General features: G+C 44.2%; 1 protein-coding gene across 5 annotated transcripts; it reads left to right on the top strand.

Moving 5' to 3' along the window:
* Positions 1 to 30,536: 30,536 nt before the first annotated feature.
* Positions 30,537 to 126,518, top strand: chst6 (carbohydrate sulfotransferase 6). 5 transcript variants are annotated; one of them, XM_063067085.1, is made up of 4 exons: positions 52,958 to 53,108; positions 89,637 to 90,840; positions 101,276 to 101,388; positions 126,496 to 126,518. In XM_063067085.1, exons 2-3 carry the CDS (start codon positions 89,663 to 89,665, stop codon positions 101,319 to 101,321), a joined length of 1,224 nt encoding a protein of 407 aa, XP_062923155.1. In that variant the 5' UTR covers positions 52,958 to 53,108; positions 89,637 to 89,662; the 3' UTR covers positions 101,322 to 101,388; positions 126,496 to 126,518. The 5 variants fall into 5 exon arrangements, with proteins under 5 accessions (XP_062923154.1, XP_062923152.1, XP_062923155.1 ...); XM_063067084.1 differs by lacking the exons at positions 52,958 to 53,108; positions 101,276 to 101,388; positions 126,496 to 126,518 and adding exons at positions 30,537 to 31,011; positions 94,835 to 95,209; XM_063067082.1 differs by lacking the exons at positions 52,958 to 53,108; positions 101,276 to 101,388; positions 126,496 to 126,518 and adding exons at positions 36,508 to 36,781; positions 94,835 to 95,209.
* The last annotated feature ends 17,661 nt before the right edge of the window (positions 126,519 to 144,179 follow it).

The raw sequence follows: 144,179 nt of genomic DNA, 5'->3' as shown, positions 1-144,179 counted from the left end.
CTCACAGCTATCTCCGTCATACTTTCTCCCATCCTGACAGTTCCATCCCAGTTCCTCTGTCCCCTTTGTATCTGCTCTGAATATGAGATGATCTACTTCCCACATATTGTTCTCACCTCTCTCCTCTCTACTAGCACAGTACCATAAGATATAGGAGCAGAATTAAGCCATTTGGCCCAGTGAGCCTGCTCCGTCATTTCATCGTGGCTGATTTTATATTCCTCTCTGGCGCAGTCTCCTGACCTCTCCCAGTATCCCTTCATGTCCTGACCAATTAGGAATTTATCAACCTCTGCCTTAAATATACCAAATCACTTGGCCTCCACAGCCACCAGTGGCAACAAATTCCACAGATGCATCACTCTCTGGCTAAAGGAGTTCCTCCTCATTTCCATTCTAAAAGAACGCCCCTCTATTTTGAGGTTGTGTCCTCTGGCCTTAGACACTCCTACCATAGGAAACATCCTGTCCACATCCAAGGTCTTTCACCTATTCAATAGGTTGTAATTAGGTCACCCCTCTTTCTTCTGAATTCTAGTGAATACAGGCCCATAGCCATCAAACATATGACAAGCCATTCAATCCTGGAATTATCTTTGTGGACCTCCTTTAAACCCTCTCCAGTTTCAGCACATCCTTTCTAAGATAAAGGGCCCAAAACTGCTCACAATACTCAGCCCAACTGGCAGGAGTATTCAAGGACATTTTCAACCTCTCACTGTTATGGTCAGAAGTTCCTAGCTGCTTCAAAAAGGCAACAATTATACCAGTGCCTAAGAACTGTAGTGTGAGCTGTCTTAATGACTATTGTCCAGTAGCACTCACACTTATGGTGATGAAATACCTTGAGAGGTTGGACATGGCCAGAATCAACTCCTGCCTCAGCAAGGACATGGACCAGCTGTGATTTTGCCTATCGTCACAACAGGCCTACAGCAGATGCAATCTCAGTGGCTCTTCATATGACCTTAGATCACCTGATCAATACAAACAGGATGCTGTTTGTTGACTATAGCTCAGAGTTTAACACAATCCTGATCGATAAGCTACAGAACCTGGGCCTCTGTACATCCCTCTGCAATTGGATCCTTGATTTCCTAACCAAAAGACCACAATCTGTGCAGATTGGTGATAATATCTCCTCCTTTCTGATAATCAATGCTGGCTCAGCTCAGGGATCTGCACTTCACCCACTGCTCCACTCTCTCTCTAGACCCATGACTGCCTGGCTAGGTATAGCTCAAGTACAATCTATAGAAAAAATTGCTGATGATACAGCCACTGTTGGCAGAAACTCAAATGCTGTGAGAGGGCTTACAGAAGTGAGATATAGCAGCTACTTGAGTGCTCTTGCAGCAACAGTCTTGAATTCAACGTCAGTACAACCAAAGAGCCAGTTGTGGCCTTCAGGAAGGGTAAAACAATCCTCACAGAGGGTTCAGAAGTAGAGAGAGTGAGCAGTTTCAAGTTCCTGGGCATCAAGATCTCTGAGGATCTAACCTGAACCCAACATATCGATCCAGCTATAAATAAGGCAAGACAGCGACTATACTTCATTAGGGGATTGAGGAGATTTGGTTTGTCACCTAGAACACTTGAAAACTTCTCCAGATGTACTGTGGAGAGCATTCTGACAGGCTGCAGCACTGTCTGGTATGGGGAGGGGACGGCGGCTACTGCACAGGATTGAAAGAAGCTACAGGAAGTTGTAACATACATCAAAGTTGCTGGTGAACGCAGCAGGCCAAGCAGCATCTATAGGAAGAGGCGCAGTTGACGTTTCAGGCCGAGACCCTTCGTCAGGACTGACGAAGGAAGTTGTAAAATGAGTCAGCTTCATCATAGGTAGTGGCTTCTGTAACATCTTCAAGGAGCAGTGCCTCAGAAAGACAGTGTTCATCATTAAGGACCCCATCACCCAGGACATGCCCTCTTCTCATTGTTAAAAGCATAAGGAAGGAGGTACAGAAGCCTGAAGGCACACACTCAGCGTTTAAGGAACAGCTTCTTCCCCTCTGCCATCCAATTCCGAAATGGATATTTTACCCATGAACACTACCTCACATTTAAAAAAAATTATTTCTGTTTTGCACTATTTTTAATTTAACTATTTAATATACATATATTGTCTTACTGTAATTGATTTACTTTTTTCTATATTATTATGTATTGCATTGTACTGCTGCTGCTAAATTAACAAATTTCACGACATATGCAGGTGATATTAAACCTGATTCCAATTCTGATTCTGAAATGAGGCTTCACCAGTGTTTTATAAAGTCTGGACATTACAACCTTGGTTTTATATTCTAGTCCTCTTGAAATGAAAACTATCATCTCATTTGCCTTCCTCACCTCAGACTCAACCTCCAAATTAGCGTTTAGGGAATCCTGCACAAGGACTCCCAAATCCCTTTGCACCTCAGTTTTTTGTATTTTCTCTCCATTAAGAAAATAGTCAACACTTTCATTTCTTCTACCATAGTGCATGACCATACACTTCCCAACACTGTATTCCATCTGCCCCTTCTTTGCCCATTCTAATCTCTCTAAGTCCTTCTGTAGCCTCTCTACTTCCTCAAAACTACCTGCCCCTCTACCTATTTTCATATCGGCTGCAAACTTTACACGAAAGTCATCAATTCCATCATCCAAATCATTGGCATATAATGTAAAAAGAATTAGTTGCAACGCAGACCCCTGTGGTACACCACTAGTCACCAGCAGCCAACCAGAAAAGGCTCCCTTTATTCCCACTCTTTACATCCTGCCAGTCAGCCACTGATCTATCCATGCTTGAATCTTCTTTGTAATACCATGGGCTCATAGCTTGTTAAGTAGACTCATGTGTGCCACCTTGTCAAAACCTTCTGAAAATCCAAGTATACAATATCCACCAATTCTCCTTCGCCTATCCTGCTCTTTCTTCAAAGAATCCCCACAGATTTGTCAGGCAAGATTTTCCCTTGAGGAAACCATGCTGACTACAGCCTATTTTATCATGTGCCTCCAAGTACCCTGGGATCTCATCCTTAACAATCAACTCGAACATCTTCCCAACCACTGCAGTCAGACTAACTGCCTTATAGTTTCCTTTCTTCTAGATCTCTCCCTTCTTGAAGAGTGGAGTGACATTTGCAAATGTCCAGCTTTCCAGAACCATTCCTGAATCTAGTGATTCTTGAAAGATCATTTCTAATGCCTCCACAATCTCTTCAGCCACCTTTTCCAGAATCCTAGGGTGTACACTTCTGGTCTAGGTGACTTAACTACCTCAGACCTTTCAGTTTCCTAAGAACCTTCTCTCTAGTTATGGTAACGTCACGCATTTCTCGACCCCTAACACCTGGAACTTCTACCATACTGCAGTGAAGACTGATGCAAAATACTTATTCAGTTCATCCGCCATTTCCTTATCTCCCATTACTACCTCTGCAACATCATTTTCTAGCAGTCCAACAGCCACTTTTGCCTCTTTTTTGCTCTTCATGTATCTGAAGAAACTTTTGGTATCCTCTTTAATATTATTGGCTAGCTTACTTTCGTATACCATCTTTACACTGAAAGGGAGTTGTTTACATTGAAAAGACACTGAAGGGAGTTGTATACAAACCCTCAAGTACTTTGACTACAGGAGCAGTCCTAAAGCTGACCAGCTAATTGTGGTTAATGTTTTTCAGGTATGGGTATCTTGCCCAGTTCTTTTCCACTGCAAAGTTTACCATAAGGCTACAAGGACTGATTTGTAATGATTTTTATTTTGCACCCAGGCCTGGTTATTTTTCTATCATCAAACTGTTAAAACTAAATGTTGTAGAGTATATTCATTAACTAATCCACAACTTTGGCAAGTATTCTGGAAAAATATCCATTGCTATCTGCCAAAGCCATGGTCAGAACGGTAAACACAACTGAATACAAACACTGATGTAACTATATTTCAATTACTTAAGTGTTAATGGAATGAAGACATGAGATCATTTACAGTAGAAAATCCAGCTATTCACAACTAGCTGTTGGAAAATCTAGTCTCAGACAACAGACTGATAATTAACTTAATTTCTCTAAAAGCTATAATATTTCTTGCATAATACTCAAATTTTCTCCCCAAATTTGGTTGGTTGGCATCCATGTGTCTCAAGGGACAATGGGTGATGATGATCGTCATCACAAGCCTGGGCAGAAGGTATGGAGATCCTGAGATGCCCAGTTGTCAAGATCTCCCTCTCGGCCTCACCAGTGTAATCCAAAGAAAAACTTATGAAGCAATACATTTGGCACCGGCTTGGCACCAGGAGCTGCTGGAAGGATGTTCAATGACGTCCAGCCACCTTAGGGGATCCACTCCGGATTTGCTGTCTGTGTTTACTCCCGTAGCCTTTGTCTCTCCCGAGACTGCCCCCAAGGCAGTGGGACTACTTACCCATGGTTGGGGATCCCCAAATCTAAGGGTCTATTTAATGCATAAAGAAATTAATTACTGAAGTGTGGGGGACTTTTCAGCATTTCGACCCTTATCATAAGGCTTGAAGAGCACTTGAACAAGTTATTGGCCTATCTGGCAAAAGTCCTAACTAACCCTTCTGTGTGAATATTTGCTTCATAATGTCATTCCACTTGGTTCTACTTTATCTTGAGATCAATGTTTAATTTGAGATAGTGCCAATGTTTTTCAATTTGAAGATCCCTTTCCATCACTTTCTGAAAAGGTCTTACTAATCCAAAATTTTCTTTAATTTGCTTCATCCTTCAATATTTATGGGGTGTTTGCTATATTGCAGCAAGAAATATGTTAGCTGTCTTGTGCAATAGTGATAAAGGCTAAACACACCATTGTACCGATGTTGAATTCAGTTCTGCATCGGTTTGCTTTATTGATTACTCTTCTGTGAAGACTGCAGTTGGGTATGTTTCTTGTTGATTAGGTTTTTGAGCTTTTGCATGAGTGGGAACTGCTCTGTATAAGAACTAGGTAGTTTAATTCTTGGCCCTCCTGCTGAAATCAGTGAGATTGATATCACAATGGGTGGGGAAGGAGCTGCAATCAAACAGACAATATATGGATCCAAAAGGATGATCCCTACTTTAGGTTTAATGCTTGAGGATATATGCCAATGGTGGGATGAAAAGGGAGATTTGAGACAAAATTTAACCCATGAGTTCTTGGATTTGGTGGATGCTAAAAGTGACAACACTGACTTTTTCATTTAATCCTAATTCTACGGGCCATTTTGGAGAGATAGATTGTCAAATTCTATATGTTATCAGATCACTGAGAGAGAATGTTTTGAACTTATGAAAATCCATGTTTCCAAATTTTCTGGAACTTTCAACAGGAGGTAGGTAGGTGGAGATTTGACAGGCAGATTAGTCAGACCTGGCTGGGAAAAGCTCGCCAATGAACCAAATAGCTTATTTCTATATAAGTCAGCACCCTTCACGCAGCACAGTACTACAGATAGCATAACACCATTACAATCCCAAAGACCAGTGACTGGGGTTCAGTTCGCACCACTGTCTGCAAGGAGTTTGTGTGTTCTCCCCGTGACCCTATGGGTTTCCTTTGGGTGCTCCAGTTTCCTCCCACATTCTAAAGATGTACGGGTTAGGGTTAGTAAGTTGTGGGCATGCGACGTTGGTGCTCGAACCATGGCAACACTTGTAAGCTGGCCCCAATACCTCCTACCTACAGCATGTCCATATCCTTCTATCCTCTTTATATCCATGTGCCTATTCAAGCATCTCTAAAAAGCCTCTAATATATTTGCCTCCACCACCATACCAGGCAGCACATTCCAGGCATCACCAATCCCTGAGTAAGAAGCTTACCCCTCACATCCCCCTTCAACCTGCCCCCCTCACCTTAAATGCATGCCCTCCGGTATTAACCATTTCAACCTGGGGAAACAGATACTCTCTGTCCACCCTATCTATGCCTCTCATAATCTTGTAAACCTCTATCAGATCTCCCCTCAGCTTCTGATGTTCCAGAGAAAACAGCCCAAGATTATACAGCCCTTCCTGATAGCACATGCCCTCTAAACCAGGCAGCATGCTGGTGAACGTCTTCTGCACTCTCTTCAAAGGCTTAACATCCTTCCTGTGGTGGGGGAACCACAACTGTATGCAATTTTCCAGATGTGGCCTTACCAGAGTTTTATAAAGTTGCAACATAACCTCCTGATTTTTAAACTCAGTGGCTCGACTAATAAAAGTAAACATTCCAAAAGCCTTCTTAACCACCTTATTGATCTGGGTAGCCACTTTCCAGGAGCTATAAACTTGGACCCCAAGATCTCTCTGCTCAGCAGCATTGTTAAGGACTTTGCCATTAGTGGTGTACTGTCTCCTTGCATTTGCCCTACCATGTTGCAATACCTCACGTTTATCTGGGCTAAGCTCCATCTGCCATTTCCCAGCCCATATCTGCAACTGATCTATATTGTGCTGTAATCTTTGCCAGTCTTCTACACTATCCACAACTCCACCAATCATGGTATCATCCGCAAACCTACCAACCCGCCCATCTACACTTTCATCCCAATCATTTATATACATCACAAACAGCAGAAGTCCCAACACAGATCGCTGCAGAACTCTGCTAATTACAGAGCTCCAGCTCGAATAAGTTCTATCAACCACTAGCCTCTGTCTTCTACAGGCAAGCCAATTCTGAATTCTGAATTCTGAATGGATAGCCAATTTGCTGCGGATCCCATGCATCTTAATCTTCTGGATTAGCCTCCCATGAGGGACTTTGCAAACACCTTACTAAAATCCAATTAGACAGCATCCACTGCCCTACACTCATTAATCTCTGTCATCACCTTGTCAAAAAACTCAATCAATTTAGTAAGGCACAACCTGCTGCGTGCAAAGCCATGCTGGCCCTCCCTAAATACGCCATGGGTTTCCAAATGCTCATATATCCTGTCCCTAACAATTTTCTTCTTCGGCAATTTCCTACAACTGACGTGAAAATTGCCGACCTGTAGTTCCCAGGATTTTCTCCTGTTCCTCTCTTAAGTAGAGGTACCACATTAGCCATTTGCCGGTCCTTTGGGACATTGCTTGTGGCTAGAGAAGACAAGAAGATACTAGTCAAGGGCTCAGCAATCTCATCTCTTACCTCCTTCAATAACCTGTGATAAATCCCATCAGGCCCTGGGGACTTATCCACCTTAATAATCCTTAGGAGGCCCAACACTTCCTCTTCCTTGATCTCTAAACGTCCTAATGTATTTATACACTCAGCACTGATCTCCTGGTCCTCCATATCCTTTTTCCTTAGTAAATACTGAAGCAAAGTAGTCATTAAGTACCCCACTTGCATTCTCTGCATCCAGACAAATGTTCCCCCTTTATCCTTGAGTGGTCCCATCTTCCCCCGGTCATCCTTTTACTCTTGATGTATGTATAGAATGCCTTAGGATTCACCTTAATCCTACTTGCCAAGGGCTTTTCATGGTCCCTCCTGGCTTTCTTAATTCCCTTCTTTAGTTCTTTTCTGGCTTCTTTATACTCCTCATGTGCTTTATTTGATCCTGACTTCTGAAGCTTTACATACTTATCTTTTTTCTTCTTGACTATATTCATCACCACTTTGGACAGCCAAGGTTCTCTTATCTTTCCACCACCGTCCTTCCTTCTAACAGGAAAATACCTTTCCTGTACTCTTTGCAATTGGCCTTTAAACACCCTCCACATGTCTGATGTGGACTTGCCAGAGAAAAGGTGTTCCCAATTAATGCTTCTTAGTTCCTGCCTAATTCCCCTGTAATTTGCCCTACTCCGATTTAAAGTTTTCCCACAAGGACCATACTTATCCTTATCTATAGTTATCCTGAAAGATAAGCAGTTGTGGTCACTGTTCCCTAACTGCTTATCTTCTGAAAGGTCAGTCACCTGGCCAGGTTCATGACCCAACAGCATGTCCAGTATGGCTCCTCCTCTTGTTGGTCTGTCCTCATACTGATTCAAGAAACCTTCCTAGATACACTTAACAAATTCAGCCCCATCTAAACCCCTTATACTAGGAAGGTCCCAGTTTATATTAGGAAAGTTGAAATCCCCCATGACAACAAACCTCACACACGAAATGCTGGAGGAACTCAGCAGGCCAGGCAACATCTATGGAAAAGAGTACAGTTGACGTTTTGGCCTGACACTCTTCATCAGGACTGGAGAAATAAAGAGTTGGAAAGCTGATTGGTGAAAGAGATACAGGGCTGGAGAAGGGGGAATCTGATAGGAGAGGACAGAAGGCCATGGAAGAAAGGGGGAAGGAGGACCAGAGGGAGGTGATGGATAGGTAAGGAGATAAGGTGAGAGAGGAAAAAAGGAACGGGGAATGGTGAAGGAGGGGACAATACCAGAAGTTCAAGAAATCAAAGTTCATGCCATCCAGTTGGAGGCTACCCAAGCCAGAATATAAAAGTGTTGCTCCTCCAACCTGAGTGTGTCCTCATTGCAACAGTAGAGGGGGCCATGGACTGACATGTCGGAATGGAAATGGGAAGTGGAATTAAAATAGGTGTCCACTGGGAGGTCCTGCTTTTTCTGGTGGATGGAGTGTAGGTGTCCAGCAAAGTGGTCTCCCAGTCTATGTCGGGTCTCATCGATACACAGGAGACCACACCGGGAGCACCAGATACAGTAGATGATCCCTAAATACTCACAGGTGAAGTGTTGCCTCACCTGGAAGGACTGTCTGGGGCCCTGAATGGTAGTGAGGGAGGAGTTTTAGGGGAAGGTGTAGCACTCATTCTGCTTGCAAGGATAAGTGCCAGGAGGGATATCGGTGGGGAGGGATGAATGAACAAGGGAGTTGTGTAGGGAGCGATCTCTGCAGAAAGTAGAAAGTGGGGGGCAGCGAATGATGTGCTTGGTGGTGGGATCCCGTTGGAGATGGCAGAAGCTGTGGAGAATTATGTGCTGGACACGGAGGCTGGTGGGGTGGTAGGTGAGGGCAAGAGGAACCCTATCCCTGGTGGAGTGGTGGGAGGATGGGGTGAGGGCAGACAACTGCGAAATGGAAGAGATGCAGTTGAGGGCAGCATTGATGGTAGAGGAAGGGAAGCCCCTTTCTTTGAAGAAAGAGGACATTTCCTTCATTCTGGAATGAAAAGCCTCATCCTGAGAGCAGTTGCAGTGGAAATGGAGGAATTGAGAGAAGGAGGTGTCAATTTTTACAAGTAACAGGGTGGGAAGAGGTATAGTCCAGGAAGTGGTGAGAGTCAGTGGGTTTATAACAGACATCAGTAGATAAACTATTTTCAGAGATAGAGACAGAGAGATCGTGGAAGGGGAGGGAGGTGTTGGAGATGGACCAGGTAAATTTGAGAACAGTGTGGAAGTTGGAGGCAAAATTGATGAAATTGACAAGCTCTGCATGGGTGCAGGAAGCAGCACCAATGCAGTCATCGATGTAGTGTAAGGAAAGTGGAGGACGGCCACCAGTGTAGGCTTGGACTCTTGCTTGTAACTGACAGAAAGGCAGGCATAGCTGGGACCCATGCGAATGCCCATGGCTAAATCTTTTGTTTGAAGGAAGTGGGAGGAGCCAAAGGAGAAATCATTGAGAGTGAGGACAAGTTCTGCTAGATGGAGGAGAGTGGTGGCGGAGGGGAACTGGTTGAGTCTGGTGTCCGAAAAGAAATGGAGAGCTTTGAGGCCGATCTGGTGGGGGATGGAGGTGTATACGGACTGGACATCCATAGTGAAAATAAGATGCTTGGGCCCAAGGAACTTGAAATCATTGAAAAGATCAAGAGTGTGTGAAGTGTCACGGATGTAGGTGGGAAGGGACTGAACCGGGGGGATAGAACTGAGTTGAGGTATGCAGATATAAGTTCAGTGGGGCAGGAACAAGTAGAATTACTGGGTCTACCTGGACAGGCAGGTTTGTTGACCTTGGGAAGGAGGTAGAAACGGGTGGTGCGGGGTGTGGGAACTATGAGGTTGGTGGCGGTGGATGGGAGATCCCCAGGTGGTAATGGTGTGGGAGACAATGACCTGGTACTCCTTAGTGGGATCTTGTTTGAGGAGCAAGTAAGAGAAGGTATCTGAGCGTTGTCGCTGGGCCTCAGCAAGTAAAGGTCAGACATCTCTTCTTACTTGTTGCTGAGGGGAATGGCCACAGGGGCACCCTGCACTGACTTCTTAATCCCCTTACCTCTCCTGGTGGTCACCGATCTACCGTCCAGCTCATTTCACTATTTGTTTTTATGTATATGTGACAAATTATTGTGTATATTATTATTCTGCACTTTATCATTAGTTAAGTCTGCACACTGCTAAGTGTGTGTTTTAAATGTTGCTGCTGTAATGAAAGAATTTCCCACTTGGGATCAATAAAGTACTACTATTATTATTAAATAAAGCTCACCTTTTCATAATTTAAATACTTCTATTAGATTTCCTCCTCATCCTTATTTCAAGGCGAACAAGCCTGCTTCTTCAGTCCCTCTACCAGGGAATTATTTATTGAAAACTCTTCTGCAGTTCTTCAGTAGTTTTTTCTGAAGTATGGGACCAGAAACTAGACAGAGTACTCCAGATGCAGCCAGTCAAGCATATCCTTCTACCAGCTGCAACAGGTTTCCTCCACCCATCTCATCTTCCCCTCTCGACCTCCCCGCACACCCCACACCCCCCACCGGCCTCAAACTGCTTTCCCTATCGATATCTCTTTGTGATTCCCTGTTCTACTCATCTCCATCCCATCCTCCCCTGGTACTTTGCCCTAGTACCATAGGAGGTGCACAATATTCCCTCCACATTCTCCCTCACCAGCATCCAGGGACCCAAACAGCTCTTCCAAGTGAGGCAGAAATGAGTGGAACTGTGTCTCTTGCATTAAGTGATCTTGATATAGCCTCGCCTAGACTGGCCAGACCAGGTGTAGACTGGGACCTGCACTCAGCAATGGCCATTTTGAGCCTCTGTTGCACGTCCTTTCAACTGTCCACTCCATTCTCACTTTGACTTCTTTTCTCAGCCTCACCACTGCCAGGAAAGGGCCATATGCAAACCAGAAAGACAACAACAACTCACGTCCCACTTGGGTAGTCCACAGCCCAATGGTATGTACATTGAACTTTCCAATTTCAGGTAGTACCCTCCTCCAGTGTTCCCTTCCCATTCCTATCAGTATACCCAGCTTTTCTCCTCCTTTCTTCACCTTCTCCATTGCTCCTCCTTCCCCTTTAGCTAGACTCATTAACATCTCTCACCTTGTTCCTCTTCCGATCATCCACACACTTATCCACATTGCTTTCCTCTCCCATGGTCTACCAGATAGGGTTCCTTTTGTCCCCTCCCTAGTGGTTGCATCTGCCCATCACTCCTCCCTCACCTAGGTTCATTTATCACCTTCCAGCCTCAGTTGGTACGTTCACCTCCTCCCCCAGAGCCCCACCTAGCTCCAACTTCCCAACGCCCCTCCTCACTTGATTCCACCTATCATCTACCAACTCTTGTCTTGCCTCTCCCTCTGCCTCTTTTTATACAGGTTACCTTCTCTCTATATCTCAGTCCTGATGCAGGCTCTCAACCTGAAACAGCAACCATCCCTTTGCCTCCATAAATGCTGTTTGATCCACTGAGATCTTCCAGCAATATTTTTGCCTTACATTCCAGCAACTTGATTCTCTTCTGTCTCAATATTTAAAGCCACTTGTGTTTACTAATATACAGCCATGTCTCTAAATTGCTTTAGTATGGTCACGTGTACATGTGGAAAATGAAATATGTAGACAGCATCTTTCAACAAGTCACTGTGCTCTGGCAACTTGTGTGCTTACTGCGGAACCGCCGATCAACCACGCATCGAATGTGTCCAGGTAGAGACCAGGGGCCTTCAAGCTGGTAGGCTCCCCCGGCCTCTCATTCCAGCACCCTAGCCTGATTCACCCTCTCTATTCTCCTCCACACTCCGACGGTCTACGCACACACGAGGCTCTGATGGATTCCGGCACAGTGGGCAATTTTCTGGACTGGACTCTGCATATGCAGCTTTTACTCCCTACCAAGCCTATTCTTACTCTTTCTGGATTACGTCCGTTGACAATTACCCCTTGGGGTCTGGGACGGTCAGAGCAACGGGGAGCACCGCGAGTTCATCCAGTTCCTCTTTATCGACTCGCCCAACACTTCTCTCACTTTGGGTTACCCCTGGCTCTCCACTCACCACCCTCATTTTGCCTGGTCATCCAGTTCACTGCTGAGTTAGGGATCCTCAGAAGATGGAAGAAACTCTCGACCTCACCACCCCAAACCCCTGAGGGAAATCCACGACTTAGCCATTGCCTTCAGTTACATGACTGTGTGGCCGACCTACTCCCAGGCACTACCCCTCCCCAAGGTCGTCTATGTTCCTCCTCTCCCTTCCTGACACCTAAATTATGAATGACTACATCGCTAAAACACTACAGCATGGCTTCATTCGACCTTCTCAGTACCCAACCAGGGCATTCCTCTTTGTCTAAAAGAAAGATGGGGGTTCTTCATATCTGCATTGACTACCGTGGACTCAACAAAATTACCATTAAGAACCGCTACCCTCTCCCCTTGATGGATAGCACATTCAAAGAACTCTGCAGGGCCCAGTTCTTCACCAAACTGCATCTACGAAGCGCAAGAAAACTGATCCATGTCTGCCAGGGGGATGAGTGGAAGATGGTGTTCATAACACTCACTGGCCATTACGAATATCTGGTGATGCTTTTTGGACTTTCCAACAGTCCAGCTGTTTTCTAAGCCTTCATCATGAGACCCTCCGAGACATCTTACCCAAGTATGTGTTTGTCTACCCCTATAACATCCTCATCTTCTCCAAGGACCTCTAAGACCACATGTCATATCCATTCTGTCCTTCAGTGTCCCCTCAGAAACCAACTCAACTGCAAGTTAACACAAACCAATCTTCTGTCCTTGGACTCACTTTACACCGCACGCTGTCGGAGCAGTGCTGCCAGGATAATCAAGGACACGACCCACCCAGCCAACACACTTTTCGTCCCTCTTCCCTCCGGGAGAAGGCTCAGGAGCTTGAAGACTCGTACGGCCAGATTTGGGAACAGCTTCTTTCCAAATGTGATAAGACTGCTGAATGGATCCTGATGCGGATCTGAGCCGTACCCTCCAAATATCCAGACCTGCCTCTCGGTTTTTTTGCACTACCTTACCTTCCCTTTTCTATTTTCTATTTATGATTTATAATTTAAATGTTTAATATTTACTATTGATTTGTACTCCAGGGAGCGTGAAGCACAGAATCAAATATCGCTGTGATAATTGTACATTCTAGTATCAATTGTTTGGCGACAATAAAGTATAAGGTATAAAGTTAGAGAAATGGCATTTCCACGCCTCAGTTGTTTCCTTCCCAGGTTACATGCTTTCACCTCAAGCCATAACCAAGGACCCAGAGAAAGTACGCACCATCGCTGAATGGCCCCAACCATACACCCTCAAACTGCTACAGCAACCCTTGAACTTCTCCTACCATCATTTCATCAGGAATTACAGCCAAGTCACTGCTCATCACACCTTCTTTACCAAATCACTTACCTCACAGATAATCTGCAGACCGTGCTTTTGAGGGGCTCGAGATCCTTCACCACTGCCCCCATTCTCCCTCATCCAAACCCTTCTGGATCTTTTGAGGTAGAGATGGACACATCTGACTTGGGTGCTGGATGGGAAGACACACCCTTGCTCTTTCTTCTCGTGCAACTTCAGCTCCACACGACACCGTTACGGAGTAGGAGACAGGGAGCTGCTCACTATCAAATGGGCCTTAGAAGAATGGAGACATTGCTGATGGGAAACATCGAGCCCTTCCCGATCTGGACTGACCACCAGAACCTCATATCCGTATAACAGATCCGCCAACTCAACCACGTCAGGCTTGCTTGGGCCCTCTTCTTTGAGCAATTCAAGTTGACAATCTCCTTCGGAACTGGCTCCAAGTACATGAAGGCAGACACTCTGTCATGACAATTTGACCCAGCTGAAACAGACATCAACCCTCAGCCCATCCTTCCATCCTCCCAGATCCTCGCCTGGATTGTCTGGGACCTTGAGAACCAGATCTGTCTGTCCCTACAGTATGAGCCTGCTCTGGCTGACACACCTGACAATTACATGTAGGTTCTGTAGCACTCTAGTGGGCACACTTCTTACCCCTCCTGGGCCATCCAGGCGCACAGTGGACCTTGGATTTTCTGCGGTGCCAGCTCTGCTGTCCCAGCATGATGTCCCAACATCAGCTTGTCGCTGCCTGTCCTCAGCCCAATTCCTCCAAACGGAGGCACTCTGGGCTCCCGCAGCCTCTCTGCCGGTTCCTCAACGACTGTGGTCACACATTGCTACGGATTTCGTCATGGGTTTTCCACCTTCTGATGGGGACCACAACCTTCCACATGGAAGAAGTATCTGCATGGGCTGAATTGACCCATAAACTACACAGCTCCTCTGCCACAGGTATGTCATGGCTTCATGGCAACCAGCCCCCATTGTTCTCCATAGAGCAGCCAGCAATGGAGGTCCCATTTGCAAGGGTCCTGGTTTGCCAAAGCTGGAATACTTGGAAGAGGGCATTGAGCCAACCGCACCTACCGCTGTCAGGTCAATTGCCGTCAGCGCCCAGCCAGACTACTCCGGCCTGGAGACAGTGCCTGACCGTCCACCGCGATCTGCCCCTGCAACTCACGCAAGCTCTCGCCCTGCTTAATTGTTCCCTTTAAAATTAGCCATTGCATCAAGCCAGTCACCAGCTGCCACTGCCCCCCAGGGTCACACCTACCTGGCACACATCCTGCCTCAAACCCATGGACCACTCAATCCACTTGAGCCTGCACATCTGGAACCAAGGGTGGGGGTAGGTGGGCCAGTATAGACGGTTTGCCAGTGTGGATGGCGTCTGCAATACTTGGTGACTGGGAAAGGTACAGACCAGAGGTGAGGTCTTGGGTGGCCGCCCAGTTTCAACGTGGATCCATCACTCATTGAAGAGTTCTACCAGACCCATCAGATCACCACGGGCCATCAGATATTGGCCATAGGAGGAAGGAGGTCCAGTCGGCCTGCACAGGCAAGCACTCCCCAGTCTCCACACATCTAACAGGAGTCACCGCCACTTGCTTCCAAATCATCACCTTCTAAATCCAGTTCTCATCCACCGTACTTGCTCACTCAGATGAACCAGCAAGCCTCAACCAGTTGTATCTAACCCTCAGTTACCATGTTGCCCTGTTGTGTTAAGTTTCTGTTCTCTCTTATTTTTGTGGCTCCTTGTAGGTTATTATTTTGCAGTTTATTAGTAAAATATCATTTGCTGCTAAATTGTCTCTGCTGCTCTGCACCTCGTCTTCTCCTCTCCGAATCATTCACTGCAACCAGTGTGGCTCTAACTCCGAGTGCATCAATTCTGCAGCGCGCCAGCAGGGTACATTTCTCGAATTCAAGTTGTCGTTGCTGTGGCACCACTCAGCCAGATTTTCAATCTCCTTCCTATCTGCTGATTCATCACCACCTTTGATTTGGCCTACTTTGATCAGCTAACTTAAATATGGCTTTAGAGCTGTGCTTAGTGTGAGGGGATCTAGGAGTGCCCCATTAACTGTTTGAAGAGAGACAGAGAGAGAGTTATTTATCATCGATGGTTTGTTTTAAAAAGAGAGAGAGAGACAAAGATTGACGGTTGGACTGTCACTTTAAGGCACTGGAAGTAACTTTGGATTTCTACTGAGTTGGGTTTGGAGACAGCACCGAGCAGCTCGAAGGTTGCTACGGTGACCCACAGGACATTATGGATTGTTACTTCCAAGGACTTGTTGCCTGCTCGCATTCCTTTACAGACGAAGGAAGGAGGGACTCTTTGAATGACGGGTGATTCTCAGCCTGGTGAGATAAATAGGAGGTCAGATGGTACAGACCTCAGACACATGATTGGGACACTGAATGAGCATTGTTGTGCCCGCAGGGAAAGTGGGTTTTGGAAGATCGATCAGGCAGATTGATCCAAGGGCTCTGCCAGTGAAAATTCAAAGGCAAGACCAGTGGGGAGTTGTCCATGTGTCCGACCCTGGCCTGGGTAGACAGCTCAACCACACCCCTTTGTTGTTAACTCACAGTCAGTGACTTGAAAAGGATTTCGGAGGACGATGAGGAAATCGACGACAGCAGCTCACCTGAAGACTCAACTCACTCTCTCTCTCTGTCCATCGCTATTCAACTACATACCACGAACTGAACTGAACTTTACTCAACATCATAAGACTGTATCTTTTTACCCCTAGACTTAAAGAAGCTTGGTTTTTCATACATATTTTTCCACACTTACTGATTTACTTACTTATATATATAATTCTTGCTAACCTGTTTGATTTATCTTCACTTAGTTTACTGTATTGCGTAGTTATTAATAAATATTATTAGTTATTAGCAATACTAAACGCCAAAGTGGTTTCTATTTCTGCTGGTTTCTTTATTCCCGTCACGGGGTACATGACATAATTGGAGGCTCGTCTGGGATACGAACATATTGGTCGGGAGGCTGGTTTGAATTGATTGGGGAAATTTCCTTGTGATTTGGTTGTGTTGAGTATCAGCAGAAATGGAGTTTGAAGTTAATGAGTTTATGGCAGAACCAAACCCCGGAAGTGTTGGAGGATGCTACGAGGGTTGTGCTGTGGAGAGTTGCTCAAAAGTTAAAACTAAAGGTGAACACTAATATGAGGAAAATTCAGATACAGATGTTAATAGCCCAGCATTATATAGCTAAGGGAACGTTTGAGGAGGAGGCGTTACAGTTATTCGTGGAAGGTGAACCTAGTGAGGATGAGCTTCAGCTTCTGTTGGAAATATTAAAGAGGGAGCATGAATTGAGATTAAAGCAGCTCGAGAGAGAGGCACAGAGACACAGAGACGGAGAGAAGAGGCAGAGAAACAGAGGGTCCATGAGGCTAGAGAGGCAGAAAGACAGAGACAGCTCGAGAGGGAGAAATGGCAACGTGAAGATCACATGGCAGAAAGGCAGAGACAGTTTAAAAGGGAGACGTTGCAGCAAAGAGGTTTAGGGTTGGACCCTGATGACTTTTACAGCTCGGAAGGGCTTGTTTGGGTGATGAATTTAAAAGTTGTGTTCCTGATGAGGTAGGGGCATGCCCCGATGCAGAGGATGCTGCTACCCTGAGGGGGTCTGTTAAGAAAGCAGAGGAAGAAGTTTTAACCCATGAGGTTGAGTTAACTCCAGATAAGAGGTTGCCAGAGAATAGCTGGGAGGGTCAGGGTAACCTGGAATTTGAAACTGGGACCAGTGATGATGGCCTAGAGGAGGCAGCTGTCCCGATTGCCTGTGTTCAGGTTGTTGAAGCACCTGTGGATTCACAGGGTACTGAACCCCGTGTTGAAACTCAGTTAAGGTCTGAGGTGTCTGACTTGGTTGAAAGGGAATGCAGTCCTTTTGTGTCAGATGGACTTGGTTCAGTGAGTAAGGGGTTAACCTTGGTACCAGTGGAATGTGGGGATTCTCAGTCATTTGTATTAAACCGTGTTTTAAAAGTTGGTCATGAAGTGGAAATTGGTGGGGTCAGTGTTGTTGAAAATAGTGGCAAAAGTGCTGTTCCTAGACTTTTGGATAAAGTGCTGGGAAAGGATGAATTGGTTGCACGACCTTTGAACCTGCTTGCAGGACAAAAGCCTGTTGAGGGAAGATGTATGGCTCTGTTGAATTCTGTTTGGATGTTTGAGCACCTGCGAGGTCATAACATTAGGCAGTATAATGTTATGGAGAAGGAAAAAAATTGTTATGATTTTGGAGTGGAAGTTGCTATGGAAGCAAGTCAAAGTAAAGGTCGTAATCAGATGGGTAGTTTGGTTGGTCTCTTGCATAATGTATACATGATTCTGATCAGCCTAATGATGGTACTGAATTTAATTAACAATGGAGGCACGTTGACAGCTTTCTAAGATAAGAGTGTTTCAGCAATTCAGCTAATGAGCAAAGCTGCTGTTGAGGTCTATAGCAAAACCAAAGATTTAAATTATGATGTGTCACAGACTTTTCTACCTTCCAGATTTCAGTAGGACTTAGAGGGAAGTACAGCTGATAAGGGTAAGGTGTATAAGAAAGGTTTGTCTTTATTGAGAAAGTCCTGGAACTAAACGTATGTGGAGTTTGCCCATGAGAAATGGGTATACTTTGATCGGTGGTGTGATTCAAAAGAGGCGAATGAGAATATTGGCAATTTGAAGGAGTTGATATTGATTAGAGAGTTTAAAAACTGCGTCTCGGCTGAGATAAGGACGCACTTAGATGGAAAAGGGGCGGAGACACTGTCAGAATCTGCTAAGTTAGCAGACGAATACGTCCTAACTCATAAAGTTAAGTTTTTCCCCACTAAGAGTAACCCACAAGGGAGTAGAGATAATCCACTGGCTAAACCAGAGAGTAAACTGGGGATTAGTGATGAAAGTAAGGAGGTAGGGAAACAGTCGGGGGGAAAATTTCCAGTTTTAAGTGTTCCTCTTGTGGAAAGCCTGGCCATGTGGCATCCAATTGTTTTACTATGAAAAGGGGAAAAGGAAAGGAGAAAGAGAAAACCCCAACTGGCTGTGTTCAGATGGCTAAAATACCGCTGAAGAAGGAGGGGTCAAACCCAGTCCCAGTAAGAATCTGGAGAGATACTGGAGCTTTCCAGTCACTGATATTAAAGAATGTTTTGAAAAATATTACTGATAAGGTCCATCAGTTGGATTCCACACAGCGAAAACAAGTAAAAGGACTAATTGGTGTTTTGAAATGGTGCACAGGTGCAGTGCATCACGTCATTATGAAATGGCATCTTCACAGAGTGAACTTTGAGAAAAATAAAATGGTTGGACAAGGAATTAGAAATAATAAAGAACAAAGAAAGATAATTGATGGCTGTATTGATAGAGTGGGGGAAGGCTAAATACCTTATTAAGATTGACTTGTTATAAGGATACTGGGTTGTTCCTTTAACAGAGAGGGCTAAACAGATATCAGTATTTATGATACCATCGAGACTGTGTGAATACGACGTTAGGTTGGAAACTGTGAACATTTTTGCTCTGTCATTTGATGTTTTTCTTCGCCGTACTGTTTCAAACTCTGTGATGTATACTTAGACAAAAAAATCGTCTTCGACAATTTTTTTTCCCTGAGGAAGGGGACTGTGAGGGGATCCAGGAGTGCCCCTATTAACTGTTTGAAGAGAGACAGAGAGAGAGTTATTTATCATCGATGGTTTGTTTTAAAAAGAGAGACAGAGACAAAGATTGACGGTTGGACTGTCACTTTAAGGCACTGGAAGTAACTTTGGACTTCTACTGAGTTGGGTTTGGAGACAGCACCGAGCAGCTCGAAAGTTGCTACGGTGACCTACAGGACATTATTGATGTTACTTCCAAGGACTTGTTGCTTGCTCGCATTCCTTTACAGACAAAGGAAGGAGGGACTCTTTGAATGACATGTGATGCTCAGCCTGGTGAGATAAATAGGAGGTCAGATGATACAGACCTCAGACACATGATTGGGACACTGAATGAGCATTGTTGTGCCCGCAGGGAAAGTGGGTTTTGGAAGATCGATCAGGCGGATTGATCCAAGGGCTCTGCCAGTGAAAATTCAAAGGCAAGACTGGTGGGGAGTTGTCCATGTGTCTGACCCTGGCTTGGGTAGACAGCTCAACCACACCTCTTTGTTGTTAAGTCACAGTCGGTGACTTGTGAAGGATTTCGGAGGACGATGAGCAAATCAACGACGGCAGCTCACCTGAAGACTCAACTCACTCTCTCTCTCTCTCCATCGCTATTCAACTACATACCACGAACTGAACTGAACTGAACTTTATTCAACATTGTTCGACTGTATCTTTTGACCCCTAGACTTAAAGAAGCTTGGTTTTTCATACATATTTTTCCACACTTACTGATTTACTTACTTATATATATAATTCTTGCTAACCTGTTTGATTTATCTTCACTTAGTTTACTGTATTGCGTAGTTAGTAATAAATATTATTAGTTATTAGCAATACTAGACTCCAAAGTGGTTTCTATTTCTGCTGGTTTTTTTTATTCCCGTCACGGGGTACGTGACATCAGTCACACAATAATAAGGGTAAAGAAAGTTGAGCAGGGGGCTGAGCACGCAGCCTTGCCGTGCACCGGTGTTGATGAAGATTGTGGAGGAGATGTTGTCAATCCAAACTGATGAGGATCAGCAAGTAAGGAAATGGAGGATCCAGTTGCACAAAGAGGTATTGAGGCCAAGGTCTTGCAGCTTATTGATAAGTTTCGATGGGATGATGGTGTTGAATACTGAGCTGTAGTCGATAAAGAGCATTTGGATGAATGCATCTTTGCTGTCCAGATGTTTCAAGGTTGAGTGAAGTGCCAATGAAATGTCATCTGTTGTGGACCTCTTGTGTTGGTAGGCAAATTGGAGAGGATCCAAATCAATTCTCAGGCAGGAGTTAATATTTTCCTCACCAACCTCTCAAAACACTTCATCACTATGGATGTAAGTGCTACTGGACAATCAACATTGAGGCAGCTTATCACTTTCTTCTTAGCTACTGTCGTAATCGAAACCTCCTTGAAGGTTCTGGGGAGACAAGCGGGTGAAGTATTATTGTAGGTAGATAGATGAGAAAGTGGAGTTGATGTTACAGTTAAATTAGCCATGAACTTATGAAATAGCTGACCATATTTCTAATTTGCTGGTTTGAATGAAATGGTAAGACGTTGAACAGATTAAAGGCAGCCTAGTGTTGTGACTGTGATAGTAGTCACCGTAGAGATATAGATTGTGTCAAGAGATCCCAGGGGTGCAGGCTGAACACAAACAAGATTGTGAACCAATCAGAATAGACCCAATTAGAATGGAAGAACCACAAAGGTCTGGACTAAAGGATAGTCTGAGAGGGAACTGTTGCTCTAAAGAAGGACATATTGCCAAAGACTGTAAGACAAATAGATCATATAATCAGAATTCTACCCATCAGGGATTTGAAGTTGAGTAAGTTCCAGAGGTGCAGGAGTTTTGGTTGATGTGGGGATGGTTGAAAATTTGCTTCTCCATAACCAATAATTTGCAGCATTTTTTATTTCAAAGCTTTAAGGTCTAAGATTCTGGAAGGTGGTTATGAGTGAACGTGCTTTTTAAGATTTGGCGCTGAACTAAAACATGAATGGTATGAGTTCGAAAAATGGTTTATGAGCCATGACCACATGTAGGACACTTGAGGAAGAGTGTGTGTGTGAGTGAGAGAGAGAGAGAATGAGAGAGTGTACAATATGTTATGTGTTTGTTGAATCTGTGTTGGAGAGTGTCTGAATTGAGATTCCCACAATATGCAAATATCTCATGGTCATTCTGCAACCCAAATCTCTCTAAGTACTACATCTACACTATCTGTCATCCCTAATCAGCTATCTAAACAACTAAGCAGAGGTAGCAACACAATGTTCTGGAGAAAAAATATCTTGGACATATTCATCTTCTTGACTTCAATCAGTCTTTTAAATGCAGCTTTGTCATTTGTGTGCTTGTTGCCTCCTTCCCTACTGGCCGATTGCACCTTACTCACCCCTTCAATCTCTGATTGCTAAAACTATCAGATGTGGCTATCGGTAGTTACTGTGGAGGCAGGGAATGCCAGCAGGGTATCTTGGTTTCATTTTCCCGGGCTACTGTTTATATTCCACGCCATGATAGAAGATTATCAGAATAACCTAAAAACAGTCTCTTAGATCAATCTACAGGTGGGTTTTGGGTGGTCTCTGTTCATAAAACTGCAAGGACCTCACCCCGGTGGCAACCCCTCCCACATTTTCCTTTCAGCAGCTGGCCCAACCACTGGAAGGGCCCAGCTGATTTGTATTCACTCACTATTCAGGCTGGTGTGGCTGCCTTCAGTCGCTCTGTGCAATGTCTTGTCTTTTTCTCGGTCTGCCTTACCATCGAGGTTGTGGAGCCTGATGTCTCTGCCGTAACTCGGACCCGTCCCATCTATTTTCCAAATATATTCTATTCTGATCCAGATAACTAATAATCGCCTACTTTCAAGAACTAGCCTTCATTACAAGTAGCATCACAGTTATATTGAAAACGCTATTCATGGCTTGCTGTCATGCTCTCTCTTTGTCTCTTGCATTTGTGTTCCTGTTCCTTTTCATTTGCAGCTCTGCTTCAATCAGGAAGGTGATGGTCATTATTTAAGTTTCCTGCAATGAGGTTGTTAGTGGGCAGACTCACTTGGCCTGCCTTCTCCCTCTGGCCCTCTGTGGTTAGCAACGGTGAACTCTCAATTGCATCTTACCAGACACATGCTGAACTTAGAGCATGTTCTAAATTTGCATTTAGGAGACAGGAATCAGCTGAATCCTGGCTACTTACCTGCATTTTATAAAATTAATTGTATGACTTTGTATCAACTTTGTAAAGTTCTTTCCAAAAAAACTAAAACTCAGTGTGTTGACAATTCCCTATATATATATATATATATTCTTGTTAAGAAAAGCAAAATTTCACATCAGACCCCAACAGTTCCAATCTCTCTCCAACAACATAAATTTCAAGTACCCAGTTTGAATCACTAATTTCCCAAAACGTCATTCTCTTTCCGGATGTGGGGATCTCAATTCAAACACCCTCCAATACAGATTTAACAAACACACAAAAGACTTTACACTCACTCATATATTCTCTCTCTCCTAACATTTTTTGAACTCATACTCTTCATGTTTTAGTGACATTCTCACAAAATATCTTAACCTGCACATTCACAACTACCTTCCAGAATCTTAAGGGTTTGTATCAAAGAATGCTGCAAGTAATTAGTGTCACACCCTGGTCAAGATTTTTACTGCTATGCTGTAGATATTTCACTTTAGCAGTCCTGTAGGAGCAGCCTGTTCCGATTTTAGCATGTCTGGGTTTGAGCTGAAGATAAGGGGCTATGTTGCTGAACTTAGGAACATTATGTTGAGGACATAACAAGCAGGGTGGACAAAGAAGAGTCAGTGGATGTCATTTACTTGGATTTTCATAAGGCATTTGATAAAGTGCCACACATGTGAGAGAGAGAGAGAGAGACAGAGAGGGAGAGACAGAGAGAGGGAGAGAGGGAGGGGGAGGATGAGTGAGTGTAAAGTCTTTTGTGTGTCTGTTAAATCTGTATTGGAGGTTGTTTCAATTGCCAGTGTTGGGAAATGTACAATAATGCGCTTTGGTAAAAGGAACAATAGTGCAGACTATTATCTCATTGGGGATTAGTTCAAACATCAGAGCTGCAGAGGGACTTGGGAGTCCTTGTGCAAGACTCCCAGAACGTTAATTTACAGGTTGAGTCTGTGGTAAAGAAGGCAAATGCAATGTTGGCATTTATTTCAAGGGGTATGGAACATAAAAGCAAGCAGATAATGCTGAGCCTTTATAAGACACTAGTCAGGCTGTACTTGGAATATTGTCAACAGTCTGGGGTCCCATATCTCAGAAAGAATGCGTTGACATTGGAGAAAGTCCAGAGGAGGTTCACAAGGATGTTTCCAGGAATGAAGGGGTTAACATATGAGCAACGCTTTTCAGCTTTGGGCCTGTACTCACTGAAATTTGGAAGAGTGTGGGGGATCTCATTGAAACCTACTGTATATTGAAAGGACTAGATAGGGTGGATATGGAGAGAATGTTCCCTGTGGAGGGGTAATCCAGAACTAAGTGTCACAGCCTCAAGATTGAGGCATGACCTTTTAGAACAGAGGTAAGGTGGAATTTTTTTAGCCAAAGAGTAGCAAATCTGTGGAATGCTCTGCCACAGACTGCAGTGGAGACCAAGTCCGTGCGTATACTTAAGGCAGAAGTTGACAGTTTCCTGATCTGTCAGGGCATCAAAGGATATGGTGAGAAGGCAGGTGTCTGGGCTTGAGTGCAATCTGAGATCAGCCATGATGGAATGGTGGAACAGACTCAATGGGCTGAATGGCCTAATTCTGCTCCTGTGTCTTATGGTCTTATGTTGTTCAACTTAGGAATGTAGTGTCAGCCAATCAGGATTGTAGAATTGGGAGAAAGTTCTAGAAAACGCTGGGTGGAGAGGTTTTACTGACGGTGTGGGTTGAGGCCTCTTTGATGAGAGCTGGGAGAAGGAGGGAACATGGTGCTTTGTGCAGATGAATGGTTTCAGAAAGGAAGGACCAATACTTTGGTGGGGGAGCCCGTTTGTTCGAGGTGGATTTTGAGCGACATTTGGAAGGTGGTGTGTGTTTTCGCACAGACCGAGGGTCCAGTGTGCGAGTTAAAGACAACTTCAAGATGAGCTCCAACTTACGTGCGCATTTGGACTAGATTACCTGTAATGGGCCCCTTTTATTTATTTTTCTTTTCTTTTTCCTACTAGCTGCTTGATAAAGGTGAAATTTGTAAATACACTTTCTTTATAACTGTATGCGGTGTGTGATCTGTTATTTCTTGCCGATGGCTAATCGCATGAGCGGGCAGTATTTACCAATATTTGCACAGATTGGGTTTGGGTGGTTGAAACATCCCAGCTTCCTGAGTCATACTGACCCTAGATGCATGGAGCTCGAGAAGGGTGTTTTTTTCACTGCTGAGTCCAGTGGCTGTGAGAGAGGCTAACGAGCTGCATCTCTAGAGACGCCCGGTAAAAGGAGGTTTCATTAGTTATGGAGAAACAAACATTCAAACATCACCACAGCAACCAAACTTCTAACACCTTCTGAGCTTTCTCAAATTCAAATCCCTGATAGGTAAAATTCTGATTATATCTATTTGTCTTACAGTCTTCGGCATGGTATCTATTGACTTCATTTCAACCTGTGTGATGAGTGTGTGCTGTACATACCCAAACCAAAAGCCGTGGATGCACCAGGAGCTTCGTACTCTGCTGAGGACAAGGTCCATGGTATTCAAGTCTGGTGATCCAGGACTACACAGGAAGACAAGGTATGACTTACGGAGGGCTATCTCAGGAGCAAAGGGACAATTCCAAATGAGGTTAGAGGCGGGATTGGATGCACGTCAACTCAGGCCATTACTTTTTACAAAGTGACACCTAACATCAGTGATACTTCGCTTCCAGACGAGCTTAATATCTTCTATGCCCGCTTTGAAAGGGAGAATATAACTACAGCTGTGAAGATGTTGGGCAAGTGGCCAAGTGGTTAAGGCGTTCGTCTAGTGATCTGAAGGTTGCTAGTTCGAGCCTCAGCTGTGGCAGCGTGTTTGTGTCCCTGAACAACGCACTTAACCACACATTGCTCTAGTGTCTGTGTGAGGAGTGGCGACCCACACAGACTTCCAATCTGCTCCTTGTAAAGCATGAAAGTGCCTGATGCAGGCCTCTCATGGTCTGAGTCGACGTTCCCTACCTCCTCCTGTGAAGATCCCTGCAGCACATGGCGACCCTGTGATCTCTGTCATGGAGGCCGATGTCAGGAGGTTGAACCCTCTCACTCTCTCACCCTCTCAGGGTGGCAGACCCCAAGGGAGTACCTGGTAAGGCTCTGAAAACTTGTGCCAACCTCTCACTGCTATGGTCGGAAGTTCCCAACTGCTTTAAAAAGGCAACAATTATACCGGTGCCTAGGAAGAGTAGTGTGAGCTGCCTTAATGACTATCGTCCAGTAGCACTTCAGCACCTATGGTAATAAAGTGCTTTGAGAGGTTGGTCATGGCTAGAATCAACTCCTGCCTCAGCAAGGACCTGGACCCACTGCAATTTGCTTATTGCTACAATAGGTCAATGGCAGACGCAATCTCAATGGGTCTTCACATGGCCTTAGATCACCTGGACAACACAAACACCTATGTCAGGATACTGTTTGTTGATCATAGCTCAGCATTTAACACCATCATTCCCACAGTCCCAATCGATAAGCTACAGAACCTGGGCCTCTGTACCTCTCTCTGCAACTGGATCCTTGACTTCCTAACCAGAAGACCCCAATCTGTGCGGATTGGTGATAATATCTCCTCCTTGCTGACGATCAACACTGACTCACCTCAGGTGTGTGTACCTAGCCCTCTGTTCTACTCTCTCTACACTCATGACTGTGTGGCTAGCTATAGCTCAAATATCATCTATTAATTTGCTGATGATACAACCATTGTTGTTAGAATCTCAGATGGAGATGAAAGGACGTACAGGAGCGAGATATACCGGCTAGTTAAGTGGTGTCGCAGCAACAACCTTCACTCCATGTCAGTGAAATGAAAGAGCTGATTGTGGACTTCAGGAAGGTAAGACGAGGGAACACAAACTAGTCCTCATAGAGGGATCAGAAATCAAGAGAGTGAGCTCTTTCAACTTCCTGGGTGTCAAGATCTCTGAGGACCTAACCTGGTCCAAACATATCGATGCAGCTATAAAGAAAGCAAGACAGTGGCTATATTTCATCAGGAGTTTGAGGTTTGGCTTGCCACCTAAAACACTCAAAAACTTCTATAAATGTACTGTGAAGAGCATTCTAAGCATCATTATTTGGTGTGGGGAGGGGGTCTACTGCACAGGACCAAAAAAAGCTACAGAGAGTTGTAAAATTAGTCAGCTCTAACTTGGGGACTAACCTCCATAGTATCTGGGACATCTTCAAGGAGCAGTGCCTCAGAATGGCAAAGTCCATTATGAAGGACCCCCATCACCCAGGACGTGTACTCTTCGCATTGTTACTGTCAGGCAGGAGGGACAGAAGCCTGAAGGCACACACTCAGTGATTCAGGAACAGCTTCTTCCCCTCTGCCACATGATTCCTAAATGGACATTGAATCCATGAACACTACCTTATTTTTAAAAATATATATTATTTCTGTTTTTGCATTATTTTAAATCTAACTATATATAAGTGACAAATGGAGTTCAACCCAGATAAGTGTGAAGTGGTTCATTTTGGTAGGTCAAATATGATGGCAGAATATAGTATTAATGGTAAGACTCTTGGCAGTGTGGAGGATCAGAGGGATCTTGGGGTCCGAGTCCACAGGACACTCAAAGCAGCTGCGCAGGTTGACTCTGTGGTTAAGAAGGCATATGGTGTATTGGCTTTCATTGATCATGGAACTGAATTTAGGAGCCGAGAGGTAATGTTGCAGCTATATAGGACCCTGGTCAGACCCCACTTGGAGTACTGTGCTCAGTTCTGGTCACCTCACTACAGGAAGGATGTGGAAGCCATAGAAAGGGTGCAGAGGAGATTTACAAGGATGTTGCCTGGATTGGGGAGCATGCCTTATGAAAATAGGTTGAGTGAACTCGGCCTTTTCTCCTTGGAGTGATGGAGGATGAGAGGTGACCTGATAGAGGTATATAGGATGATGAGAGGCACTGATCGTGTGGATAGTCAGAGGCTTTTTCCCAGGGTTGAAATGGCTAACACGAGAGGGCACAGTTTTAAGGTGCTTGGAAGTAGGTACAGGGGAGATGTCAGGGGTAAGTTTTGTACACAGAACATGCTGAGTGCGTGGAATAGGCTGCCAGCAATGGTGGAGGAGGCGGATACAATAGGGTCTTTTAAGAGAGTTTTGGAGTTTATGGAGTACATGGAGTTTAGAAAAATAGAGGGCTATAGGTAAGCCTAGTAATTTCTAAGGTAGGGACACGTTCAGCAGAACTTTGTGGGCTGAAGGGCCTGTATTGTACTGTATGTTTTCTATGTTTCTATGTTCTATATATAGAGTACACACACAGAGTAATTTATTTATTTATTTTTATTTCTATATCATCCTCTATTGCATTGAACTGCTGCTAAGTTAACAAATTTCATGACACACGCTAGTGATAATAAACTGGATTCTGATTCTGAAGTGCTTTGAGAGGTTGGTCATGGCTTGAATCAACAGCTGTCCCAGCAAGGAGCTGGATGCACTGTGATCAACTACAATAGGTCCAGAGTAGATGCAATCTCATTGACTCCTTCATGCAGCCTTGGATCACCTGGACAACATTAACACTTACATCAAGCAGCTGTTTATTGACTACAGATCAGCGTTTAATATGATCATTCCTACAGGTCTAATAAAATAGCCTCAAAACCTGGGCCTCTGTTCCTCTCTCTGCAACTGGATCCTTGACTTCCTCACCAGAAGACCACAGTCTGTGCAGATTGGAGATAACATCTCCATCTCACTGATAATTAACACAGGTTATCAGGATGGGTGCATAGCCCACTGCTCTACTCTCTCTACATCCATGACTGTATGGCTAGTGTTATGTACCCCCGGGGTTGCTTTTTGCTGTGGACTGTCATTTTAAGGCACAAGAAAGAACTGAGCCTAACTGTTGGATTTCTGCTGACAGAGAGAGGGGCAGAGTCTGCCTGTCAGCTCGTGTTTACACTTTTACAGGGACACTGACTACTGTTGTCAGCTTTTGGATTGCCATGGAAAGAGAGAGTGGTGGAGTTATTTGATGGACAATCGATGTTATTGTTTCTCTGCAGCATGTTTACACTTTGCAAGGATACTGGCAGCTTCCCAAGTTCTTACAGAGAGAGAAGGGAGGAGCTGCTTGATGGACAGCTAGTATTCAGCACAGTGAGATAAACAGAAGGTCAGCTGTTAGACTGACAGACACATGGTTTTGGATACTGAATGAGCTTTGTTGTGCCCACAGGAAAGGTGGGTTTTGGAGGATCAATCAGTAGCTCTCACAGTGTGAAAAGGGTGTGACCAGCGGACAATTGTTTGTGTGTCCGACCCTCGCCTGGGTTGATCATTCCACCACAGAAGAACAGTCCCCTTTGTTGTGGTCACAGTCGGCGACTTCTAAAGGATTTTGGAGGACATCGGGCAGATTGACGGCGCCAGCTCACCTGAAGACTCAAATCACTCCCTCTCTCTCTCCATCACTACTCAACTCAATACCACGAACTGAACTGAACTTTACTCATCATCATAAGACTATCTATTTACCCCTAGACTTGAAGAAGCTTTGTTTTCATATATTTCCACACTTACTTAATATATATAATCATTGCTAACCTGTTTGATTTATCTGTATTTATATTACTGTATTGCTAGTTACTAGTAAATACCATTAGTTAATAGCAATACTGGACTCCAAAGTGTTTTCCATTTCTGCTGGATCTTAAACCCGTTACTGGGTACGTGAGACTAGGCACAACTCAAATATAATCTATAAGATTGCTGATGACACAACTATTGTTGGCAGAATTTCAGATGGTGATGTGGAGACATACAGAGGCAAGGTATATCAGCTGGTTGAGTGCTGTTGCTGCAACAATCTTGCTCTCAACATTGGTAAGACCAAAGAATTGATTGTGGACTTCAGAAAGAGTTAGACGAGGCCCACACCAGTCCTCATAGAGCAATCAGAAGTGGAAAGGGTGAGCAATTTCAAGTCCTTGGATGTCAACATCTCTGAGGCTCTATCCTGAGCCCAATATCTCAAGGCATTTTCAAAGAAGGCACGACAGCAGCTACATTTCAGAAGGAAATTGTGCTCCCAGTGTTGTCTCCTGTCTATCAGCGAGACCTGACATAGATTGGGAGACCGCTTCACTGAGCACCTATCCGGAAAAGTAGGATCTCCCAGTAGACAATTCTGCTTCCCATTCCCATTCCGAGGTGTCAGTCCATGGCCTCCTCTACTGTCACGATGAGGCCACTCTCAGGTTGGAGGAGCAAAACCTTATATTCCATCAGGGTAGCTTCCAACCTGATGGCATGAACATCGATTTCTCAAACTTCTGCTCTTGATTCCACCCCCCCGCCCCCCTTCACCATTGCCCATTCCTGTATCCCTCTCACACTTTATCTCCTTACTTGCCCATCAGTTCCCTCTGCTGCTCAAACTCAGGTCACAATGGTGCAAATCACTTTGCTCATGTTGTCTGGGGTGATGCAGGCCAATTAATGCAAACCCATTGTCTTATTGTTTGGCTGTTGCCTATGCAAGTGTATCATGGTCACCATTATGAAACCCATATCTCTTCAACTGTGGACCAGTCTATCTCTTTTGCAAAGTGTGCCATTAATCTCAATTTCCTGTTTGCAAATTACAATTTTCATTGAGAACTGAAGGCTGGTTCTGAAGATTGGTTCTTGTTTTAAATTAATATCTAACTCCAGAATACTTCTTAACACAAAGAGAGATGAGTATATCCCTCTGAACGTACTGTGGGGAGAAGGGAAATTAAATTAAACAATTGTTTTAGGCCATCTTTTACTGGTTACACCCAAATTGGTATAATCTTCCTCGTTTGTTTGCAGATCCCTTTAGAAAGCAGTAACTATATTATGCCAGTTAAACTGTGTAAATAACTTACAATATAAAAGGTTTTACTAAATGTAATTGTATTGAAATAAGCTTTATCAACATACATTCCGTGGCTACTCTGTGAGGAATATCTGTACACCTGCTCGTTAATACAAATATCTAATTAGCAAATCATGTGGCATTGACTCAATGCATAAAAGCATGCAGACATAGTCAAGAAGCTCAGTGTTTGTTCAGACCAAACATCAGAATGAGGGAGAAATGTGAAATAATTGTTGGTGCCAGAATGGATGGTTTCAGTATCTCAGAAACTGCTGATCATCTGGGATTTTCATGCACAACAGTCGTTAAAGTTTACAAAGAATGGTGCAAAAACAACAACAAAAAACAGTGAATGGCAGTCCTCGGGACAAAAAAGTCTTGCTAATGAGAGTGGTCAGAAGAGAATGGCCAGACTGGGTCTCTCTCTCTCCCTCTGAGGACATTACTGTGATTTTGGTGGAACCTGCTAATCTGTGCATCGGTCAGTCCAGCCATATGAAATGCAAGATTTTAAGTGAGAAATCTTTCTGATATTCAACAAGAAAACAAAGATCTACTTGATCAAGAAGGCACATCCAAAATCGACAGTGGACAGTAGAGCCCGATGAAGAACATGACTTTCTGAAGGTGCCTCTTTAGTCAAGAAAGTACAGCAGCCTCTTTACTTCCTGAGGAGGTTGAGGTGAGATGATCAATGTTTTGGGCTGCTTTCTTGAGTCCTGAAGAAGGGTCTTGGACCGAAACGTCAACTGTTGACTCTTTTCTGCAAATGCTGTCTGGCCTGCTGAGTTCCTCTGGCATTTTGATATAAGTTGTTCTGGATTTCCAGCATCTTCAGAGTTCCTCGTGTTTATTCCGATGGGATACAGCTTCGACCCCCAGGCTGTGAGCTTACTGAACTCCCCGTCACCCACCCAGGTCTCATTGCAAATTAAGGGCCAGTAGCTTTTACTTTTTAACATGTTTTGTCAATTCACCTTATTACTTGTTAACTTTTTTGTGGTATTATTGCTTTACATGTTATATGTGAGTTATATGTCATGTGTTGTGCACCTTGGTCTGTAGGAACATTGTTTCATTCAGTGGTACACATGTATATAGTTGAATGACAATGAACTTGAACTTGATTCTAAAGAGGAGCTTTATTTGTCACATGTACATCGAAACATACAATGAAGTGTGTCATCTGTGTCATTGTTTGCGATGTTCTGGGGGTAGCATGCTCACAACGCAGTAACCCTAACAGTACACCTTTGAAATATGGGAGGAAACCCTCATGGTCATCAGAGAATGTTCAAGCGCCTTACAGAGAGCGGTGGGAATCAATGACTACTGGTGCTGTAAAGCAATTGTGCAAACCATTATGCTACATTGCAGCCCTTAGGCATTTAAGCTAAAGCAACTCCTGGAGGGGAAACAATAACAAAGTTCATGGAGCTGTTGGAAACAATACTCACTCTCTGCTTATGAAGCAGGTGAGATCTGGTTTTTAAATCTCTGCAATTTCTGTTAGATACTAAAGAGGAAGTTGGATAATATTGTGCTGGGGAAGTGTTGCGTACATTCCACAGATAAATATAATAGTCTGTGGATTGGGAAAGAGAAAATAAACTGAATTTGATTCTGTCAGACAAGTATAAAGTAGAAGGGCAAAGTACTTCAGCACCAGCCTTGCCACTTCCTTAAATTGTGTAATTAAAATAAAACATGGAAATGCTGAAATAAACACAAGAAATTCTGCAGATGCTGGAAATCCAGAGTAACGCATACAAAATGCTGGCAGAACTCAGCAGGTCAGGCAGCGTCCATGAAGAGGAGCAAAGTGTTGACGTTTCGGGCTGAGATCCTGTTGTTTAGGTGCGTCAGGGCTGGGTGCATTACAGATGCTATGGCACCTGTTGTAGAGCAGTTCTGTCGGCAAGCATATCGGTGAGTGTTCAATTTGGCAGGAATAGAGTTATTAATACCAGCCGTTCAAAACACCTCATGGCGATTGGCAATAGCCGATTAGTTCTGAAGGTGTAGAGTTCTTTGGTACAGGAATGATGGTGGCCGAGTGAGCTGGTGTGCACCCCCTGACTACTCAGCCTGGGATGTTGTCAGGCCCAGCCACTTTATGGGGGGAGTGGGGTGGGGATACTCATTAACAGTTTGGCACCCACAACTAAACTTTGCAGCCATAAGGCTGATTAATTGAACTTTGGAAGGGACATACTCAATTTTAAACCAGATTGTGTTATTTGAAATTAGCTTTATATTGTTTTTTGTTTAAATAAATGCTACAATGGTCTGTAAGAGAATCATGATCACCTTGACAATTACTGATAACTTGTCCTACTCCGAGTTTGGCAACAACTATTGTCAGGCATCAGAGGAAGAAACATGATGGAAATGGTATTGTCTGCCAGATTGTTATTTAGATTCAGATGGGACAATTGTTCCATGAGCACCATGAATGGATTATCCTTCCTTTGAAAGCCCTTTTCTTCCTCCCCATCTAGTAGGTGTTCTTCTTCTGTTTCTTTTTTTCTTTTCCTTGCAGTCATGCATTCTTCCAAGGAAAATGCTTAGTAATCCTCCTGCGTACACCGTAACTGGCGTTTCTGGGAATGCACCGTCACCAGGTTCGGATATGGCCCAAGTGCAGAGTGAGAAACACTGAAGTGGGTCAATATTTCACAGACTTTAATGCGAACAAAGTTAAAGGGAAAAGAAAACAATAAACGCTAGGCCAAACAGGACTGTTAACTAAAACTCTCAAACGGAAAACAAAGCCTACACTGCGGCTGAAAAGAACAACTAAGAATAAAATGAATACCGCTAGTCTTCAGAGTCAGTTGACTTGACAGTCCAATTTCTCGGGCAAGGCGGAATGCAGGCAGCAAAGCATTACTGTGCTGTGTCCAAATCTCGACAAGTACTACGACGGAACAAATGGAGTTAAGTACAATCAAAATGAAATAATAATGAGCTGACACGTTCATATTCAAAAGTGTAATTGCCGTATCTACTGCTCTGCTGAATCTGTGGTTGTGACATGCACCTTTGGGTGCCCTTGGAACTCCTTCCATTGTCCTGGTAGGCCCAGGCCAACAAATCTACTGACAGGAGATATTGAGCATAAGAAGCCCTTTAGAACTTCTGAAAAATTAAATTAAGAAGGCAGGACTAAAATACTTTGGCCCAACGTGCTCCTGTTCCACCACTTACACAGATGGTGTCTCTCAGCTGTTCTACAGAGCAAAAACTAGCCCACCCATTGATGTACAGACAAGATTTCCAGCAGGTAATGATGCTGGACAGCAGCCATCACTCATCTCCTACTTCAGTAACCTGGAGAGGTGGAAGGGTGTGTATAGGCACGGGCCTGGTTGTGACATTTGAAGAAGCTATTATCTATTCCTTGACATGCAGGGGAGTAGTGGCACTGGCACTGTTCCTGGCTTCATATCCGGCCGGCTCCTTGCATGCTTTCCACCCCTGCTGGGTTGAGCATTGAGCTAGCAACTCGGCTTTATTAAAAAAAAGACAGACAAATGCTAAAGAAACGGCAAGATAACTGCCCGATGCACCACAAGGTGCAGAAAGGAACAACAAATTGTCTATCCCAGGTTTTGAAATTAATGACAGAGATGATGCTAGTTTCTGTGGCTCCAAAGACAGCCTTTATTGCAGTTCGCACGACAACATTGATAACAAAGCATACTGTCTACGCCTTTTACTTCAAATAATCATAACACAAAACATCTAAATACTGTTGATTTACATTGCTGAACTCAAATTACTGTTCAATTTCATATGCAGAGGTAACTTTGGAGCTCGCAGAAGAACTTCATAAAATCATTCCAGAGAAGAGCAGACTTTTCAAATATCAAATCTGAGAGTCAGCAGAAAATGTTTGTCCGCACTGTATGCAACTCTCCACCCACTCACCCACTCAAAGAAGTTGGAGTTGACCATGCTGAAGATTAAGATATCCCTGGTTTGCTGATGGGATGATTTTTACATGAAGTTATTTCAGACAGCATTGACCAGGCTCTTTGCAATATTATCTTCAACGTGGTATAAATCGTCAACCCAAAACTGCCAGGAGAGGTGGTGGAAACAGATACAATAACAACGTTTAAGCTTTATTTAGGCAAACACATGAACAGGCAATGCCTAGAAGGATATAAACCACATACGATTTAAATTACCATCATGGTCAGCACTGACACTGTGGGATAAGGGGTGTGTCCCTCTGCTGTAATGTCCTGTTCTCTGTGTTCTATGTTACCAGAGTCTCAGTACAAGTGTGTGTCAGTGGAGCAGAACCCTGTTGCTGAAACACTACAGTAAATCATGTTTCCTTCAAAGATCACTCCCACTCGCAATGGTTAGCTGTAACACTCAATAGCATGTTGTTCAGTGTTAAAAAAGCAGAGAAGTACATCTGACGTGTTGTGCTGCTACATAGAGAAAGTAAACTTGACTGGTTTAGGATATCAAGGCAAAAAAAAACACTAGCACTTAGTGTACGTTACACTTAAAACAGGAGGCTGTTTTGATTTTGATCTTTGGAACGCGTTACACGGAACTATTTTACGAAAAAAATTATGGTGCATAATTGCTGGCATTAGGTTTCAAAAGTGTAAGCAAAAGCCTTCTCCTTTTACAAGCACTGACATTCTTTTCATGACTAATACAAAATTATATGGAGCTCCCACACATATCTAGTATTACTTTCAGATTTTGAGGGATACAGCTACAGAGATAATTTATGCAGGAGAAACAAGCTTTTTTTTAAAAATATTAAACTTGTAAGTTACAAAATATCAATAAGTTTTCCCATCTCAGTATGTGTTGCGCCTCTCCCAAACACTAAAACAATGTTTTGCAGTGTTTTCCTCTCATTCAGTAATTGAAAACCTTTCAGACTTAATGTCCGCCCCCCCAACTTCCCTGACTCATGAGCTAGCATAGCCACGTCTGAAAGCTGCTCATTGTTTCAATTTGAGTCTGCTGGACTCCTTAAAGAAATATATTCACTCAACGTTCAAACTTTTGCAGTTGAAATTAGGAAGATTTCTGAGGTAAGTTTTTTTTCTACAAAATTTCTAAAGCCTATAGCTTCAAAAAGGTCTTTAAAAATTATCCAGCCTCTCCAGAAATTCTACTTATTCGCTGTACTTTTGAGTTGAAACACAACTGCAAACCAACCATTACACTGAAGCCTGCTTGTGTTACAAAACCGTGCGCTATTAAATAGTGTAAATTAGCACAGCACAATATTTCAGTTTTTGAACAACTATCACAAGTGCTGGTCAAGTATCATGTCAGTATAATGGCAAAAACAGAATTATTTATTTAAATTGATTTTCCACTGTATCAAAAGAATGAGAAAGGTGATTTGCCCTCATCACTTGTAGATGATACACCACTTGCTGTCATAGCTTGATGATTTTGTTACAATATGTGGTTGAAACATTGTAATCTGTTATTATAATATGTTTTGCACCTGAAAAAAGATGTTCCAAGAATTTAATCCAGCTGATCTGCATCCTCTTTGAGGCCACAATACTCTTAAAATTCTCCCCAAACACATGAAGTTAATGAATATAAGACATATTCTAAGAGATTATTTTATTATGTTGATGCTTTGAGATATATAACATTTAGGAATTCTTTGGTTCATATGTAGATTCACGGTTTTCTTAACAAACAAGGTTGAATATGTAGGTGAATATCCAACAGGTTCTACATAGGGAAATTCTGAGACCTGAGATAACATCTACTGGGTGTGGCATCTGTATTTAGTGTGTATTTGAAGATGAATGCATATATCCAGTGCATTGTTGCTCAAATTGACTGAATTACTAAGGGGGCAATCAGTTATTCCTGAAATACAATTTCAGGAAGCTCTTTAAGTGATTCAACAAACTACGGCCTGTGATCAAGACAGAAGTAAATGGCCGATCTGGCGTTTCTCTGATCTCCTGGGGGGATCTGACATGGAGTTCAGCTAGGGCTGGAAGCTGCGTCAATTCCAAATGGTCCGAAAGCCCTGGTCGGCTCCATTACTCACCAATTAAAGTGTCGATCAAGATTAAAATCGACAAGACGACAGCAGAAAATGAATGGGTGTTCAGTGCCGTCTCCCTGCGTTTGATTGGTCTCCCTTTCGCTGCAGTCTTGCGTCCCGCGCCACAAGGTTTGATCGCCTTGGCAGCTTGTGGTTGTGTACTCACTTTATGCTGTGGTCTAATATTATTATCCTCAGGCTAAACGCGCTTCACTATTTGCACAATTTGATTAAGACTGCATCTGCGGCTACAGCCTTTCTCCCAACGCTGAACTGTCTGACTCGGTGGCTCTGGTCATGGCATCGGCCCCGGGACCGGCTTCACTCAGCTCGGCGTCTCGTATCTGTGGACTCACCTTTGGGGACCCTGCAGTTTGATGTTTAAAGTTCTGTGAGTTATTTGTTCACTTTTTTGTCGTTTGCACGATTTGTTCTTTTGCGTGCTTGGTGGCTTGGTTGTATGGGGTTTTCTGTCTTTTGTGGCGACGTGTCAGAAGACAAATCAGGTTTGTAAGAAATGTACTTTGAATATTGAATATTGTATGGTAAGCTGTTTCACCCATAGATAATCACTTTGAGGAGAATTTATTGGCACTTAGGCAATTACCGCTTACAAAGTACCACTTATCTCAACATTTGTGCTATTAATCCCCCTCAGAATCTTTTATTCACTGATATCCTAGGAGTACAGGCCAGCCTAATTCCTCTTCATACACCAATTCCTTTGTTCTAAGACCAACCCCATGAACCTTCTTTGCATTGTCTCCAATATATGAATATAGAGACCAAAACCCAATAACTGTTTGGGGCAGCTGAAAGAGCCTAAAGCTGATAAACTACACAACTCTGTCTGTCAAAAACCAACAGAATATCCTCATGTTTGGAAACCTGGGCTCTTAGCAATCTACACCCAAATCCTCTGGCCATAAACAAGTAACATCTTCCTGCATGTAAAGAGATACATGTCTTGTTGAATAATTGTACCTGTTTCTTGATAATTTGGAGTGACAGAATACCTTTGCCTGTGGCAGAAGTCTCTTTCGTGTAAAGGAATATATTACACATTTTTGGATCCATCCTGAATGTTGTCTCAGGTGCAGCAGTATTTGTTACCACTCCCTTAAGTGTTCCACATATCAGACATTCAGACGTGTGCCTAGAATGTCTAATTGTACTTTGGCTTAATTTACAACTGAACCATAAAAAAACTACTTACCACAATGAGTTGAACTTTATTTCGTTACTATTAATATCCCCAGAGATGCCCTGATCTCCCACTGTTATTTGAATAGATTGCTGATGAGTAAGTGAGCCTATGGCACGTCAAGTTGTGAGGTGGACAGTAGTTTTTGTTGGAGTGCAGACCGTGGGGGCTTTGCTGTTGCTTACCTGGTGAGTGGTAGGAGCTGATGCTTCCTGCTGAAGTAAGAGGGGGAGGGGGACAGGGAGGGTTGATGCTTGCTGCTGCTTGTGCATGGGAGGGGGAAGAGGAGGCTTTTGGGGTTCTAACATTTTTCTGTTATTCATTCTTTGGGGTTCTCTTCTGTTTTCGCGAATGTCTGTGAAGGATAAGAATTTCAGGTTGTATATTTTATACATTCTCTGATATTAAATGGAACCATTGAAATGAATGAAGTAGCACTTGCATCTTCTCTGGAGTTTCTGTCAATTGGACTCCAAAGCTATGGCAGGAGGTTGGGAAATCTTTACAACAACGTGAGAGAGCGTATGCTTTGCACATATGAGGTCTCTGGTTCAGTCTCCAGCATCTTCCGGGTGCAGTTCTGCTGCTGTCTGTAGGAAGTTTCTACATCCCCCCTCCACCCCACCCCCCCCATGACTGGGTGCTCCAGTTCCCTCCCACTTTCTAAAGATATATGGGTTGGTAGATCGATTGTTCACAGGGGTATAATTGGGTGAGTGGAACCATTGGGCTTGAAGGGCCTGTTCCCATCCTGCACCTATAAATGAACAAAAAAATCCATCTTATCTGCTGACTTCTATGATTGGTTTAAAGGTGAACTGAAGCTATCACTTGTCAAACTGCATTATTTCAAAATTTGTCCTGAGTTTATACTTAAATGAAACTGTCCTCATTGTGATTTTGAAGGCATTGTGATTTATAACTGGATAAGGATCTAAAACCAAGAGCTTATTTCCCATTTTTACAAACTATGAAATTAAACATGTGTAAATTGGAAATGGACTGTAAATGGCTGATTCTCCCTCCCACCCTGGAGAAGTCAGTAGGAGCAGCCAGCATTCTCAACCAAAAAATTTAAATCCTTTGAAAGAAATTGTTCAGTGTTTTCATATGTTAGGCAGACAGCAACAGTTGGCAAACTCAGAGAGAGCAGCCTGCCAGCAGCAAGAGAAGGCTTCCAGCATCCAAACAATTGCAGCTGCAGAGTAAATCAAAGAATGGTAGAGAACTGAAATGTGGCCATTTGGTCCATTATGCTTGTGATATACAAGTATATCTCTGGTAGACAAATCTAAAGTCTCAAGCCTTTACTCTTTTCTTAGAATCCTGTTTTTTTTTGTGATCGTCCTGTCTTTAACTAAATCTCATTTGAATTTCTTCCAATGTGCTGTCAAAGAGCACCCAAAATGTACAAAAATGCTTTTTTGTGTGGCAACACGACAATCATTTTTATTGTGTACTCTGGTTACGAATCCTTCTGTTGTTACTAATTAACTAAGATCTTGAGCAACGTGTACAAAATGGGGGAGAAACTCTGCAAGTCAGGCAGCATCTATGGAGGGGAATTAACAGTCGATGTTTTGGACTGAGACCCTTCGTCAGGAGATTCCTCCAGAATTTTGTGTGTGTCATCTACTTCTAGATGGTATTTGGTCTTGAAGGTTCGATCACATAGGGATCCACAGTGAGCAAGCCATGGCTGTAGGAAGGGGAGAGACAGAGAGAGAGTAGAGGATTGATTTTCAGATTTGAGGCCTATAACCAGTGTAGCATAGCTAATTTGCTTTTATGTATGATTCCATTTAATAAGAGTAAAAGTTTCCTTTTTTTTTTAAAAAAACTTCTGTTTGGTCTGCTACTATTGAAGATTTCCATAAAATTCCAGAGTACCCTATACATATAAATTCCTCAAACCTGTGCTATTTATTTCTTTTGTAGCATTTGACATTTTTCCAATGTAATTTTCATTTGAATACACAAGACACAAACTGCTAGAGGAACTCAGCGGGCTAGGTAGCCTCAATGAAGGTAAATGATAGTCCATGTTTCAGGTTGATACCCTTCATCTGGATTGACATTTATGTAGCACCTTTGATGGCCTCATAATATTCCAGTTGATGAAGTACTTCGAAGTGCAGTCACAGTTGCAATGCAGAGGTCTCTGTATATCTGCTGTGGGGAACAATGCTGGTACAGTATAGGTTCTGGTCTCCCAATCTAAGGAAGGATATGCTTGAGAAAGAGTGCAACAAAGTTTCACCATTTCAATTTCGGGGGCAAAAAGGCTTCCCATATGAATTAGATCAAATTAAGCATACTAAATATTATATTGAGAGAATAGGCAGGTTTTATTATTTCAACAACATTATATATTGTTGACACAAGAGATTCTGCAGATGCTGGAAATCCAGAGCAACACACACAAAATTCTGAAGGAACTCAGCAGGTCAGGCTGCACCTATGGAAGAAAATAAGCATTTCTCTGTCTGATGAAGGGTCTCAGCCTGAAACATCAAATGTATATTTTCTTGACCTGCTGAATTCCTCCAGTATTTGGTGTGTGTTCCATTATCTGTTGCTTGCAGGCCTGCTGAACCAGCACATACCCACCAACTAATACTCAAACCACAAGGAACTGAACTTTCTAGTTTATGTTTGTGTATAGTTTTTCATAAGTGCTATTGTATTTCTTAATTTTTCAGTAACATGAATCTCAAGGTCGTATATGGTAACAAACACTCACTGGTCACTTTAGTAGGTACACTTGACAGTGCAAATGCAATTATTTAATCAGCCAATCATGTGGCAGCAACTCAATGCATAAAAGCATGCTGAAATAGTCAGAGGTTCAGTTGTTCAGACCAAAATCAGAATGGGAAGAAATGACTTTGACCTTAGAATGATTGTTGGTGCTAGTCGTGGTGGTTTGAGTATCTCAGAAACTGCTGATCTCCTGCGATTTTGACGCACAACAGTCTTTAGAGTTAGTGGAGAATGGTGTGAAAAACAAAAAAAAAAAATCCTTTTTAAAGGCAGTTCTGTGCGCAAAAGCGACTTGTTAATAATAACAACAGAGGGGAATGGCCGAACTGGCCAAACTAGTTCAAGCTGACAGGAAGGCGACAGTAACTCAAATAATCACCTGTTACAGCAGTGGTATGCAGAAGTTCATCCCTTAATGTACAGCACATCAAATCTTGAAGTGAATAGGCCACAGCGGCAAAAGACCATGAACATACAGTCAGTGACTGCTTTATTAGGTACAGGAGGTACTAATAAAGTGGCCACTGTGTCCGTACTTTGATAATAAATTTTACTTTCATTTGGACTTTGGTTTTGACTTCAGCTGTTTCTCAATCCACAGATGCTGCCTGAGTTTTTATAGTAGCTTTAGTTTTTATTTCAGACTTCAAGCATCTGTAGCTTTTATTTGGTAAATAATTACATAAGAAACACGAGCCTGCCAAAAACCAGTCTAGCAACTAGAGACAATTCCCTGTTGTAAACAATTACAACCTGACTGTATTCCATACCCTTCTCTTCCCCTCAAGCTGATTCATTGTCAACCTTTCTGCAATACAGATTCTTGTACAAAGATTCTGCACTATCCAACACAATCATTCAAACCCACAGAAGAATTCCTCTACAAGACAAGAAAATCTGCAGATGCTCCAAGTCCAAGCAACACACAAAATGCTGGATGAACTTAACAGGTCAGGTAGCATCTACAGAAAAGAGTAAACAGTCGACATTTCGGGCTGAGACCCTTCATCAGGACTTCAAGTTCTCAGCCTGAAACATCAACTGTTTACTCTTTTCTATAGATGCTGCCTGGCCTGCTGAGTTCCTCCAATATTGTGCGTGAAGACTTTCTCTCTCTGCTAGACTGTCTGACCTCCAAAGGTAGCACAGAATCTCTTGCTGCTCACTGATTCATTTGCACAATGCTCACACAGAAAGTCCAGATGATTCATCAGCACATGGCTCCGTTTCCTTCATCTGTAGTCATCTCTGATACTAGAAGATAGCTAAGAGCATCTGTGTTTCCATGATATTTCCCTATTCTGGAAACAATGTATTCATCTGCTCTCAAGCTCAAAGCCCATCTGAGGCACTGACTTCATTTTATGAAACAGGGAAATTAGGGGCCTTTGTTACATCCATAAATGTACTTATGTGTGAACATAATAGACCTCTTATCTAGCTGCTGTTTGCTTTTTTGTTCATTTTTCCATTTTTTTCATATTTCCTTCTGGCAGAAGAGAAAGCCCTTCTGTCCACTAGCTCTCAGAGCAATCTCATCTATCCCACTCCCCACTTATTTCTCTCCACCTGTGCTTTCACACATTCCTCTGATTTTCCTATCGCCCACCTCTTCCAATAAAGATAAAGAAAACCAGCCTAATGGCCTGGGAGCAGAAACCAGTGTGCCCCTGGAAACCGACAAGATCACAACAGCATGCAATATCCATATGAAAAAAAAAGGCAAGATTCAGGTCACTGAACCACTTAGACAACAACTCTACCAGTTAGACCACCATTTCAAAATGTTTCTTCAACTTAACGCTTGTTCCTACAAGCATGTGCTTACTTTTTGAAAGTGATGTTTGGTTTGCTGGTTCCTAGTTCATGTTGTTACATGAAAGACAGTCTAACTTGCAAGTCCTGAATAGTTTTGGCATGTTGTATAACCACAAAAATTAACACTAATGAAAGAACATGGGGAGCCTGCAGATAAACCTCTGCTTTGTTTTACTTTTAGTGAGGGACGCACATATGACATGATGGCATAATGCATATGCCATTCACATACTTTTACATATAATCCACATGGAATTATATAAATAACAAAGAATGTTTACTCAAATACATTTACAATATTACTCAAGTATTACACAACACTCCTCCCTGCTTAGCTATAAACTCCAACCCAATATAGAATGCATTGCAACTTATATGCAGTATATATGTATACTGGGGAGGATTTCTTACTCTTGTAGAGTATGCCTTTCTTGACAAGGGGGTTCACTTTGCTTGGCATGTGAGACTTGTGGCTATGAAACAATCTTGGGTTCTAGGGCCCCTTCCAGGGTGGTTGTAGAGTTGACTCTGGGACTGCAGGAAGTGGTTGATGATCAGTAGTTGGGCAAAGGTAAGGTAAGGGGTGGGAAGTTCAAGGGGGTTATTAGAGGAAGTTTTTTTTTACTCAGTGGTTGGTGCATGGAATGCACTGCCTGAGTCAGTGGTGGAGGCAGATACACTAGTGAAGTTTAAGAGACTACTAGACAGGTATATGGAGGAATTTAAGGTGGGGGCTTATATGGGAGAGGGTCAGCACAACATTGTGAGCCAAAGGGCCCGTACTGTGCTGTACTATTCTATGTTCTATGTAAATTCTGTAAACTCTCTCACACATAAGTACCGGTTGAAATGCTTCACACCCCAAACTAGACTCAAGGCCTCTGTCAGTCTGTGTGAGATTTTTCTCTGCAGCGGTAAGGGAGCGTGATGCAAAGGCATTCACTTCCATCACTCATAACATGTGACATGACTGCACCTGTACCATAAGGCGAGGCATCACAGGACAGCTTCACTGGACAATGTGGATCATACGTGTGAGTACAGTGTCTGCCACCACCATTTCTTTTGCCTTTTGGAAGCCACCTCACACTGCTTTGTCCTTTGCCATGTCGTCCCAATCTGTAGTAATGAGTTCAAGAAGTGGAGCACAGTAGCCAGGTTTGACAGGAACCTGCTCTAGTAATTGACAAATCCTAAAAAGGACTGCAACTGGGACATGTCCTTTGGCCTCGGGGCATCCACCACTGCTTGAATTTTCTCAGCACATTTCTGTAATATTTGTGCATCAGTGGTGTGATCACAGTAAGTGATGCTTGGTTCAAAGAATTCACACTTGTTGCATTGTGCTCTGAGCCCATAATCTTCTATTTTTTTTTTAAACACGGTCTTGAGATTTTGGAGATGATCCTTGTCATCCTCACTGATAACAGTGATGTTGTCCAGGTAACACTGAGGGCCTGGGCAGGCTTGCAGTACCTGCTCCATAGCTTCCTGCCAGAGTGCAGGTGCTGATGCTACTCCAAAAACATGCCTATTATAGCGATAAAGCCCCTTATGAGTGTTTGTGGTGAGAAATACTTTGGATTCTTCTTCCATCTTCATCTCTTGTGGGCCTCAGCTAAATCCACTTTGAAGTGTTCCCCCCCCCCCCAGAAAGGTTTGCAAATATATCCATTATCCTGACCAGAGGGTATTAATCCGCTTTCAGTACTGGGTTGATGGTGACTTTAAAATTACCACTGGCCCTGACAGACCCATTCTTCTTGGCTACGGGGACCACTGGCATTGCCCGTGGTCTTCACTCAACCTTTGAAAGAATTCCTTTAGCCTCACTGGCTACTTTATCATAGATGGTATAAGGAACCAGATGGGCCTTGTAAAACTTGGGTGTGGTATTTTCATTTAATACTATTTTAACCGTCATATGTTTGAGTTTTCCAATCATCATAGCTTGTCACACCAGACAGCCAGCCACTCTAGAGTGGTTTGGTTGATGTTGAGCGGGTCAGTGTCAGCTATATCAGGTGAGAGTGGGCAGTTGCGCAGAACGTATTCAATGTTCTTCACCCTTTCGCCACACTCACAGGATTCACTGGTCTTTAAACCCCACTTCACCATATTGTCACCCCTCCTACAAACTCCCAGTCTCGCTCTGTTAAGAGTGCACCATTTCCGTCTGTCAAGCAGTGCCCCATCTGGTTACATTTCTGTGGGGTCTTGCACTTTATTGTTTGGTGTGGTTCTGGCTTCTGTTTGTTGCCAGAGGTCAATCCTGTATGTTTGGGGGGATGTTCCATGTTGTAGTTCCTCCACTGTAGCAAAGTTTTTCTTCGATTTTAGGCAGTTGGAAACTGGCACATGATGCAGTGGGTGCCGTGGATCTGAATTCTGTTTACCTTTTTCAATTTTTGTTGTAGTGTCTTCGGATCTCTGGAGGAGCAATGCCTGCAAGTCTGTAAGTGATGTTAGTGGGTGTGGGGCGCAGTGTGCCCGTGATTATTCGGCAGGCTTCATTAAGCAATGGGTCTATTTTCTTTGCATGGGCTGAACTGCCCCACACAGGTGCACAGTATTCTGCAGGTGCATAGCAGAGTGCTAGGGCAGTTGATCTAAGTGTGAGCATTAGCTCTCCATTTCATGCCAGCTAATTTTTTCAAGAGAATTGCGAGAGCCAACTTTCCCTCAGAGTATTTGGATGTGGGTGGCAAATGAAAGTGCCCTATCCAGTATCACGCCCAGGTAAATTGGAGTCGGATGGTGCTTGAGCTCCTTCCCACACCAGAAGATCTTGAGTTTCCGAGCTGCTTCTCGATTCTTCCCAGGTGGAATGCACACACTTGAGTTTTTGATGGATTTGGGTTCAGAGACCATTTTTCATAATACTGCTTCATTGCTTCAAGGACTGCTGTAAATCGTACTTCAACTTCTTGGAAGGAGTTAGCTTGTGTTGCTATGCATAGGTCATCTTCATAGATAAACTTGCATGTTAGGAAAGGTTGGTTGGTCGTTTGTGAAGACATTAAATAGTAGAGGTGCCAGGACTGATCTCTGTGGTAGTCCATTCTTTTGTGGACACCACCTACTCTTAATTCCATTCATTTCTACATAAAGTCTACGATTTTCTAGAAGGCTTCTTATTACTTTGACTGTGGTTTCATTCTTTAACATTTTAGATAATTTCAGCAGAAGGCCTCTGTGATTCAGTGTCGTATGCTGCTGTTAAGTCAACGAAGACTGCCCCTGTAATTTGTCGCATTTCAAAGCCATCCTCAATATACTGGGACTTGACCACAGCAAGAGCGGCCTGGCCTGAACCCGGCTTGGTCTGGTGTTAGAAGTTTTCCAATGCCATCCTTGAATACAGCTGTGGTATCATCTAGTACCTACCTTGATTTACTTTCAGTTGACTGTTGCAGGGGATGTGGCATGCAAATTGTGGATGGATTGCCAATCAAGTTGTAATTGTCTCAGCCAATCACAGCCCAACAATGCTAGTCTTCCTGTTTTCACTTTTCTAAAATTTCTATTGATGTAATAGCTTGCATGTTTGTGCAGCAGATCACATAATTCAAATTAGTTTGCAAATGTGAGGTGGTTGCAATGAAAGGAAAGAACGTGAAAGCTTTACTTGTGATTCTATTTAATTGAGAGTTTCAGTGAGACTGAACATATAACAGAACTGTACAGCAGAACAGGCCCAGTTGTTGTGCTGTACAGTTTCCTTTCCCTTCTTGACTGTTGGCAAAATATTCCATCACCCAAAATCCCTGAACTTTGACATACACATCTTTCTTCCTCACAGGAACATAAGAAATAGAAGCAGGAGTCAGCCATCTGGCCCATCAAGCCTGCTTCACCATTCAGCAAGATCATGGCTGATCTGGCCATGGACTCATCTCCACCTACCTGCCTTTTCCCCATAACCCTTAATTCCCCTACTATGCAAAAACCTATCCAAACTTGTCTTAAATATATTTACTGAGGGAGCCTCCACTGCTTCATTGGGCAAACAATTCCACAGATTCACCACTCTCTAGGAAAAGCAGTTCCTCCTCATCTCCATCCTAAATTTACTCCCCTGAATCTTGAGGCTATGTCCCATAGTTCTAGTCTCACCTACCAGTGGAAACTCTCCTGCCTCTATCTTATCTATCCCTTTCATAATTTTATATTTTCTACAAGATCTCCTCTCTTTCTTCTTGATTCCACCGAGTACAGTCCCAGGCAATTCTAACTCCCCTCAGTCTCTCACGTTAGCCCTGAGCTCCGACCAGCAGGCCTTTAAATGATTTAGATAATGACTACTCCTAAATGGTTCTCTCCACCTCCTACATAATACTGTTGCAATTAGCCTTTCTCCAATTTAGCACTTTTTCCAAGGCCCAGACTTATCCTGAACTACCTGAAAACTTATGATCACAGTTTCCAAAATGCTCTCCCACAGAAACTCCAATTGCCTGGACATTTTTTCATATTTCATCATACTTATATCTGACGTGCATTGAAGTAATACACTTCAGCCGACTAACCAAAGCACCTTCATTAACCTGGCCCTCTCTGTCCTATCCTTCACACTTAATTGACCTAACCTATAGCTTCCCCTCAATCCCTGCTGCTCTGGTTTCTACCAACCAATCCCTCAGCCCTACCTTTAATACTTGTTGTGCTAGTTTAAACTCTCCCAGGTAACACAAGCAAACCTCTCTTCTACAAAATTGGTACCTCTCTAGGTTGGGGTACAGCCATCCTTCTTGCTCTGGGAGAGGGTGCAATAATCCAAGAACTTGAAGACCTCCATCCTTCTCCAGTTGGAAACATGGCAAGAGGACCTGAAGTGAAGAAAAACAAAGAGAAGGTTACTGGGATACTTTGGCTGGCAGTATCCACATCCTGAAAGAGCACTGTATCTGGAGTAATGATTCTTTAAGGAGATGGTCACAGAGAAATGTACTTACTACCAGCGGAGCTTTGGCTAAAGATCTGTCCCAGGACCATAGACCATAAAAAAAAAGCAGAATTAGGCCATTTAGCCCGTCGAGTCTGCTCCACCATTTGACCCTGGCTGATTTATTTTCTCTTTCAACCCCATTCTCCTGCCTTGTGTAATCTTTGACACCTCCAGTAATCAAGAACCTATCAACCTTTGCTTCAAATATACCCAATGCCTTGGCCTCCATAATTGTCTGTGGTAATTACTTCCACAGGTTTACCACCCCCCGTTAATGCTCCACATTTCTGTTCTAAAGGGATGTCCTTCTATTCTGAGGCTGTGCCGTCTGGTTTTAAGTCCCCCACTTTCTATTGGGACAATCCTACTTGTAGCAGTCAAGGCCACAGTGGTTCTGAAAACAGCCTCTGGTGAGATACTTGTGATCTCAGTACAGTATTAGAAAGCCCAGCATGCAGACGTCTACACTCTTATCAACATGCACGACTGTAATATATTAGACATTGGCTACTTTTATTACAAATTTTAAAATGCTCCAGAGCAAACAGTGCGTCAGTTATCCGCTGTTAATGCAGGCTCGTCAATGTGCAATTCTAGAAGTGGAAGGCAGTAAACACTCAAGTTTGAAGACTAATTGTTGCTTCAATCAGCATTAAATACTGTATCTTTGGTGGGTGGTACCACTTACAAAATCACATCCTGACTTCATACTACATTGTTAAGCAGTGATGTTGCTGGAGTCTCACTTAATTATAATGAGATGTTAACGGCACTAGAACCAACAAACACAGGCACCTGGAACAGCACCCTCTTTGAATTTCTTGGCCCTTGGTTATATGAACCCTTCCCGTGCCTCTTTCTCTGAGTGGATGTTTTCAGTACTATTCCTGGCTCTCGCACAATAAAAGTCATTTTCCAATTTCTGAAATCTAAAGGTATTAAATAATCCTGATGCCCTTATTAGGAAAGAAGCAGACAATGGAAATGGAAAGTGACAAGCAATAATAGCCTAAAGGCTGGGCATTGAAGGCGAGTCTTAGGGCAAATAGCCCAATTAACAGTTTTTTTTCTAAATTTCTTGCTTTTTAAATTAGGAAACTGGTTAAATATTAAAGTGGCTGCTTTTTTTTTTAGGGTCAGTCTGTATAAATTGTTTAATCTTGTCATAATGGTTGGGATGATCTTAGTAATCACACTTCGGGAATGAAATCAGCTTTATAGAATGTCAAACATGCTTCAGCAAGTTGATCCACAGCACTGTCCAAACAGATTATTATGGTCTCAGTTTAGATTAATTGCTTATCTTGGGGTGAGCCAACCAGAGCAAAGAGTTAACAAGTTCAAGAGTCCTGCTGAAGGGCCTCGGTCTGAAACGTCAGCTGTACCCTTCCACAGATGCTGCCTGGCGTGCTGAGTTCCTCCAGCATTTTGTGTGTTTTCTCAAGATACTCACAGCTGATTTATGTTAGGAATGTGTTGAAAAGCCCAGGGAACAATGGGGCAACCATCACGCTAGAACAAATATTTAAACTGACTCTAATTCCCCCCCCCCCCCCAAATTATACTTTATTGTTAAAATTTTCAGTTACACAGTTTAGGGGAATCAAATGCCATTGCTCACTTCTTCTTAGGCAGTCTCTAGGATGAAGGATGGCTTGCTTCCACTCTGATGTTATGGGTTATGTGGTAGCTGATGAGCAACTGCAGATTCTTCCACGGGTGACACAGAGAGTGCCCAAAGAGATGGCGATTGGGAGTAGGGGGATAGTTTGTGAGATGCTGCATTCCTTTTGCCACTTGCACAGAACCTCTGTGCTCCTGATGCATGCATTTGACGTTCCCAGTACCATTGCAAATGCTCCTTCTCTGCTTTGAGCAATTATAGAGCAGAGATTCTCAGGAGATCTTGTGTGTGTGTTTTTTGTTGGGAAGGTTTGAACAGATTCATGAATCTTTCCTTCAATCCAGCTGGAAATCTGTTCCCAGGACTAAACTCAGCCAAGTCAAAGGCTGACATATTGCCTTCAATGTTGAATTTCATCATCGGTGTCTACCTTCACTTTGAAGACATGGGAGGGTCTCATCATTTCATGGATCTTTACTGTTGGTAGGCAGTATGTAGGAGGGGTGTGTCATGGTCCAGTCTGTGAAGTCCGTATTTCGGTTCACGGTCCGGTCCATCGACCCTTGCTCCAGGTTTTCCTGCCTATCCTGTTTGTCTTGTTGAGCTCTAATTGAGTCAGCTGATGCTCGTAGCATCTGGTTGCATAAATACCTTCAGAGACCAGGGTGTGGCTGCTGGATTGTTCTTGTCCTTGCTCCTTGTATCCCTTGCTCTGCCTTCTGTTTCCTCGCTAGGAGCCTTGCCTTGTCTTGCCGGTAACTCTCGCCTCACCTGAAGTTCCTGCCTCGCCTTGCATTGCCAGAAGACTTGCCTTGTCTTGCCGGTAACTCTCGCCTCACCTGAAGTTCCTGCCTCGCCTTGCATTGCCAGAAGACTTGCCTTGTCTTGCCGGTAACTCTCGCCTCACCTGAAGTTCCCGCCTCACCTTGCATTGCCTGAACTCTTGCTCATCTCGCCTGCAGTCTTGTCCTGGAGCCACCCTGTACCTAGCTCCCTTCCTGTCCCTTGCCTCCGCCCAGGTAAGCCAGGCCTTCTTGCTGTTACCTGGGGTTGGTTCTGTCCCTTGCCTCTGTCGGGTGGTGATCCGCACCCTGCCCAGGAGTACCGTGCCCTGTCCAGGAGGAGCCTGCCTCCAGCCTTGCCTCAAGTCTCCTGCCTCTAGCCTGAAGATTCCAGCCTCGTCCTTGCCTAGCTCTGGGGTCCGAGCCAGAGGCAAGACCCAGGTACTTCCACTTCCACAAATACACTAGCGTCCAACATTTCCGAAGTTAGTTCTGCTGAGACAAGCAAGACTGCAACGTTGTCCTGAAATTCTGTTCAATCTTTCCCTCAGTAGCATGACACCCCATCTTCAACAAACTTGTATGATGTGAAATTTGTTGTCTTGTGGCAGCAGTGCAGTGCAAAGACAGGCTGTAAAAATTGCTATAACTTGCAAAATAAACAGTGCAAAAAAATGGCATGGTTTGCACACACAAAAATACTGGAAGCGCCCAGCAGGTCAGGCAGTATTTATGGAAGGGAAAAAGTAGTCGACACTCCGGGCTAAGGCCTTTCATCAGTTCCAGAAAGGAATCGGGAGAAAACAGTAAGAAGGTGCAGGGAGGTGAAGGAATTCAAGCTGGGAAGTGATAGGTGAGCCACAGTGAGGGATAAGGTGGGGGTGATTGAGGGGGATGAAGTGAGAAGCTGGGAGGTGAGAGGTGAAAGGTCTAAAGGGCTGCAGAAGGAGTCACATAAGAGGAGAGCTGACCATGGGAGAAAGGGAAGGAAGAGGGGCATTGGAGGAAGGTGATGGGCAGGTGGAGAAGGGTTGAGGGGGAGCTAGAATGGAAATGGAAGGGAGAGGAGGGAGAATTTACCAGAAATGAGAAAAATCACTGTTCATGGCATTAGGTTAGAGGCTATCCAGGTAGAATAGGAGGTCCTGACAAAGGGTCTTAGCCTGAAACGTCGACTGTTCCTCTTCCTAGAGATGCTGCCTGGCCTGCTGCGTTCACCAGCAACTTTGATGTGTGTTGCTTGAATTTCCAGCATCTGCAGAATTCCTGTTGTTAGAATAGCAGGTGTTGCTCCTCCACCGAGAGTGGCCTCACTGAAGCATTAGAGGAAGCAAAATGAGGTAGTATTCAAGGGCCTTTTAGACACCTGTTGGCGGAGGGGAAGAAGCTATTTCTGAATGTTGTTCGTCCATCATTGTCGTCGTTGATGAAGACCTCGACACCATTAGTCACTTTGAGACTGGATGCGGTGTGTCCGAAGATGACTGGTCAGGCCAATTCGAGCACGGAATGTCCTGGCACATGTTGGGCAGACGTGTGTAGGCTCTGCAGTTGTTGCGCTGGTGGCTCTGGACTTGCGCAGCTCGCGGTTTTGTTGTTTCAGCCATGTGCCTTGATTCGTAAGCTTCACAGCCCTTGTGGATCAGGCCACACCAGGTAGGGCGGTTTTGTGCCAGCATTTCCCAAGAGGTTCTATCTATGTCAGGCGAATTCGGGGAGGCCTTTAGTGTGTCTTTGTAATGTTTCTTCTGCCTTCTATGTGAGCATCTTCCAGCAGGGAGTTCCCCAAAAAGGAGCTGCTTGGGTATGAGCTGGTCGGGCATGCGCATGACATGACCTGCCCACCCGGGCTGTGCTCTCATCAGCAGGGTGTGGACTGATAGTAGACTTGCTCTAGAGAGAACTTCAGTGTCTGGTACTTTGTCTTGCCATCTGATGCCTAATATTCTGCGAAGACAAGTCATGTGGAAATAGTTGAGCTGTCTTTCAAGCCTTCGATACACAGTCCACGTTTCACAGGCATACAGGAAATAGGCTCTGTAGACCTTCAGTTTTGTTGGACCGGTTCCTCGATGTTCCCATACAGCGGAGCGCAGTCTACTGAAAGCAGAACTTGCCTTTGCTATTATGCAGTTTACTTCGGTATCAATAGTCACTGCTCGGGGGAGGGTGCTGCCAAAGTAAGTAAGCTGGTCCACCGCCTGTAGTTTCTGTCCTTTGACTAATTTTTGGTTGTGTACGGTGCATGAAAAGCAGGCTGGCGCATGACTTCCGTCTTTTTGATGATGATAGTGAGTCCAAAGTTGTCACAAGCCACGGAGAATTTGTTCATATTGACTTGCATCTCTGGCTCCGAGCCATCAATCAGGGCGCAGTCATCGGCAAAGAGGAAGAATATGAGGAGTTAATACCTGTTGGCGGAGGGGAAGAAGCTATTTCTGAATAGTTGGTGTGGGTCTTCAGGATTCTGTACCGCCTCACTGATGGCAGTGATCCGGAGGGATTATGGCATTGAACTAACCTTTAGGACTAATAGGAAAGATTTAAACCAACACCATCTCTTCTCCAGATAAAAGGCCACACCAACCTCGTCTTGCTGTAATATACTTACAATATTTAGATAATATGCATTTGGAGGCTGAACTCTATCCAAATAATAATCAACTCGCAACACAGTTACCTCAGGCCAAGCCCCAGAGAAAGATAACTTGTTTCTCAGGAGAAATAGTACGTCATTCATTTTAATACTTTTGAAAGTTCAGCCTCGATTATTTCCCCAGTAACTAAAATTTTTAAAAATTGCTTAATAACTTTGAATTTATTAATTGAAATGTATTTGATTATTCCTGCCCAATTTTCCTAAGTGCTTTGTTGGGGAGGGTGGTAGTGGGCGGGGGAGATGCGTGGAGTTAAATGCAGACTTCGTGAAATCGTAGAGTATTTCCGAAACCATCTGAGTTAAAGAGAATTAACACATCAATAATTGTCAAATTAAGCACCAGCGAGAACCTTCAGTGGAATGTCAGTAAATAGTTGCCGACTGAAACTACTAATAGCGTTTGAGACAAAGACTTTCTGTTAAGTTACAAAGAAGACATGAAGAAATTTTAGAAAGTAGTTGATTGCATCATGCTGTTCTTAAAGTAGCAAAATTCAGTTTATATGTGACAAAATTAAAAAATAGAAAATATAAGCTTAGCAGCGTGTATAGAAAGAATAATTCAGACTGAAGACTTGTATACAGTACAAGGTTAAAATACAAATAGATCACCATTAAGATTTCAGATTCTAAAATAAGGTTCCTTTAACTACTCTGACACCGAGACAGAATGAGAACACCCATCGTTTCTTGCTTGCCAATACCCTGTCATTGACGTACGACTCCGTGAGAAGAACTTGCGCGCTGTGGGCAGTGTTGGCGGCAGAGGCAGCGAGGGGCAGTGTGTGGTTCGGCGAGCAGCGTGGTTGCATCCTGAGCGACTGGGTTGCCTGTGTGTCGGTGCTTGGACTTTCAAAACAAATTCCAGTTTAGGCTGAGCTCATTTTGACGGAACCAGGGTTAAATTCCTTTTCAGCCAGGCGAGTACCTTTAGATTTCTTAAAACTATTTCGTACTTCCATATTTTGGCTGTCGAAACCTGCTTTATTTTTGTTTTGTTTTATATCGCATTGATTGTAAGAACATATATGATATAAATCAAAAGGTAGCCTTCCTTTTCCATGAGTGGGGGATGATGACCTCGCTTAAAATCAGACTAACAAGGCGTCAGAAACTCGCTCATCGGTGTCTTTCTCCGAACCGTCACATATAACTATCGATCAGAACGGGGAAAAACGTATCTGCCAATTTTCAAGTGTAGCCACTTGTATTCCCTTAATTCGATCATCAGCTTTAACAAATCAAAATTGGAAGTGATTACAAGTTAGTCTGAATTAAAAAAAATCGCATGGCAATATTTATGTTAGAAATATTAGTTATCTCAGTTGGTGTTCTAAAGTGTCCAGCGTCTCTCGCCCCGAGAAGTCAAAATGATCGCAAGGGGACGAGCGAGCCGAGTGGAGGGGGAAATCAAGATAAACTGATATCATCAGCTGTGTAATCTCCGTTTAAAATCTTGCGTCCCTAAATAATGAATAATTTAAGATAATGCAACTCTCGCGTCGCCTAGCGGCTTAATATAGGGGGTGATAAACCCCTGCCCGGCCAAACTTATGAAATCTCGTTTGGGTGGATGCTGCGCGATGTGTCCCCTCAGCACCCCGAAATAACAAACAGTACACAATATGCGATTAAACTTTATAACTCTTACTTTGACTATATGGTTAGTAGAGAAACGAAATTTTTAAAAAGGGGGCCCCAAATCTTATTAAACAGTCTGTGCGCAACGTTAGAACTCACTCATAGGCCGATGGGTCCCCATCGTCCTCCGATCGTCGCTGCCCTTCAGACCCTCACTCCGAGTCCACCTCGTCCGGCGGTCTACCAAATCTCTACATTCGCGTCTGTTTTTTCCTTCTCCCTCTCCCGCAAAAGCCCGCGAAATCCATTGCTTCCAGATTCGCAAGACGGGGCAACAAATTCCTGATTGGCTAATATGCAGGCCACAATCCTGTTATCTCCAGCTACAAACCAAACATTGTTGCTACAGAGAAACCATTAAATTCAGCAGTGAACATTACAAAAAAGTCAGTACATCAGCAGTGAAACCTTGCAGCGCATTACAGCAAGTTATTGGTATAATACGCCTTTAGGGATCTAGTTGTTCCAGTTCCAGTTCTCAAGATGTTTGGAGACAATTCTGCCTCTTCTGGTAGAGTTAATATTCAACTGACAGGAGTTGCAGCCAAGCCCTATTCAGTTCACCTACAATATCGTTACGGCCTCAGTCTGTGATGATCAAACTTTCCACAAGTCTGATTCATTAAATTACCCATCAATCAGTCTTCCCTTTAATCACGTGGGTGCTGGACGATATTGGACAATTATTGCACCTGTTATTAGTGCATGGTTTTCCTTCCGCCTGATCATTTAGTTTCAGACATTTTTACACCAAAATGAACAGAATTCCAGATGTGACATGTGATATCAAGATACTGCAGAGCATGGGGTCACCAAGCCCTAGGAAAACTGCAGTCTGGTAATCTCTCTACTGGTTTTTATGCTGTATATCAACGATTTAGATGATGGAGCTTTGTTGTCAAGTTTGCAGATGATGCAAAGATTGGTGGAGGGGCAGGTAGTGTTGAGGAGACAGGTAGGATGCAGAGGGACATGAACAAATTAGGAGAATGGGCAAGAAAGTGACAAGTGAAATAACAATGTTGGAAAATGCATGGTCATGCACTTGAGTAGTAGGAATAAATGTGAGGACCATTTTCTAAACAGGGAGAAAATCCAGGAATCGGAGATGGAGGGACTTGGGAGTCCTTGTGCATGTCATAAAGTGGTGCTGGGAGGACCCAAATGCAAGACACAGACACTGAAGTACTAGAAACAGGACTTGACTAGAGAGCTGGGACAAGAACATAGACTTGGGCTAGGACATTGGCTAGGCAAGCAGGACCAGGACTAGGAACTGGGAACTAGGAGCCTGGGCTTGGACTCCGAGCCAGAGACTGGACAAGGACCCAGAACCTGGGTCTTGACTCGGGCTCAGACCCCAGAACTAGGAGAGGACATGACATGGATACAGGACTGGACATGGCTTGGGTTCCTCAAGGCAAGGACATGACAAGGCTTGGGTTCAGACTCTGAGCCAGAGACTGGACAAGGACCCAGAACCTGGGTCTTGACTCAGGCTCAGACTCCAGAACTAGGCGAAGACATGACATGGTCTTGAGAGACAGGACTAGGCAAGGCTACAGGACAGAATGAGAGACTCCTGGGCAGGACAAGGGAACTCCAGCACAGGACAAGCCTTGGACTTGGGACAACAGGAACCTCAGAACCTTGGACTCTAGACAACAGGAACACAGAACAGGGCCTTGCTGTTGGGGAGGACAGGAACACAGGGTCTTGGACTTGAGAGACAGGACCCCTCCTTGGGATCAGGACTTGAGGGCAGGGCTCTACACAGAATGCTGAACACATCAAGACAGTTCCCAACACTAGGTAGCAGCAAACAGTCAGACCTACCTAGCAAAGGCATGGACACAGACAGTTCCATATCTTGACACAGCAAGGCTACAGTCTCACTCCAGTGGTTGAACTTGACAAGATTGCAGGCAAGGACAGGATACTGAAGAGACAAACCAGCCACCACACTCACACTCAGGGCCACTTATATTCCCAGCCCCAAGATGAGCATCAGGTGCCTATGATTAAGCCCAATTGAAACAAGGGACAGCCGGAAGACCTGGAGTCCGGAGTCCACAGACAGGACCGCGAACCAGAACATGGACTTCATCGACTGGACCATGACTGTGCGGAATACCCTGAAGGTTAACTTGCAGGTTGAGTTGGTGGTGAGGAAGGCAAATGCCATGTTAGCATTCATTTCAAGCGGTCTAGAATACAAGAGCAAGGATGTGATGCTGAGGCTTTATAAGGGACTGGTGAGGCCTCACCTTGAGTATAGTGAACAGTTTTGGGCTCCTCATCTTAGAAGAGATGTGCTGGCATTGGAGAGAGTCCAGAGGAGGTTCACAAGGATGATTCCAGGAATGAAAGGGTTATCATACGAGGAACGTTTGATGGCTCTGAGTCTGTACTCACTGGAATTCAGAAGGATGAGGGGGATCTCATTGAAACCTTTCAAATGTTGAAAGGCCTAAACAGAGTAGATGTAGAAAGGATGTTTCCCATGGTGGAGGACTCTAGGACAAGAGGCCACAGCCTCAGGATAGAGGGGCACCCTTTCAAAACAGAGATGCAGAGAAATTTCTTTAGCCAAATGGTGGTGAATTTGTGGAATTTGCTGTCACATGCAGCTGTGGATACCAGGTCGTTGAGTGTATTTTAGGTTCTTGATTGGACATGGCATCTAAAGCTATGGGGAGAAGGCTGGGAACTGGGGTTGAGGAGGAGGAAAAAAAAATCAGCCATGATTGAATAGCAGAGCAGACTCAATGGGCCAGATGGCCTAATTCTGCTCCTATGTTTTATGGTCTTATGGCTGGAATCAAAGGAAAATGATAGATAGCAGGTGGTGGTTAATCATCTCATTCCAGGGAATTGCTGCAGGAGATCATCACAGTACCAGGCTCAAACATGTTCAGCTATGCTATTAATGGCACGTACTCCATCATTAGATTGAAAGTGAAAATTACATAGCACTCAATTGCATGGAGTAATTCATAAGATAATGAGGCCCTTCATGTAAGTATATAGTTTAAAGCATTCATGGTTGAAAGGTGTGCCTTTCAATCTGTTTTGGCCTCAATTTGTTTATGGGAGTTTACAGACCTTTAAGATTTGCATTAATCCCTAAGAAATTTTAACTGAAGCAGTAGAGAAAAAAAATAATTTGCTGTGTTTACAACTCCATAATTCTGTGCTGTGTACATTAACATAAATTTACATTGACATTAAAAAAGTGTTACATAATCATGCAGATTGGGTAGAATCACACAATCAAACTAAAATAATATCTATACTGTACATTTGACCCATAGGAAAATGCTTTAGTTTAATCAGATATTCTGTTCAAATGTAAGTTTGCTCGTACCTCCATAACTACCTCCAGTCTGCTGACCATCAGATCTTAGCATTCCTTCAGTTTTGTCCCCCTTGTGCATTCCTGGTTTCCTTGGCCCAAGAACCCTACTGTCAGGAAGCCTTGTTAAACATAATCCTAATATTGTCAAGTAGGAAGTTTGCTTTGCATGAGGTGGTTCTTGGAAAGGATCACGTTTGAGATGTTGCTTGATGGCAATTATCCCACAGAAGCGTTGTGAAAATTTATTGTTCTGAATCCTGTTCTTGGCTGTTGGCATACACAGTTACTTGATCTGCCCATAGCAGGTTGAAAAGTCTAGATTTGGACAAGCTTATCATCTCCATCAGAAGTTGTCATATATAATAAATAAAATTTAAAAATCTAGGTCGCCTAAGACTTTTGCACAGTACTGTATTTGCCGATGTGAAGCTGAGAGTGAGTTTGTAAATTCGGTGGGAGCAAAGGATGTTGGGAATGGTGAGGGAGGCAAGGTCATTTGGTTAAAACAATTGGTTTATTGATCATTACAAAATGTCTCTCTGGTGCTTCCCACTCCCTCCCCTCTCCCTTCTCCTTTTCCCAACTATGATTCCCCTCTCGTGCTCCCTTTCCACTCTCAGTCCGCAGCAGAGACCCATATTCAGTACATCATCACTCACGTCTGTTATGAAGCTTGTTGTTCTCTTTTGAGGTGCAATACATACAATTACTACAGTACTGTGCAAAAATAGTCATGCACTTTGGTAGTAGAATGCACGGTAATTATGGGAAAGATTGAAGGGAAGAAAGCAAGAGGAAGACAAAGACAAATGATGATGGAGACAGCAGCCAGAGAACTGGAAATGAATACCAATGAATTGATCCACTTGACCCGAAACAGGAGTGCGTGGGCCATGGCAGTCAAAGCTCAAACTGGGCATGGCACCTGATGATGATGATGACAGTACAAAATTCTTAGGCTGTATATGTGCCTAATTCTTTTGCACAGTACTGTGTGTTGCTAGGGAATGTTGTTATTTTAAGGTCATCAGATTCAAATGTAAAAAAAATGCAGGAGACACATCTTTAAATTCGTTATTTGTGTAATAAATTAACATCCATGCCTAACAAAGCAGATCATATCTTGAGAGTTTCACGGTGGCTCCCTAAATCCTATGATGTACGGAGCAGGAATGTGATAGGGAAGGACTGTTTGACATCAAGATTTGCTTTACTGATTAAGGCACCTACAATAATCTCTTTCTGCTCGTAAGCATTCCTTAGGGCAAATAGAAATTCTTTCTGTTGTTAGTTTCCTTTGGGCTATAATGAGTACCATTGCAACATGCCTTTAAGGGGAGAAGAGGGAAATAGTTGTGAAAAACAATTGCGCATAAATTCAATGTTATTTAGCAATACAGTATTCATTTAATTTCAATTTCTGGAACTGCTTTGAGCTATTTGTGGTAAAAGGCTAAAAGCAGGATTATTATTCTTCTTGAGAAAAATATTTTTGTGTCTTGACCGGAGCATTTGTGCAAAGAAGCCGGCAGATCGTGTAGTGGCATCAGTACCGGACTTCGAGGCAAATGGTCCCGAGTTTACCTTGCACACTTTCCATCCATGCTGGGTTGAGCATTGAGCTAGCAACCCCACCTCATAGAAACCAGATGGAAACGGCAGGAATGCTCCCGCTGCGCCACAAGGCATGGAAAGGAACAGCAACAATTTGCGGTGAGAGTTGCCGATGACTTGGAGCTCAGCCTCGGAATTCATGCAGATGTGGGCATCGTACTGCACAGCCTCTGGGGTTGAGGTGGCCATATTTCTGGTGTGGAGATGTGATGTAGGCTTGAGACATTTCCTGTTTGTCCCGTGGATTTCCCCCTGAAGCAGCAGGCCTGTTGGTGGGGCAGTGCAGCTTTACAGTGAGATTGAAAAGAGTGTGACATAGTGAAGCAGCCTTGCTTGGCTCTGGAGCGAACTGATGACGAACTGGTTGCAAGGTGTCAACTATGAAATTCACTATAACAGCGGTCCCCAACCACCGGGCCGCAGAGCATGCGCCACCGGGCCGCAAGGAAACGATATGATTTGGCGATATGAGTCAGCTGCACCTTTCCTCATTCCCTGTCACGCCCACTGTTGAGCTATTACACGCGTGTTGTCCATGTCAGCGCGGGAAGGAGATTAACTCCTTGAGCTTGCAAATGACGACGGGCTGAAAAGTCTGTTTGACGTAACATCTCTGCCGGCATTCTGGATCAAAGTCAAGGCTCAGTATCCTGAGAGAGCCACGGAAGCACCGGAAACATTGCTTCCACTTCCAACATATCTCTGCGATGAACGTAACAAAAACTAAATTGCGGATTAGACTGGACATAAGGAACCCCGTTCGAGTATCGCTGTCCCCCATCACCCCTCAATAGGACCGTCTCGTTGCAGGGAAACAAGCCCAGGGCTCCCACTGATTCAGTGATATTGGTGCGTTGCAATGATTTTATAAATTCATACGGGGAAAATATGCGCTGTGTTTAATATCCAAACGTTACTTAAAATGTTATGATGCTATTGACTTATATAACTATATAACAATTACAGCACGGAAACGGGCCATCTCTGCCCTTCTAGTCCGTGCCGAACATTACTCTCACCTTGTCCCACCGACCTGCACTCAGCCCATAACCCTCCATTACTTTCCTGTCCATATACCTACTCAATTTTTCTTTAAATGATAATATCGAACTTGCTTCTGACACTTCTACTGGAAGTTCGTTCAACAATTACTTCAAGCTCCCCTGTCCTCCCCTGATAATTGACTTATCGCTATATTCATGCGAGGAAAATGCGCTGTGTGTTTAATATTAAATTCGTTAGATAAAGCCTTTTAGAAACGAAATTGAGTGTATTAGCCACTTATCACCGATATTCCGGTCGTGATTAACACCCCCGAACAGAATCGCCAAAAATGATTTGTGGAAAAATAATCAGCAGGAGCACGCATGCGCAAATCACTCATGCGCACTGGTGCCCGCGCAAGGCTTCATGGTCATTGTAGTCTTTCTTGGGTAAACGCAATGTATTTGACTGCTACTCTTGTCCGTTGGCAACCATTCCGCCCCCACCCCCCCCCCCGTCGGCCGGTCCGCAAGAATATTGTCAACATGAAACCGGTCCGCACTGCAAAAAAGGTTGGGGACCCCTGCACTATAACATTCAGTGCTCTTAGTTGTTTCAGATTAAGATATCAAATCTTGGACAAAAGGCCAGGTCTAATGAAAGCAACACACATCAAAGTTGCTGGTGAACGCAGCAGGCCAGGTAGCATCTCTAGGAAGAGGTACAGTCGACGTTTCAGGCCGAGACCCTTCGTCAGGACTAACTGAAGGAAGAGCTAGTAAGAGATCTAATGAAAGCTTTATTCCCCACTTTCCTATATGCTTTGGGACTAGAAATATCTATGAAACACTTAAGCAAACTGGCAGGATAATAACAAAGTATCTGCAAAAATCCTTCATATTTACTGTAGCAAGGGTAAATCTATAACCACGTCTCTCTTAGGACAATACACCCAAGGTTTGAGGCTCCCTCGGGCAAGCCACATCACGGCTCAACCATCTGATTCAATTCAATTCAAACTTGATTGTCATTTAATCATACATGAATATAGCCAAACGAGACAGTGTTGCTCTGGGGTCAAGATCCAAAGATGCTTTACCAACGGACACACACAGTAAGCACACCCAAAATCAGAATCTAGTAAATGAGTTCCAGCGCCACCCCACCCCACCATGACACTGTAGCTTGATGCCCAGTCTTTGCACGTACAGGCCAACAAACCCATAAACCCATATCGAATATCAGTAAAACTCCAAATGACACAGAACATGACCCTTCCTGCCCAGCAATATCATCTGTCAACCAGCCCCTGACGCTCACTAGGCAAATCCCTGGCTTTGAGGCCCAGTCCTTCGTGTATTCAAGCACATATAGAATATTAGTAAAAACACAACCAGACAAATAAATATGGATATAGCCCAGACCCCTTAGTCTATTTTAAATCTTCAGTTGCCACAACTGCAATATCTTCATGGGAAGAGATTACCAGGTGCATAGAGAAAAGATTCAAGAACGTCCTCAAAAGTTGCTTGAAAAAATTGCAGCATTTCTACTTTTTCCTGGGAATCATTGGTGCTTGACTGCTGAAAGTGGAGAAGGAGCATTTAGAATAGTATTGAGAAACTTGACTTTGTGCATCTGAGGCACAGAGAAGCTCAGGGTAAATCACCTCAGCAGGTCAGGCAGCATCTATGGAAAAGAGTAAACAGTCAACGTTTCGGGCCGAGACCCTTCATCAGGACTGCAGAAAAAATATGAGGAGTAAGAAGGCGGGGGTGGGAGGAGCAGAAGAAGAAACACAAGGTGGTAGGTGAAACTCGGGGGGGGGGTGGAGGGGTGAAGTAAAGAGTTGGGAAGTCGGTTGGTGAAAGAGATACAGGGCTGGAGAAGGGGAAATCTGATAGGGGAGGATAGAAGGCCATTGAAGAATGGAAAGTGAGGAGGAGCACCAGAGGGAAGTGATGGGCAGGCAAGGAGACAAGGTGAGAGAGGGAAATGGGAATGGTGAAGTGGGCAGGGGGAAGTTCGAGAAATTGATGTTTATGCCATCAGGTTGGGGGCTACCCAGATAGAATATGAGGTGTTGCTCCTCCAACTTGAGTGTGGCCTCATCATGGCAGTAGAGGAGGCCGTGGACTGACATGTTGGGATAGGAATGGGGAATTAAAATGGGTGGACACTGGGAGATCACACTTTTTCGCTTCACCGAGCACCTACACTTCATTGTCCAGCGCATAATTCTCCATAACTTCCGCCACCCCCAACGGGATCCCACCGTCAAGCACATCTTTCCCTCCCCCCCCCACCCCACCCCACCCCCCACTTTCTGCTTTCTGCAGGGATCTCTCCCTACATGACTCCCTTGTCCATTCATCGCTCCCCACTGATCTATCTCCTGGCACTTATCCTTGCAAGTAGAACAAGTGCTACACCTGGTCCTACATCTCCTACCTCACTACCATTCGGGCCCCAAACAGTCATTACAGGTGAGGTCACACCTCACCTGTGATTCTGTTGGTGTCATATATTGTATCCGGTGCTCTTGGTGTGAGCTCCTGTCTATCGGTGAGATGTGACATAGATTGGGAGACCGCTTCATCGAGCACCTACACTCCGTCCACCAGAAAAAGCAGGATCTCCCAGTGGCCACTCATTTTAATTCCACTTTCCATTCCTATTCCGATATGTCCATCCATGGCCTCCTCCACTGTCACGATCAGGCCATACTCAGGTTGGAGGAACAATGCCTTGTAATCCGCTGGGTAGCCTCCAACCTGATGGCACGAACATTGATTTCTTGAACTCCCGGTAATGCCCCTCACCTCTCCTTCACCATTCCCCATTCCCTTTTCCCTCTCTCACCTTATCTCTTACCTGCCCATCACCTCCCTCTGGTGCTTCTCCCACTTCCCCTTCTCCCATGGCCTTCTGTCCTCTATTATCAGATTCCCCCTTCTCCAGCCCTTTAGCTCTTTCACGGATTGACTTCCCAGCTCTTTACTTCACCCTTCCCTCTCTCCTGGTTTCACTTATCACCTTGTGTTTCTTCCTCCCCTCCCGCCACCTTTCTTACTCTGTCTGACTCTTCATCTTTTCTCCAGTCAGTCCTGATGAAGGATCTCAACCGGAAACGTCCACTGTACTCTTTCCATAAATGCTGCCTGACCTGCTGAGTTCCTCCAGTATTTGTGTGTGTGTGTGTGTTATGTGGCAGATAATCAAGCCGGTGGCCAAGTTACCACTGTACTGTCAGAGTGACAGTGCTCACGCTGTCCAGTGGATCACATGGTTTTCATAAGAATAGTGCCATGCTCCTGTTGTGGTGCCACAGTTATGGAATCTGCCTGCAGGATTTCCCAGGTAATGGGTGCTTTGATGCAATGTTCAGAACCAATGCTGAAAGCTTGATGCAGCTGCCTTTCAGGGAAAAGAGGAGTGAGGCGTCATTGTTGGCTTGGAAGGCGAAGGCTCTGTGTGCCTCCCTCACACAGGGACAGGACCCTGAGAGTAGCCAGGCTTCACTCTCAGATTTTGCTTGTGAATGTGTAGAACTGACTTGCAGATACATCAGAGGAACAGGAGAGCACACTGACGTTAACACCTTCTGTGAGATCCGGTCAGACAACACTGTTACTGAAGACATCAGTGTGACGCAAAGACAGACAGTTTCAGAACCGGAGAAGATTTTGGCTATAAAAGTCTCTGCATATATAACAAACCAGAACATATGGTGGCCACTCGTGTAGCCGAAATATGCAGATAGTGCAAACAGACATTGCTGGAGGGTAAGAACTGTAATCTGTGTGTTGAGTTGATCAGCTTGATGGAGTCTACTCCGAACACTCTGATCAGCTTGACGGAGTCTACCCCGAACACTCTGATCAGCTTGACGGAGTCTACCCCGAACACTCTGATCAGCTTGACGGAGTCTACCCCGAACACTCTGATCAGCTTGATGGAGTTTACCCCGAACACTCTGATCAGCTTGATGGAGTTTACCCCGAACACTCTGCAGCTCTGCATGGGCAGTTGGAGGAGAGATTGGCAACAAGCCCTCCGAACTTCACTCTGAGAATACTAGAGTTACACAGCGTCCTCTACTTCCCAGCTTTGGGAAACTGGGAATATTGCAGCACCAAATACTCTTCAGCTCTGAAAATTTGAAAGCAATGCGGCACCAAAAGCTATTCATGACCATAAGTGGCAGACTGTCGTTTTTCAAGGTACAGCACCAGACAGTTAGGGTCCACCCATAATTTCTGCAGTGAAATATTAGTAAGATAAATTACAGTCAAATAAAGGGTTTAGCTCTATACTATCATTCTTATTGCATCCAGACAAAAGACACGTAATAGTACTAAGCACTTTAACTCATTAATTCACCAATTCTTAAAGATTGTATGAAGTGGAAGAACATTTCCCTTGATCCACTGTGGTAAGCACTAGATTTACAAATATATGTATATACTGCATCACTGCTTGTGGTTTTGCACATGTGAAATCAAGGTTCAATTTGGCCATCAATGATGTTGTAAGATGGAAACTAACTGGCCTCAGATATGAAATTTTAACTCACTTTTAAAGTTACAGATTTTTCATTAATTTAATGTTGACGTTATATTATTTGTGCTGGAACAGCACAATTTGGGAAGAAAACTTCTTAGAGTTTAGAAATTTGCAGCTTTATGAACCAAAGAGTTGCTTGATGCTGGTAGAAGCACGTATCTTCAGAGTAACAAAGTCAGTTTTTGTCAAAGCAATCAGAAAGAGAAATTCCACTCCAAAGTATGATAGCCGCTAAGTAAGTGAAACAGGAAACACTAGAAATATTGGTTCTAAGATAAGTTTAATACTTAACTTTTTCTGACAATAGAACTCCATATGATATTGCTGTAAGCACAAATATCCTGCTGGGCTCACTTTTGACTGATTAGCCACATTGACCAGTGGAATGACACATGGACTGATTCTTTGTGACAAGAGGCTCATCAGACCACGTAACCCATTTCCATCATCTGCGGAACTGAATTCTGTAAGACTTCAGAATTGGCTAATGTAACCCCACTTTTTAAAAAAGGAGGGAGAGAGAAACCGGGGAATTATAGGCCGGTTAGCCTAACGTCGGTGGTGGGGAAACTGCTGGAGTCAGTTATCAAGGATGTGATAACAGCACATTTGGAAAGCGGTGAAATGATCGGACAAAGTCAGCATGGATTTGTGAAAGGAAAATCATGTCTGACGAATCTCATAGAATTTTTTGAGGATGTAACTAGTAGAGTGGATAGGGGAGAACCAGTGGATGTGGTATATTTGGATTTTCAAAAGGCTTTTGACAAGGTCCCACATAGGAGATTAGTGTGCAAACTTAAAGCACACGGTATTGGGGGTAAGGTATTGGTGTGGGTGGAGAATTGGTTAGCAGACAGGAAGCAAAGAGTGGGAATAAACGGGACCTTTTCAGAATGGCAGGCGGTGACTAGTGGGGTACCGCAAGGCTCAGTGCTGGGACCCCAGTTGTTTACAATATATATTAATGACTTGGATGAGGGAATTAAATGCAGCATCTCCAAGTTTGCGGATGACACGAAGCTGGGTGGCAGTGTTAGCAGTGAGGAGGATGGTAAGAGGATGCAGGGTGACTTGGATAGGTTGGGTGAGTGGGCAAACTCATGGCAGATGCAATTTAATGTGGATAAATGTGAAGTTATCCACTTTGGTGGCAAAAATAGGAAAACAGATTATTATCTGAATGGTGGCCGATTAGGAAAAGGGGAGGTGCAACGAGACCTGGGTGTCATTATACACCAGTCATTGAAAGTGGGCATGCAGGTACAGCAGGCGGTGAAAAAGGCGAACGGTATGCTGGCATTTATAGCGAGAGGATTCGAGTACAGGAGCAGGGAGGTACTACTGCAGTTGTACAAGGCCTTGGTGAGACCACACCTGGAGTATTGTGTGCAGTTTTGGTCCCCTAATCTGAGGAAAGACATCTTTGCCATAGAGGGAGTACAAAGAAGGTTCACCAGATTGATTCCTGGGATGGCAGGTCTTTCATATGAAGAAAGACTGGATGAACTGGGCTTGTACTCGTTGGAATTTAGAAGATTGAGGGGGGATCTGATTGAAACGTATAAGATCCTAAAGGGATTGGACAGGCTAGATGCAGGAAGATTGTTCCCGATGTTGGGGAGGTCTAGAACGAGGGGTCACAGTTTGAGGATAGAGGGGAAGCCTTTTAGGACCGAGGTTAGGAAAAACTTCTTCACACAGAGAGTGGTGAATCTGTGGAATTCTCTGCCACAGCAAACTGTTGAGGCCAGTTCATTAGCTATGTTTAAAAGGAAGTTAGATATGGCCCTTGTGGCTACAGGGGTCAGGGGGTATGGAGGGAAGGCTGGGTTCTGAGTTGGATGATCAGCCATGATCATAATAAATGGCGGTGCAGGCTCGAAGGGCCGAATGGCCTACTCCTGCACCTATTTTCTATGTTTCTATGTTTCTATGTTTCTGACCTGGTGCATGGAATCAGCAACAGACAGGAAATGTGACATCCAACACACAGATGTTCTCTCCAACTAGACCCTACCACTGGGCTCTGTATCCTGGTATGCTAGTTTAACCCAATATGGTTACGATATGACTGATTTAGAGGCCAAACAACAAAACCCTTCAAGGTTACTTGGAAAGTACATCCTTACTTTGTGATGTGCTGTACACCACCAAGGTAGACAAGAGCAGCAGTGCTGAGAGAACAACAGCATTTGCAAGATGCCCTTGAAGTCCCACATGGCCTTGACTTTCATTGTTCCAGATCAGCATCTTGAATTCTCTCCATAACATGGCCGTAGAGAAAACCAGCACCACTGGGGTGACACCTCTTCACAGAAAAGACTCCAGCATCTTAAAGGCAGCAAGGGGCAAGCATTGCAATAAACGTGCTCATTGGTGTACAAGAACAATGAGAAAATGTATTAGAATGTTTACATATATAATTTACAAGCTGATTTAGAAAGAACCATCTGAAGATTTCTCGTATAAATTTCGGTGATGTTCCAGTATGCTGAATTTCTGTTTTCTGTAGTCTTTACAAAGGGCCCAGTATTAGTACAGGAACATTGTTCCACGGGTATACAGGGTTCTGAAGAAGATGTTTGACATGCCTGCCTTCATCAGTCAGTGTACTGAGTACAAAAGTGGCCCTATCATGTTGCAACTGTACAAGTTGTTATGAGACACACTTGGAGTACTGTGCGCAGTTCTGGTCATCCAGTGATAAGAAGAATGCCATTAAGCTGGAAAGGATTCAGAAAGGACTTGTGAGAATGTTACCAGGACTGCAAGGCTTGAGTTTTACTGAGAGGCTGGATAGGTTTTTCTTGCAGTGTTGGATTCTGAGGAGTAATCTTTTAGGTTATAAAATCACGGTGGTTATAAAGTCATTTAGGTTTAGTTTATAAAATCATGATGGACATAGATAGGGTGTTTTTTTTCCCCCAGGTAGGGGAGTTTAAAACCAGAGGACATAGATTTAAGGTGAGAGGGGACACATTTTAAAGAATCCTGAGGGTCAACGTTTTTCACACAAGGGGTGATGAATAGATGAAATGAGCTTCCAAAAGAAACTGTAGAGGAGGGTACAACTACAACGTTTAAAAAAGATTCTGACTGAATAAAATGGTTTAGGGGTAAATGAGTTAGGCGCAAGCAAATGGCACTAGCCCAAATAGATATCCTGGTCAGCAGGGATGAGTTGGGCCGAAGGGCCTGTGTACCCATGCTGGACACTCTCTATGACTCTAACCTGAAGCTTTGCTGATCCTAGTATCCTGTAAAAATCACCACTTGATATGGTTTTATTCCTCACAAATAATTTCAAGCTCTCTCTGAAAAATTTTGCCACCATAACCTTTCACTGGAATTAAAATCAGGGTGAGGATTTTACCTTGTCTGGTGCTTAGATTTGGTTGCCTGATGTTATTGCTGTTATTTTCATTCATCTCAGCATTATTACAGCCATTTTGGAAGGCAGAACAAAGGTACCTATATTATTTTAAATCTGGATTTATACATAGGTCAGATTGGTTTAGTAGGAATGATCTATGTGCTGGAATTGCGGGCACAGACCTCTTTCCAATGAATACTACGTGTGGTAAGACCATGTGGAAGTATCTGGTAGTTTAATCAAATGGTTTATTAATTGATTAGGAGATGAAATTAATTTAATAATCTTTCTATGTACAATCGGCCCTCTATATCCGCGGGTTCCGCATCCGCGGATTCAACCAACCGCGGATCGAAAATATTTCAAAAAAAAAATTCCAGGAAGTTCCAAAAAGTAAAACTTGAATTTGCCGCACGCCAAGCACTACGCTTAATCCACGCGAATGAAGTGATGTGTAGGCGTAGCCCGCTGTAGCTTCCTGCCATTTCACAGATCCTCAGTCTCTCTCCAGCACTCGTTTGAGCATTGTTCGCCTCGCATCTTGTTCGTTTGCTACTTGTGTTGTGTGCACCCTTTGTTTCTGTGAAAAAATGGCTCTTAAAAAGCAATTAAGTGGTCAAAGCAATTCCTCAAAGGCTATGAGGGAGCGTAAGGTGCTATCTCTCGCCGAGAAAATAAAAATCTTAGATCTTTTGAAAAGCGGCATGTTGCTTGCTGAAGTGGGTCCTAAGGTCAGTAAGAACGAATCGAGCAGTCACACAATAGAGCAGAAAGAAGCTGAAGTTCGTGGAAGTGTTAGTGCTACCCCTACAACGGCAAAAATGTTCTCTCTGGTTTGTGATAAGGTGCTTGCAAAGACTAAGAAAGCATTAAGTGTGTGGCTAGAGGACATGTCACAGATACATATCCCTGTTGATGGCAAAATTATGCATGAAAAAGCACTTAGCCTCCATGAGCACTACTGTGAGGGGGTTGAGGAGAGCGGGAGGAAGGAGTTTAAGGCTAGTAAGGGATGGCTGGCTAGCTATGTAAAGCGCTAAAGCCTCAAGAACTTAAAGATCACGGGAGAATTGGCATTGGCTGATGCCGAGGCAGCATCAACGTGTCCAGAGGAGCTCAAGAAACTCATAGAAGAGAAAGGCTACCTTCCAGAGCAAGTCTTCAATTGTGATGAAACCAGCTTGTTCTGGAAGAAGATGCCCAATCATACCTACATCCATAAGAGTGCCAAGCAGGCCCCGGGGTTCAAGGCCTGGAAACATCGCATAGAAGAGCATAGAGAAACCCTTACCAATGAGGAACTTGAAGATCTGCTGAAGTCCTCTACAGAAGATGATGGTGATGCAGAAGATTTAGAGGAGGCAGAGCCATCAATTTGGACACCTGAAAAATTTGCAGGGGTTCTAACAGCAGTGTTAAATGATATGATCCTCGAGTATGATCCTTCAATGGAATGAAGCCTCCGTGTCACCTGAGGGATAACAACATGCCTACAACCACTGCAAGATTTGTTTGATGATGCAAAGAAAAAGAAGGAACAGCTTCCTATAACAACGTTTCTAACTAAAGCATCTGTAATTGTGAAGCCTCGACCTTCAATGCTTGAAGATCCTCAGCCCTCAACCTCCACAGATCCTGACATTATTATTGAGCCTCCTTCAAAGCGTCATTATTCCCTAAACAATACAGTATAACAACTACTTACATAGCATTTACATTGTATTAGATTTATAAGTAATCTTTTTATAGGCATCCATTAGTCTTGTGAGACCATAGATCTGCGCGTTGGAAGGTTTCCAGGACGCAGGCCTGGGCAAGGTTGTATGGAAGACCAGGCAGTTGCCCATGCTGCAAGTCTCCTCTCTCCACGCCACCGATGTTGTCGAAGGGAAGGGTATTGGGACCCATACAGCTTGGCGCCGGTGTCGTCGCAGAGCAATGTGTGGTTAAGTGCCTTGCTCAAGGATACACACGCTGCCTCAGTCAAGGCTCGAACTAGCGACCTTCAGATCACTAAACGAACGCCTTAACCACTTGGCCACACGGCAGGTAATCTAGAGATGATTTGAAGTATGCGGGAGGACGTGTGTAGGTATATGCAAATACTACACCATTTTATATAAGGGACCTGAGCACCTGTGGATTTTGGTATCCGCGGGGGGTCCTGGAACCAATCCCCTGTGGATACCGAGGGACGACTGTAATTAGAAGGCCAGTGGCAACAGCAGTATTTCACTTACAGTTTGAAAGCACTATGAAAGGATGAAAACTCACCAGTGGTCGCTGAGCAACCACCCTTTGGTGACATTTCAGAACGTATTGGCCAATGTATTATTTTGCTGATCAAGTAGCAGTAGTTTTTAAAGACCAGTCACTGTAGAACCTTAAAGCCTTGTAGAATCTTTAGGATGGCACATTCAGACTGTAAGAGCCAAGATTTGCCAGAAACTGAAATAGCCCCAGAAGCGCTCTCTCACACATTAGGGTAGGCCAGGACATTATTTTTGTGTTCCTCTGCCGTCAGCTTTCTAAACAGTTCATGAACTTACGAACACAACCTTGCAATTCCTCTTTCACATTTTATTTATTTATTTATTGATTGATTGATTGATTGATGAGATAAAGTGCAAAGTAGGCCCTTCTGGCCCTTCGAGCCATGCCTCCCAGCAATCCCCCAATTTAATCCTCGCCTAATCATGGGATAATTCCCAGTGATCAACTAACTTATCAATCTTTGGATTGTGGGAGGAAACTGGAGCACCCCAGATGAAACCCACGCAGTCACAGGGAAAATGTAGAAACTCCTTACAGGAGTTCAATTCAATCAGTGTCTCAGCTGGGGAAAGGTCCCAACTGTGTGGCAAACATAATGTGTGGTCCCAGTACCCAAGGGAGGCCAAACAAAAGTCTTGAGTGACTACCATCCAGAGGCCCTGACCTCACACATCGTGAAGACCCCAGAGAGGCCAGAGTGGCCCTGACTCACCTCCGACCCCTGGTCAGATCAGTCCTCAGTCCCCTGCAGTTTGTCTACGTCTACCAGGAGCACACTGGAGTCAATGATGCTGTCATCTACCTGCTGAGCAAAGCCTCCTCCCATTTGGATAAACAGGGCAGCACTGTGAGGATCATGTTTTTTGATTTCTCAAATGCCTTTAATACCGCACAGCCCTCATCGCTGGGGGAAAGGCTCCATTCAATGCAGACTGGCTCTTCCATTGTATCCTGGATAATGGACAAACCACAGTATGTGCAGCTTTAGAGCTGTGAGTCAGACATAGCTATAAGCCGCACTGGTGTCCCACAGGGGACTGTATTGACTCCCTTCCTGATTACCCTATATACCTCGGACTTTAGATACTGAGTTATGTTATCTGCGGAAGTTCTCTGATGACTCAGCAACAGTTGGGTGTATAAAGGGAGGATGAATACAGGGTCCTCGCAATTCTGGACAATGTTTCTCACCTTAGCTGAACAGAGGAGCATTTTTAGTGATAGTCTAAGACAACTGAGCTGCTCCGAAGAGGGCTATATGAGGTCATCCTTACCCTCAGCCATTAGGCTGTATAATGAGTCAACCTGTAGCCGGGGAAATGATGACCCTCCCTCCTGTTAGACTGTTTGAGGTCACTTTTTTTTTTTTTTCTTACTTCTCTTCCAATATTTGTATATCTGTGCACTTGTATGCTACTGTGCCACTGTAATTTTCTTTGCGGGTCAATAAAGTATATATCTATCTACAAGGAGCGAAGGGAATTGAATTCAGGCTGGCACTACTGTAAAATGTTGTGCTGACCAGGCCACCAAGCCACTTGATTTTAATTTATGTCTTGCACTGTCCTGTCGCCTCAGAACAATAGATTTCAGTAAATATGTCATGTGATAAACCTGTTTCTGATTCTGATTCAGACATACTTTTACTGTCTGCACCATGTGTCCCCAATGTTTTTCATGCCATGATCTTCTGTTGGAATTTCCCTTTGGTATCCTGTTCTTATAAAAAAAATGCACGCAGATATTTTTACCTCATGACACACCCTCAATTCTGGTTTAAGCATGCTTTTTTGTCCATTTTCTGGTGACTCTGGTTGACATCAGAGAATGGTTGTCACACCTGTTGTAATATTGAACCAAATAGATACTGGAGCTGTAAAAGATCATGCAGCACCAGCAGATGTTTAGGAGGAGGCCTGGTGTACAGGTCTCCTGGTGGATCTCTTAGTAGAATAAGAAGAATTTCCCTGAACTCCAAGTACTTGAGTTTTTATATTTCTCTACAAAGATTAAAAACAGAAAATTAGTGCTTCAATAGTTTCATTCCTATGGTTTACTTTAATATATTGCTGAATTCTATATGAAGACATACTTACAATAGGAGTACACTTCAACCGGTCCATCCTTCAATACTCAAACAACTTTATGAGAAAATCAAGTTTTTTTTTGGATCAACACAAATATTGACTATGTTACGTACCCCGTAACTGGGTTGCCAAACCAGCAGAAATGGATCACTAGTTGGAGTCTGGTTTATTAGAAACTGATAAAGTTTTATTAAAGAAATAAGTAACGCAGTACTCTAATCGTAAGGATATAAATACAACAGGTTAGCAATGATAAAACACACATGTACACAGAACTAGGGTAATAGGAATCAACCAAGCTCTATCGCAGTCTAGGGGTAAAATGATCAGTCTCAAGTGACACAGAGTTCAGTTCAGCTTAGGACAGTTCGCAGTAATCGCTGTTGTGCTGTTGGAGAGAGAGAGAGAGAGAAATGCAACTTTTGATTCAAGCAGACCTTTGATGTTCTTCGCAGTTGGCCTTCGGGTGGACCCTTTTATGTCTTCTATCCCGCTGTGGTCACCGACTGTGACCCCTCCGTTCCGGACATGACCGTTCTTCCGCAGTGAACCCGGCACCCAGGCAAGGGCGGACACACACACCAGGTTCCCACCGATCGTACCCTTTTCACCCTGTGCGTCTATGGTCGGTTCCCTCGAACCAGACCTCCAAACTCCCACCAACTTGTGGGGGCACACCGCTCTTCCAGGGTCTCGTTATCTCGTGATCTCGTGGTGTGTGTCGTGCCTTAGCGAACCTGTTCTTTTTATCCCCCTGCTGGGGTATCGCCTGTCCATCAAACTTCAAACAGTTCAGGTTCAAAGCAACCGGTCTGTCAATATTCTGAACTGTGTTTCTTTTCCGTTATCTCTCTCTTCTCTCTCATTAACATTTTGAACGTTCCTCCATTGTCTCCCTTATCACTTGCTCATTAGCATCAATCTTCTGATAACTTGGTTTGTCGTCACAACTGATAGAACAGATGTGTCTATAATCATATGTTACGTGGCAAGTTGCCAGTTTGGACTCACTTGAGTTTCATCCTGGCTATTTCCATTAGTCCAATTACATAAACATTTTTATATATATATAGTGTTTCTTGTCTGATTTTCAATGGTGCCAAGTGCTGGATGTCCCTTGTCTTGTAACTACATTTGAACAGTTTAAAGATGAAAGATGAGCTTTATTTGTCACGCGGACATCAAAACATTCAGTGAAATGTGTCATCTGTGTCACATCAAATCAGCGACAGTTGGGCAAGTTTCACTGTGCTTCCTATGCCAATATAGCATCACGACGCCAACTTACCCTGACCATACGATTTTGGAATGTGTAAGGAAACCGAAGCACCCAGAGGAAACCCACACAGTCACGGGGAGAACGTACAAACCCCTTACAGGCAGTAGTGGGAATTGAACCCCAATCAGTGAAAGCTGGCACTGTAAAGCAATGTGGTAATCACTGTAACAAGGTGCTGCCCAAAGGCTGGTTCTAAGACCGGTTCTTGTTTGTATTACTTAATTCCTATTTACTGTCCTACCTCAGCTGATGAACCATTGCTCTTAGACCATAAGATCTTGGAGCAGAATTAGGCCATTTGGCCCATCAGGTCTGTTCTACCATTTCATCAAGGCTGATCCATTTCCCTCTCAGCCTCAGTCTCCTGCCTTCTCCCCGTATCCCTTCATGCCCTGACTAATCCAGAACCTATCAACCTTCGTCATAAATATACCCAATGACTTGGCCTCCACAGCCATTAGAATGGTCACCATAGACTTTGCTAACCAAGGCCTGAAGCACACAGTTGCCAGAGTGGATCTAACACAAGGGATAAATCTAATTCTCCTCATTCTTGCCAGACTACCTGTGGCAGATGTATCAAGCCATAGTACTATTGGTGTCAGTAACCACCACATAATCGACGTGGGGGAGAAACAAGCCCCTTGTCACTGACCCAAGTACATCCTCCAGCCTGTGTGATGCAACCATCATAGAACAAGGGAGAGGCTTAGAAACAGTTCAGTGGAAGGCTGTGGACCATCATAAGCAGCAGAGTACATCACTATCATGTTCTGTAAATTAATAGCCAGATGATTCCTTCACTGCACCATTAGAATCAAACCACGGGATAACCCCTAGTTCATTGAGAAGTACAGAAATGTATATTGTGACTAGCTCCTGGTGTACGCCTGAATATCAGGCTTTAAGCTGGTGCACACAGAACTATGAGCAAAAACAGCATCCAGCAGACAGAGCTAACTGGTCTCACAATTCAAGAATAAATGTTATAGTCCTGCCACATCTATCTGTGCATAATGGTGTGGATTGGGAGAATTTCAGAATGCAGCACAGATTGGGAGAACTTCAGAGTGATGAATTCATTCATCATTTAATAAAGGGAAGGCAGATTAGAACTAGGGGACATACTTTATACTTTATTGTCACCAAACAATTGATTCTAGAACGTACAATCATCATAGTGTTACGAGAATACACATAAAATTAAGATGTTTGCTGGCCTGGGCTAGCATCAGTGGCATCAGCAGTTGGTCTGCCACCTGCCCTCAGGGGAAGGAGAGATAAGGAACAATGGAGCAGCGTCTGGAGATGTGTAATGAAGGGATGTGGGAGGAAGAGCTGTCTGGAGCGGCTCCCCCCTTTGAACCCTGAACTGTTTGAAGTGATGGACAGGCGATACCCCAGCAGGGGGATAAAAAGGGACAGGTTCGCTAAGACAGACACACGCCACCCGAGGTAACGAGACCCTGGAAGCGGTGCGCCTCTCACGAGTGGTGAGAAGTACCGGACAACGCCCAGGGTGGAAAGGTACGATCAGCGGGAACCCGGTGTGTGTCCGCCCTTGCCTGGGTGCCGGGTTCACTGCAGAGGATCGACCGCATCTGGAGGAGGGGTCACAGTCGGTGGCCTCAGGTGACATCACCAAGGACCTGCCCAAAAGCTGTTTGTGAGCCATCTCGCTGGTCTGTGAGCCATCCCGCTGGTCTGTGAGTGAAGCTGTGCTGAATGATGAGTTGTTCCTATTCTATGTCTCTCTTCCCCACGTTGTCCACCGCCATGGCAACGATTACTGCGAACTGAACTACTAAACTGGACTGAACTTTGAGTCATTTTGAAATTGGTCATTTACCCCTAGACAACGATAGAGCTTGATTGATGCTGTTATCTTAATTCTGTGCACATGTGTGTTTATCATCACTGAACTGTTGCATTTATTATCCTTTCGATTACTGTGTTGCTTGTTTCTGTAATAAAACTTTCTTAGTTCTAGTACTCCAGACTCCAACTGAGTGATCCATTTCTGCTGGTTTGGCAACCCAGTTACGGGGTACGTAACATAAGTGGGGGCTCGTCCGGGATTTTGAACGCTAAATTTGGGACGGAGTAAATTGATTGGGTTAAAATTCCCGAAAGAAAGAAAAGACAAACAGCAGAAATGGAGGTTGAGGAATTTATAAAGGCGCCGACCTTGGAGGCATTAGAGGATGCCAGGAAATCGGAATTGATAGCTGTGGCAAAACGGGTGAATCTTGCTAAGGTGAAGTCGACAATGAGGAGAGAGGAGATACACAGAGCTATTGTAGAGCACTATGTATCTAAAGGTGTGTTTCCCCAAGGTGAGCTGGGGGAGGTGTCTATTGAAAAACCTGCTGGAGACGCGGTACAGGTACAACTTGAAAAACTGAGACTCGAGCACGAGTTCCGGGTACGGCAGTTAGAAAGGCAGGAGAAAGAGAGAGAGTTAGAAAGGCAGGAGAAAGAGAGAGAGTTAGAAAGGCAGGAGAAAGACAGAGAGTTAGAAAGGCAGGAGAGGGACAGACAGTTGGAGAGAGAAGAGAGAGAGAGGGACAGACAGTTGGAGAGAGAGGAGAGAGAGAGGGACAGACAGTTGGAGAGAGAGGAGAAACAGAGGGAAAGGGAATTTGAGCTGGAAAAGTTAAGGATAAGGGCCGAGCAGGGGCTCGTGCCGAACCAAGGTGGAGGGTTCCGGGCGACTCAGGAGGTTAGGCTGGTTCCCCCATTTGACGATACCGATGTGGATCGGTACTTTCTCCATTTCGAAAAAGTGGCCATAAGTCAGGAATGGCCGAGGGATAAGTGGGTTGTCTTGCTTCAGAGTGTACTGAAAGGGAAAGCCCAACAAGCTTACTCCGCTTTATCCGCGGAAGATGCCCAGAAGTATGAGGTGGTGAAGGAGGCCATCCTCAGGATTTATGAGTTGGTCCCGGAGGCATACCGGCAGAGGTTTCGGAATGCGAGGAAGCGGTGGGACCGCACGTATTTGGAGTTTGCTCGTGAGATGCAAACATATTGTGAGCGTTGGTGCGCCTCGAAAGGGGTAGAGGGGGATTATGACAGACTGCTGCAACTGGTTCTGATTGAGCAGTTTAAAGGTTGTGTCCCTGAGGGTATGAGACCCTACCTCGATGAGAAAGAGGCAGCCACGTTAGCCGCAACTGCTAAGTTAGCGGATGAGTATGCGTTGACGCATAAAATGAAGGTTGCCCCGAGTAAAGGCTACCAGAAGGGTAGTCAGGACGGCGGGGAGAGTCCGCCGGAGAAGTCAGAAAGTAAGCCGGGGACTAGTGAAAAGGATAAGGTAGACCGGGAGCAGCCTGGTAGGAAGTCTCCTGGGGTCGTCTGTTATAATTGTGGGAAAGTCGGACACTTTGCGTCCAGGTGCTTTGCCCCAAGGAAGGAGACGGGGAAAGGAAAAGCGGAAATTTTGAATGGCTGTATTGAGCTGTTAAGCGAACCGCTAGGGAAGGACAGGTCTGAAAAAGTCCAGGAAGGGCGCGAGAGGTTTATCTCGGCCGGACTGGTGTCAGTGAAGGAGAGGTTAAAACCAGTTCCAGTGTGGATCTGGAGAGACACGGGAGCGTGTCAGTCACTAATACTGAAGAGTGTATTAGAGTTTAGCTCAGAGACCCAGACTGGGGAGGTAGAGGTCAAAGGTGTTGGGGAAGGGACAGAGTCAGTCCCTTTGCACCAGATACATTTACAGAGCAACCTGGTCTCTGGACTAGTCACGATCGGGGTGAGGTCCGAATTACCGATGAAAGACGTGGAAGTCTTGCTCGGTAATGACATCGCCGGAGGGATCGTGTTCCCAGTCGTGAGATTGACGGGTCAGCCTGCCAGCATGGAGGCCCCGCCCGCGATGGTGAATTTGGCTGAAACATTTCTGCCAACCTTGTATGAGACAGGGTGTAGTGAGATAAGAGGTAGTGAGGGAGCTGGGACGGACGTAGCAGTAGCCAGGAAAGAATTTGTGCAGACGCAGGAGCGAGACGAGGGGCTGATGGTTTTTGCCGAGACGCTCTCTCTGACACAGCCTTGACAAGGGAACTAGTAGGCTATTGTGCGGATGAGGAAGTGCTAAGGAAGAAAGGGAAATCAAGTACAGCATCCGCAGATGAGGAGTGGGGGGTGGTGCAAAAGAGTTATGGGGATGAGGTTTTTAACATGGCCCACGAGGTACCCCCCGGTGGACATTTTGCGGTGCTGGAGGAAACAGTTGGTGGAATCATGAAAGAGAGTTACCGGCTGCCCAGGGGGAAAAAGGTTATTGATCATGACCGACGCGAACTGAGACGGTCACCGGCTTTTGATATGCTAACAAACCTAGTCGGTGTTAGCGTGGAAATCAATGAAGCTAGGGGCCCCCTGCTAAGAGAAAAAAACCATTTTGAAAAGATTAGGATGGGATCGGTCAGATGGGAGAAGGCTATTGTTTTGGCCAGGTCCACTGATAAGGTCTCTCCCTTAATCCCCGAAGGAGTAATTAAACGACTCGCACCCATGTGTTTGATTGTCCTGAGGAACTGCAAAGAACTGGGACGTTGGGTTATGTCTGTTACAATAGGGCAGCCAAGCAAACAACACCCATATTTTTCGAGTAATTCAGTGACTAAAGGGCTGATGAACACAGAGGTGTGTATTGGCAATTTAATACGGCTGTCTGAAGCCAGCTTGATAGTGAGCCTTGGAAAAAATGAATTCGGCCACACGAGAGTCACTTACCTGGGAATTGTGGTGACACAGGGGCAGCTGGCAGTGATGCAAGCTACAGTGCAGGCTATCGCTGACCTCCCAACCCCGACAGACAAGAGGGCCCTCAGAAGGCTTTTGGAGATGGTGGGGTACTGCAGGAAGTTTTGCAATAACTCTGCGGTCAATACCCGTCCCCCTCCTACTAAGCCCTTGCGAGAGAAAATTGAGTCGGAATGGGACGACCCTTGTTATTGTGGTCCGGGACAAAACCAAATGAGAGGTTACATTGGTCGCAATTCATCAGTGTCTTTGGCCACTATGAAGTTTGCTGAGTTGGAGCCTGGTCTAAGGGATTATTAATAACACGTGTAAAAGGAACAGAAAATGTGATGACTGTCTGTCAAGGTGTTGACAGCTTCAAATTCTCTGTATTAGCTAAAGAACTGTTAAAGATGTATATTGTGTATGTATCAGATAATGTAGTCATGTTTGTAATTTTTACCTCCCGGTAAAAATCCTTAAAGGGGGGAAGTGTTACGAGAATACACATAAAATTAAGATGTTTGCTGGCCTGGGCTAGCATCAGTGGCATCAGCAGTTGGTCTGCCACCTGCCCTCAGGGGAATGAGAGATAAGGAACAATGGAGCAGCGTCTGGAGATGTGTAATGAAGGGATGTGGGAGGAAGAGCTGTCTGGAGCGGCTCCCCCCTTTGAACCCTGAACTGTTTGAAGTGATGGACAGGCGATACCCCAGCAGGGGGATAAAAAGGGACAGGTTCGCTAAGACAGACACACGCCACCCGAGGTAACGAGACCCTGGAAGCGGTGCGCCTCTCACGAGTGGTGAGAAGTACCGGACAACGCCCAGGGTGGAAAGGTACGATCAGCGGGAACCCGGTGTGTGTCCGCCCTTGCCTGGGTGCCGGGTTCACTGCAGAGGATCGACCGCATCTGGAGGAGGGGTCACAGTCGGTGGCCTCAGGTGACATCACCAAGGACCTGCCCAAAAGCTGTTTGTGAGCCATCTCGCTGGTCTGTGAGCCATCCCGCTGGTCTGTGAGTGAAGCTGTGCTGAATGATGAGTTGTTCCTATTCTATGTCTCTCTTCCCCACGTTGTCCACCGCCATGGCAACGATTACTGCGAACTGAACTACTAAACTGGACTGAACTTTGAGTCATTTTGAAATTGGTCATTTACCCCTAGACAACGATAGAGCTTGATTGATGCTGTTATCTTAATTCTGTGCACATGTGTGTTTATCATCACTGAACTGTTGCATTTATTATCCTTTCGATTACTGTGTTGCTTGTTTCTGTAATAAAACTTTCTTAGTTCTAGTACTCCAGACTCCAACTGAGTGATCCATTTCTGCTGGTTTGGCAACCCAGTTACGGGGTACGTAACAATAGCGATATTTGATTCTGCGCTTCCTGCTCCCTGGATTACAAATATTAAATATTAAAAATAGTTAAAATTAGTAAATATTAAAAATTTAAATTATAAATCATAAATAGAAAATAGAAAAATGGAAAGTAAGGTATTGCAAAAAAACCGAGAGGCAGGTCTAGATATTTGGAGGGTACGGCCCAGATCCGGGTCAGGATCCGTTCAGCAGTCTTATCACAGTTGGAAAGAAGCTGTTCCCAAATCTGGCTGTACAAGTCTTCAAGCTCCTGAGCCTTCTCCCGGAGGGAAGAGGGATGAAAAGTGTGTTGGCTGGGTGGGTCGTGTTCTTGATTATCCTGGCAGCACTGCTCCGACAGCGTGCGGTGTAAAGTGGGTCCAAGGATGGAAGATTGGTTTGTGTGATGTGCTGCGCCATGTTCACGATCTTCTGCAGCTTCTTTCGGTCTTGGACAGGACAACTTCCATACCAGGTTGTGATGCACCCTAGAAGAATGCTCTCTATGGTGCATCTATAAAAATTAGTGAGGGTTTTAGGGGACAGGCCAAATTTCTTTAGTTTTCTCAGGAAGTAAAGGCGCTGGTGGGCCTTCTTGGCAGTGGACTCTGCTTGGTTGGACCAAGTCAGGTCATTTGTGATATTGACCATGAGGAACTTGAAGCTTTTGACCTGTTCCACTTGCGCACCACCGATGTAAATTGGGTTGTGTGGTCTGCTACTCCTTCTGAAGTCAACAACCAATTCCTTCGTCTTGGTGCATAGACTCAAGATTCAGTGAGTAGACTCAGGACGGAGATGAGGAGGAACTGTTTTTCCCAGAGAGTGGTGAATCTGTGGAATTCTCTGCCCAATGAAGTAGTGGAGGCTACCTCAGTAAATATATTTAAGACAAGGTTGGATAGATTTTTGTATTGAAGGGGAATTAAGGGTTGTGGGGAAAAGGCAGTTAGGCGGAGATGAGTTCATCGCCAGATCAGCCATGATCTTATTGAATGGCAGAGCAGGCTTAACGGGCCAGATAGCCTACTCCTGCTCCTATTCCTTATGTTTTTATGCAAAGGAGGGCTAGCAAGAAACATGGGACTTGTAGGAGTTCTATAGATATGTAAAAGATTAACAACAGAAATTGTATTGTGGAAAGTAGGAAATGGCAGAGAAGGCATAAAGATTTGTGGGCAGAACTGAAGAAGCGTGTGCGAGCAAGGAGGCCTACAAACCTGACTCAGTTACACCAGTTCTGTCTGGAGGAACGGTACAAAATTCCAGCAACTTACTGTGAGATGCTTGTGGAAGGCTACCCAAAATGTTTGACCCAAGTTAAACAATTTAAAGGCAATGCTACCAAATACGAACAAAGTGTATGTAAACTTCTGACCCACTGGGAAAGTGATGAAAGAAATGAAAACGGAAATAAATCATTCTCTCTACTATTATTCTGACATCTCACATTCTTAAAATAAAGTAGTGGTCCTAACTGACCTAAGACAGGGAATGTTTTCTAGGATTAATTGTCAGGAATTGTGAAAAACTGAGTTTAAATGTATTTGGCTAAGGTGTATGTAAACTTCTGACTTCAACTGTTAAGTATACCATTTTGGATACTGTTGTGTGGGGTGACCTCCCAGGGAATGCCACAGAGACCAGGTTACCGGCACTGAGCCTGGGTCCGTGGTGCAGAAGGGGAAGAGGGAGAAGAGGGGAGTGGTAGTCTTAGGGGACTCAATCGTCAGAGGAACATACAGGAGATTATGTGGACGTAAACGGGACACCCAGTATGTTGCCTCCCTGGTGCCAGGGTCAGGCACGGCCTTAATCACGTCCACAGGATTTTGGAGGGGGAGGGAGAGCAGCCTGATGTCTTGGTACATATTAGTACCAATGACATAGGAAGGAAAATCAAAGATGTCCTGAAGAGAGAATTTAGAGAGCTAGGTAGAAAGCTGAGAAGCAGGACCTCCAGGGAAGTAATTTCTGGATTGCTGCCTGTGCCACGCACCAGTGAAGATAGAAGCAGGGGATAGAAGGGGAACTGGTTGGGTCTGGTGTCCAGAAAGAAACGGACAGCTTTGAAGCCGTCCTGGTGGGGATGGAGGTGTATAAGGACTGGACATCTATAGTAAAAATAAGATGATGGGGACTAGGGAACCTAAAATCCTTGAAAAGCTCAAGAGTGTGTGAGGTGTCACAGATGCAGGTAGGAAGGGACTGAACTAGGGTGGATGAAACTGAGTTGAGGTATGCAGATATAAGTTCAGTGGGGCAGGAACAAGCAGAAACAATGGATCTACCTGGACAAGTGGGTTTGTGGATTTTGGGTAGGAGGTAGAAACGGGAGGTGTGGGGTGCGGGAACAATGAACTTGGTGGCAGTGGATGGGAGATCCCCAGAGTTGACAGGTTTGGTGATGGTGTTGGAGACAATGGCCTGGTGTTCCTTAGTGGGGTCCTGTTCGAGGGGTAAGTACGAGGAGGTGTCTGAGAGTTGGCACTGGGCTTCAGCAAGGTGGAGGTCAGTTCGCCCGATACAGCACCTCCCTTATCTACGGGTTTGATGGTGGGGTTAGGATTAGTGCAGAGGGAGTGGAGAGCCGAGCATTTGAAAGGAGTGAGGATGAAGTAGGAGAGAGAAGTGTTAAAGTCTAAACTTTTAATGCCCTGTCGGCAGTTGGCAATGAAAAGGTTCAAAACAGCCAGAAAACGAAGGCGGGGTGTCCAGGAAGAGGAGGAGGATTGAAGACGGGAGACAGAGATGTGGGTGCGGGGTGGGGAGTCCTTGCAAAAGAAATAGGCTAAGAGACAGAGACGGCAGAAGAAGAGCACAGCGTTGGGGCGGGCACGGAACTCACTGAGGTGTGGGCACAGGGGGACAAAAGTGAGGCCCTTACTGAGGACAGAAAGTTCTGTCTTAGAGAGGGGAAGGTCGGGGGGAATGGTGAAAGCCCGGCATGGATGAGAGCTGGGATCGGAGGGGGAAAGGGGGTTGGTGTTGTCTGAGGAAAAGGGAGGTTTAGAGCGTTCAGGGATAGTGGGGTGAGAGGAGGATGGAGTCTCTGAAGAACCAGGAGCTGACGGTGGGACTTGAGAGAGACAAGATTGTGGAATGGTGGTGGGGGAAGGGGAGATGGGGGTTCCAGCTGCAGTGCGTGAAGATCCGGTCTGGAGATCAAGGCCACAGTCGGAGTTGGAGGTTGTACAATCAGTGCTGTCCGAGGTCGTTGGAATCTGCATTGACGGCGGAGGAGTCCAGGTTTTGAGTCTGCTCTGGATTGTGAGAGCCGTTGTGTCATGGTCCGGTCCGTGAAGTCCGCATTCCAGTTCACGGTCCGGTACATTGAGCCTGGTTCCAGGTTTTCCTGTTTACCCTGTTTCTGTTGAGCACTCTAATTGAGGCACATGATTCTAGTTTGGGCAGACTCATAAATACCTCCAGAGACCAGGGCTTGGTTGCTGGATTGTTCCTGTCTGAATCCCTTCCCTTCCTTCTGTTGCCTCGCCTCGCCTCTGTCCCTCGCTTGCACCTCATCAGTCTTGCCTTGGAGCAACCCACCGGTGGAAGGCTAGTGCAGTCATCGAGATATGGATTTGGCTGTTCCGTAGCCTGCTGAGTTTACCGGCCGCCTTGAGTCTTGGAGCCACCCTGGACCAAGCTCCCTTCCTGTCCCTTGCCTCTGTTGGATAAGCTAAGCCGTTTGCCGTTACACTGTGGATGGTTCTGTCCCTTCCTGTCCCTTGCCTCCATTGGGTAGTGTCCTGCGTCCTGCCCAGGAGTTGCCTCGAAGTACCCTTGCCCCGTCATGTCCTCGTCTGGCCTCCAAGAACTCCAGCCTCACGACCCCAGCCTCCCAAGACCCCGGCCTGACTCCAAGTTCAAGCCTCAAGACCCCGGCCTCAAGCTTCAAGAGCCAAGACCCCAGCCACATCCTGTCCTGTAGCCATGTCATGTCCTTGCCTAGTTCTGGGGTCCAAGCCCGAGGCAAGACCCAGGTCCTGGGTCCTTGTCCAGTCTCTGGCTCAGAGTCCAAGCCCACGCTCCTAGTTCATAGTTCCTTGTCTTGTCCATGTCCTGGCCCTAGTCTGCGTTCTTGTCCCTGCTCCTTGTCTGTATCCTGTCACGTCTCTACTCTAGTCTAGTCCTGTTCCTTGTACTTCAGTGTGTGTGTCTTGCATTTGGGTCTGTTCCAGTGCCCCCACTATGACACATTGAGGTCAGCAGGAGGGAGACCTTGTCTCACCCTGCTACTTGGAAAAACGCCATACCCTTCCCTCAATTCCTCTGTCTCTGCCGCATCTGCTCTCAGGATGAGGCTTTTCATTCTAGAACGAAGGAGATGTCCTCCTTTATCAAAGAAAGAGGCTACCATCAACACTGCCCTCAACCATATTTCTTCCATTTCACGCACGTCTGCTCTTACCCCATCTTCCAGCCACGATACCAGAGATAGGGTTCCTCTTGTCCTCACCTACCAGCCTCTGCGTCCAGCACAAGTTGGATAGATAAAGGGATGCAGTGGATGTTGTATATTTGGACTTTCAGAAAACCTTTGACAAGGTGCCACACATGAGACTGCTTACCAAATTAAGAGCCCATGATATTACAGGAAAGTTACTAGCATGGTTAGAGCATTAGTTGATTGGTAGGAGGCAGCAAGTGAGCTGCTAGTGACCAGTGGTGTTCCGCAGGGGTCAGCGTGGGGACTGCTTTTTAAATGTTGTATATCAATGATTTAGATGATGAAATAGGTGGCTTTGTTACCAAGTTTGCAGATGATACGAAGATTGGTGGAGGGGCAAGTGGTGTTGAGGAAACGGGTAGGATGCAGAAGGATTTAGACAGATTAGGAGAATGGACAAGAGCGTGGTAAATGAAATACAATGTTAGAAGATGCATGGTCATACACTTTGGTAGTAGAAATAAATGTGCAGATTATTTTCTAACCAGGGAGAAAATCCAAAAATCTGAGATACAAAGAGACTTGGGAGTCCTTGTGCAGAACACCCTAAAGGTTAACTTGCAGGTTGAGTTGGTGGTGAGGAAGGTAAATGCAATGTTAGCATTTATTTCAAGAGGTCTGGAATACAAGAGCAGGGTTGTGATGCTGAGACTTTATAAGGCCCTGGTGAGGCCTCACCTTGAGAATTATGAACAGTTTTGGGCTTCCCATCTAAGAAAAGATGTGCTGGCATTGGAGAGGGTTCAGAGGAGGTTCACAAGGATGATTCCAGGAATGAAAGGGTTATCATACGAGGAATGTTTGATAGCTGTGGGTCTGTATTCGCTGGAATTTAGAAGGATGTTTGGGGAGGGGATTTCATTGAAACCTTTCGAATGTTGAAAGGCCTAGACAGAGTAGATGTGGAAAGGATGTTTCCCATGGTGGGGGAGTCTAGGACATGAGGGCAAAACCCAGGATAGAGGGGCGTCCATTTAAATCAGAGATGCGGAAAAATTTCTTTAGCCAGAGGATATTGAATTTGTGGAATTTATTACCACAGGCAACTGTGGAGATCAGGTCATTGGGTATATTTGAGGCTGAGCTTGAGAGGTTCTTGATTGGAAACGGTACCAAAGGTTATGGGGAGAAGCCCGAGGATTGGGGTTGAGGAGGGGATAAAAGGATTAGTAGCCATGCTTGAATGGTGGAGTAGACTCGATGGACCAATTAACCTAAATCTGCTCCTATGTCCTATGTTGTGTCTTTGTTCTGGAAAGAACTAGAGCACCCTAAGATAGGGGGTGGAATTGCGTCAAGTCTGAATGTCTGTGATGAAGGTAAGGTAGTGGGGGAATTGTTAGTTACAAAATAGTGGATGATGTGAGAGGTGTCTCAGTGTGAATGATGAATTCCAGTGAAAAGTATTCAGTTAGAATCCCAATCATAAACTCTGGCTCTATACTTAGATTTTCCTTTTCGTCCCCAAGTAGTCCTGCTCTTTTCCTTGCTGCCCTCTTGCTTCTAATATACTTGTAAAAGGTTAGGATTCTCTTTAATCCAACTTTCCAAGGCCAATTCATGTCCAATTCTTGCCCTCCTGGTTTCTTTCTTCACTCCTGTATCTCCTGTAAGCTTCAAAAGACTCAAATGAAACCCAATGCCTATATCTGGCATATGCTTATCAAGCCCTCTATTTCCTCTGTAAATCAAGGTGCCCTAATTTTGCCATCTTTGTTTGTAACTCTTACAGGGACATGCTGAATCTGAATCTGAGGTCTCAAAATAACAACGCTCCCTCCCTCCACTTACTATATGTTTGTTTCCCATTCAGCTGCTTACAATCTTCTTTCACAAGGTCTGTACAGGTAAAATCAGCCCTCTCCCAATTTAAGACCTAAACTCTAGGACCAACCTGTTCCAGAAACCAATCTCAGTTTCACTCCAGTCCACTCTTAAGCATTAACAAAATGATGGAAGATGTGGACAACAGTACTAACAATGAACACTTGCTCATCACCTTGACATAATTGGTCTTTAGCCAAGGAGTGGTGAACCTGCAGAATTCCTTGCCACAGGTGGCTGTGGAGGCCAAGTCAATGGGTGTATTTAAGGCAGAGGTTGATAGATTCTTGATTAGTCAGGGCATGAAGGGATTCGGGGAGAAGGCAGGAGATCAGGGCTGAGAGGGAAATGGTTAAGCCGTGATGAAATGTTGGAGCAGACTCAATGGGCCAAATTCTTTTCTCCTATATCTTATGGTTTAAAAGCCTTCTCGCCAATGCCCAGTTTGGACTTTGCAAGACCATTAGTTTAATGTATTCATGGACTGTGGAGATGAATGTCAGAAACGAAATGACAATGACTATCCTGACATTATTGGTATTGGTTTGTGATTGTCACATGTACCAAGATACAGTGTCTTGCATACTGTTCATCACACAGTGTATTGAGCTAGATTAAGGTAAAGCAGCAACAATGCAGAATAAAGAGTAAAAGCTACCAAAATAGTACATTGCACATAAACAATAAAGTGAAAGGTAGTAACAAAGGAGATTGTGAGGCCAAAAGTCCATCGTCCATCTTGTTATACAAGAGATTGGTTCAAAAGTCTGATGAGAGTGGGGTAGAAGCTGATGTTGAGTCCAGTGGTATAAGCTTTCAGGCTTTTGTATCTTCTGCCTGATGGAAGAGAGGGGAGACAACACGTCTGGGGGGGGCAGGGGGGGAGAGGGGTGGATAGAGTCTTAGATTATACTGAATGTTTTAGTGAGGCATACAGTAGAGGGGAGGCTGGTTCCTGCGATATGCTGAGCTGTATCCATAACTCTGATAAAATAAATGTCTCCATAATCATGTGTTAATTAGAAAGTTGCCAGTCTGGACTCATCTGAGTCTCATCCTGGCTATTTCTGTTAGTCCAATTACATAAACATTTATATATGTAGTTACAAGGCAAGGACATCCAGCACTTGGCACCATTGAAAATCAGACAGAAAAAAAAAATATTTATATATCTATCTATCTATCCTATCTATCTATCTATTTTCCTGTCTGATTTTCAATGGTGCCAAGTGCTGGATGTCCCTTGTCTTGTAACTACATTTGAACAGTTTAAAGATGAAAGATGAGCTTTATTTGTCACGCGGACATCAAAACATTCAGTGAAATGTGTCATCTGTGTCACATCAAACCAGCGACAGTTGGGCAAGTGTCACTGTGCTTCCTATGCCAATATAGCATCACGACGCCAACGTACTGTAACCATACGATTTTGGAATGTGTAAGGAAACCGGAGCACCCAGAGGAAACCCATGCGGTCACGGGGAGAACGTACAAACCCCTTACAGGCAGTAGTGGGAATTGAACCCCAACCAGTGAAAGCTCTGCTCAATTCTCTGCAGTTTCCTGTGGTCATATGCAGAGCCATACCGAGCCATTATGTATCCAGTCAGAATACTTTTTATAGTGCATCAATAAAAAAATAGTCAGGGTTGATGGGGGCATGCTGAATTTCTTTAGGCTGCTGAAGAGTAAAGGCATTAATGAGCTTTCTTGGCTGTGACTGGACCAGAACAGGTGATTGACCATGTTCACACCAAACAGGAACTCGAGGTTTTCAACCTGCTCTACCCCAACAGCGTGGATGTAGACAGGAACATGTGCACCACCGCCCCTTTCTGAAGTCATTGACCAGCTCTTTTGTTTTGCTGAGACGAGGGAAAGGTTATTGTTATAACACCATGTCACTAAAGGTTCACCAGATTGATTCCTGGGATGGCAGGACTTTCATATGATGAAAGACTGGATCAACTAGGCTTATACTCGCTGGAATTTAGAAGATTGAGGGGGGATCTTATTGAAACGTATAAAATCCTAAAGGGATTGGACAGGCTAGATGCAGGAAGATTGTTCCCGATGTTGGGGAACTCCAGAACGAGGGGTCACAGTTTAAGGATAAAGGGGAAGCCTTTTAGGACCGAGATGAGGAAAAACTTCTTCACACAGAGAGTGGTGAATCTGTGGAATTCTCTGGCACAGGAAACAGTTGAGGCCAGTTCATTGGCTATATCTAAGAGGGAGTTAGAAATGGCCCTTGTGGCTAAAGGGATCAGGGAGTATTGAGAGAAGGCAGGTACAGGGTTCTGAGTTGGATGATCAGCCATGATCATGCTGAATGGCAGTGCAGGCTCGAAGGGCCGAATGGCCTACTCCTGCACCTATTTTCTATGTTTCTAACAACAGTCCTTCCCATTTTTTTTATAGCTGCACGGACCACCCATTGCTCCGAGCAGGAAATTTTTACATGGCCTGAAAACTGTACTGCTCTTTTTTTGTCATATGCATACCATGAATATTTAGAATGAAAACAAAAATATTACATATTTTTTTAATCTATTAATTGAAATACAGTACAACAAAGAAATCTTTCACATTTTGTAAACATTTTCCAGCTGTGTGGCAACAAAGGCTATGTGCGCAGGAGCGTTTGGGTTACTGGGTTGCCACACACCCATGCAGCTTAGAGGCAACAATGATCACTAAAATGTCCATTTCCTTCCTGTACTCTGACTCATCGTTATTTGAGGTGTGGCACTAAGGTTTGACATTATGGAGTCCTGGTAAAACTGAAGCGAAAAGGGATTGTCAGGTTAACAATGGGTATGTTCACTGATGGTAGCATAATCTTCAATTCCATTAGCAAGGGAAGCATTCCATATCTCTGTGCAGTAAAACCTAGACAGTACTCAAGCATGTACTTATAACTTACAATTAATAGTGGAACCTCATAAGAGCCAGATAATGGCTGTTATTTTCTAAGGCAGGGTTTAGTTACCTATGCCTTTGTATTCATAAGTGTTACAATTCCAATGTACCACACAATCAACATCCTGAGAAGCAACTGACCAGAAACTGAATTAGATCTACCACATCTATACCCTGCTTATGAGAACAGGTCAGAGACTATCTTTTGACAAGTGATTCATTACATGTTATCCCAATGTCTTTCCACTATCCGTATGGAACAAATTAGGAGTGTGATGGAACACCACAGACGGGACAGGAAATGCCTGGCTGGGCTGGCAAGTGGGTCGTTTGTAAGGTGGTGCGTACTCTATCGTTTATAATTCAGTCTTCTGATTCCTGGAAACACCCTGACAGCAGAGGTACTTTTACTTCTTCCACGTAATGTATACTGTAAAACTATTTTCTTTTGTTGCAGATTTACATCAGCAATTTTTGTTTTTATTAGAAAGCTTACCTGTTCCTTGGCTGGTTACATTTGCTGCTTCTGGCTTTGGACTGAGCCAAGTTGTCAATCTGGTTAGCTGCTAGCTGTGGAAGGAAAACAAAATGTGCATGCTTCCTTTAGAACCTGGCCCAGGAAGGATCTGGGCCACGGGCTTATCAGCAAGACACCTTATATGTGATGTCTTTCACTACAGGAAATAACTTGCCTGTGAAGATAATTTTACTAATGATACTCCCTTGGGCGGCCTTGGTTTTCAGTTGCAGTAAGGAAATTATAAGTGCTCATCCCAAAATAATAAGGGGCAAAAGAACTTTATATAACTTCAGATGTCTAAGCCAAGGAAAATGGAGTCTGAATATGGCTCTTTCCTCTGCTGTCTTGCAATTCCCTTTCAGTTTTAGCAAATCTTTGATTATAACTGAATGGCTTTGAGATAAATTGTAACATGTCTGTTTTATCTTACAGATTGATACTGAATTGCAACCATTGCCATGATGAGGTTGACTTGCTTTTCTACCAGCATTATCGCACTTATGGCCATTCAGGTTCTGACCTTTTTCTTCTTGTATTCCAAACAAAACGTGGCTATATATCCATCCAATGAACAGAAAAACAAAGTTCACATCCTCATTCTTTCTTCCTGGAGATCGGGCTCCTCCTTTGTAGGACAAATGTTTAGTCAACATCCTGATGTCTTTTATTTAATGGAGCCTGCCTGGCACGTGTGGGTACAAATGAATCACGAGAGTGCAAAGGTCTTGAAAATGGCTGTTAGGGATCTGGTACGATCCACATTTTTGTGTGACATGTCAGCATTTGATTCATACATGTCTGAAGACAGACTTGTATCTCACTTATTCCAGTGGGAAGTCAGCCGAGCCCTCTGCTCACCACCTATGTGTAACCGCTATGCAAGAACTGACCTCAGCAATGATTTAATCTGTAAGAAACACTGCAACAGGACCAATTTTTTCAAAATGGAAGAAGCCTGCAAAACCTACAGTCATGTTGTGATCAAAGAAGTGAGATTCTTCGAATTAAAGTCACTCTTTCCTCTCTTCACGGACCCCCAGCTGAACCTCAAAATCATCCATCTTGTTAGAGACCCAAGAGCTGTCCTTAAATCTCGTGAAATGTCACTTCATGCTCTGGTACGAGACAATGGTGTTATTTTAGGTAAACAGATAGAAAAGGAAAAAGAAGAGGCTTCAAACTATGATGTCATGAAAGAAATTTGTAAAAGTCATTTACTGATATACAAGCTTGCAAATGAAAATGCTCCTGAATTCCTAAAACAACACTATATGATGGTACGGTATGAAGATGTAGTAAGAGATCCACTTAAGGAGATATCAGCAATGTATAAATTCACTGGTTTAAATCTGACTCCAAAACTTGAGTCTTGGGTATATAATATCACACATGGGGAAGGAACTGGATCTGCTTTCAAAATAACATCTAGAAATGCCAGAAGCATATCAGAGGCATGGAGGACTGCAATGCCATATGAAAAAATTTCAAAAGTACAGAAAATCTGTGGGAAAGCTATGAACATGCTTGGATATATACAGGTTCATTCAGAGTATGAACAGAAACTCTTATCCCGGGACCTTCTGCTTCCACGGAGAAAATATCAGTTCAGCTGGTTGAGTTCTGACGAGGATGCCAGGTAGTCAAGAACTTTAAGGCATCCAATATATTTTTATCAAATTGTATTTATCTGTTATTTCTGATTTTAACTTTTCGAAATTTGTATGGAATACAGAATTCCTTACATGAATATTTTTGGACAAATACATTGAAAAATTGTAACTGGCTTTGAAAATGGGGCAGGAAGTATTTCTATGTTTAATTTTTGAGATGACTTAAAGAAGGGTTTAGGTAAGGTAAACAAGTGGAAGGTAATAATTCATGATATGCTTTGCAAATTATTTTTTAGTAGGATAATTCACCTTTGGAAGGATTATATATCCATTAAAGTCTATTTAATATTATTATTTCTTTAGATTAATTAAGATAATTTGTCTTTTTCAAAGTCTGATTTTAACTTTGATGTGAAGCAAATAAGAAGTCTCATTTATTTTACACTGTCTGAGTACTTCTGATTTTATGTAATTGAATTTTTGACGGGACCTCATTATTGAAAATTACTGGCACATATGCGAGGGTGTTCTAACCTTAAAACAGGCATAAAGCTTTGAGAAGTGCATTAACAGCTTTCCGTTATACATGGCAGCCAGAAAAGCTTATTCTTTTAATTGCAGAATAGAATTTAAAGTTTACAGTTATACTGGATTTTACCTTGAAAATAAGATATTTGCCAAGTTCTTAGAAACCTCTCATTCTACAGGTTCAAAGAGAGAAAGAATATATAATTCGATATTTTGTTTTGCTTCTTAATGGGAGTGAGGCACCATGATCCAGACATGAAGAGACATTTCCACTTTGGGTGCCCAGTGCCAGTAGAACACACTATGTCATCAGCACAGCTTGGCCAATACAAAGTAAAGCTCCTTTTTCCTTTTCACAATATTGTGAATTACTTCATGTTAAAAAGGAAATCTCATAATGCAGTTTTGCCTTCATACTTTTTCACCGCAACAAATGCTCTTACACCGTAGGACCATAGACATAGAAGCATAATTACAGCCATTTGGCCCTTGAATCTACACCATTCTGTCATGGCTGATTATCTTCCCTTTCATCCCCGTTCTTCCCTCTGCCTGTAACCTTTGACACCCTTACTAACCAAGAACCTATCAACTTCCACTTTAAATATACCCAGTGACTTAGCCTCCATGACCGTCTGTGGCAATTTCACCACCCTTTGGCAAAACTCTGGTTAAAGAAATTGCTCTTCATTTCTGTTCTAAAGGGACGTTCTTGTATTCTGAGGCTGTGCCCGCTGATCCTAGGCCTTCTGAGTATCCAAGTAAGCAACATCCACTCGTTGAGCACCTCCGCACTCCCTCTACCTAAAGTGTAACCATTTTAATTCCAATTCACATTCCCATTCTGACATGCCAGTCCACGGCCTCCTCTTATGCCATGATGAGGCCACCCTCAGAGTGAGGGAGCAACCCCTTGTATTCCATCTAGGTAGCCTCCAACATGACGGCATGAATGTTGATTTCCCTCCCCCTCCCCTCCTCTTCTAATCCCACTCAGGCTCCTTACCTCTTCTCACCTGTTTATCATCTTTCCGTGGTATACTTTCTCCTTCCTTTTCTTCTGTGCTCTACTCTTCTCTCTCGTCAGATTCCTTCATCTCCAGCCCTTTACCTTTCCACCCGCCTGGCTTCACCTATCACCTTCTAGCCATCCTCCTTCCCCTCCATCCCACCTTATTATTCTGACATCTTCCCCCTTCCTTTCCAGTCCTGAAAAAGAATCTCAGCCCAAAACATTGACTGTTTGTTCATTTCTATTCATGCTGCCTGTCCTGCTGAGTTCCTCCAGCATTTTGTGTGTGTTGCTTTGGATTTCCAGCATCTGCAGAATTTCTTCTGTTTAACATACATTGGCTCTCCATTGTTTCTCCTGCCTTTTATTTCCTCAAACAATTCCAACAGATTGGTTGGGCAAGATTTCCCCCGGAAACTTCGGCCTACTTTATCATGTGCTCCAAAGTATCCTGAAACCTCCTCCTTGGTAATGGACCCCAACATCTTCCCAACCACTGAGGTCGGGCTAACTGTCCTTTAACTCCTGTTTTTGCTTCCCTCCCTTCTTAAAGAAATTTGCAAATTTTCAGTCCTCTGGAATCAATCCAGAAGGTAGAAATTCTTGAAAGATCATTATTAATTCCCTCAGAACCTCATGACCCTCATTCAGAACCCTGGGATGTAGTCCATCTGGTCCAGGTGACTTATCTGCCTTAAAACCGTTCAGCTTCCCAAGCCCCTTCACCTTTGTACTACTGACCCCAACTCTGATATACTTCTGGCGTCTTCCATAGTGAAAAGTGATGCAAAATACTGATTGAGTTCGTCCAGCATTTATTTGTCTGCCATTACTATCTCTCAGGCATCATTTTCCAGCGGTCCAATATCCACTGTTGTCTCTCTTTTTCTCTTCATGTATATGAAAAACATTTGCTATTCTATTCTATATTATCAGCCATCCTATTACATATTTCATCTTCTGCCTCCTTATCACTTTTCTAGTTGCCTTCTGTTGGTTTTAAAAGTTTCCTAATCCTCTGCAGTTCTCTTTACACCACTATAATACCATTACATCTGCTTTTAGCTTCTCCCTCTCGACTGCAGGGTGAATTCTACGATCACTGCCTGTAACAATCCTCTAGATCTTCTGCAGACAGCACTCACAAAACCAGTTAAACTTCTGAAAGGACACTGGGATACCTGAAAATAATAACAGCAGCAATTTATATCCTAAAAGCTTCTCAGAGTTAGATCCCACTTGGTGGTGAAAGATTTACAGAAAATGATGCAACTATGGTTAGGAGAGGATCTCAAGAAAAGTCAAAATGAAAAGAAGTAGCTAGCTGTGAAAATTTATAGCTTCAGATATTAAGAGAGTTTTGAAGTTTTGATTGTGGAGAAATAGAGGAATACAGGGTATATATATAAACACTGGTGTGAGATAAGCTAGAAATACACAGTGAACATAGCCACAGAGAAGAGGATGCAAAGAACAGAAACCCAGAGTTCACTTATATAAAATTCAGAAGTTGGCTGACGCACTCAAGATGAGGTAGTGAATTGGATTGGATATTGCCTTTGTGGGAGAAGTCAGAGAGTGGTAGTAGATGGTTGCCTCTCTAATTGGAGGCCTTTGACTACTGGAGCACTGTAGGGTTCAGTGCTGGGTCCATTGTTGTTCATTGCCTATATCAAGAGTCTGGATGGTCATGTAGTAAATTGGATCAGCAGATTTGTGGATGACACCAAGACTTGGAGTGTAGTGGACAGCGAAGAGGCTTGCAGCGGAATCTGGACCAGCTGGAAAAATGGACTGAAAAATGGCAGATGGAATTTAATGCAGACAAATGTGAGGTATTGCACTTTGGGAGGGGAAACTCACTGTAGAACTTGTGTGGTGAGCAGAAAGGCACTGAAGAATGTGGTAGACAGAGAGATCTGGCAATACAGGTCCATAATCCTTTGCAAGCGGAGTCACAAGTAGATACGGTTGTAAAGAAAGCGTTTGGCGCATTGGCATTCATAAATCATAGTATTCAATACAGGAGATGAGATGTTTTGTTGAAGTTGGATAAGACATTGAGGCAGGTTCGATATTATCATTTAAAGAAAAATTGGATAGGTATATGGACAGGAGAGGAATGGAGGGTTATGGGCTGAGTGCAGGTTGGTGGGACGAGGTGAGAGTAGCGTTCGGCACGGACTAGAAGGGCTGAGATGGCCTGTTTCCATAATGTAATTGTTATATGGTTATATAAGTCAATAGCATCATAACATTTTAAGTAACATTTGGATATTAAACACACAGCACATATTTTCCCCGTATGAACATATAAAATCATTGCAACACACCAATATCGCTGAATCAGTGGGAGCCCTGGGCTTGTTTCCCTGCAACAAGACGGTCCTATCGAGGGGTGATGGGAGACAGCGATACTCAAAGGGGGTTCCTTATGTCCAGTCTATTCCGCAATTTAGTTTTTGTTGCATTCATTGCAGAGATATGTTGGAAATGGAAGCAACGTTTTCAGTGCTTTCGTGGCTATCTCAGGATATTCAGCCTTGACTTTGATCCAGAATGCCAGCAGAGATGTTATGTCAAACATACTTTTCAGCCTGCTGTCATTTGCAAGCTCGAGGAGTTGATCTTTTACCCGCGCTGACGTGGATGATGCGCGGGTAATGACCTCGCGTGCGTTCAAGCTCAACAATGCGTGACAGGGAATGAGGAAAGGTGCTGCTGACTCCTATCGTTTCCTGGTGGCCCGGTACCGGTCCGCGGCCCGGTGGTTGGGGACCGCTGGCTTAGATGAATACTTGCTTAGATAGACACCCGATTTAGTGTTTCACTGTTCATTTTAAATAAATACCTAAAATACCCATTTTTAAATCTATGTCTTCTGTTTCACTTACTGGCTCCTCAAATCTGTTCTTCCACGTTACAAGAGGTCACGGGTTAAGGGTGAAAGGAGAAATGTTTAAGGGGTACATGAAGAGGAACCTCTTCACTCAGAGGGTGGTGAGAGAATGGGATGAGCTGCCAGCAGAAGTGGTGGATTTGAATTCAATTTCAACATTTAAGAGAAATTTGGATAGGTACATGCTACATAGGTGGGAGGGATATGGAGGGCTACGGGTGCTAACCACCGTAAAACAAGACAGAGAGAGGGAGAGAGAGATGGAGGGCTACGGTTTGGGTGCAGGTCGATGGCACTGGGCATATTAATCCTTTGGCTGGGGCCATTTCTGTGCTTTAGGCTCTATGACTCTACAGGTCTACAACCAAGTTGATCAATTTGTATTCTGAACAAAATTAGATTAATACGACACATAATGTTTGGCGTTTTCCCCACTGCATGCAGCTCAAGTTTCCTGTGGTGAAAACACAAGAACATAAGAAAAGGAGCAAGGGTAGGCTATCTGGCCCATTGTGCGTGCTCCATCGTGACTAGGGACACCGCTCCATCAATCTTCCTTTTTCCTGTGTGATTCAAGATTGTTTAATACCATTTCCTGAGTGCAAGTGTAAATAAAAATGAGGAAATTGTTACTCTAGATCTAACGCATCACAGGAAAACATGAAAGATAAAGAACACAATAATTGTCTTACTCTGCAAAAAAAAATCTAATGCTGTCTTAAATATATTTAATGAGGTAGCTCTATGGTTTCCTTGGACAGAGAATTCCACAGATCCCTCATTCTTTGGGAAAAACAGTTCCTCCTCATCCCTGTCCTAAATCTACTTCTCCAATTCATGAGGCTATCAGTGAAAATGACTTTCCTGCCCCTATGTTATCCACCTCTTTCATAATTTTATGTATTTCTACAAGGTTCCCTCTCATTCTTCTGAATTCCAGTGAGTGTAGGTCCCAGGTATCTCAGCATCCCCTTCTCCAGAATCAACCGAGTAGAAGTCCCAAGCACCACCTCCAAAGCCAGTACATCTTCTAGAGTAAGAACAGAACTGCCTTCAGTACTCCAGGTGCAGCCTCACCAATATCCTGTGCAGTTGAAGCATAACCTCGCTGCTTTTGAATTGAATCCTTTAGCGATAAAGGCCAATGTTACATTTCCTGTTTCACCAGCACTCCCAAGTCCCTCTGCTTAAACCATGGTGCAATCTTTCACCATTTAAATAATAATCCGATCTTCTATCTTTCCTCTCAAAGTGAATGACCTCACATTGACTAGTGTTTTGCTCCATATGCCAAATTGTTGTCCACTCACTAACCCCATCTATATCTCTCTGCAGACTGTCTGCTTCCTTCGCACAATTTGCTTATCCACTCAATTTAATGTCATCAGCAAACTTAGATACGCTACGCTCGGTCCCCTCTTCCGGATTGCTAATGTACTGTATGTCATGAACAGTTACAGGCCCAGCACCAACCCCCATGGCACCTCACTCACCACTAATTACCAACACAAGAAGCACGCATTTATCCCAACTCTTTGCCTTTTCCTTAACTCCATGCATCCTTATTTTATGGATCAGTCTTTCATGCGGCACCTTATTGAATGACTTCTGGAAATTCAAAGATACAACATCCACTGCAGTTGTTATAAACATAAAGAACTCCAGTAAGTTTGCTGAATAGAACTTGCCCTCCCTGAATCCATTAGGCCAGACAGCATTTATGGAAAAGAGTACAGTCAACGTTATGAGCTGAGACCCTTCAGACTGTTCTGCTGAAGGGTTTCAGCCTGAAGCATCTACTGTACTCTTTTCCGTAGATGCTGCCCGGCCTGCTGAGTTCCTCCAGCATTTTGTGTGTGTTGCTCGGATTTCCAGCATCTGCAGATTTTCTCCTGTTTGTGCTTCCTGAGTCCTTGCTGTGTCTGCCTGACGGATCCATTTCTATGCAGGTGTTTTCCTCACACGGCACGGTCGCGTAGTGGTTGGCACAACGCTTTACAGTACAGGCAACCCAGGTTCAATTCCCGCAGCTGCCTGTAGGAGTTTGAACGATCTCCCCATGTGGGTTTCCTCCGGGTGCTTCAGTTTCCTCCCACAGTCCAAAGATGTACCTGTTGGTAGGTTAAGTGATCATTGTAAGTTGTCCTGTGCTACCATTGGAGGGCTGGTGGCAGCGCGGCTCAAAGGGCTGGAAGGGGTTACTCAGCTCTACATCGCAATAAATAATACAGACATTAAGCTAACTGGTCTATGGGGGCAGCACGCTGGCATAGCAGCTTGCATAATGCTATTACAGCACCAGTGACACGTGTTCAATTGCACTACTGACTGTAAGCAGTTTGTACGCTTTCCCTGTTACTGCACGGGTTTACGTCCACATTCCTAAGAGATATGGGTTAGTATAATTGACCACATGGGTGTAGTAGGGAAGTTGCCTATTTTGATATTGGATGATGCTGTATCTGGGGGTTAGCCAAGAAGTCTCTGGTCCCATCAATGACAATTGTGGAGTTCGAGGCTTGAAGTTCAGGGTCCTCATCTGTCATCATCGGCAAGTCCTGGGTTGATACTGGAAAATCCAGATCGAGGACCAAGGGTCGATCGGAAGTCCAGATGTTGAGGCCCAATGGCCAAAGTCTGCAAACCTTTGCAGGTCCACTGGGGATGCTGGAGGCTTGATGTCTGCAAATCCAGAATCCACCGGAGGCTGGAAGCAAAAGAAGGCAGCCTGCCCTGTGTTGGATGAGTGTGGATATACATGGGTGTGTGATTGGAAGGGAGCAATGGGATCTACTTTTGCTGTTGTTGCTTTGCTGCTTCTTGTGTTTGGTTTTGTTCTGCCAAGTATGGAAGGCATCCTATGTTGGCAAAGGAATATGTGACGACACTTAAGGGGTGTCTCGGGCATATCTCTGAGAGCATTGGTTGTTAATACAGTTGGTGCATTTCAATATACACATGAAAAATAAGAACATAAGAGATAGGAGCAGGAGTAGGCCATCTGGCCCATCGAGCCTGCCCCGCCATTCAATAAAATCATGGCTGATCTGTCTGTAAACTCAGCTCCATCTACCTGCCTTTTCCCCATAACCCTTAATTCCCTTACTATGTAAAAACCTATCTAACTGTTTCTTAAATATATTTAGTGAAGAAGCCTCAACTGCTTCCCTGGGCAGAGAATTCCACAGATTCACCACTCTCTGGGAAAAACAGTTTCTCCTCATCTCTGTCCTAAATCTTCTTCCCTAGTTCTAGTCTCACCTACCAATGAAAACAACTGTCCTACTTCTATCTTATCTATCCCTTTCAAAATTTTGTATGTTTCTATAAGATCCCCTCTCATCCTTCTGAATTCCAGAGAGTATAGGCCCAGGCAACTCAATCTCTCCCCATAGGTTAACCCCTTCATCCCTGGAATCAACCTGGTGAAACTCCTCTGCAGTGGTCTTGAATTCAATCCCTCTAGCAATGAAGGCCAACATTCCGTTTGCCTTCTTAATAGCCTGTTATACCTGCAAGCCAACTTTTTGGTATTCATGAACAAGCACTCCCAAGCCCCTCTGCACAACAGCATGCTGCAATATTTCACCATTTAAATAATAATCTGCTCTTCTATTATTCCTTCCAAAGTGGATGATCTTGCATTTACCAATGTTGTATTCCATCTGCCAGACATTGGCCCACTCACTTAACCTATCTATATCCCTTTGCAGACTCTCCACATCCTCTGCACAATTTGCTTTTCCACTCAGTTTAGTGTCATCAGCAAATTCTGCTACACTACACTCAGTCCCCTCTTCCAAATCATCAATGTAAATGGTAAACAGCTGCGAGCCCAGCACCGATCCCTGCGGCACCCCACTCACCACAGACTGCCTACTAGAGAAACACCCATTTATAGCAACTCTCTGCCTTCTATTGGTTAACCAATCCACTATCCATGCCAATACACTTCCTCTGACTCCATGCATCCGTATCTTATTTATAAGTCTCTTGTGCGGCACCTTATTGAACGCCTTCTGGAAATCCAAGTATACGACATCCACCTGTTTCGCTCTATCCACTGAACTCATTATGTCCTCAAAGAACTCCAGTATCTGAATCTGAATCTGGTCTGAATCTCTGAGAAAGAATTCAAAGAACTATGGGAGTATACAGCTCTAGAGAAATCATTCAGTCTTGTAGTCAAAGCAGCCAAGCAGAACTATTTAGAATAATGTGGTTTATCGGTTCTCTGCCAGTGGTTTTCCAGGTTATGGCTCATTAGGTAGTCAGGAGTCAAGTTTGAAAGTTTTTGCACATTACCCTTTCAAGTATTGAATTTTCAACCCTCACTATTCTTTAGACTAGAAGCATTTTTCTCCACTCCTTTCTAAGACAATGCTCTACATGAGACCGCAAGGAACAGCAGAGAGTTGTTAGCATGGCTCAGCACATCACAGAAACCAGCTTCCTCTCTGTGGACACGAGGAAATCTGCAGATGCTGGAAATTGAAGCAACACACACGAAAAATGCTGGTGAACGCAGCAGGCCAGGCAGCATCTCTAGGAAGAGGTACAGTCGACGTTTCGGGCCGGGACCCTTCGTCAGGACTAACTGAAAGAAGAGATAGTAAGAGATTTGAAAGTGGGAGGGGGAGGGGGAGATCTGAAATGTTAGGAGAAGACAGGAGGAGAGGGGTGGATCTACGAGCTGGAGAAGGGAAAGGATCATGGGATGGGAAGCCAGGGGAGAAAGAGAAAGGGGGAGGGGAGCCCGGAGGGTGGAGAGCAGGCAAGTAGTGAGAGGGACAGAGGGAGAAAAAAGAGAGAGGGAAAAAAATATAAAATAAATAAATAAGGGATGGGGTGCAAAGGGGAGGAGGGGCATTAACGGAAGATAGAGAAGTCAATATTCATGCCATCAGGTTGGAGGCTACCCAGATGGAATATAAGGTGTTGTTTCTCCAACCTGAGTGTGGCTTCATCTTGACAGTAGTGGAGGCTGTGGATAGACATATTGGAATGGGAAAGGGACGTGGAATTAATATGTGTGGCCACATCTCCCAGTGGCCACACAGTTTAATTCCACGTCCCATTCCCATTCTGATATGTTCCTGTCTGTGGACTCTGTTTACACTTCTCATTGCCTCGGTAATGCAGCTACCATCGTCAAAGATCCCTCCCACAACGCACATTCTCTCCTTTCACCCCTCTCATTGAGCCAAAGATCCAAAAACTTGAGGGCTCATACCACCAAGCTCAAGGACAGCTTTGATTCCACCAGCATAAAACTATTGAACATTCCCCTAGTACAATAAAGTGGTCTCTTGATCTTACAATCTATCTCATTATGATTTGTACCTTATTGTCTGCTTGCATTGCACTTTTTCTACAACTGTGAGACTTTATTCTGCATTCTGTTATTGCTTTCCCTTGTACAACCGAAAAGCACAGTTGTAATGAAATAATCTGAATGAATGGTATGCAAAACCAAGTTTTTCACTGTACCTCGGTTCGTGTGGCAACAATAAACCAATTTATCAATTTACTATCAAAACATAGAACAGTACAGCCCAGTACAGGACCTTTGGCCCACCATGTTGGGCTGACCTTTTAACCTACTGCACAATGTCTTCAGAAACTGCAAGTAGAAAGGTGAAAGGTGAAAGGTGAACTGGCAACTGCAGCAGGAGTAGGTGGTGAGGTGGTAGGTCACATCCACAGCGATAGTCATCAGAATCGGAATCAGGTTTATTATCACTGACAAACGTCCAGAATCTGAATCTGAATTACAGGCATATCACCATTTAATATCACTGGCGTATGTCGTGAAATTGTTGTAATTGCGGCGGCAGTACGGAGCAATACATAGTAATAGAGAAACATGTGGATTACAGTAAGTATACATATATTAAATAGCTACATTTTTAAAAGTAGTACAAAAATAGAATTAAAAAGGTAGTTCATGGGTTCGATGTCCATTCAGAAATTGGATGGCAGAGGAGAAGCTGTTCCTGAATTGTCGATTGTGTGCCTTCAGGCTTCTGTACCTCCTTGCTGATGGTAGCGATGAGAACAAGGCATGACCTGGGTGATGGGGGTCCTTTGTGATGGATGGCACTGCTCTTTGAGGAAGTCCTGGATTCCATGGAGGTTAGTGCCAGTGATGGAGCTGACTTACAACTCTCTGCAGCTTATTTTGATTCTGTGCAGTGTATCCCCATACCAGACGGTGCAGCCATGTTGTGAAATGTGCTGCTTTGCAGCAGCAGCACAGTGCAATGCATTAAAATTACTATAAATTACAATAAAAATAAATTAATAGTGTAAAAAGAAAGCAAAATTATAAGGTAATGCTCGTGGTTTCATGGATCATTCAGAAACTTGATGGTGGAGAGGAAGCATTTGTTCCTAAAATGTTGAGTGTGCATCTTCAGTCTCCTGTACCTCCTCCCTGATTGTAGTAATGAGAATAGAGCTTGAACCAAGTGGTGGGTGTTCTTCATGATTGATGTCACCATCTTGAGGGATTGGCTTTTGAAGATGCCTTCGATGACGGGGAGGCTAGTGCTCTTGTTGGAGCTGTTTGAGTCTGCCACTCCGCAGCATTTTCCGACTCTGTGCATTGACGCCTCCATTCCGAATGTCCGGAATGTTACTCTCGTTATGCATTGGCAACAAGAGACGGAGCTGGCTGTATGTGCTCCACAGGAGTTAGAGCGCCAACAGCAAGCTGCCAAGCCCCAAGCATCAGCCCCCAGCTTCCACCTCAGCTGACAGATCAGTGAGTACGCAGTACGCAGCAGGGCAACTGGCAATGGTGAAAAGGAGGAAAATGGAAACATTGGCTCCAAAACAATTGCTGAGTATTGCTTTCCTGGTAACTTCCCTGAAACTTTCTATTAGGTTGGTTAGACATGATCTACCACGCATGAAGCCATGTGGTCCTTTGGAAGACCAGAATGGTAATTCATGTGTGGAGCCAGAACAGATGGGGGAAGATCTTAAATAAACTTTTTGCATCTGTATTTACTCAGGAGATGCACACAGAGTCTTAGAAGTGAGGCAATGTAGCAGTGAGGTCATGGACCCTATACAGATAACAGAGGGGGAAGTGTTTGCTATCCCTGCAGCAAATCAGGGTGGATAAATCCTCAGGGCCTGACAAAGTGCTCCCTTGGACCCTGTGAGAGGGAAGTGCAGAAATTGCCAGGGCCCTAGCAGAGATATCTAAATCATTCTCAGTGACAGGTAAGGTACCATAGGATTGGTACCTTAATGTCAGCCCCCAGCTTCTACCTCAGCACTTGACAGATCAGTGCAAGCATCAGTACACAGTAGGGCAACTGGCAATGGTGAAAAGGAGGAAAATGGAAAAATTGGCTGATGTTGCTCCGCTGTTTAAAAAAGGCTCTAAACATAAACCAGGAAATTATAGACCAGTGACCCTGACATCAGTTGTGGGGAAGTTATTCTAAGGGACCGGATATAGAAGTATTTGGTTAGACATGGACTGATTAAGGATACTTAGCATCGCTTCAGGCGTGGTAGATCATCCTTAACCAATCTTATTTTCGAGGAAGTTACCAGGAAAGTGGATGAAGGCAAAGCAATAGATGTTGTCCACATGGACTTTAGTAAGGCATTTGACAAGGTCCCACATGGGAGGTTGATCAAGGAGGTTAAGTTGCTCAGCATTCAAGATGGAGGTAGTAAATTGGATTACACATTGCCTTTGTGGGAGAAGCCAGAGATGGTTACCTCTCTGACTGGAGTCCTGTGACTAGTGGTGTGCCACAGGGAGCGATGCTGGGTCCATTGTTTTTTGTCATCTATATCAATGACCTGGATGATAATGTGGTTAACTGGATCAGCAATTTTGTGGATGTCACCAAGATTGGGGGTGTAGTGGACAACAGGGAAGGCTATTATGGCTTGTAGAGGGATCTGCATCAGCTGGAAAAATGGGCTGAAAAATGGCAGGTGGAATTTAATGCAAACTGATGTGAGATTTTGCACTTGTGTAGGTCTTACACAGTAAACGATAGGGCACTGAGGAGTGCGATAGAACAAAGGGATCTGGGAATAGAGGTCCATAATTCATTGAAAGTGACGTTGCATTTAGGTAGGGTCATAAAGCAAGCCTTTGACACATTGGCCTTCATAAATCAATGTATTGAGTATAGGAGATGGGATATTATGTTGAAGCTGTAGAAGACATTAGTGAGGCCTAATTTGGAGTATTGTGTGCAGTTTTGGTCACCAACCTACAGGAAAGATGTAAACAAGCTGAAAGAATACAGAGAAAATTTACAAGGATGTTGCCAGGTCTGGAGAATCTGAGTTTTAAGTAAAGATTGAATAGATCAGGTCTGTATTCCTTAGAATGTAGAAGATTAAGAGGAGAATGGATAGAGGTACACAAAATTATGAGGAATATCGATAGAGTAAATGCAAGCAGGCTTTTTCCACTGAGGTTGGGTAGGATTATAAGTAGAGGTCATGGGTTAAGGGTGAAAGGTGAAAAGTTTAAAATGAACATGAGGTGAAACTTCTTCGCTCAGAAGGTTGTTGGGTCGCTCAGGTTGATGGAGAAGGCAGTTTAAATGGTTTTCAAATGGACTAGATGGGCCAAAGGGCCTGTTTCTGTGCTGTACTTTTCCAAGACTCAATGACAACCCCAATGTCCTGATCAGCAGCTCTCTTAACTAAATAATAGGAGAGCAGAATTGTGAAGTAGTGTTGATTGGTTCACAGACCGTTCTGAAATACTTGACATTCGACTGGTCCCAGAAATGGAGAGCAGTCTGTACTGTGCTAATCCCAGTTTCCAGGTTCCCGTGAGATGCAGTGGACACTGTGATACTCCCGGATTTTCACAATGGGTGCAGAAGAGACATTTCCTCTAAGGGCTTTTGGAACTGGATGTGGAGGAGATTCTGCTGCACCGGAGATCCCAGAGCCAAGCTTCACCAGACTCCACCACAGTTCCATGGCTGGGATGTATCTATCTATTTCACTTCTCTCCCTTTCATTTTTCTGTTTATTTTGCTGATGGTGCTGAATTTCTTGTGTTACTTTGCCATCAGACAAGGAACAGCAGCTGACCTAATTTGCCCAATCTAACTGCATATTGAAACCCAAGACCATCATAACATTGCATTTTTACACACATTTTATATCTCCCAGTGTAATCTGTACCCCACATCCTAGATACAGTTCAGAGGCCTGTATATAATTCCCATCCGAGACTTTTTACCCTTGCAGCTCCTTAACTCTATCCACAAGGATTCTACATCTTCTGAACCTACGTCACTTGATTCTTAGGATTTGATCCTTTTTTTTTACCAACAAAACCACCCTAACCGCTGCGTCCACCCGCCTATCCCTTTGTAAGGATCAGTATCTGTGGATGTGAAGCTCCCAGCTATGGTCTTCTTTCAGCCATAACTCAGTGATGCCCATAATGTCATAATCTTTTTGTCTGATCGCCTATTAGATTGTGTTGGCTAAAAGATCTTTTGTACAAATCCTGTTATGTATAACTTATCAATTTCAGCAGCTACACAGCAGAAAGCATTTGGCATCAACCGTGCTGATCATCAATGAATAATAGTTAAGCATTTGTTCCCATTAACTTTCTAAAGGTATTTGCAGAGAAGGATCAAGCGACATTCGCAGTATTGCCTAAAACTTTAACTTGGAGTCTGCAAGTAGAACACATGAAGTGTGTATTTTAGAAACTTGGAAGTATACTTCATGTATTTGCACATTCATAAAATAAAGGGACGATGGTAAAATCTAGTTTCCACCTTTATGAATGGAGTGGAACATAATGAATCATACATACGAATGCACACAATATGTGTTGGAGGTCTGAAGTGCCAATTATTAATAGGAAGGAATGTGGAGCTCCTGCCAGATAGAATGGCAAGTTATTATGTGAATAGAATTCATGGATAGAGGGTATTTCCCTTTAGTTCCCCTTCCGATTAATTATTGTTTCCCTGAATTATGTTTGAGGCTCATTTCCTTTGAATTCATTCTTTTAAACTGATTTCCTCCATTCCTGTTCTGGACATGTGCTTGCAGGAAGTCCAGCCAAGTAAATCCCCACCATTGAGCACATCTACAATAGGCACTGCCACAAGAAAGCAGCATCTGTCATCAAGGATCCCCATTACCCAGGCCATGCTCTCTTCTCACTCCTGCCATCAGGAAGGAGGAACAAGAACCTTAGTGATTCACACAACCAGGTTCAGGAACAGTTATTACCCTTCAGCCATCAGGCTCATGAATCTCAACACTGAAATGATTCCACAACCTTTCAAGATCTCTACAATGCACGTCCTCAATAGTATTCGTTAATTAGTTATTTTTAATGGTATTTTCACAGTTTGTCTTCTTTTGCACATTGGTTGTTTGCCATCTTTGTTTGTGTGTAGTTTCTCATTGATTCTATCGTATTAATTTGTAACTACTGTGAATGCCTGCAAGAAAATGAATCTCATGTTAGGATATGGTAACACATATCTACTTTGATAATAAATTTACTTTGTACTTTGAAGTATTCACGACAGCACAGACATGTTGATTGCTGCCCTCGGTTCTAACAATGATATGTTGGATGGGGATTGCTGAGTTATGACTGGGAGCAGAATTCTTGGTTGAATTCCTACTCCAGGGGAACAGAGGGCAATTATTACATTGCTTTAGTTGCAACTGCTTAACATAGGAAATTCAGGAGCATGAAAACACCCATCCATCCTTCTTTGTGCAAGGGGGATATTTACTTCATGCTTTTCAAACTTTTAATGTGCATGACACAACTAAAATGACTGCCTTCCCTTACAAGTTGCTTTAAAATCCCAGTGAGTGTTATTTTGGCAACATCACTATCTTCTGAAAAGTCTGAACAGATTTACAACTTTGCTATTTGCTATTTTTAAGAAGACAGGCTATAAAGGGCTTCAGCTTTTAGAATATCTGGAGGCCAAGAACATGGCACCTCTTTTGGGAAACTATGCAGTTTGCTGTTTGCCATTTCTCACCACGCAAAGTACCACATTGTTTATATTCACAATTTGTTGCTTATCTTGGATGTTCTCATGGCTGCAAATCTAAACACCATGTCTAGTACAGAAAACTTTCACTGTGTATGGCAAACAGTAAAAATAATTAACTAGGACACAGATATCACTGTGTGCAGTCTGCCTCAGCACATAGAGCAGAGGTTAATTTTCCCAGGGTTTCACTGAAGATACTCAGAAATCATTAGTTGTACTTCTCTTGTACATCAGCACAAGAGATTCTGCAGATACTGGAGAGCGACAGTGTTGCACGCAAAATGCTGGAGGAACTCAGTAGGTCAAGGCAGCGTCTATGGAGAAGAGTAAACTGTCGATGTTTCAGGCCGAAACCCAGTCTCAAAAATACAACCAAATAAGCAAGTCCACTTAATAGTCAGAATGTATTCCAAGAAACAAGAGCACTGATGGAATAACCTTTAAAAAGGACCATTTCAACATTATAAACACTATTTGGAAATGAAAGATTTCTTTTTGTATTTGAAGAGCAGCAACTGAATTCTCATTGCATCAGCTAATATTGATCCTTTTATCTAATAAGAGTTCATGATGCTCACAGGATTAGAACATGTAAGAGCAATAAAATTTGGTTACCTTGGGATAGGCATGTCCACCCATTAAATTATATTAACTTAAATAAATACTTCACAGCCAGAGTGGGGTTCAGTGGGGCGGCACGGTAGCGAAGTGGTTAGCACAACGCTTTACAGTACCAGCCAACTGGGTTCAATTCCCACCGCTGCCTGTAAGGAGTTCATACGTTCTCCCCGTGGCCATGTGGGTTTCCTCTGGGTGCTCTGGTTTCCTCCCACAGGCCAAAGACTGGTTGGCAGGCTAGTCGGTCATTGTAAATTGTCCCATGATTAGGCTAGGTCAGCGTGGCTGGAAGGGCCTGTACCATACAGAACCCACATTAGTTCAATGTTGAAAGCAGGCACCATGAATGCACCTGAAGAAAACGCAAATCTGTGGCCACTTTTCCTTCACTAGCTCCGTCATTGCTGACCCAGCAAACATAGTCAGATAGCTCAGAGGTCACTTGGTCAACACTTGAGTCCCAAGAAGGGGTGGAGGTTAAGAGGGTCAGAGCTTCAGTCTGGGGTGTGGTGAGGGCAAAATTGGGACCAAAAGGATTACTTTGACAATAAAGGCCATAAGACCATAAGGCATAGGAGCAGAATTAGGCCATCTGGCCCATCGAATCTGCTCCGCCATTCAATCATGGCTGATCCTTTTTTTTTCTCCTCCTCATCCCCAGCTCCCGGCCTTCTCCCCGTAACCTATGATGCCATGTCCAGTCAAGAACTTGTCAATCTCTGCCTTAAATCCACCCAATGATCTGGCATCCACAGCTACATGTGGCAACAAATTACACAAATACATCACCGTCTGGCTAAAGAAGTTTCTCTGCATCTCTGTTTTGAAAGGGCGTCCCCCTTTCCTGAGGCTGTGCCCTCTTGTCCTGGACTCTCCCACCATGGGAAACATCCTTTCCACATCTACTCTGTCTAGGCCTTTCAATATTTGAAAGGTTTCAATGAGGTCCCCCCTCATCCTTCTGAATTCCAGCAAGTATAGACCCAGAGCCATCAAATGTTCCTCGTATGATAACTATTTCATTCCTGGAATCATCCTTGTGAACCCCCACTGGACCCTCTTGAATGCCAGCACATCTTTTCTAAGATGAGGAGCCCAAAGCTGTTCATAATTCTCAAGGTGAGGCCTCACCAGTGCCTTATAAAGCCTCAGCATCACATCCCTGCTCTTGTATTCTAGACCGCTTGAAATGAATGCTAACATGGCATTTGCCTTCCTCAGCACCAACTCAACCTGCAAATTAACCTTTAGGGTGTTCTGCACAAGAACTCCCAAGTTCATTTGCATCTCAGATTTTTGGATTTTCTCCCCGTTTGCAAAATAGTCTGCAGATTTATTTCTACTACCAAAGCGCATGACCATGCATATTCCAACATTGTATTTCATTTGCCACTTTCTTGCCCATTCTCCTAATCTGTCTAAGTCCTTCTACATCCTACCTGTTTCCTCAACACTACTTGCCCCTACACCAAATCTTCGTATCATCCACAAACTTGGCAACAAAGCCGTCTGTTCCATCATCTAAATCATTTATATATAGCACTAAAAGTGGTCCCAACATCGACCCCTGCAGAACACTACTAGTCACTGGCAGCCTACCAGAAAAGGATTTTTCTATTCCCACTCGCTGCCTTCTACCAATCAGCCAATGTTCTAACCATGTTAGTAACTTTCCTGTATACCATGGGCTCTTAACTTGGTAAGCAGTGTCGTGTGTGGCACCTTGTCAAAGGCCTTCGGAAAATCCAAATATACAACATCCACTGCATCCCCTTTATCTATTTTACTTGTAATCTCCTCAAAGAATTCCAACAAGTATGTCAGGCAGGATTTTCCCTGAAGAAAACCACGCTGACTTTGTACTATCTTGTCCTGTGTCACCAAGTACTCCATCACCTCATCCTTAACAATTGACTCTAACATCTTCCCAACCACTGAGCTCAGGCTAACTAGTCTATAATTTCCTTTCTGCTGCCTTCCTCCTTTCATAAAGAGTGGAGTGATATTTGCTTTGCTTTATTTGGGGGAGGTCATTACTTGTAGGATGTTGTTTGGCATATAATTAGGTTGGATTTCAATGCAGTAGGATCAGAGAGATTAGAAGTTAAAAAGTTAGTGGTGCGCAGGGGAAAGGTTGAGTGAGAAATGTGAGGGGATTGGTGGGAGGGAGATCTAAGCATATCTTAAAGGAGACCTTCCTGTGGGGGGAACTATACTCGGGATTCCAACGCCACAGACAAGTGACATACTGACTTTGTGAGTTCCCACGAGTGCTTTGGATTTATCCAACAAAGTCATGCTGGTGGTTGGCTTTAGGATTCGTTTCCAAGCCTCTCAATTTGGACTTTCTGAGGATCCCAGGTACTCACATTTTATTGACTCTGCCTCTCGCCGCTTCTCCCGTCAAGCTCTGAAGGCGACGCTCTCCGCCATGAGGAGGTACTTGGTGTCCCTATCCCAGACCCTTCCACACCTTCGGGACACTTTCTTCGCCGTCTGTAATGGTCCTACCCGTTATTTCATCCTCCGTCGGATTCACGCCAGCAATCGCCGTTTTTTTTGACTTTGTCATGTTAGGCAAAGATCGCAAGATCCTACATCTACGGACTCCAGAGCCTGCCGGCCCCGACACTAGCAGGCATGAACTTCAGATTGCGGCGGCTGCCATTGATCTCGCCGGCTCCAACACCTCAGAACATATTCAAAACCCGGACTCCATCAACGACCATGGGTACCTTCACAGCGATCGCGCAACCACTAACTGTGACTCCAGCCTTGAACTTCAGGCCGGGTCTTTATGTGCTGCTGTTGTGACTCCCGTCTCCCCTTCCCCCACCACCACTCCGCAGCCCCGTCTTCCTCAGATCCCATCGTCAACTCCTGGGTACTCAGAGGCTCCATCTTCCTCTCACCCCAACCCTCCCCTCTCCACTGACACTACCAGCCTCCCTCCTCCCCCCTCTGATCCCAGCTCTCATCCGTGCCGGGTCTTTACCATCCCCTCCGACCTTCAGCTGTCTGAGGCAGAGCGCTCTGTTCTCAGTAAGGGCCTCACGTTTGTCCCCCTTCGCCCACACCTCAGCGAGTTCCGTGTTCGCCATGATGCGGAACTTTTCTTCCGCCGTCTCCGTCTCCGAGCCTACTTCTTCGGCAAGGACTCTTCCACCCCCACCGATGACCCCTTCTCCCGTCTTCAACCCTCCTCTTCTTCATGGACACCCCGCTCTGGTCTTCTGCCTGCTCTGGATCTCTTTATTGCTAACTGCCGACGGGACATCAACCGTCTCGACTTCACCGCACCTTGTCCCCATTCCAACCTCACTCCTTCGGAACGCTCTGCTCTCCACTCCCTCCGCACTAATCCTAACCTTATTATTAAACCCGCTGATAAGGGGGGTGCTGTTGTAGTCTGGCGTACTGACCTCTACCTTGCCGAGGCACAGCGACAACTCGCGGATACCTCCTCTTATCTACCCCTCGATCGTGACCCCACTAAGGAGCACCAGGCCATTGTCTCCCACACCATCACCGACTTTATCCGCTCAGGGGATCTCCCATCCACTGCTACCAACCTTATAGTTCCCACACCCCGCACTTCCCGTTTCTACCTCCTACCCAAGATCCACAAACCTGCCTGTCCTGGCCGACCTATTGTCTCAGCTTGCTCCTGCCCCACCGAACTCGTTTCTGCATACCTCGACACGGTTTTATCACCCCTTGTTCAATCCCTTCCGACCTATGTTCGTGACACTTCTCACGCTCTTAAACTTTTCGATAATTTTAAGTTCCCTGGCCCCCACCGCTTTATTTTCACCATGGATGTCCAGTCCTTATATACTTCCATCCCCCATCAGGAAGGTCTCAAAGCTCTACGCTTCTTTTTGGATTCCAGACCTAATCAGTTCCCCTCTACCACCACTCTGCTCCGTCTAGCGGAATTAGTCCTTACTCTTAATAATTTCTCCTTTGGCTCCTCCCATTTCCTCCAAACTAAAGGTGTAGCTATGGGCACCCGTATGGGTCCTAGCTATGCCTGCCTTTTTGTTGGGTTTGTGGAACAATCTATGTTCCGTGCCTATTCTGGTATCTGTCCCCCACTTTTCCTTCGCTGCATCGACGACTGCATTGGCGCTGCTTCCTGCACGCATGCAGAACTCGTTGACTTTATTAACTTTGCCTCCAACTTTCACCCTGCCCTCAAGTTTACCTGGTCCATTTCCGACACCTCCCTCCCCTTTCTAGATCTTTCTGTCTCTGTCTCTGGAGACAGCTTATCCACTGATGTCTACTATAAGCCTAGTGACTCTCACAGATATCTGGACTATTCCTCTTCTCACCCTGTCTCTCGCAAAAACGCCATCCCCTTCTCGCAATTCCTCCGTCTCCGCCGCATCTGCTCTCAGGATGAGGCTTTTCATTCTAAGACGAGGGAGATGTCTTCTTTTTTTAAAGAAAGGGGCTTCCCTTCCTCCACTATCAACTCTGCTCTTAAACGCATCTCCCCCATTTCACGTACATCTGCTCTCACTCCATCCTCCCACCACCCCACTAGGAATAGGGTTCCCCTGGTCCTCACCTACCACCCTACCAGCCTCCGGGTCCAACATATTATCCTCCGTAACTTCCGCCACCTCCAACGGGATCCCACCACTAAGCACATCTTTCCCTCCCCCTCTCTCTGCATTCCGCAGGGATCGCTCCCTACACAACTCCCTTGTCCATTTGTCCCCCCCATCCCTCCCCACTGATCTCCCTCCTGGCACTTATCTGTGTAAGCGGAACAAGTGCTACACATGCCCTTACACTTCCTCCCTTACCACCATTCAGGGCCCCAAACAGTCCTTCCAGGTGAGGCATCACTTCACCTGTGAGTCGACTGGGGTGATATACTGTGTCCGGTGCTCCCGATGTGGCCTTTTATATATTGGTGAGACCCGACACAGACTGGGAGACCGCTTTGCTGAACATCTACGCTCTGTCCGCAAGAGAAAGCAGGACCTCCCAGTGGCCACACATTTTAATTCCACATCCCATTCCCATTCTGACATGTCTATCCACGGCCTCCTCTACTGTAAAGATGAAGCCACACTCAGGTTAGAGGAACAACACCTTATATTCCGTCTGGGTAGCCTCCAACCTGATGGCATGAACATCGACTTCTCTAACTTCCGCTGAGGCCCCACCTCCCCCTCGTACCCCATCTGTTACTCATTTTTATGCACACATTCTTTCTCTCACTCTCCTTTTTCTCCCTCTGTCCCTCTGAATATACCTCTTGCCCATCCTCTGGGTCACCCCCCGCCCTCCTTGTCTTTCTTCCCGGACCTCCTGTCCCATGATCCTCTCGTATCCCCTTTTGCCTATCACCTGTCCAGCTCTCGGCTCTATCCCTCCCCCTCCTGTCTTCTCCTATCATTTTGGATCTCCCCCTCCCCCTCCAACTTTCAAATCCCTTACTCACTCTTCCTTCAGTTAGTCCTGACGAAGGGTCTCGGCCTGAAACGTCGACTGCACCTCTTCCTATAGATGCTGCTTGGCCTGCTGCGTTCACCAGCAACTTTGATGTATGTTGCTTGAATTTCCAGCATCTGCAGAATTCCTGTTGTTGGCCATAATGTTTCCTTTAGTGGAGCTGAATGGTAGGAGTAGTGGGAGGTGTTGGTAATGATTCTAGGCTAAAGTATTTTCAGTCACAGTGTAATCAACAAGAAAGGTTGATGCATTTCTATTTTTGACCCTGACTTTCATCTCTTTCTCTTATTAAAGTTCCCTTATTCACTGGGTGCACGAACAAAAGTGAACTATTTAAATACACTTTGGTAGAAACACAAAACAACAGTCAAGAGCATGCTGACCTGTTCCCCACTTAGAATTGTAACTGATGTGTTGTTTTAGAAGGGCCTCTCCTATTGACCAGCTTGGCCTGAGTGGAGACAGTCTGCTGGAGGGGATGACAAAGTTCCACTGCACACCATCTTCAGAGACTTCTAAAAATGATACATGCTGAAGTAAATAATTCAGAAAATCAATTCTTTTAAGCATTTTTAAAGATAAAAAATAAATTAATTTAAAACATGATTAATAACTAAAATCATTCATCTAAAGCAAAACAACTTTGAACAAATCACTTCTACTTTGCCTGTTTTGAGAAAAGTAGGCTCAAGGATGTCCTGTGGAAGGTTTGGTAAGGGAGCATGCACAGAAAATATTTTCACTTATGGTGAAGAGCACATGTAAAGGTCAGCAAAATATGAAAGTCACCAAGAAATCTAAAAGTTAATTCAGAGGAGGATCACCCTGCTAGTATTTTTCAAGTGCCAACTTTTAAAGTAGAAGTCAATAGAAATGTTCATGTCGAGTGAGAGCCAGTTCTAGCCCATGAAAACAGCTTCTGCAGCAGGAGTGACTCATTAAGTGCACACAGCATGAAGGAGGACTGCTTCTTCGTCAGTCTGTGATTGAACCAGTGAGCCTTAAAGTGTTGTATTTCCTGTATAGATAACACACCATTCTGTGAGGACTAACATTATTTGACATGCATCTGAAACTGAGCTGCCAGTGAATTTACCAACCTGATGCACTTGGTTGAATTTCTGAAGTGGAGCATTGCAATGACCACACTCATGCTCCATTGTAGCTTAAATCATTTCCTGTTACATTGTGCTGAGCAAAAAAGGTTTTAGATTAGCTTAAATAAGATTCAACTTTATTGTTATTATGCCAAGTATAGATACAAAGCCAATGAAATGCAATTAGCATCTGACCAGAAGTGCAAAAGAATAGTATTATTTACAAAATAACTGCGAATAAAAAGTAAGTGCGACAGCATACAAATATAAAAGTACTGAGACAGTCCAATATGCATGAAATACTGCTTAGCGCTGTGATGTGAGGTTCGGCAGTGTCACAGCCTCAGGGAAGAAGCTCTTCCTGTGCTTGCTGGTGTGGGAGCGGAGGCTCCTGTAGCGCCTACTGGATGGGAGGAGAGTAAAAAGTCCATGGTTAGGGTGAGATGCATCCCTGATAATGCTTTTCGACCTGCCCAGGCAGCGTTTATGGTAGATGTTCTCAATGGTGGGCAATTGGGTGCTGATAATTCGCTGGCCAGTTTTCACCACCCGCTGGAGTGCTTTGCGATCCAATATGGGACAATTACCATACCACACTGAGATGCAGTTGGTGAGTATACTTTCAATGGTACAGCGGTAAAAGTCCGTCAGTATCCTGGGACAGAGGTGAGCTTTCTTGATGCTCCACAGGAAATAAAGGCACTGTTGCGCCTTTTTGATCAGGATGGAGGAGTTCAGAGACCAGGTGAGATCACCGGAAATGTGAACACCAAGGAATTTGAAGCTTGATGCACGCTCCACTACAGCTCCATTGACGTAGATGGGGACATGGGTGTGGCCAGTGGTAAAAAAGGACAAAGGAGAATAAATTGCTTTACTAAAATATGAAGTCCTCAAAATTTACCCATTGTGACTGTCTTACAGCCCTTAGAATTGCTGTACCCCACAAACGGAAATATTTTCTCCATATTCACTCAATCAAAACCTTTCAGAAATTTAAAAGAAAACTTCTAGTAGGTTATCTGCTAGTTTCGTTTCTCGAGACGGGAAGGAGCTCCCTGCAGTCCAACTATCTGTTCATGAAACTCAAATAGAAACAAAACAACTGGAAAAGAGTCATCCTGATTGGCTACAATAAGTTAACTAAGCTTTCAAAATTAGTATTCACTCAAGTATGACTACAGGAAATTGTTTAACACTTTACATTAGAGAATATACTGCAGGAACTTCAGAAGTTAACTTATGAAAGGATATGAAAGGTTGTGAAAAGGATTTTGACTGCCATCTTGAGGCAAGCTGGATCAGAAGGCAGCAAGTATTATGTCTATAGTCCATATTTTTTTAAATCAGTCTATATAACATTTAAAGTATTAATCTGAAAGATCTGCATTTGCACCCAAAGTTGCTGTCTGTGAAAATTCTTAAATATGATTGTTTACTCAGCCAGCTTGAAGACCTCGTAGCTGCTGGAGGCCAGGGACTTTCCTGAATTGATAACTGACACTAACTAATGTGAGACAAGAGGAAGTTCTTGCCAAAAATGTATATCACTAGGATTTTAATGACAGCTTTCTCCAAGATCTCTGATAAGTGGACCTTGCCCATAACTTCTGGTAACCACTCTCTTCTTTTAACAATTCACCCCACCAGCCCCTTTCCCCATTTTCTTTCACAATCTGCTCAACACCTTCACTTCCATCCCGTTCAATCAGTGCACAGGATTCATGAGAAAGGGTGAATAAAAATAATATAGGGGCAAGTGGAGTGGCCGTTGTGTGAATGGGCCAGTGCTGAAGTGGCTTTGGCTCGTCAGGATTAGGCCAGATCAGGCTTGGGTGAGGTAAATATCTGACAAGTTTCTCCTTCCTCTTCTTCTTTATTCTCATCTGTTAGAGCACAGTTGGTGCAGTGAAAATAGCTCTGTGTATGAGATGTGAGAATTCTGGGTCACACGCAGCCTGCCGGATAACCACACCTGCACTAGGCGCACTGAGCTGCAGCCCCTCAGAGGATGTGTTAAGGGACTGGAGCTGCAGCTCAATACCTTTGACTCATATGGGAGACTGAGAAAGTGATAGATAGGAGCTACAGGGCAGTAGTCACCCTGATGTTGCAGGAGGCAGGTAACTGGGTGATTGTCAGGAGGAGGAAGCTAAATGGGCAGCCAGCGCAGAGTACCCCTGTGGCCGTTCCCCTCAGTGATAAGTATACTACTTTGGATATTGTTGAGGGGCACTGAGTCTTGCACTGTGGCTCAGAAGAGAAGAAAGGTGAAAAGGGCCACAATGGTGACAGAAGATTCCATAGTCAGAGGAACAGAGATGAGATTTGTTGGTGTGATGGAGACACCTGGATAGTATGTTGCTTCCCAGGTGCCACGGTCAGGGATGGCTTAGATTGGTTCTACATCATTGTAAAGGGGGAGATCGAGCAGCCAGAAGTCTTAGTACATAATGGCACCAATGACGTGGTTAGGAAAGAGAAGGAGATGCTGACAAGGGATTTTGGAGAGCGAGGTAGAAAGCTCAACAGCAGGACCTCCAGGGTAGTAATCTCTGGATTGCTCGCTGTGCCATGCATCAGTGAGGGTATGAATAGTGTTACGTACCCCGTAACTGGGTTGCCAAACCAGCAGAAATGGATCACTCAGTTGGAGTCTGGAGTACTAGAACTAAGAAAGTTTTATTAAAGAAACAAGCAACACAGTAATCGAAAGGATAATAAATGCAACAATTCAACAATGATAACCACACATGTGCACAGAATTAAGATAACAGCATCAATCAAGCTCTATCGTTGTCTAGGGGTAAATGACCAATTTCAAAATGACTCAAAGTTCAGTCCAGTTTGTAGTTCAGTTCGCAGTAATCGTTGCCATGGCGATGGACAAGGTGGGGGAAGAGAGAGAGAACAGGAACAACTGATCATTCAGAACACTGCTTCACTCACAGACCAGCGGGATGGCTCACAAACAGCTTTTGGGCGGGTCCTTGGTGATGTCACCTGAGGTCACCGACTGTGACCCCTCCTCCAGATGCGGTCGATCCTCTGCAGTGAACCCGGCACCCAGGCAAGGGCGGACACACACCGGGTTCCCGCTGATCGTACCTTTCCACCCTTGTCGTTGTCTGGCACTTCTCACCCACTCGTGAGAAGCGCACCGCTTCCAGGGTCTCGTTACCTCGGGTGGCGTGTGTGTCTGTCTTAGCGAACCTGTCCCTTTTTATCCCCCTGCTGGGGTATCGCCTGTCCATCACTTCAAACAGTTCAGGGTTCAAAGGGGGGAGCCGCTCCAGACAGCTCTTCCTCCCACATCCCTTCATTACACATCTCCAGACGCTGCTCCATTGTTCCTTATCTCTCCTTCCCCTGAGGGCAGGTGGCAGACCAACTGCTGATGCCACTGATGCTAGCCCAGGCCAGCAAACATCTTAATTTTATGTGTATTCTCGTAACAATAGGATGACCTGGTGGATGAATGCATGGCTGAAGAACTGGTCCAGGGGCAGGGGTTCAGATTTCTGGATCATTGGGATCTCTTCTGGGAAACATACGGCCTGTCCAAAAGGGAATGGTTACAGCTGAACCCAAAGGGGACCAATGTCCTTGCAGGCAGGTTTGCTAGAGTTGTTTGTGAGGGTTTAGACTAATTTGGCACTAATTTGGGAATCGGAGTGATAGTGCTGAGGATGGGGCAATGTGTAGTGAGACTGCTAGCAAGGACAGACTGGTGATGGGGCACAATTGCAGTCAATGGGATGAGCTGCAATGTAAAAGGGGAACAAAATCAAAAAAGGTGATGAATACAGGACTGACGATGTTATATTTGAATGCACGCAGTATACAGAATATGGTAGATGAACTTCTGGCACAGTTACAGATTGGCATGTATGACGTTGTGGGCAAAACTGAATCACGGCTGAAAGATGATTATAGCTGGAAGCTTAATGTCGGAGGATACACATTGTATCGAAAAGATGGGCAGGTTGGCAGCAGGTGGCTCTGTCGGTAAAAAATGAAGTCAAATGATTAGAACAAGGTGACATAGGATTGGAGGTGTAGAATCATTGTAGGTAGAGTTAAGAAATTGCAAGGATAAAAAGACACTCGCAGGAGTACTATACATGTCAAAAGGGCCGTGTTATGATAGTTATGGGAGATTTCAATATGCAGGTAGATTGGGAAAACCAGCTTGGTGCAGGATCCCAAGAGAGGAAGTTTGTAGAATGCCTATGAGATGACTTTTTAAAGCAGCTTGTGTTGAGCCCACTCGGGCATCAGCTATTCTGGATTGGGTATTGTGCAATGAACCAAAATTGATTAGAGAGCTCAAGGTAAAGGAACACTTAGTGGTCAGTGATCATAATATGATCGAGCCAAACCTGCAAGTTGAGAAGGAGAAGCTAAAGTCAGATGTATCAGTATTACAGTGGAGTAAAGGGAATTGCAGATGCATGAGAAAGGAGCTGGCCAAAATTGACTGGAAGAGAAAACTACAGGAATGCTGACAAAGCAGCAATATCTGGAGTTTCTCAGAGCAATTTGGAAGGCCCAGGATAGATACATCCCAAAGAAGAAAAAGTATTCTAAAGGCAGGATGATACAACCAGGGTTGACAAAAGAAGTCAAAGCCAACATAAAAGCTAAAGAGAGGGCATAAAATGGAGCAAATATTAGTGGGAAGTTAGAGGATTGAGAAACTTTTAAAAACTATCAGAAGGCAACTAAAAAGCCAAAAAGAAGATAAAGATGGAATACTAAGGCAAGCTAGCCAATAATATTAAAGAGGATACCGATAGCTCATAAAATGTAAATGAGAGGCGAGAGTGGATATCAGACCGCTGGAAAATGATGCTGGAGAGGTAGTAATGGGAGACAAGGAAATGGTGGACAAACTGAATAAGTATTTTGCATCAGTCTTCACTGTGGAAGACATTAGCAGTATGCCAGAGGTTTGAGAGTGAAAAGGGGCAGAAGAAAGTGAAATTGCCATAACTAGGGAGAAGTTTCTTGGGAAACTGAAAGATCTGAAGTTAGATAAATCACCTGGACTAGATGGTCTATATCCCAGGGTTCTGAAAGTGCTGACTGAAGAGATTGTGGAGGCATTAGAATGATCTTCCAAGACTCAATATATTCTAGCATGGTTCCGGAAATTGGAAATGCCACTCCACTCTCCAAGAAGGGAGAGAGACAGAAGAAAAGAAGTGATGGGCCAGTTTGTCTGATGTCAGTTGTTGGGAAGATGTTAGATTGATTGTTAAGGATGTGGTTTGGGGGAACTTGGAGGCATGTGATAAAATAGGCCATAGTCAGTATGGCTCCCTTTAGGGAAAATTATGGCTGACATATGAGGAAATAACAAGCAGGATAGACAAAGGAGAATGGGTGGATGTTGAATACTTGGATTTTCAGACGGCCTTTGACGAGGTGCCATACAAGAGCCCATGGTATTATAGGAAAGATACTAGCATGGATCGAACATTGGCTGATTGGCAGGAGGCAAAGAGTTGAAATAAAGGGAGCCTTTTCTGGTTGGCTACCAGTAACTTGCTGTGTTCCAAGATATTGTGACCACTTCTTTTTACATTGTGACCACTATGTGACTACTGTGTTGTGACCACTTCTTTTCACATTATATGTCAATGGTTTAGATAATGGAATTGATGGCTTTGTGGCCAAGTTTGCAGCTGATACGAAGATAGGTGGGGGAGTAGCTAGTGTTCAGGAAGCAGAGAGGCTACTGAAGGACTTAGACAGATTAGGAGAATGGGCAAAGAAGTGGCAGATGAAATACAGTCCTGGGAAGTGTATGATAATGCACTTTGGTAGAAGAAATAAAAATGTAGGCTATTTTCTAAGTGGAGAGAAAATTCAAAAATCTGAGGTGCAAAGGGTCTGAGTCCTCCTGCAGGACTTCGAAAGGTTAATTTGTGGGTTAAATTGATGGTGATGAAGGAAAATGCGATGTTAGCATTAACTTCAAGAGAAATAGAATATGATAGCAAAAAACAGCTTTGACCACCGGTCAATCCAGACATTGGAAGTTTTGAGAGGAGAGGACTTCAATCAGGTTCACTGCCCGAGGATAAAAGACAGCAGTTGGTGTTTGGGATTGATTAGCAAGAGCAAATTAAAGGAAGGCAGGGGCAAGCGCAGCAGCCATCATTGGAGTGAATATAGTCAGAGAGGTGACTTCGAGGCTTCAGAGAAAGCAAAGGAAAGAAAAGCTCAGTTTTTTTCCTTTTATTTATATCTGTTCAGCTAGGATGGTAGGGATGACAGGCAGGATGGTGGAATGCTCCTCTTGTGGGATGTGGGAAGGTAGGGAGACCTCTAATGCCTCTGAAATCTACAACTTGTCATAAGTGGCTAGGAACGGACCCAAGTGCAAGTCACAGGCACTGAAGTACGAGGGACAAGACTGGGATACAGGGTGAGGGCAAGGACATGGACACGAAAAACGGGAACCCGGAACAGGACTGGACAAGAGAACTAGGAGCCCGGGCTTGGAGTCCGAGCCAGAGACTGGACAAGGACCCAGTACCTGGGTCTTGCCTCTGGCTTGGACCCCAGAACTAGGCAAGGATGAGGCTTGGTTGGCAGGCAGGACAAGGCTGGAGTCTTCAGGCTAGAGGCTAGAGACCCAAGGCAAGGCTTGGCAGGAGGCAGGAGGCTGGAGTCTTCTGGCTTAAGGCTAGAGACGAGGCGAGGCTTGGCAGGAGGCTGGAGTCATCAGGCTTGAGGCTAGGCAGGAGGCTGGAGACTTGAGGCAAGGCTTGGGGCTGGAGGCTGGAGGCTCCTCCTGGGTAGGGCGCGGTTCCTCTTGGCAGGGCGCGGTTCTCCTCCCGATGGAGACAAGGGCCAGGAAGGGACAGAATCAACCGTAGGTAATGGCAAGACAGCCTGGCTTACCCGACGGAGGCAAGGGACAGGAAGGGACAGAACCAACTGTAGGTAACGTCAAGACAGCCTGGCTTACCTGACGGAGGCAAGGGACAGGAAGGGACAGAACCAACCATAGGTAACGGCAAGATGGCCTGGCTTACCCGATGGAGCTAGGTATGGGTGGCTCCAGGACAAGACAGCAAGACAAGGCAAGGCTTCAGGCAATGCAAGGCAAGATAGAACTTCAGGCGAGGCGAGAGTTACCGGCAATACAAGGCAGGGCTTCAGGCCAGGAAACAGAAGGCAGGGGAAGGGATACAAGGAGTAAGAACAAGAACAATCCAGCAGCCTCACCCTGGTCTCTGAAAGGTATTTATGCAGCCAGCCCCAACGAACATCAGCTGCCTCAATTAGAGCTCAACAAGAACAGAAACAGGGTAGACAGGAAAACCTGGAGCAAGGGTCGATGGACCGGACCGTGAACCGGAATATGGATTTTACGGACCGGACCATGACACAACTATGAGAAGTGCATCCAGCTGCAACTTCTAACAAACTGCATTAAGGAGTTGGAGCTGAAGCTGGATAAATTCTGGATCACTTGGAGAGCTCAGGTGGTGATAGATAGGACTTATAAAGAAGTAGTTACACCCAAGGTGCAGAACACTGGAAACTGGGTGACAGTCAGGAAGGGGAAAAGGGTTAAGGAGCCAGTGAAAGAGTAATCCTGTGACCATCCCCCTCAACAACAGGTATATCACTTTGGATACTGTTGGGGGGGTTGAAAATTGCAGTGGGTGAGTTTCTGGCACTGAGTCTGCCTCTGTAACTCAGAAGGGAAGGGGGAGAAGAGGACGCTGTGCTGAAAGGGGACTCATAAGTTAGGAGAACAGACAGGAGATTCTGCGGGCAAGAATGAGATTCCCGGATGGTATATTGCCTCCTGGGTGCCAGGGCCCAGGATATCTCACATTGAGTCCTCAGCATTCTTAAGCGGGAGGGTGAACAGTCAGAAGTCATGGTCCATGTAGGTACCAACAACATGGTAGGACGAGTGGCGAGGTTCTGCAAAGTGAGTTCTGGGAGTTAGGTGCTAAGTTAAAGGGCAGGACCTCCAGGGTTGTGATCTCAGGATTGCTACCCATCCCACGGGCTAGTAAGGCCAGAACTAGGAAGATTATACAGTTTAATATGTGGCTAAGGAGTTGGTGTACGAGGGAGGGCATAAGAGTTTTGGATCATTGGGCTCTCTTTCAGGGAAGTTGGGATCTGTACAGAAGGGGTGGTGTGCACCTGAACTGGAGGGAGACTAATATCCGAGAGGGAGGTTTTGTTAATGCTACACAGGGGGTTTAAATTAGGCTTGCAGAAGGATGGGAACCAGAGTGCCAGAACAGTTAGTGGAGAGGTTGTGGAGGCAGATGTTGGTAAGACCTCAGACTAAGTTAGGAATCAGAAGGTTGAGAATGGTGCAGATAGTGCCCTGAGCTGCACATATTTCAGTGCAAGTAATTTCATTGGAAAGGTGGATAATAATGCCAAAGATAAGGTAGCTGGCTTACAAGCAGAGGCAATGTGTAGTGAGGAGGGACTTTGGATAGGGCAAAATTGCAGTCAATAGGTTGCAATGTAAAAGGCGGACAAAATCGAAAAGGGTGAATGCAGGATTGGAGGTGTTGTATTTGAATGTGCGCAGTGTATGAAATAAGGTAGATGAACTTGCAGCACAGTTGCAGGTAGGCATCCCTGGATCATGGCTGAAAGATGATTGTAGTTGGGAGCTTAATGTCCAAGAATAGACATTGTATCGAAAGAATAGGCAGGAAGGCAGAGGGGTCAGCGTTGCTCTTTCAGTAAAAAATGAGATCAAATCATTAGAAAGAGATGACATAGGGTTGGAAGGTGGTGAATCATTGTGGATAGAGCTAAGAAACTACAAGGGTAAAAAGACACTGATGGGAGTTGTATACAGACTCCCAAACAGTAATAAGGATGTGGTTTACAAGTTACAATAGGAGAAACAAAATGCATGCCAAAAGAACAATGTTACAATAGTCATGGGGAACTTCAATATGCAGGTAGATTGGGAAATTCAGTTTGGTGCTGGATTCCAGCAGGGGGATTTCTAGAGCGCCTACAGGATGGCTTTTTAGAGCAGCTTGTGGTTGAGCCCACTAAAAGATCAGCTATTCTGTATTGGGTACTATGCAATAAATCAGAATTGCTTAGAGAGCTTAAATTAAAGAAGCCTGAGGGGCAAATGATCATAATGTGGTCAAATGCCCCCTGAAATTTGAGAGAAAGTCAGTGGAGTAAAGGAAATTACAGATACATGAGAAAAGAGCTGGCCAAATTGATTGGAAGCAAAAATTAGCAGGAATATTGGCAGGAATGATGACAGAGCCACAATGGCTGGAATTTCTGGAAGCAACTCAGAGGGCACAGGATATATACCTCCCAAAGAGGAAGAAGCATTCTAAAGGAAAGATGACGCAACTGTGGCTAAGAGAAATCAAAGCCAAGGAGAGGGCATATAATAGAGCAAAAATTGTTGGGAAGTTAGAGGATTGAAAGCTTTCAAAAGCCATCAGAAGGCAACTAAAAAGGTCATTAAGAAGGTAAAGCTAGCCAATAATATTAAAGAGGATACCAAAAGTTTCTTCAGATACATAAAGTGTAAAAGAGAGGCAAGAGTAGAGATTGGACCACTGGGAAATGGTGCTGGAGAGGTAATAATGGGGGACAAGGAAATGGCGGACAAACAGTAAGTATTTTGCATCAGTCTTCACGGTGGAAGACACTAGCAGTATGGTGGAAGTTCCTGGTATCAGGGGTCATGAAGCGTATGAAGTTACCATAACTAGAGAGAAGTTTCTTGGGAAACTGAAAGGTCTGAAGGTAGATAAGTCAACTATACCAGATGGTGTAACCCCCAGAGTTCTGAAAGAGGTGGTTGAAGAGATCGTGGAGGCATTACTAATGAACTTTTATGAATCACTAGATTCTGGAATGGTTCCAGAAGACAGAAAATTTGTAAATGTCATTCCACTCTTCAAGAAGGGAGAGAGGCAGAAGAAAGGAAACTGTAGGCCAATTAGTCTGACCTCAGAGATTGGGAAAATGTTGAAGTCAATTATTAAGGATGAGGTCTCAGGGTACTTATAGGCACATGATAAAATAGCCATAGTCTGCATGGTTTCCTCAAGTGAAAATTTTGCCTGTTGGAATTCTTTGAAGAAATAACAAGCAGGATAGAGATAGGAGGATCGACTGATGTTGTGTACTTGGATTTTCAGAAGGCCTTTGACAAGATGCCACACATGAGGCTGCTTAACAACCTATGAGCCCATGATATTACACGACAGATTCTAGCATGGATAAAGCAGTGGCTGATTGGCAGAAGGCAAAGAGTGGGAATTAAGGGAGCCTGTTCTGGCTGGCTGCCGGTGACCAGTGGTGTTCCACAGGGGTCTGTGTTGGAACCGATTCTTTTTACATTATATGTCAATGATTTGGATGATGGAATTGATGACTTTGTTGCAAAGTTTTGTAGATGATATGAAGATAGGTGGAGGGGCAGATAGTTTTGAAGAAGTAGAGAGGCTACAGAAGGACATAGACAGAATAGGAGAATTGGCAAAGCAATGGCAGTTGGAATGCAGTGTCAGGATGTGTATGGTCATGCACTTCAGTGGATGAAATGAAAGTGTTGAATATTTTCTCATTGAAGGGAAAATACAAAAAAAACTGATGTGCAAAAGGGCTTGGGAGGATTCTCTAAAGGTTAATTTGCAGGTTGACTCTAGTCTATGGTGAGGAAGACAAATGCAATATTAGTAGTCATTTCAGGAGGACTAGAATATAAAAGCAAGGCTGTAATGTTGAGACTTTATAAAGCACTGGTGAGGCCTCACTTGTAGCATTGTGAGCTGTTTTTAGCCCTTTATCTTAGAAAGGATGTGCTGAAGCTGGAGAGGATTCAAAGGAGGTTGATGAAAATGATTCCAGGATAGAATGGCTTTATATGACTAGTGTTTGATGGCTCTGGGCCTGTATTCACTAGAATTCAGAAAAATGAGGGGTGACCTCATTGAAATCTATCGAATGGTGAAAGGCCTTGACAGAGTGGATCGGAGAGGATGTTTCCTATGGTGGGAGAGTCTAAGACCAGAGGACACAGCCTCAGAATAGAGGGGTGTCCTTTTAGAATGGAGATGAGGAGGAATTTCTTTAGCCAGAGAGTTTGGAATCTGTGGAATTCTTTGCCACAGGCCAAATCTGTATGTGCATTTAAGATAGAGGTTGATGGATTCTTGATTGGTCAGGGAATGAGGGATATGGGGAGAAGGCAGGAGATTGGGACTAGAGAGAAATGGATTAGCCATGATGAAATGGCAGAACAGACTCGATGGGCCAAATGGCCTAATTCTGCGCCTGTAAATTTTGGTTTTATGGTCTTTATTTCATGGTCTACAGCCCTCTCCTGTCAGATGCCTTGTTCTTCAGCCCCTGCCTTTCTCATACATCACTTCCCAGCTTCTCACAGTTATCCCTCCCCCTCCAGCTTCTTGCCTTCCCCCTCTCACCTGGATTCACCTATCAAATGCTGGCTCTTGCTCCTCCCCTTCCCCCTCCAGATTTTTTCTGGCTTTTGTTCTCTCCCCTTCCAGTCCCAATAAAGGGTCTGAGCCTGAAACATCAACTGTTCGTTTCTCTCCACAGAGGCTGCCCGACCTGCAGAGTTCCTCCAGTATTTTTTGTGTTAATAAAGTTTTCTAATGTCTTCCAAAGGGTGAAAGGCTCATGAGATTCTAAAGCTGATATATGCGTAGAAAAAGGGCCATTGATAAAGTACCCAGTGTTTACATTTACCAGAAAGGGAATGCTGCCAAAGTCCCAGAAAAAAATGAGGCAGCAGGGATATTGGATGGGATGAAAATTCATAAGGCATGGGGGCCAGAAAAGAGCATAAGACAAAGGAGCAGAATTAGGCCATTCAGCCCATCGAGTCTGCTCTGCCATTCCATCATGGCTGATCCCGGATCCCACTCAACCCTGTACACCTGCCTTCTCACCGTATCCTTTGATGCCCTGACAGATCAGAAAACTATCAATTTCCAACTTAAATATACCCATAGACTTGGCCTCCACTGCAGGCTGTGGCAGAGCATTTCACATAGTCACCACTCTTTGGCTAAAAAAATTCCTCCTTACTTCTGTTCTAAAAGGTTTCCCCTCAATTTAGAGGCTGTGCCCTCTAGTTCTGGATACCCCCACCAGAGGGAACATCCTCTCCACATCCACCCGATCTAATCCTTTTAACATTCAGTAGGTTTCAATGAGATCCCCAGGCATTATTCTAAATTCCAGTAAGTACAGGCCCAAAGCTGCCAAACATTCCTCATATGTTAACCCCTTCATTCTCAGAAACATCCTTGTGAACTTCCTCCAATGAAAATACAGTACATTCTTCCTGAGATATGGAGCTCAAAACTGTTGACAATATTCCAAGTGGAGCCTGACTAGTGTCTTATAAAGCTTCAGCATTATCTCCTTACTTTTATATTCTATTCCCCTTGAAATAAATGCCAACATTGCATTGACCTTCTTTACTCATAGACTCAGCTGTAAATTAACCTTCTGGGAGTCTTGCATAAGGACTCCTAAGTCCCTCTGCACCTCTGATGTTTGAACTTCCTCCCCTTTTAGATAATAGTCCGCATCATTGTTCCTTTTACCAAATTGCATTATCATACATTTCCCAACACTGTATTCCATCTGCCATTTTCCCCCCTTTCTTCCAATTTGTCTAAGCCCTGCTGCAATTGCAATGCTTCCTCAGCACTACCTGACGTTGCAAGGCTGGCAAAAAAACAGATTAAGTGTAATGAAGACAAGTGTAAATTGATGCATTTTAGGCAGGAAGAACAATGTATAATATAGGGAAAATAAGACATTTTTAAGGGGGTCACAGACACTGCAATGTGTGAGAGTGCATATAAATGTTTAAAGATAACAGAACAGATCGGTTCTGGAAAGTTGGTGCTGCGCTCGGTCACAACAGCCTCTCTGGATCCAAATAAAGGTGTAATTGTTCGTCCTTTACGTCTTTTTTACAGGGTTGCCTGTTGCAGCCTCCCAGGAGAGGAGACGCGAAAGCTGGTGAGGCACGGCAGGTGTCCATGCTGGGCTGAAGGCCAGTGTTCATTCAGTGGAAGACAAACTGGATTGCACCTGTCTACGGCTGCACTAGCTTGCGATGATTGGACTGCTGCGTGCTTGTTCTTGTAGAAATATGGCTCCTGGACAACATCCCATGCACCATCAATCCACAGAACATGAAACTCAGGGACTTTACTCATACAGGTTGAGCACCCCTTATCCGAAATACTTGGGGTTGGAAGGGTTTTGGATTTAGGAAGTTTTCAGATGTTGGAATATTTATATCTATAGAGTTACAAAATACACATGGACTAAGATGTTAACTGTCCTGTGCTATCACCAGTGGGATCATCAGTTGATCTGCCACCTGTCTTCAGGAGTTTCGGCCGCTTATGATGAAGACTCCCTCGAGGTGGTGGGCCAGCAGTGCTAAAGCACCACCTCCCACTGGTGAGCTTAAAAACTTGGCATCTGCCTCTATCAGAATTGTTGGTCACTTCCATCCGACAGATAGTCTACTCTTCAGGTGTCTATGCAACTACTGAAGGGTTTGCAAGATATGTATACGCTGTCTGACTACCTGCCCCTCTGGACACACTTGATCCACACCCATGCTGATCCTTTCTCTGCTGCCTAGCTACAGCCCTGCTGGTTGACTTGATCTCCCTTCTAGTGAAGCCAAGGTCACGCAGCCACTTCTGGAGAGTGAACGCAATAAACCCACGGCAGCCTACTTCGAATGGATAGCATGAGACCTTCCACCCTCTGTCTCTGCACGTTGATCTTAATTCTGCATACTTGGTTAACTTGCGCTCATGGGCTTCATCGATGTTGTCTTCCCAGGGGACTGTGAGTTCACCAATAACCACTTCTCTACTGCTGTCAGACCATACAATTATATCTGGATGCAATGTGGTGAAAGCTATTTGCTCCGGGAAACTGCCTTTCCCGTCCAGGTCGGCCTTGACACACCAATCATTGGCTGAAGAAAGTATGCTTGATCGTGAGCCTGCGCTGTACACCCTTGACTTGGAGCCTCCTTTCACAAATGATATGCGATGTTCTGTGCAGCATGGGGCATGAGATAAGTTGTGCTGCAGTACTCTCTGCTCAACCGCTTCTGTTACAACTTTGAGAACGTTGTTATGTCTCCAAGTGTACATGCCACTGGAAAGATTGACTCTGCATGCACTCAAGATATGTTGAAGTGTTCCCTTCTCGCCACAAGCAGCACGCCTGTCTGTCTTATCTTCACACCAGGTGCCGAGGTTGGCAGGTGTTGGGAGCAGATCGTATGCTGCTCTGCATAAAAAAGAAATGCGGAGCGGTTCCATCTGCCACAGAACATTCCAAGATAGATGTCGTTGTTCAACACTTTCCCACCGGGTCCAAGCCCCTTGTTTGGCCTGGCCAGCTGTTTTAGCTAACCTCTTCTCCTCTTCTACCTCTTGTATTTCTTGTGTTACAAGCTCATGGTACTCCTTACCTGTAGAAGATGACCACCACTTGTGGGTTGTCCATCCAAGTCCCTGGCGGCCTAGCTGGATAGCCCCAATCGTCTCCTTGTGCTTCAATCTGGACTCTGCCTCATCAACTGCTACACGAGCACCACTTCCTGCCTGATCTCACATCCGGCTGGGTGTTCTTGATGACAGAGTCTTTTGAGTCTCGAAGCATCAAGAATGATCTTACCTTGGCTACCCTGATCTCCTCAACAAGGGATTGCACTGGGATGGTAAGCTTTGTCTGGCTACTGTGGATTGCAACATTGGTGAGGCTGCTCGGTACTCCAAGCCACTTCTTCACATACTTGTTGATCTTCTGTTCCATTGCCTCAACATGGGACATTGCCACTTCATAGACAGTTAGGGGCCACATTATCCGTGGCATCAGTCCATACTGCAAGCACCACAACTTCAACTTGCCAGGCAAGCCACACTTGTCAACAGACATCAGACCTCTGCTGATCTGTTCTGCTGTCTCTTGAACCCTCTTGGTGTCTCTCAGCTCCTCTGTGTACCATCGCCCGAGGCTCTTAACTGGTTGGTCCTGAATGGATGGAATCTCCTCTCCACAAAGGGTGAAATGAAAGTCAACCAGCTTTCCTCTCCTAAGAACAAGGCTCCTTGACTTCTTGGTCTTGAACTTCATTCTTCCCCAATCCATTAGCTCCTCAAGTCTAGATAGTACATTTTCCACTGCCTCCGTGCTGGGACCCAAAAGGGTAAGATCATCCATGAACGCTCGTATTGGTGGTAACTCCTCTTCGCCATCAAGTGCGACACCTGGTCCCACTGATTCTACAGCCCTTACAATGACCTCCATGGCTAACACAAAAAGGATGGGTGAAATTGCACATCTCATTGGGATTCCAACATCCAAGCTCTGCCACCTAATTGTAAACTGCTGAGGGGAAAACTTCATCCGGAAATCGTTGTAGTACTGCATAACAAAGTTCCTCACCTTCGAAGGAATCCATAGGAATTCCATCGCAAACTCAATCAGGACATGGGGAACAGAACCATATGCATTTGCCAGATCAAGCCAAACTACAGCCAGATTTCTTCTCAACCTTTTTGACTCCTGGATGGTATGCCATATCATACTAGAATATTCAAGGCAGCCTGGGGAGCCTGGTATTCCTGCCTTCTGCACAGATGTATTTACTAATCCATTTTCAATCACAAATGAAGATATTCTTTCTGCCAGAATGCCAAACATAATCTTCCCCTCCACATTCAGGAGTGAAATTGGTCGGAACTGATTCAAAGTAGAAGGATTCTCTTCCTTCGGGATGTATACTCCTTCAGCCTCACTCCGTGACAAAGGAACAACACCTTGTCTCCACACCACCTTTAACAATCTCCACAAGTATTTCCTCAGCTGTTCACACTTCTTGAACACCCTATACGGCACTCCATTAGGTCCTGGCACTGAGCCTGACCTTGCCTTTCTGATGAACCGTTCGACTTCAGCCAGTTTGGGTTCTGACAGATCGAACTTCACTCCTGGCCTAGTAGGCTTCACAAGCCCTGAAATGTCAAGCAAAGGAGCCTCCTGCTGTTCGTTAGAGTAAGTGCTTGCTAGGTGATCCTCAAGTTCTTGTTGAGAGATGTTAAGCTGCCCGCTCTTACTTTGTTCAAACAGTTTCTTTGTGAACTCGTGAGGGTTCTCAAAGAACGACTTTCTTGCCTTCTCTCTCTCTTCTTTCTCCTTTTACGTTGTGACTCTGCACGACGGAGTGATGCTAACTTTATTCGAAAATGCTCTCGGAGATCAGCAAGCCCTGGCTTGTCACCCTCACTTGCTACCTTCCACCTCTGTCTCAACGATTTAAGCTCTCTCCTCAACCTACTAATCTCCTTCTGGAGCCTGCTTGGTTGCTGTGTAGGCTTTGTTTTCTTCAAATCAACCAAACCAAACCTGTACTTTCCAACATCGTAAATCATATCGCCCATCACTTCCAACTTTCTCTTTGATGTTTCCCTGAGAGTGTTCTCCAACATCATACTGATATCCTCATCAAATACATGCCAAGCCTTCTCACCTGCCATTGCTGGCCACTTGACCTTCCTCTTCTTCTCTACCTCCTCACCATCGCCATCATGCGAAGGATCTACCTGGGTACTGTGATCTGAAACCTGACCTGGGTTATCTCTCGTCTGACCTGGAGTATGCTGACGCTCTCCAGAGCGAATCGCTGTGGCTTGTGAATCAGTGGTTGAAAAGACCACATTATCTGTGCTTGGTAATGAGATACCTTGGAGATGAAATTATATAATGAGATACCTTGGAGATGAGACCCAAGTCCATACATTACAGTTTTTGTACAGCTAGTGTGAAACTCATGGACAGAACAGCCCGGTCAGAGCCAGCCTGCCGTGATCGAGCTGTGTTCTCCACAGACTGTCAGAGTTGAATGGTTGTACCCAACCACGTCTATTACCGGATTCCAGTGCTGCGATTGGCTCCACATTCGCCATTGATTTCAAATAGTCACCTGTTCCACCGCAGCTACAGGGGGTGGGGGGGTGGAGTAGTTTTATATATTTTTTGTTATATTAAAAACCTTCCAGTTTAAGATGCTGCTACCGAATGTGGGTGGCAGTTTACTTGTGGATCTCAAAGCAACAAATTCGACTTAAGTACTCTATTAATAATACTTTTGTATGGAGATTTGTGGTAAGAGATCACCACAAACAATGAAATGCTGAGCGAAGTTGAGTTGGGGGTCGAGGCATGCCAGTGCGAGACGGAATCGGAGCGAGGACGACGTACGTTCTAGGAGAAGAAGAAGTTGGAATGAGCGGAGTGGAGAAAAGTTGAAGCAGAGTTGTTTCGGAGCCCGTCCAACTAAACCTGGAGCGAGGTTTGATCCATCTAAGAACCGCGCCGATTTGGAAAAGTTGAGTAAGGGACAGAAGTGGCCCATAGTGCATCCCTGCAGCGGGGCACAGGTTCAAATGCCAGGGATGACCCGGTACTTGGACAACTTAATCACCAGGCCAGATGGACTGCAAAGGTGTGGTGTCGGGACCAGAAGTGAGGGTCCAGTCAGTCCTGCTCCATGACATATTACTCCGCTTTCCTTGGCGCTAAGACTGCGACCGCGAGTCTGCTCTGGATGCTGCACACTTTGTGACAATTTGCCCTGCTATATGACGAAATGAAACCGAAGCTAAGGGCGTACTCCTGCTGCTTCCGGATTCGGATTTATGGACTCAAATTGGTTTGGAATGCTGTTGCCTGCTTTTGTTGTTTGCATGGTTTGTGTTATTTTCCCCTTTTTCCCTGTGCATTGGGTGTTGGTCTTTTTTTTTAATTGGGTTCTTTCAGTTTCTTGCTTTGTGGCTGCCTGTAGGCAGACGAATCTCAAGGTTGTATAATTTATACATACTTTGAATTTAGTAATTTTGTGCAAGAATCAATTGCCTTCAATTTTCAATTTGTCTTGATAAATCTTTGCTTGTTGTATGATCAGTATAGCGTTATGGCACATGTTCACTTCAACGCTGACAAATCCAGATTTTCAATACATGATTGAGATCTTAATTGCTTTTCTATTTTACTATTAACATCTGTTCGTTACATAATTTTTGTCACTTCTCAGAATTATCTGTGGTGCACAAAGATCTACACATTGCCTGGGAAACTTCCCAGAACAAAGAATTTGTAGATGTTCTCCTTAGAGCAGAGAAATTTGAGAATAATATTTGTAGAAGTCCACAAAGTCATATTTGGCATGTCAACAAATACACTCCAAAACTTCTATGGTTGTACTGTGGAGAGCATTCTGACAGACTGCATCACTGTCTGGTATGGAGGGGCTACTGCACAGGACCGAAAGAAGCTGCAGGAGGTTGTAAATCTAGTCAGCTCCATCTTGGTAATAACCTACAAAGTACCCAGAGCATCTTTAGGGAGCAGTGTTTCAGAAAGGCAGTGTCCATTATTAAGGACCTCCAGCACACAGGACATGCCCTTTTCTCACTGTTACCGTCAGGTAGGAGATACAGAAGCCTGAAGGCACACACTCAGCGATTCAGGAACCGATTCTTCCCCTCTGCCATCTGATTCCTAAATGGACATTGAAGCTTTGGACACTACCTCACTTTTTAAAAAAATATACAGTATTTCTGTTTTTGCACATTTTTAAAATCTATTCAATATATGTAATTGATTTACTTGTTTATTATTTTTATTTTATTATTATTATTATTCTCTCTGCTAGATGATGTATTGCATTGAACTGCTGCTGCTAGGTTAACAAATTTCACGTCACATGCCGGTGATAATAAACCTGATTCTGATTCTAAACTATGACATTGTGGCCATTACAGAGACATGGCTGCTACTACAGTAGGAATGGCTGCTAGATGTTCCTGAGTTTAGATGTTTCAAGGGGGACTGGGAGGGAGGGAAAAGAGGTGGGGGAGTGGCATTGCTAATCAGGGACAACATCACAGCTGCAGAAAGGGAGGATGTCATGGAGGGATCATCTACTGACTCAGTATGGGTGGAGTCAGAAAAAGAAAGGGAGCAATCACTCTATTGGGAGTATTCTGTAGACACCTTAATAGCAACAGAGATACTGATCTCTGCTGCTATTAGCAACAGATGGGGGGTGGGGCAGATTTTCAAATGGTGCAAAAATAACAGGATTCTTGTCATGGGTAACTTCAACTTCCCTTAATATTGATTGGCGCCGCCTCAGGGCAAAAGGTTTAGATGGGGCAGAATTTGTAAGATGTGTACAAGAAGGATTCCTGACAAAATATATAGGCAGGTCAGTGAGAGAAGAGGCTATACTAGATCTGGTACTAGGCAATGAACCTGGTCAGGTGGCAAATCTTTCAGTGGTTGAGTAATTTGGAAACAGTGACTATGGATCCCTGACCTTTACCATCAGCTTGGACAGGAATAGGAGCAGACAGCATGGGAAAGTATTTAATTGGGGGAGGGTGTATAATAATGCTATTAGGCAGGAAGTTGGGAGCATAAACCGGGAAAGAATGTGCTTAGAGAAATACATAATGGAAATGTGGAAGTTGTTTAGGAGGTAGTGCATGGGGGTTCTGGATAGGTTTGCCCCTTTCTGGCGGAGAAAGGATGTTAGGGTGAAGTAATCATGGTTGACAAGACATGTGGAACACCAGGTCAAGAGGAAGAAAGAAGCTGACTTAAGGTTTAGGAAGCAAGGATCAGATAGGGCTTTTGAGAGTTACAAGGTAGCCAGAGAAGAACTTAGGAATGGATTTACAAGAGCTAGAAGGGGTATGGGAAGGTCTTGGCGAGTAGGATTGAAGAAAATCCCAAGGCAATCTACATGCATGTGAATAACACAAGGATGACTAGAATGAGGGTAGGATTGACCAGGGATAAAAGAGGGGGCATGTCTGGAGCTGGAGAAGGTAGGGGATGTCCTTAATGAATACTTGCCTTTAGTATTCACCAGTGAGAGGAACTTTAAAGAATGTGAGGTCATGGTAGAACAGGCTGATATGCTGGAGCACACTAACATTAAGAAAGAGCGTGTGCTGGAAGTTTTGAAAAACATTAAGATAGATAAGTCCCCGGGGCTGGTCAGGATATACCACGGGAAGCAAGTGAAGAGATTGCCTTTGTCCTCAATGGCTGCAGAAATAGTGTAAAGATTGGAGGGTGACAAATGTTATTCCTTTGTTCAGGAAAGGGAATAGGGATAATCCTGGGAATTATAGACCAGCAAGTCTTACATCAGGCAAAATATTGGAGAGAATTATTAAGAATTATAAAGCATAATCTGATTAGGGATAGTCAACATGGTTTTGTGAGGGGCGGGCAATTTGTGCCTCTTGAGCCTGATTGTATTGTTTGAGGATGTGATAAGACTTATCTCTGAAGGCGCAGCAATGGGTGTGGTGTATATGGTTCTGTAAGGCGTTCGACAAGGTTCTTCTTGACAGGTTCATTTAGAAAGTCAGGAAACATGGGATCCAGGGAAACTAGCTGCATGTTTTCAGAATTGGCTTGTCCACAGAAGACAGAGGGTGGTAGTAGATGGAGCACATTCTGTCTGGAGATCGGTGACCAGTGGTGTTCCACAGGGATCTGTTCTGGGACTCCTGCTCTTTGTGATTTTAATAAATGACTTGGACAAGGAAGTGGAAGGGTGTATTAGTAAATTTGCAGATGACCTAAAGGTTGGTGGTGTTATGAACAGTGATGAAAATTGTCCCTCGTTACAATGGGACATTGTTAGGTTGGAGAGCTGAGCTGAGACGTGGCAAATGGGGTTCGATAGGGAAAGTGTTAAGTGATGCAACTTAGAAGGTTGAATTTGAGGGCAGAGTACAAGGTTAATGGCAGGATTCTTAACATGTGGAGGAGCAGAGGAATCTTGGGGTCCATGTCCGTATAGCTCTCAAAGTTGCAGCTCAAGTTGATGGGTGGATGAGAAGGCATATGGTGTGTTGCCCTTCATTTGTCAGGTGACGTTGCAGCTCTATAAAACTCTAGTTACACCGCACTTAGAATGTTGTATTCAGTTCTAGTTTCCTCATTATAGGAACGATGTGGAAGCTCTAGAGAGGGTGTGGAGGAAATTTACCAGGATCCTGCCCGGATTAGAGAGCATGTCTTACAGGGATAGGTTAGGCAAGCTAAGGCTTTTCTCTTTGAAGTGAAGAAGAATGACAGGTGACTTGACATAGGTGTATAAGATTATAAGAAACATCCTTTTTCTAACATCCTTCCTAATACAGGAGGACAGGACTTTAAGGTGTTTGGAGAAAAGTATTGGGGGGGATGTCAAAGGTAGGTTTGTCACACAGAGAGTGTTAGGTACATGGAGCATGCTGATAAGGGTGGTGGTAGAGGCCAATACATTAGGGACATTCAAGAGACTCTTGGATATTAAGATGCATAGCAACATACGTACTTTCTGCATGCATTTGAAAGATTGGTCATGAAACATATCAACTCTTGCCTGAGGAGTGACCTAGATCCACTCCAGTTTGCCTGCTGTCACAACAGCTGTCAGTTAATTGGCTTTTCACTCAGTTCTGGAACATCTGGACAGTGAAGATACTCTTCAGTAAGGATGCTCTTCATTTACTCCTGTGCTCTGCATCCCCTTGCTTGGTAATGGAAAGGCTCAGAAAAAGGAGCAAATACAGCGCAATCCATCACCAGGAAAGTCCCCCTCACCATTGAGCACATCCACAAGGAGTTCTGGCAAAAGAAACCGGCATCCATCGTCAAGGGTCCCCACCATCTTACTCTCTTCTCGCTGTTGCAATCAGGAAGTATGGGAGCCTTAGGTCCCACACTGCCAGGTTCAGGAACAGTTATTACCCTTCAACCATCAGGTTCCTGAACTAGTGAGGATAACTTCTCTCACCTTGACACTGAACTTATTCCACAACATATGGACTCACTTTTAAGGACTCTATGACTCATGTTCTCAATATTATGTACTTGCACAGTTAGCCTTTTGCAGATGGGTCGTTTGTCCATTTTCATTTATGTGTATTTTTTCATTGATTCTATTGTATTTCTTTGTACCTACTGTGAATGCTCGCAGGGAAATTAATCTCAGGATGGTATATGGTGACCTATACATAGTTTGACAATGCATTTGAACTTTACATACCAGCTCACTTATTAATGTTATCAGCGTGACCAATACCTCTCTTAGATAGACACACCGATGAAAGAAAAATGGAGGAGGGAAGGTTTCGATTGATGTTAGAACAGGTTAAAAGGTCGGCACAACATAGTGGGCTGGAGGGCCTGTATAGTGTTCTCTATTCTAAGTATAAAGTATAAAGTAAAGTATTCTATGTTCCAAGTTCTAAAATAGAAAATGTACAAAGCAGACTCTCCCTAAAAGTACAGTGAATACAGGTTAATTAGTGCTTTTAAGAGAATTTGCTAAACATCTGAAGATAAAATATTTGTGATACTAAAAAAAGCATTAGCTCAAGAGTCGGATTGGTCCTCTCTATTGTATGATTCAATGACTAACTTAAGTAATATTGTAAACATACAGTATAGTAAATTGCTCATAGCAATATCGATATCATTGGGCAATGAATATAATATATATTCCATAAATATATACAGACAGTGGTTCTGAACATGCTCCATCAAAACTGATATCTTTGAAAATACATAATAATGACGAATCCTCAAATGTTCTAGTGATGGACTATTGGATGGTGGTAAACTGGTTACTCAGTGTATGTTTCCTGTAGCTAGTGCAGTGGTGGCAGATGAATACTCTTGGTTGAAAATACATGCTGTTTCACGTATAATGCATCTGTGGATATGAACTTCCCACTATTCAGGACGTTTACAGTGACAGGTGCAAAAAAGGGCCTGAAGGATCATTGGGGACCTGAGTCACCCCAACCACAAACTGTTCCAGCTGCTACCATCTGAAAAAGGGTTAAAAGCATTAAAGCCAGGACCAACAGGCTCCGGGACAGCTTCTTCCACCAAGCCATCTGACTGATTAATTCATGCTGACACAATTATATTTCTAAGCTATATTGACTATTCTGTTGTATGTACATACTATTTATTACAAATTACTATAATCTGTACATTGCACATCAGACAGAGATGTAACATGAAGATTTTTACACCTCACATATGTGAAAGGTGTAAGAAATAAAGTAATTCAATTCAATAATTGTGTGTGGGAGAAAATGAATGAATAGAGATTACACGTTTTGTCCGGCTTTGGGAAAAATACAGATGTTGCAAGTGATGCATAAACTAGAACAGAGAACAGTACAGCACAGGTAAGGGCGCTTCTGTGAAATATGACATTTGTTTAAACTAATTGCCCTCTGTATGTATATTATCCATATCCTTCCATCCTTGCATATTCGTGCATCTATCTATAGCCTCTTAAACTCCAGTATTGCATCTGTTTCTCCCTGGCAACCCATTCCAAGCACACAGTGGCTGCTATATAAAAACTTGTCTTATACATCGTCTTTGAACTTTCTCCCTCTCACCTTAAGTGCCTATACTCCAGTACTTGGACATATCTCCCTCTGCAACTGGATCCTTGACTTCCTCATCGGGAGACCACAGTCACTACAGATGGGTAATAACATCTTCTCGCTGACGATTAGCCCAGGCACACCTCAAGAATGCATGCTTAGCTCACAGCTCTCCTCCCTCCACACTCATGACTCTATGCCTATAAATGTATCGACGGCACCACTGCTGTAGGGTAGGCAGAACCTCAGATGGTGACGAGGAGGCATACAGGAATGAGATAAAATCAGCTGGTTGAGTGGTGTCCTGACAACAAGCTTGCACTCAACGTCAGCAAGACCAAAGAATTGGCTGTGGACTTCAGGAAGGGGAAGTCAGAACACACACCAGTCCTCATTTAAGAAATCAAAGATAAAGCTTAAAGATTAGCTTGTTATGTCACATGTACATCAAAACATACAGTGAAATGTGTTGCTTGTGTCAACAACCAACACAGTACAGGCTTGTGCTGGTGGCAGCCTGTAAGGGTTCCATGTTTATGGCACTAACATGATATTCACACAACTTACTAACCCTAACCCCTACGTCTTTTGGAGTGTGGAAGGAAACCAGAGCATCTGGAGGAAACCCACATGGTCACAGGGAGAACATACAAACTCTTTAAAGGCAGCAGTGAGAATTGAACACCAATCTAACGATTGCTGGCACTGTAAAGTGTTATGCTAACCACGACACTACTGTGCTGTCCTGGGGAGGGGGGGTGGGGGAGCGGTCAGCAGTGGAAAGGGCAAGCAGCTTCAAGTTCCTGAGCATCAACATCTCAGAAGATCTAACCTGGGGCCAAGAGGTTGATGTAATATAGGCAGCAGCTATATTTCATTAGGAGTTTGAGGAGATTTGGTATGTCATCAAAGACTCTAGAACATTTCTACAGATCTATAGGGGAAGTATTCTGACTGATTGCATCACTATTTGGTGTGGAGATTCCAATAAGCAAGATCAGCCAACTCCATCACAGGCACATCCCTCCCCACAATAAAGCACATCCATCATGAAGGACCCTCACCATCAGAGCTTCCCTTTTCTCATTACTACCATCAAGGAGTAGCTACAGTAGCTACACCTTTTAGGAACAGCTTCTTCCTCTCCACAATCAGATTTCTGAATGGTCCATGAATCCATGAACACTACCTCGTCAACCCCTTTTGGCACTATTTATTTATTTTTTGTAACTTATAGTAACCTATGTCAGTGATAGTAAACAGTCTGATTCTAGCTTGAAAAAAAGATTCTGACTACCTACCCTATCTATGCTCCCGTTATTCTGATAAACTTATGTTAAGTTTACCCTCAGCCTCTGAATTGTATTACTTGTATTACTGAATTGTATTACTGAATTATTAATTGTATTACTGAATTGATCAGCTTGCCGTCTCCAAGTTGCTGACTAACCTGTTCGACCTTTATCAGCATATTCTTGTGAGGCCCTCCATTGAATGGGGTCGACCATAGACGTTGCGTCCCAGCTGTCTATAAGTGATACGCAAGCCAGGGCAGTATGATATGGAGAGTATGTTCTATTTTGAAGGTTTTCAGAAGTTTTGCCTTTTTGTTTAAAATTGTGTCATACCTTTTACGATACATTTCTTCCAGTATATTACCATTTCATTTAGTAAATCATTTTAAAATAACTTTTAGCCCTCACACTTTTAAAGATTAAAATATATGCCATAAGCCATTTCTACCCATGTAATTATAGCAACAGAAGTTCCCATTATCTGAAAATCTTTCCATTATTTATTACACCATTGCACTAGCTGTTCGACTCAACCAAGCTGATCTGAATTGCCTGCCGCTGGGCTTTTCAAGTCATTTTGTGACTATGGAATGAATTATTCTTTCTATGCCATAACCATGCTGTCATCAACCGTTTTGCTTGAAGTGATCTGTAGTTTTGAGAACTTAATCTTCCAAGCTGTCTGTCTCTGGGCTAGAAGAAAACAAATTCCTGAGAAGATATGATTGAAGAACTGGTGGTTGGCATCCGTCTGTCTCGAAGGACAATGCGTGATGAACATTATCATCACAAGCCTGGGTGGAAGGTTTGGAGATCCCAGTCGTCAAGATCCCCCTCTCGACCTCACCAGTGTAGTCCAAAGGAAAGCTTATGAAGCAATACATTTGGCACCAGCTTGGCTGCAGGGGCTGCTGGAAGGACTTACTGTCTGGGTTTACTCTTGTAGCCTTCGTCTCTCCCAAGGCTGCCCACAGGGCAGTGGGACTATTCACCCATAGCTGAGGATCTGGTTCAAGAACATCAGGACATGTTCACACGCTGGTGGGCCTGCGTGCTATGTGTGCAGGTACAAGACCTCCTCATCCTCTACAGTTCAGCCTGAGTCCGAAATGAGTTCAGTTTCTGTGTATCACCAGCGAGGAAGCACTACACAAGACTACTAGCCAGCGGTGGAAGTTGAAAGTGAGAACGACAAGCACTTGCTGCTACACGGCACACTGGACACATCATAACCACGATAATAATTGAAAACTCTCAAAAAGTAATTAATTAAAGGCTTGGGTAGGCACACCAGAGAAAAAAATAATCAGAAGTAAGGAAAGCTTTTAATTGTGATGAATACAGGAAGAGTGTTAGTGGTATCAACAATTTATTTAGTAGTACCATTTTATTCCAATTTATTTGGTAACTACACTGCGGCAGACAGGGGGATCTACGATGGTTTCAAAGGTTTCAGAAGTACATTTAATGTCAGAGAAATGTATACAATATACGCTCTGAAATTCTTTTTCTTCACAACCATCCACAAAAACAGAGTGCCTTAAAGAATGAATGACAGTTAGATGTTAGAACCCCAAAGCCCCCCCAGCTCCTCCTACCCGCCCGTAAGCAGCAGCAAAGCAACGATCTCCCCTCCCCCACCAGCAAAAAAAAGCATCAGCGCCCCCCACTGAGCACTCAAGCATGCAGCAAAGCATCAATAAAGACACAGACTTGCAGTACCCCAAAGACTACTCATTCACCCAGTAAATCAACACACCATAGGCTCTCTCTCTCTCCCTAATAAAGGAAAAAGAGGTGTCCCCATTTTACAGTTAAATCTGCCCAGCACATCACCAGTACCAGCCGACCTAGCGCCATCAAGGATATGTACACAGAAAGGTGCTGGAAAAAGGCCTGTAATATCATGAAGGATCACATCCAACCTACTCATGGGCTGTTGGTCCCACTCCCATCAAGGAACAGGCTATCCAGCATCCACGTCAGGACTACCAGATTCAAAGAAAAACTATTACCCCACCACACCACTGCTACTTTACCATTTCCTGTCAGATTCACCTCATTTACAGATACTCCTTTACCTAGTGGAATACACACAATGTGCTGGAGAAGCTTGGCAGTTCAGGCAGCACCCATGAAAATTCCATGCATATATGGATGGGAATAAACCATTGACGTTTCAGTATTGCTGTAAATTTCCAGCATCTGCAGTACCTCTCCTGTCTCCTGTACCTAGTGTCACTTTATGTACATTTAATCAATTTATGCATATAAGCCTATCTTATGTATTTATACCTACTGTGTTCTTTATGTCTATTGTTTTTTGATGCTGCATTGCAATCGTTCTCCTTTACACTTGTATACTGACGAATGATGATAAACAATCTTGAATCTTGAACTTACTTCATTTATTTGTTAGTATCAAATCTTCTGCTTTATAAGTACTGATTGCAAGGAGTTGTAAAATGCTGCCTGACTTGCTGATGATCTCAAGCAATTTTTATGTTTTACCACACTGCCATTGTTGCTTTTGTAGCCATCGACCAACTTACATGCATGTAGTTCCTTAAAACACATTTTCTGTCAAATGAGTCACTATTGCTCAGTTAGACTGGCTAAACAAGCATGAGGATTTGTTTGATTGCTGGCTTCCTTATAATTCAAGGTACTGTTGAAAGTGTATCCTGTGCTTTATGTGTTCTGCCCTCTTCTGGTGCTGACAGGGATTCCACATTCTGTGGCAGTTGATACAGTAGGTCATATATCTTAGGTTGCAGTAAAATTCCCTACCTGCGCGAAGCTCAGCAGAAACATGGTAATTGTAAATACTAATAAATCCAATGACAAGAATGGAACAGTGCAAGGATTGCCGTGTAGTCTGAAGCAGTAGCACGGAGCATTTCGAACTGGGCTTGAACTCCTGCCCAGACTTTACATTTACTGCTCTTGACCTCTAACTCCCCATTATTCGGTCCCTAAGCCCTAATCTGACCCTTAACTCCCTGTGCTATCCTCAAAACCATCCCTACGAACCTAAAAAAACAACTCTGAGCCATGCACTCAAAAGCAATGCCCTCCATTCTGAGAAACAACCTTTGATCACCACACTCTGCTTCCTGCCTTTGACCTAATTTTGAAACCACCTATAACATAAACACAAGAAATTCTGCGGATACTGGGAATCTTGAAAAACACACACAAAATTTTGGAGAAACTCAGCATGTCAGGCAGCTGGGGAATAAACAGATGACATTCTTCTTCTTCAGTACCGTATCTCTTCCACCTATCAGCTCCCAGCTTCTTCCTTCTTCACCCTCCCCCACTCACCCACCTCCTTCCTCACCTGGTCTCACCTATCACCTGCCAGCATATACTCCTTCCTCTCCCCACTTCTTCTTATTCTGGCTTCTGTCCCCTTCCAGTCCTGATAAAGGGTCTTCCCTGAAATACCAACTGTTTATTCCCCTTCATAGATGCTGCCTGACTTGCTGAGTTCCTCCAGCATTTTGAGTGTGTCTTTGAATCTATCGTACTAGCTCTCCCTGGATTCCATGGGACTTACCCTTCCAGACCAGCCTGCTATGTTGCACTTAAAAGCCTTGCTTAAGTTTATATAGACAATATCCACTGTCATATCTTTATCTATCTATCTATTTATTTAATCAGAATCAGATTTATTATCACTGGCAAGTGATGTGAAATTTGTTAACTTAATAGCAATAGTTCAATGCAATATATAAAATAGAAGAAAAAAATAAGTAAATCTTATTCAGTATACTTTATACAGTATACGTATATTAAAATCGTGCAAAAAACATAAATACTATATACTTTTAAAAAGTGAGGTAGTGTCCAGGGGTTCAATGTGTATTTAGGAATCAGATGGCCGAGGAGAAGAAGCTGTTCTTGAACCGCTGGGTGTGTACCTCCTACCTGATGGTAACAGTGAGAAAAGGGTGCTAGGGGGAACTTAATAATGGACACTGCCTTTCTGAGACACTGCTCTTTGAAGACGTCCTGGGTACTTTGTAGGCTAGTACCCAAGATGGAGCTGACTAAATGTACAACCCTTTGCAGCTTCTTTCGGTCCTTGCAATTGCACCCCCCCCCCACCCCCAATACCAGACAGTGATGTAGCCTGTCAGAATGCTCTCCACGGTGCATCTATAGAAGTTTTTGAGTGTATTTGTTGACATACCAAATCTCTTCAAACATCTCAACAAAGTATAGATGCTGCCTCGCCTTCTTTATAACTGCATCAATATGTTGGGAGCAGCTCAGATCCTCAGAGATCTTGACACCCAGGAACTTGAAACTGCTCACTCCCTCCATTTCTGATCCCTCTATGAGGATTGGTATGTGTTCTTTCCTCTTACCCTTCCTGAAGTCCACAATCAGCTCTTTCGTCTTACTGACGCAGAGTGCCAGGTTGTTGCTGTGACACCACTCCACTAGTTGGCATATCTCACTCCAGTATGCCTTCTCGTCACCAACAGAGATTCTACCTACAATGGTTGTATCACCAGCAAATTTATAAATGGTATTTGAGCTATGCCTAGCCACACAGTCTTGGGTATATAGAGAGTAGAGCAGTGGGCTAAGCACATACCTCTGAGGTTCACCAGTGTTGATCGTCAGCGAGGAGGAGATGTTATCACCAATCCACACAGATTGTGGTCCTCCAGTTAGGAAGTCGAGGATCCAATTGCAGATCCTCCTCACAGAGGCCCAGGTTCTGCAACTTCTCAATCAGGAATGTGGGAATGATGGTATCAAATGCTGAGCTATAGTCAATAGACAATAGACAATAGACAATAGATGCAGAAGTAGACCATTCGGCCCTTCGAGCCTGCACCGCCATTCTGAGATCATGGCTGATCATCTACTATCAATACCCGGTTCCTGCCTTGTCCCCATAACCCTTGATTCCCCTATCCATAAGATACCTATCTAGCTCCTTCTTGAAAGCATCCAGAGAATTGGCCTCCACTGCCTTCTGAGGCAGCGCGTTCCACACCTCCACAACTCTCTGGGAGAAGAAGTTCCTCCTCAACTCTGTCCTAAATGACCTACCCCTTATTCTTAAACCATGCCCTCTGGTACTGGACTCTCCCAGCATCTGGAACATATTTCCTGCCTCTATCTTGTCCAATCCCTTAATAATCTTATATGTCTCAATCAGATCCCCCCTCAATCTCCTTAATTCCAGCGTGTACAAACCCAGTCTCTCTAACCTCTCTGCGTAAGACAGTCCGGACATCCCAGGAATTAACCTAGTGAACCTATGCTGCACCTCCTTCACAGCCAGGATGTCCTTCCTTAACCCTGGAGACCAAAGCTGCACACAATACTCCAGGTGTGATCTCACCAGGGCCCCGTACAAATACAAAAGGATTTCCTTCCTCTTGTACTCAATTCCCTTTGTAATAAAGGCCAACATTCCATTAGCCTTCTTCACTGCCTGCTGCACTTGCTCATTCACCTTCAGAGACTGATGAACAAGTACTCCTAGATCTCTTTGTATTTCACCCTTACCCAACTCCACACTGTTCAGATAATAATCTGCCTTCCTGTTCTTGCTCCCAAAGTGAATATCCTCACACTTATTCACATTAAACGCCATCTGCCAAGTTTCTGCCCACTCACCCAGCCTATCCAAGTCACCTTGAATTCTCCTAACATCCTCATCACATGTCACACTGCCACCCAGCTTAGTATCATTAGCAAACTTGCTGATGTTATTCACAATGCCTTCCTCTAAATCATTGACGTAAATCGTAAACAGCTGTGGTCCCAATACCGAGCCCTGTGGCACCCCACTAGTCATCATCTGCCATTCCGAGAAACACC

This window comes from Mobula hypostoma, chromosome 14 (genome assembly GCF_963921235.1).
Source record: "Mobula hypostoma chromosome 14, sMobHyp1.1, whole genome shotgun sequence".
NCBI lineage: Eukaryota > Metazoa > Chordata > Chondrichthyes > Myliobatiformes > Myliobatidae > Mobula > Mobula hypostoma.
Note: the sequence above shows the minus strand (reverse complement) of the source record. Positions and strands in the feature narration are given on the sequence as shown.

What these genes read in the sequence shown, in the direction of transcription:
- chst6 (XM_063067084.1), top strand. Translation starts at nt 89,663, where the DNA reads ATGATGAGGTTGACTTGCTTTTCTACCAGCATTATCGCACTTATGGCC. An exon ending in AGTTCTGACGAGGATGCCAG is followed by an intron (nt 90,841 to 94,834) that starts GTAGTCAAGAAC and finishes CATTCATTGCAG; the next exon opens with AGATATGTTGGAAATGGAAG.